General features: G+C 45.0%; 1 protein-coding gene across 1 annotated transcript; it reads left to right on the top strand.

Annotated features, from left to right (window-relative positions):
• The first annotated feature begins 10,132 nt into the window (after window positions 1-10,132).
• tmie (transmembrane inner ear) lies at window positions 10,133-120,244 on the top strand. The gene is made up of 4 exons (XM_067975184.1): window positions 10,133-10,393; window positions 53,051-53,165; window positions 79,934-80,083; window positions 119,264-120,244. The coding sequence occupies exons 1-4, from the start codon at window positions 10,277-10,279 to the stop codon at window positions 119,581-119,583; spliced, it is 702 nt and encodes a 233-aa protein (XP_067831285.1). The 5' UTR covers window positions 10,133-10,276; the 3' UTR covers window positions 119,584-120,244.
• Window positions 120,245-121,896: the final 1,652 nt, after the last annotated feature.

Below are 121,896 nucleotides of genomic sequence, written 5' to 3' on the forward strand. Positions count from 1 at the left end.
AAAACTGACTGTAAAAACTTCTATAAATATGTCAAGAGAAAAAGATTAGTGAAGACAAATGTAGGTCCCTTACAGTCAGAAATGGGGCAAATTATAATGGGGAACAAAGAAATGGCAGAACAATTAAACACATACTTTGGTTCTGTCTTCACAAAGGAGAAATTAATGGGGCTAAAAGCTGACAAATCCCCAGGGCCTGATAATCTACATCCCAGAGTACTAAAGGAAGTGGCCCTGGAAATAGTGGATGCATTGGTGGTCATCTTCCAAAATTCTATAGACTTTGGAACAGTTCCTACAGATTGGAGGGTGGCAAATGTAACCCCACTATTTAAAAAAGGAGAGAGAGAAAAAACAGGGAATTACAGACCAGTTAGCCTAACATCAGTAGTGGGGAATATGCTAGAGTATATTATAAAGAATGTGATAACAGAACACTTGGAAGGCATTAATGGGATTGGACAAAGTCAGCATGGGTTTATGAAAGGGAAATCATGCTTAACAAATCTACTGGGGTTTTTTGAGGAGGTAACTAGTAGAATAGATAGGGGAGAACCAGTGGATGTGGTGTATTTGGATTATCAGAAGGCTTTTGATAAGGTCCCACACAAGAGGTTAGTGTGCAAAATTAAAGCACATGGGATTGGGGGGAATATACTGGCATGGATTGAGAATTGGTTGACAGACAGGAAACAGAGAGTAGGAATAAACGGGTCTTTTTCCGGGTGGCAGGCTGTGACTAGTGGGGTACCGCAGGGATCAGTGCTTGGGCTCCAGCTATTCACAATATATATCAATGATTTGGATGAGGGAACGAAATGTAACATTTCCAAGTTTGCAGATGACACGAAGCTGGGGTGGAATGTGAGCTGAGAGGAGGATGCAAAGAGGCTCCAATGTGATTTAGACAAGTTGGGTGAGTGGGCAAGAACATGGCAGATGCAGTATAATGTGGATAAATGTGAGGTTATCCACTTTGGTTGTAAAAACAGAGGCAGATTATTATCTGAATGGTGATGGATTGGGAAAAGAGGAGGTGTAACGAGACCTGGGTGTCCTTGTACACCAGTCGCTGAAAGCGAGCATTCAGGTGCAGCAAGCAGTTAGGAAGGCGAATGATATGTTGGCATTCATTGCAAGAGGATTTGAGTACAGGAGCAGGGATGTCTTACTGCAGTTATACAGGGCCTTGGTGAGACCACATCTGGAATATTGTGTGCAGTTTTGGTCTCCTTATCAGAGGAAGGATGTCCTTGCCACGGAGGGAGTGCAACAAAGGTTTACCAGACTGATTCCTGGGATGGCAGGACTGACGTATGAGGAGAGATTGGGTTGACTAGGCCTATATTCACTAGAGTTTAGAAGAATGAGAGGTGATCTCATCAAAACATATAAAACTCTAACAGGACTCAGCAGACTAGATGCAGGGAGGATGTTTCCGATGGCTGGGGAGTCCAGAACCAGGGGTCACAGTCTCAGGATACAGGGTATGCCATTTAGAACCGAGATGAGGAGAAATTTCTTCACTCAGAGGGTGGTGAACCTATGGAAATCTCTACCACAGAAGGCAGTGGAGGCCAAGTCATTAGATGTATTCAAGAAGGAGATAGATATATTTCTTAATGCTAAAGGGATCAAGGGATATGGGGAAAAAGCGGGAACAGGTACTGAGTTAGACGATCAGCCATGATAATTTTGAATGGCGGAGCAGGCCCGAAGGGCTGAATGGCCTACTCTTGCTCCTATTTTCTACATTTCTATGTTTCTATGATCAAAGTTCAAAGAGTAACCAGAGACAAGGAACTGTCATAGAGTAAAGGCATCGCTTGGCCTGACACTGACCCATTCGAACACCCCAGATTCCTGGCTCCGCGCTGAGTTAGCTGATCTGAGCTGCAATTTCAGTAGAGGGTTACTGCAATTGGCCTGAGCATCCCTGGATTAGGAGAGGTCATTAATCAGACAGGTTCTCCCCTCCTGATGACTATCTAGTGACCCCCTTCTAGACAGGATCAGATTCAGCTGTGATGCCCTGCACAGTTGAATAGCCTGCCAAAACTCACTCTCTTGCCAACATAGGTACAGTAGTGTAGTAGTTATGTTGCTGGACTAGTAATCCAGAAGCTTGCCCAAGCGGCTGTTTTTTTATCCGTTATCTTGGAGACTCAGCGACAGATGGCTATTCGACTGTGAATGGCATTGCATCCAAACACCTCCCCCCCCCCCCCCACTTCTGCCCCCACCACCTGAGGACTTCCACTTGCATTTTTATTTTTTTGGTTATGCCCCGGAGTCATAGCCTCGTTAAAGAGCTCATGTCTTTCTTTGCAGCTGAAACCCATAACCTTCTGACTCAGAGGCGAGACTGCTAACACTGAGCCATGGCTGACATTTCTGCCCAAAGTGGAGCAGGAGACATCTCCTGGTGTCCTGTGCAATATTTCCCCCTCAAACAACACCACCAAGAATACCATTTGTGAGATCTTGCTGTGCACTAAATGGCTGCTGAGTTTGCCTACATTCAAAAGACATTCATCGCATAAAGCTCTGTGGTAACTCAGTGTGATAAGGTGCATTATAAATGTAAGGACTGATATTCTGATTTATCCCAGTAAGAATCAGGAGCAGGAATTGTGGCCGAATGCTTTTTCCCCGTCTGGTCCTGGGGCGAAGTGCATTGATTGTGTTCTTGCTGCCAGCTTCAGCTTGTGTAAGTCATCGTCCTCTGAGATTTGTGGTTTTATCTTCACACTACTTGGCAGGAAATTTTAATCGATACTCGCAAAGCTGTGATGTTAAACCAGTTACTGAAATGAGCAAATATGTAATTGGAGTTGACTGGTTCCAGTGTGGAGCTTCGTGTTACTGTGATAGCTCTGGTCAGTCTGCTGTTGATCCTCCAGATAGAAGTGAGTGCTGACATTCCCCTTGAATGGTCAAAGCAACATCCAGTGCGGTACTGAGGCCAGTTACCCCGGGTTTGATCCCCGATCGGTGTTGAATTAGCTGCTATCTAGTGGGGACTGCAGTTGGGCTCATTGCCCCTGGCTAGAGGTAAATCGTCCAGGGTTTCTGCTCCCGTTCCTAACTCCTGTTTGAATGTCCATCTATGTGGGTATGAGGTCAGAACTGGATCAGGGTGGGCTGTGATCCTTTCTACGTGTAAATCACTCACTGACTGGGCTCATAATCGAAAGGTGGACACTTGCGTGAAGTATTGCAGGGCGTCTGGTGCCTGTGGAACTGTCAGTGCCTTCGATCGGAGCGAGGAAATGTATGCCTTTAATAGTCAGTGTCCGACAGGAGGGAGAAACTGTACCCCTTTAATAGTCAGTACCTTTGGTGGGGGGACCTGTACCCTTTAATAGTCAGTATCTTTGCTGGGGGTGGGGGGGGGAACTGTACCTCTTTAATAGTCAGTGTCTAGCAGGAGGGAGGAAATGCACCCCTTTAATTGTCAGTATATTTCGGGGGTGGAAATAGCACAAGATACTGTGCTCTGCTACCTATGTGTTACTGTTAATAAATCAATTATTATTATTAAAGGGGAACATTTCCTTCCTCCATCAAAGGCACTGACTATTAAAGGGGTACAGTTCCTCCCTTCTGCTGGACACTGACTATTAAAGAGGTACAGTACCTCCCCCACAAAAAAAAGCATATTAAAGGGTGCAGTTCTTCCCCTCCCCCACCCTTGATGAAGGCATTGACTATTAAACGGGTGGAGTTCCTCCTTCCAAAAGATATTGACTATTAAAGGTGTACAATTCCTCCCCACCAAAGATATTGACTATTAAAGGGGTACAGTTCCTTCCCTCAATAGACTGACTATTAAAGGGGTACAGTTCCTTCCCTCAATATACTGACTATTAAAGGGGTACTGTTCCTTCCCTCAATATACTGACTATTAAAGGGGTACAGTTCTATCACATAGAACTTATACATTGGAGTCTCTGTGTATCACCTGCACTCCAGCTGCAGTAAATTGGTATGGGAAGAGCTGCAAACTGGGCACACATTGCTTGGAATATCCCTCCCATAACTTTTGAAGCTGAAAACCAGGAGAACAGGTGAACAAAAGGTGTCTCGCATCAAATCAACAAGAAGGTTTTCTGAACTCTCCCCCCAACCTCTTGAGCAGGACACTTATCCACATTACCAAACACTTTGACCCAAATTTGATAGATTCCAGGATAAAGTAAGCAGTTTGTGGTAAATGATTTCTACTTCTTTGTCATCCAGCAAGTGCTATGGAGGTGAGATTTCCCAGCATTCACAGCAGTATCGATGGTCCCCTATTAAAATTATAGGGCCTATAGGTTTAATAGAAGACTTTCACCAAGGCTATGGATTCTGGGATAGTCCTGCCTCCATAGTATCTTTTACTTTCCAACTTCTATTACTCACACCTGCAGCCAGCCAAACAAATACAAAAAAAACATAAAAGCAGAGGACAGAAATTGAAGAGAGAGAAGAAGAAATTTTAAAAATGAAAGAGGACAATAAGCATGAACAAGAGCAAGTTTATTAATCCCACATTTATACTGCACAGTATTGCCTGCAATTCATATTGACACAAGCAGGAGCCATATCTGCAGTGCTAATGTCAACTTGGCTTATTTGTTTACTCTTTTGTTTCTGAATCAGAAGATTGTGGGTCTGAGACTCCTCACAGAGTTTGAGATTATAATCTTAGTTAATACTCCCGTGCACTACTAAAGGAGTTGTCAGGGGTATTGTCTTTTTGACGAGATGTTAAACCAAGTCACTGCTTTGCTGGTATCCATTGGATGCTATTGGAGGAAGAGCAGGGAGTTCTCCAGGTGTCCTGGACCAACATTCCTCCCTCAACCAACATAATAACAATGACTTGCATTTACATAGCGCATTTAACGTAGTTAAATGTCCCAAGTCACCTCACAGGAGCGTAATCAGACAAAAATTGACATTGAGCAAATGAAGGAGACATTAGGACAGGTTGGTCAAAGAGGTAGATTTTAAGCAGCATCTTAAAGGAGGGGAGAGAGGTGGAGAAGCAAAATGGTTTGGCGAGGGAATTCAAGAGCTTAGAGTCTAGACATCCGAAGGCATGGCCTTCAATGGTAGGGAGAAGGAAGTGGGGTATGCACAAGAGGCCAGAGTTGGAGGAACGTAGAATTCTCGGAGGATTGTAGGACTGGAGGAGGTTACAGAGATAGGGAAATCTCAAAAAAAAAACAGATTAACTGTCCATTCATCTCATTGCTGATTGCAGGACTTTATGTAAAATGGTGGTTTATCAACAGTCATTGCATTTCAAAGTAATACATTGTGTGTGAAGTGATTTGGGACATTTTTGAGAGACGTGATAAAGGAATCTATAAATCCAAGGCTTCCTTTCACTGCCTGCTCACATTGTTGTGAAGTTGGGTAAGGCAATGTTAACAGATGATATCTGTACACACTCACCAGCCATTCCAATAGATCTCCTATGGTATTGCTCATGTTAAGTCAGAAGACATGAACATAAATTAATAGCAATATCTTTTTGTGGTTGTCTCTGTATCTTTCTGTTTGTAGTGGTTTGCTCTGTCTCTCTCTGTTGTTTTGTTTGTATCTCTTTTTTTGTTTTTGTGATGTAGGCAACACTGGCAAGGACAGCATTTATTGCCCATCTCTAGTTGTCCCAAGATGGTGGTGGTGGGCCTTCTTCTTTCTAGTGGTTTGATGCAACTAAGTGACTTGCTAGGCTATTCATTAAAACCATATTAGTGTCAGACTGGAGTCACATATGGGTCAGACCAGGTAAGGAAGTCAGGTTTCCTTTTCTAAAGGACATTATTGAACCAGTTGTGTTTTAATGAAAATGCTGGAATCCTTTATTAAGGAAGTAGTAACAGGGCACTTAGAAAATCATAATATGATTAGGCAGAGTCAACATGGTTTTATGAAAGGGAAATTGTGTTTAACAAATCTATTAGAGTTTTTTGAGGATGTAACTAGCAGGGTAGACAAAGGGGAACCAGTGGATACAGTATATTTGGATTTTCAAAAGGCATTCGATAAGGTGCCACACAAAAGGTTGTTACACAAGATATGTCTCATGGGGTTGGGCATAATATATTAGCATAGATAGAGGATTGGTTAAAGACAGAAAACAGAGAGTAGGGAAAAACAGGTCATTCTCAGGTTGACAGGCTGTAACTAGTGGGGTGCTGCAAGGATCGGTGCTTGGGCCTCAGCTATTTACAATCTATATTAATGACTTAGGTGAAGTAACCGAGTGTAATGTATCCAAGTTTGCTGATGATACAAAGCTAGGTGGGAAAGTAAGCTGTGAGGTGGACACAAAGAGTCTGCAAAGGGATATAGACAAATTAAGTGAGTGGACAAGAAGGTGGCAGATGGAATATAATGTGGGGAAATGTGAGGTTATTCACTTTGGTAGGAAGAATAGAAAAACAGAATATTTTTTAAATGGTGAGAAACTATTAAATGTTGGTGTTCAGAGAGACTTGGGTGCCCTCATACAAGAAACATAAAAAGTTAGTATGCAGGTACAGAAGGCTATTAGGAAAGCAAATGGCATGTTGGCCTTTATTGCAAGGGGGTTGGAGTACAAGAGTAAGGAAGTCTTACTACAGTTGTACAGGGCTTTAGTGAGTACTGTATACAGTTTTGGTCTCCTTGTCTAAGGAAGGATATACTTGCCATGGAGGCTGTGCATCAAAAGTTCACTAGATTAATTCCTAGGATGAGAGGATTGTCCAATGAAGAGAGGCTAAGTAGAATGAGTCTATACTCTCTGGAGTTTAGAAGAATGAGAGGTGATCTCATTGAAACATATAAGATTATGAGGGGGCTTGACAGGGTAGATGCTGAGAGATTGTTTACCCTGGCTGGAGAGTCTAGAACAAGGGGGCATAGTCACAGGATAAGGGGACAGCCATTCAAGACTGAGATGAGGAGGAATTTCTTCATGCAGAGGGTTGTGAATCTTTGGAATTCTCTACCTCAGAGAGCTGTGGATGCTGAGTTGTTGAATATGTTCAAGGCTGAGATGGATAGATTTTTGGACTCTAGGGGAATCAAGGGTTATGGGGATCGAGCGGGAAAGTGGAGTTGAGGTCAAAGATCAGCCATGATCTGATTGAATGACGAAGCAGGCTCGAGGGGCTGTATGGCCTAATGCTGCTTCTATTTCATATGTTGTTATGGAGTTTGGTTTGATTCTCCTGAATTACATTTTGTAATGTGCATTTCTGTCTGTCTTCTTTGTCTTCTATTTGTGCTGTTGTGGCTTTCTGTCTGTCTTGTTCCTGTTCTACTTAGGATGTTGTACTTCTCTGTCTGTCTTGTTCACGTTCTACTTGCGATGTTGTGGTTTCTTGTCTGGCTTGTTCTCGTTCTATTTGTACCTGTATCTTTCTGCCTCTGTGGTTGCCTATCTGTCTCTCTCATGATTTTCTGAGAGTTTTCCCCTCTTTGTAATTCTGATTTCATGCTTCTGTCTTTCTTTTGTTATGTTTGTCTTTCTGGTATTGTGTCTGGCCAGGGAGAGAACAGTGACATCTGGTGGGTGGCGCGGGCATCGGTCATGCGTTGGAGGTGGATTTTGGTCTGTGGCAGTGGCGATAATGAGCTTGGGGAGAATTAGGTGAGGAAAGTATTGTCGAGGCATGAAAGTAGCAGATACAAAAGGCATTGAGGAAGATTGAGAAACACTTTGCTCCCTAATTGTGCAGGATGGGGGAAAGTAAAGAAATAACATTGAGTGTGCTTGAAATGGACTCTAATTACATTGGGGTGGGGGGAGGAGAAGATGCAAAAGAATATTAGCAGAAAGAACATAGGGAAATAGAAAAAGACAAAAAAAGTTTTGGGGAAATTCAGATAACAAAAAGTTGAAAGAGTAAAGCTCACACTGGTGTGGTTGCATGTCAGGACATAGGTGAAGTTTCATGATTGGTGACATATTTGGGAGGACCAGTACTGGGTGTCAATCATGTGTTAGAGTCAGGAATTTGCATTTATATAGCACCTTTCATGTCCTCAGGACGTCCCAATGCACTTTACAGCCAATTAAGTACTTTTGAAGTTCAGTCACTGTTGTACTATACGAAACGCAGCGGCCGTTTGCGCACAGCAAGGTCCCACAAACAGCAATGAAATAAGTGACTAGATTAACTGTTTTTAGTGCTGTTGGTTGAGGGGTAATTGTTGGCTAGGGCACTGGGAAAACTCCCCTGCTCTTCTTCGAATAATGCCGTGGGATCTTTTATGTCTACCTAAGCGGGTAGACAGCGCCTCGATTTAACATTTCATCCAAAAGACAGCACCTCCGACAGTGCAGCACTCCCTCAGTAATGCACTGGAGTGTCAACCTGGATTATGTGTTCAAGTCTCTGGAGTGGTGAGAGGTGAGAGTGCTATCACTGAACTAAGGCTGACACTTAAATTCCTAGGTTAGAATGAATTTGGGTGTGATTATAATAAATTTGACTATGATTAAGAGTGACTGAGAAGTGTGACAGAAAAATGTTATAGGAAGTGCGAGTGATGCACAAGACTTTTGATATATTACTAAAGAGATCGCCCATGGTGTTGCTCGGTGAGTTGCAGAGGATGTTGTTAAGCCCAAGTAATGTACAATACAATATAAGCCACTGATTTATAATGATTGAACAGGTTAAATTAGGCTTTTTATTATTATTTTTTGGAGGAGTGTTATTTTCAGTTTCAATTTACATGAGCCTGTACGAAAGTGTCACTCAGTAACTCTGGTTGTTTTTATGTTACAAATATCCTTTAGGGAAGGAAACCTTCCGTCCTTACCCAGTCCGGCCTACATGTGGTTCCAGTCCCACACCAACGTGATTGACTCTTCACTGCCCTCTGAAGTGGCCTAGCAAGTCACTTGGTTGTGTCCAAACTGCAACAATGCAGTGGCTTAAGAAGAAGGCCCACCACCATCTTCTCATGGCAACTAGTGATGGGCAACAAATGCCGGTCTTACCAATGATGCCCACACCCAAAAATGAATTTAAAATATGTGCATTTGATAATATAGTTAATTTTATCCCTTAGCATTGTTAAAACCCAGAGGAAGATGGCAGGGAACATGTTCAATGATGCAGGTAGATGGGAGGGAGGCTGAAGAGTCGGTATGTGAAGGGCAGCCGTCTGCTTTCGAGGTGTTGGGAGGGTGTTTCTGGAGCCTGGGAGCACTAGGAGGGCATGGGGAGTGGAGGGGTGTTGGAGTCTAGAAGCATTGGGGAGTGGTATGTCAGGTTCAGGTATTTGGGAACATAGGGAAGGGGGTATAGAGAGTAGTGGCAGGAAGGGCCTTGGGTATGGGAGTTAGACCCAGGGAGAGAGTTGTTACTCACTCGCATTTACAAGGGATTTAAATGCTCTGTCTGCTCAGCCCCAGGAAATGTGTGCTACAAGAGCTTAAAGGGTTAAATTATGAGGACAGGTTGCATAAACTTGGCTTGTAGTCCTTGAGTTTTGAAGATTGAGGGGTGATCTAATCAAGGTGGTTTAAAATGGTAAAAGGATTTTGTAGGGTAGATACAGATAAACTATTTCCTCTGGTGGGGGAATCCATAACAAGGGGGCACAATCTTAAAATTAGAGCTAGGCCATTCAGGAGCTAAACCAGGAAGCACTTTTTCACACAAAGCGTAGTGAAAATCTGGAACTCGTTCCCCAAAAGGCTGTGGATGCTAGGTCAGTTGAAATTTTCAAGACTGAGATTGATAGATTTTTGTTAGGTAAGGGAGTTGAGGTACAGATCAGCCATGATCTAATTGAATGGCAGATTAGGCTCAAGGCACTGAATGGCCTACTCATGTTCCCCTGCTTCCTGTGCACAGAGCACTCAGGGAGAGGAACATCGCCTCACTGTGAGCTATTGCCTGTAATGCTCCTATGTATATTACACAGGTCGATGTAAGATATTTTCAGCTGTCACGCAGAGAAAACGGAAACAGGCTTGTGTTGGTGCTAAAGAATTCTGCTCCAGTCACTGGCGCTCATGGCTTCTTTAACTGGTGTTTGTGTACAGCCTGTGTGTAAAAGGAGACCCATTTAATTAATTAATGATTTTCCCCAGGGTGCAGTGCAGGCCTTGTGTACCGTGAAGCAGAAAAAGGCAGCTGGTCCGGGGGCAGATGTGAAGTCTGTCAGCCCAGCTTTTGCTCGTCAATCACTCAGTTCTCTCACCGTGTGTGTGCCTGTTTGTAGATGTACGTGTATTGTGGCCGGCCCTGGGTCAGGGGGAGCGTACGAGGGGATGGCGTGTTCTGAGGACCTGCGCTCCTGCCTTTCAGCCCTCAGCATAATCTGCTCTGTCAACGTCCTGCTTTCTCTCTTTATCTCAGCCGCATCTTCCCAATTTGTGGACCCAGACGTGAGTTACGCATTTGTTTTTTCTCTCTGTTTCTCACTGACACCCTATCCTCTGCGTCATTGTAGTACTGAGCTGCCTTGGCGCTACTAGTTACCACAGGCAGCGCTGTGACTACCTGGGGAGGCCTGCAATTCCCTGGACACTTGATAAGAAAGACAAATGTTGGCTACAGAGAAACTCTTGGGGGCCATGCAGTCTCCTCCGCTCAAACATTTATCAAATGCCAGAGGTAATGGTGCATGACCCTTTGTTTCCTCTTCTGCTTCCTTCACTTCTTCCCGACACTGTTGCTGGATGTTGTGTTGAAAGGAGATTTATTTTTCCCTCTGTTATTAGTGTTCTCGGCGTTTTGGAAGCAGGTTAAACTCAGCGGGTGTTGAACATATTCTTGTGTCACTGGGGAAAGTTTTACAATGGGGGCTTTGTGATGTTTCTTTAAGAAGTGGTCAATTGGAAAGTGTTGCCAGGGAGGAGGGGGGGAGGAGCTGCTTGAAAGATTTTCATAGTAGTTTAGACCAGGCTATGACTGAGTCTAGCAAAGGAGACAAATTAATAAAACTTCCAGGAGTGTTAAGAGGAGATTTAATAAAGGTGTTCAAAATTATGTTGGGTTTTAATAGAGTAAATAAGGAGAAACTGTTTCCAATGGTGGGAAGGTCAGTAACCAGAGGACACAGACTTAAAGTAATTGGTAAAAGAACCAGGGGGAGGATGGGGAGAAATTTTTTTAAGCAGCGAATTGTTATGATCTGGAATGCACTGCCCGAAAGGTGGTGGAAGCAGATTCAATAATAACTTTCAAAAGGAAATTGGATATTTACTTGAAAATGAGATATTTGCAGGGCTATGGGGAAAGAGTAGGGGAGTGGGACTAATTGAATAGTTCTTCAAAGAACCGGCACAGGCACGATGGTCTGAATGGTCTCCTTCAGTGCTGTATGATTCTATGAAATCAAACCTGATGGGTGTTGTCAGCCTCATTATGCTAGTGCCTCAAAGGAAAGGACACCCTTAAAATCCAGAGGCCCTCTTGTGATCTCGAGTTTCCTATTCATCCGCGTCGGTAATTTCCATCGGGGAGAGAGGCACGCTTCTGATCGGAAGATCGTCAGAAACCCCAGATCAATGGCATAAAGGGACACTTATGCCGTTTCTTCGTGGTTTCCACCGATGTGCGCAGGTGTGCCAGGACTGAGATGGTGTCAGCACCCCAAGCACGATTTCGGGTGCCCCCACGGTCAGCCTTGGGGAGAGTTGGGCAAAGCACAGCACCATGGTGACAAGCAGTTGGTAGAGGAATGGGGAAAACAAGTGCGGGTGTAAAGAATGATAGGAGGAGGAGGGTGTTTTTTGACTGTGGTGCTTCTCCTTTTATTCAAGGTGTGATAGAGTAGGTGTTTGATCGAGGTGGGGGGAGGATTTTTGCTCTGTGGTAGAGAAACAATGTTTAAAGAAAGACTTGTATTTATATAGAGCCTTTCATGATCTCAGGTCGTCCCAAAGCATCTTACAGCCAATGAAATACTTTAAAAAAAATGTTTTCACTGTTGTAATGTAGGAAACATGGCAGCCAATTTGCGCACAGCAAACTTCCACAAACAGAAGCGTGATGGTGACCAGATCATTTGTTTTTAAGTATTGTTTGAGGGATAGATATTGGCCAGGACACCAGGAGAACTCCCCTGCTCTGAGGTGAATGGCACAGGAGAGGGCCAAGCAAATTTCTCCAATGGTTGTCAGGGAGGCTTGCAGTTGACATAGAATCATAGAATCTTACAGCATAGAAGGAGGCCATTCGGCCCATCGTGCCTGTGCTGGCTCTTTGAAAGAGCTGTCCAATGTTGTCGCACACCCCAGCTTTTTCCCCATAATCCTGCAAATTAGTCCTCTTCAAGTACATGTTCAATTGCCTTTTGAAAATTCCTATGGAATCCTATGGAGGTAGTATGTTTCAGATCTTAACAACCCTCCATGTGAAAAAATTTCTCCTCATTTCTCCTCTAGTTCTACATTCACTCTACATTAACAGCTTCCTGTAGCAAGTATTGAAGCTACAGCACCATTTTGGATGTCAAAAGCCAAAGATAAAGGGGTGAAATGGGTTCATAGAGAATAGGCAGCCCGTTTTACATCGCGCCAATGGAAATGAAGTCAATCGAAAGGAAAATCGGACACAGTGTAAAATGAGCTGCCGATTCACTATCAGCCCATTTGCCACTACTAGTAAAGATCAAACCCCCAAAGACTTTACTTAACCAAAGAAGTCTGTCCTTGTAAGACAAATAGCACATAAATGGTAGCTCAGGATGCCAGATTTTTATACGGGGCATCTGCCCCGGCTTATTAGAGGAAATCTGGGTGCAGAGCTGTCTGCTATTCATAATCTAGTTACTGTGCCCTTTTCAGGCACTGACACCAGAAAATCCATAGAGGAAATTCGAGTATAGCACAAAGCAGGACAAAATGACGAGCACTCAATTTTCCTCTGTGTTGCACCCATTTTGCAGGCACTGTTAAAAATCTACCCTAAAATACAAAAGCAAGGAAGTTATGATGAACCTTTATAAAACATTGGTTCGGCCACAACTGGAGTATTGTGTCCAGTTCTGGGCACCGTACCTTTGGATGGATGTGAATACCTTAGAGATGGTCCAGAAGAGATTTACTAGAATGGTTCCAGGGATAAGGGACTTCAGTTACGTGGATAGACTGGAGAAGCTGGAGTTGTTCTCCTTAGAGCAGAGAAGGTTAAGAAGAGATTTGATAGAGGTATTCAAAATCATGAAGTGTCTAGACAAAGTAGATAGAGAGAAACTGTTCCCATTGGTGGAAGGGTTAAGAACCAGAGGACATAGATTTAAGGTGATTGGTAAAAGAACCAAAGGCAACATGAGGAAAAATGTTTTTACACAGCGGGTGGTTATGATCTGGAATGCACTGCCGGTGGCAGCGGGGTGGTGGTGGGGGGGGCGGGCGGGGGGGTGGTGGTGGGGGGTGCGGGCAGGGGGGTGGTGGAGGCAGATTCAATCGTGGCCTTCAAAAGGGAATTGGATATGTACTTGAAGGGTAAAAATTTGCAGAGCAAGGGGGAAAGGGCAGGGGAGTGGGACGAGGTGGATTGGTCTTGCTGAGAGCAGGCACGGACTCGACAGGCCGAATGGAATCCTTCCGTGCTGTAACCATTCTATGATTCTATGATTCGACATCTTGCATTTTGATACTTAAAACCAAAATAAAAAGAAAAGAATTTACAAGAAGGGTGTGAAATGACTACCAGAACTGTCAATTTCACAACCTATCCTTTAGGGGGTGCCACCAGCCAATCACATGAAATAAAAAGAAAGATTTTCTGGGTTTTTTTTATTCGTTCATGGGATGTGGGCATCGCTGGCGAGGCCAGCATTTATTGCCCATCCCTAATTGCCCTTGAGAAGGTGGTGGTGAGCCGCCTTCTCGAACCGCTGCAGTCCGTGTGGTGACGGTTCTCCCACAGTACTGTTAGGAAGGGAGTTCCAGGATTTTGGCCCAGCGACGATGAAGGAACGGCGATATATTTCCAAGTCGGGATGGTGTGTGACTTGGAGGGGAACGTGCAGGTGGTGTTGCTCCAATGCTCCTTCTGCCCTTGTCCTTCTAGGTCTTGAGTCTTGTTGGAGCTGCAATCATCCAGGCAAGTGGAGAGTATTCTATCATATTCCTGACTTGTGCCTTGTAGATGGTGGAAAGGCTTTGGGGAGTCAGGAGGTGAGTCACTCGCCGCAGAATACCCAACCTCTGACCTGCTCTTGTAGCCACAGTATTTATGTGGCTGGTCCAGTTAAGTTTCTGGTCAATGGTGACCCCCAGGATGTTGATGGTGGGGGATTTGGCGATGGTAATGCTGTTGAATGTCAAGGGGAGGTGGTTAGACTCTCTCTTGTTGGAGATGGTCATTGCCTGGCACTTGTCTGGAGCGAATGTTATTTGCCACTTATCAGCCCAAGCCTGGATATTGTCCAGGTCTTGCTGCACGCGGGCACGGACTGCTTCATTATCTGAGGGGTTGTGAATGGAACTGAATACTGTGCAATCATCAGTGAACATCCCCACTTCTGACCTTATGATGGAGGGAAGGTCATTGATGAAGCAGCTGAAGATGGTTGGGCCTAGGACACTGCCCTGAGGAACTCCTGCAGCAATGTCCTGGGGCTAAGATGATTGGCCTCCAACAACCACTACCATCTTCCTTTGTGCTAGGTATGACTCCAGCCACTGTTTGCATTGTGAGTTGTTACCAGCTGGGAGAGGATATGCAGTTGGAAGCTAGGTGAAGAAAAGGAATAGAGACTGAGCTCCACATATCAGTTTAGCAGGTACAGTAGTGTAGTGGTTATGTTATGTTATGGCCTCCCATCTTCCACCTTCTGTAAACGTCATCTCATCCAAAGCTCTACTGCCTGTATCTGAACTCGTACCAAGTCTCGTTCACCCATCACCCCCGTGCTCGCTGATCTACATTGGCTCCTAGTCCAGCAATGCCTCAAATTTAAAGTTCAAATCCTTCCACGGCTTCACCTTTCCCTATCTCTGAATCTCCTCCAGCCCTACATCCCTCTGAGAACTCTACGTTCCTCCAATTCTGGTCTCTACTGCATCCCTAATTTCATTCGCCCTAGTATTGGTGGCTGTGCCTTCAGCTGACTAGGCCCTAAGCTGTGGAATTCCCCCCTAAACCTTTCCACATCTCCATCTCTCTCTCTTCCTTTAAGATGCTCCTTAAAACCTACCTCTTTGAGCAAGCTTTTGGTCACCTGCCCTAATATCTCTTTAAGTGGCTTGATGTCAAAATTTGTCTTGATAACGCTCCTGTGAAGCACCTCGGGACGTTTTACTACGTTAAAAGTGCTATATAAATGCAAGTTGTTTTTATTGTTGTTGTTATTGGACTAGTATTCCAGAGGCCTGGACTAATAATCCAGAGAACGTGAGTTCAAATCACACTAGGGCAGTTTAAGAATTTGAATTCAAATTTAAAAAGCTGGTATCAGTAAAAGTGACGATGTTCATGAAAACCCAACCAGTGCCCTTTAGGGAAGCAAACCTGCCACCTTTACTCGGTCTGACCTATATGTCACCCCAGTCCCACACCAACTCTTAAGTGCCTCTGAAGTGGCCGTGCAAACTACTCAATTGCCAACGGCTCAAGAATAAGGTCCACCATCACGTTCTCAGGGCAACCAGGGATAGGCAATAAATGTCAGCTTTGCCCACATCCCGAGAATTAATGTTAAGATAAAGTCTACCCAAGAATCCTAACGGAGAAAAATGAGCAAAGGCGGAAATAACTAAGCTCACCTACAAAAGTAATTTACAGACCATGTGATTGAGGTGAGATGGAAGAAGCTTCCGGAAAAGCAACTGATCTCATCATAATGAGATGACAATGAAAGTTAAAAGGAGAGATGGCTCTTAGTGTGTATCAGAACAGTTCTCTCAACACTTGGCCTCGGCACCTCTGAGTGAATCAATGATGGTGTTGATGTCATTTGAATTGCCTTTCAGAAAGATTTAAATTCCAAATAATTGTGTAAAAAGAGCAATCTGAGTCCCTTAGGGCAGCAGATGTGTTTTTCTGGATGTAATTTTACTTGAAAAAAGTGCTGCCATTTGTCCTCAGCTCCCTATCGTAGTGGTTATGGTACCAAATAGCAGCCCGGAGCTCAAATAGGACCTTGGCATGTTGTGGCATGTTGGGATCACTAAATCTGATAATTTGTGGGCCAGTACCATAAAACTTGACAGATTGCAAAGTACCAAACTGGTTCACTAATTTCCTTCAGGGAAAGGAGAGGGAGTTGAAGTGGTGAGCTACAGGCAAGGAACACGCTTGCAGACAGAACAGAGCTGTTCAGCAGTGTGGCCTGTTTTGTTTCTCAGATGCTGACTGACCTGCTGTGCATTTCTAATACTTCCCGGGTACAGTAGCACTTCCAGGGTTAAGGTACGACACAAGCGACCCAAAGGATGTGAGTTTAAATCCCACCAGGCATGTTGAGAAACTGGCACCTGGAAAAAAAAACGACTATGAAAGCTGCCAGATTGTCATAAAAGTCCAACTGGTTCACTAATGTCCTTCAGGGAAGGGAACCTGCCATTCTTACCCAGTCTGGCCTATGTGTGACTCCATTTTGGCGCAGACTCGATGGGCCAAATGGCCTCCTCCTGTGCTGTAACCTTTCTATGTTTCTATTATTTCTACAGTAGATGGTTGACTCTTATGCCCTCTGAAGTGGCCTAATAAGCCAGTTGTTAAAAAAACCTTCGCTATGAAGGTCCACCTTTGTAAGTGCCAATTAGAGAAGGGCAATCAATGTAGCCTTTGCCAATGTTGCCCACATTCCAAAAGCAGTTGCACTGTGGTGCTCGTAACCCCCTGGAAGGTACAGGGCTTGATTCCTGGTCTACCTGGATTGGGATGAGGGGCTCCTCTCAGCCCAGGGTGCTACAATTGGCCTCAGTATCCTTGAGCTAAGGAGGAAAAAATCAGCCAGGGTTCCTGCTTCAGAATGTAATCCACTGACACCTATTGGACAGTACATCTGTGTGTGGATGTTGGGTAAGGGCCAGATTGGACTGGACTGTGATGCCTCGTTATGGTCGGAATAATTGCTGATACTCGCTGTCAAAGGCCCACACATGAAGAATAGTCATTTCGCTGAGATGACGGGGGGGGGGGGGGGGGGGCGCCAGACCCCACCTTAAGTTGCCAGAGCAAAAGAATTATGTAAAACTACTATGTGTTGTGCCAATGGACTTAGTTTAGTTAAAAGAAAGAATGATCTTGCATTGATATAGGTAGCACCTTTCATGACCTCAGAACATCCCAAAGAGCTTCACAGCCAATAAAGTACATTTCAAGTGTAGTCACTGTTGTGATGTAGGGAAACACAGCAGCCAATTTGTGCACAGCAAGATCCCACGAATAGCAATGAGATAAATGGCCAAATAATCTGTTATTAGTGATGTTGGGGAAGGATAAATATTGGCCAGGACACCGGAAGAACTCCACAGCTCTTCTTCAAATAGTGCCACCGGATCTTTTACGTCCACCTGAGAGGGCAGACTGGCCCTTGATTTAGCGTCTCATCCAAAAATTAGGAACATAGGAACATAGGAACAGGAGTAGGCCATTCAGCCCCTCGTGCCTGCTCTGCCATTTGATAAGATCATGGCTGATCTGCAATCTAACTCCATATAGCTGCCTTTGGCCCATATCTCTTAATACCTTTGGTTCCCAAAAAGCTATCTATCTCAGATTTAAATTTAGCAATTGAGCTAGTATCAATTGCCGTTTGCGGAAGAGAGTTCCAAACTTCTACCACCCTTTGTGTGTAGAAATGTTTTCTACTCTCACTCCTGAAAGGTCTGGCTCTAATTTTTAGATTGTGCCCCCTACTCCTAGAATCCCCAACCAGCGGAAATAGTTTCTCTCTATCCACCCTATCTGTTCCCCTTAATACCTTATAAACTTCGATCAGATCACCCCTTAATTCGAAACTCTAGAGAATACAACCCCAATTTGTGAAATCTCTCCTCGTAACTTAACTCTTGAAGTCCGGGTATCATTCTAGTAAACCTACGCTGCACTCCCTCCAAGGCCAATATGTCCTTCCGAAGGTGCAGTGCCCAGAACTGCTCACAGTACTCCAGGTGCGGTCTAACCAGGGTTTTGTATAGCTGCAGCATAACTTCTGCCCCCTTGTACTCTAATCCTCTAGATATAAAGGCCAGCATTCCATGATCCTTATTGATTATTTTCTGCACCTGTTCATGACACTTCAATGATCTATGTACCTGAACCCCTAAGTCCCTTTGGACATCCACTGTTTTTAACTTTTTACCATTTAGAAAGTACCTTGTTCTACCCTTTTTTGATCCAAAGTGGATGACCTCACATTTGTCTACATTGAATTCCATTTGCCACAGTTTTGCCCATTCATCTAATCTATCAATATCCCTTTGTAATTTTATGTTTTCATCTACACTGCTTACAATGCCACCAATCTTTGTGTCATCCGCAAACTTAGATATGAATCTTTCTATGCCTTCATCTAAGTCGTTAATAAATATTGTGAATAATTGAGGCCCCAAAACAGATCCCTGCAGGACTCCACTAGTCACATCCTGCCAATGTGAGTACCTGCCCATTATCCCTACTCTCTATCGCCTTTCGCTCAGCCAACTTCCTAACCAAGTCCGTACTTTTCCCTCGATTCCATGGGCTTCTATCTTAGCTAACAGTCTCTTATGTGGAACCTTATCAAATGCCTTCTGGAAGTCCATATAAATAACATCCATTGACATTCCCCTGTCCACTACTTTAGTCACCTCTTCAAAAAATTCAATCAGGTTTGTCAGGCACGACCTACCTTTCACAAATCCATGCTGGCTCTCTCTGATTAACTGAAAATTCTCAAGGTGTTCAGTCACCTGTACTGCATTGTCAGCCTATGCTCAAGTCTGGGGAGCAGGACTTGAACTCACAACCTTCTGACTCAGAGCTGGACGTGCTACCATTGAGCCAAGGCTGAGACTTTAGTTGAGTACACAGAGGCTCTGCTGTATCGCAATACACACGGTTGGGTGCCGTTTCCACTCATTGGGGGGAATTTTAACTTAAATCGGATCGGAAGTCAATGGAAAGGAAAATCGGGAGCGGTGTATAATGGGCGGCCAATCCTATATCACTCGTTTTACACTATCGCCAAAAGTTAAAATAATTCCCATTGTAATTGAGACAGTTGTCAGCAAATTAATTGTGTTTGGTAGCTTATGTTCATTGGTTGTGCACTGGATAAAGGTCTCTAAAGTGGGAACGTGATGCAGGGGCAGTGTTGCGCCACATCGGTTTTCTTGTTATCGTACCCATTCACTGGCTAGAGGCAATTGAGAGAATGGGTGGCTGTCATTGCAAAATGGGCAAGAAAGGTCCGAGGGTCAGCACTGTATCTAGTAGCTGGTCAGCTGGGAGACGGTAGGCACTTCCAATTCTCACCTGGAACATTGTAGACTAATGTCGGCTCTGGACCATACTTCTACTCAGGGCTGCTAAAGTCTTTTGTTTATCATCAAATGACTTCTGCCATCATTTTGAATGATGTGGAGATGCCGGTGATGGACTGGGGTTGACAATTGTAAACAATTTTACAACACCAAGTTATAGTCCAACAATTTTATTTTAAAATCCACAAGCTTTCGGAGGCTTCCTCCTTCCTCATTTTGAATGACGTGTCTCTTGGATGTCTACCCTTAGCAACATGACACTGACCACAGGAACATGTAAGGAATCTTACAACACCAGGTTATAGTCCAACAGTTTTATTTGAAAATCACAAGCTTTCGGAGGCTTTCTCCTTCGTCAGGTGAGTGTGACACCTGACGAAGGAGAAAGCCTCCGAAAGCTTGTGATTTTCAAATAAAACTGTTGGACTATAACCTGGTGTTGTAAGATTCCTTACATTTGTCCACCCCAGTCCATCACTGGCGTGACCACATCACAGGAACATGGGAATTGCTAGATGAAAAAAGTCCAAGGTCTCGTTCATCTTCTACCATCCTGGTAGTCACATGATAATAATAACGGAATTGTTGACTAATCATGGCAACCAATCTCCATCAGTTAGCCTACAACAGACCCAGACATGACGTGAGGAAAACCCCAGTGGTGGAGAGCTTTGGGAACCATAGGTCCAAAGTCACCTGTTCCTCCCAAGCATTCTACACTTACCACATGTCATGTCTCAAATTTCATGTCTCAAATTACTCATATACTGTATCCAAAAATGTGTCCATATCCTGCTTATTTCAAGCCTAAGTGAGACGAAGAGGTTTAGGGACAGGGTACAGGGGCTGAAAACCCTACCATCGAGGATGGAGCAGAGGGACTGAGGGAGGCGAATAATACACAGGATGCCAGAGTTGGAGTACATGCTGGGAAAAAGGGCTGGAAACAACTGCAAGATGGAGAAAGGGGGGTCATGAGAAAGGTTTAGGAATATAGGAATTGCTAGACGAAAAAAGACCAAGCTCCATCTAGTTTGCCTTCTGCCATCCGGGTAGTCACATGATTTGAAGACACATTAATGAAAGCATGAAGGCTAACTGCAATTTGTGATTTTTTAAAAATTCTATGACCTCACATCCTTATCAGTGTCACTATCAAGAAGAAAGCAACTCATTAAAAATATTTACAATGCAAGCATCAGTCTCATTTTGGTTCCATTATATCAAGAGCAATATAGCAAAATTACACCATAGAACTATCTGATTGACCAAGGTATGAGGGTTTCTGGTCCCGTCGCATACTATTTCCGGACAATTAGTTGTCTGTTTATGACCAACCTTTCATTTAAAGTATTGGAGATCACTGGAGCAGATATTGTTTTATTAAAAAGCACGGGCGCAGGGCCAAGCCACATAGTGCAGGACACCAAGGTTGAAGAGAGTAGGAGAGAAGATGAGATGAATCAAGACATGATACAAATGTTTCTAAATATGAAAGGATGGGACAATATTTCCAGTAGTTGAGAGAACAAGAATGAGGGGCCACAGATACAAGATTAAATGTAAGAGATTTAGAATAGAGCAGGAGAAACCTCTTTACAGAGTTGTGAGGCTGTGGAATTCACTTCCAGGATTAATGGTTGAGGCAGAAACTATGTCAACATTCAAGATTAGATTGGATAGGTGGATGAAGGGAAAGGGGTTTCGAGGGATATGGAAATGTGATTTGGAATATTTGCTCACCAGACAATTCCAACACGGACTGATTTGACCAAATGGTCTCTTTCCATGTTGTAAGTTTATGTATGTATTAAGTAATATTATGACTAATATTTTACTTTTTACTAAGTTCAAATTAGTTTCCTACCTTGTTTTCTCTATCTCATTCATCCTCTCATTGTGGACTTGTTGGCATGTTGAAATATAGAAACATAGAAACTAGGAGCAGGAGTAGGCCATTCGGCCCTTCGAGCCTGCCCCGCCATTCAATATGATCATGGCTGATCCTCTATCTCAATACCATGTTCCCACTCTCTCCCCATACCCCTTGATGCCTTCTGTATATAGAAATCTATCTATTTCCTTCCTAAATATATTCAGTGACTTGGCCTCCACAGCCTTCTGTGGTAGAGAATTCCACAGGTTCACCACCCTCTGAGTGAAGAAACTTCTCCTAATCTCAGTCCTAAATGTCCTACCCCGTATCCTGAGACTGTGACCCCTCATTCTAGACCCCCCAGCCAGGGGAAACATCCTCCCTGCATCCAGTCTGTCTAGCCCTGTCAGAATTTTATATCTTTCAATGATATCCCTTCTCATTCTTCTAAACTCGAGTGAATACAGGCCTAATAAACCTAATCTCTCCTTATACGACAGTCCTGCCATCCCAGGAATCAGTCTGGTGAACCTTCGCTGCACTCCCTCTATGGCAAGCATATCCTTTCTTAGGTAAGGAGACCAAAACCGCCTTGGGTGGCATCACAGCTGAGCCCTGATCCTGCCCACACCCAACATCAACACAGGGGAGGGATGGAGTGACTGGTCAGTGGTCAGGAACCGGTACCCTGGGGTTGAATGTTACCCTTCCTCCCAGCACTGGGGTAGGGGGTAGAATTATTCTTATCCTGAGTGACCGATAGGAACATAGGAAAATAGAGAGACAGGAGTAGGCCATTTAGCCCCTTGAGGCTGATCCGCCATTCCATGAGATTATGGCTGATCTGTGATCTAACTCCATATACCTGCCTTGGCCCCATATCCCTTAATACCTTTGGTTAACAAAAATCTATCAATCTCAGATTTAGAATTCACAATTGAGCTAGCATCAACTGCCGCTTGCGGAAGAGAGTTCCAAACTTCTACCACCCTTAGCATGTAGAAGTGTTTCCTAACTTCACTTCTGAAAATCTGGCTGTCCCCTTGTCCTAGACTCCCCAACCAGCAGAAGTAGTTTCTCTCCATCTATCCTATCAACGTGCGATTCCCCTGCCACCAGATTTCCCTCTCTGCTCTCCGCCCAGGCGATGCTTAAGGTGGTAAAGACGAGAACGTAGCCCATGGTGAAGCGTTGTATAAACACAAGTTGGAAAGACAGTGACAGTTTTACTCAAGAGGCTGAACTTCAGCTTTTCTGTCTTAACTCAATAAATCAGAGGTCCCTCCTGTATCTGTCATGAAATTGCCAATAAATTTTAATATCAGCTTCAAATAACTTGTCCAATAACTTGTTGAGATAAAGAGCGTCAAAGCAGCCGAAGGGGAAGATATCACTAAGATAACACAAACCGTGCTGACATTTATTTTTTAATTTGTTCTCCTTAACAACTTATTGCAATTGATATGATGACAAACTTTGGCTGCAAAGAGTGGATAAGGGGATCATAAATTAGCACGAGAAAAACAGGATCAAGTGGCCCACTGGAAAAATTAGGTGAAATGAAAATATGTTGAACCACTGACATCGTTGGCTAATATTTCATCACTCGCACAGGTTGAAAAAATATTGCTTCTCTGATCGATCACATGCATTCACAGTGAGGGGTAGATTACATGCTAATTATTGGCACAAAGGGGCCCTGCATCAAAGCTGTGCGTTCTGGGTAAGCTGTCCTATCGGGAAATTTTCAGAATTTGGCCACTGCGGGGGTGGGGGAAGGGGAAGAAATGGGGCAGGGGGTGGGGGGAGGGAGGAGGGGGAAGAGAGGGGGGAGGAGGTAGGGAGGAGGGGGGCATGTCAGAAATTGCAGGGCCTGTTCGGCATGAATTTCTCGCCAACTGGTTGGTATTGCGAGGCATAATGAGCCTGTAGTCTCGTTTAGGAGGAGACCGTAGCTCCTACCTCTGAATACTAGGTTGGCATCTAGCAGGATATTCACGTCCAACAGGAGTGGAGTGGCGACCCCTCCCACCCTCCCCCCATCGAGTCTAGCCGGTCCCGCTGACAGGTGTCTTTATTACGGAAAGACCTAGAGCACGATCTGCTGAGTGTAAAAAGCAGCAGAAGAAATGGATTGTCTCATGTGCCAAAAGGCACTGAAAAGAGAGAAGAATGAGCCTTGTATACATTTTGTGCACGTGCTATGCATTGTCTGCCTTTATTTGCATCTGCCCAGGTAGGCCTCCGAAGAATAGCGGTAAGAGAGGAATTAACGATCAGATGACAAGCTTTTTCTTCTATCCTTTCCATGAGTATGAGTGAGAGGTGAGAAAAGCCTTGCCAGACACTGGAGGTGTGCTCAAGTCTCATGTGAACTTGGGGGTCAGACGTGGCTCACTGGTAGCACTCTTGCCTCTGAGTCAGAAGGTTGTGGGTTTAATTCCCACTCCAGGGACGTAAGTACAAAATCTGCACTAATACAATATCTAGGCTAACGCTAACAGTCGGAGGTGCCATCTTTCAGATGAGACGATAAACCGAGGCCCTGTCTGCCCTCTATGTTGGACATAAAAGATCCCATGGCACTATTTGAAGAAGAACGTGGAGTTCTCCCCAATGTCCTGGCCAATATGTATCCCTCAACCACCATCACTAAAACAGATAATCTGGTCATTATCACTTTGCTGTGTACAAATTGGTTGCCGTGTTTCCTACATTAAAAACAGAGATTACACTTCAAAAAGTACTTCATTGGCTGTATAGTGTTTTGGGATGTCCTGAGAGCGTGAAAGTGCTATATAAATGCAAGTCTTTCTTTTTTCTTTATTTTCAAGAAAAGTTCTTGAGGAGAACAACAACAACAACTTGCATTTATATAGCAACTTTAATGTAGTAAAACGTCCCAAGGTGCTTCACTGGAGCGATTATCAAACAAAATTTGACACCGAGCCACACAAGGAGATATTAGGACAGGTGACTAAAAGTTTGTTCGAAAAGGTGGGTTTTAAGGAGCGTCTTAAAGGAAGAGAGAGAGATAGAGTCAGAGATGTTTGGGGAGAGAATTCCAGAGCTTAGGGCCTAGGCAGCTGAAGGCACAACTGCCAATGGTGGAGCGATAAAAATCGGTGATGCTCAAGAGGCCAGAATTGGAGGAGTGCAGAGATCTCGGAGGGTTTTAGGGCTGGAGGAGGTTACAGAGATAAGAAGGGGCGAGGCTATGGAGGGATTTGAAAACAAGGATGAGAATTTTTAAATCAAGGCGTTGCCGGACAGGGAGCCAATTCAGGTCACCGAGCACAGATGTGATGGGTGAACAGGACTTGATGTGAGTAAGGATAGGATCAGCAGAGTTTTAGATGAGCTCAAGTTTATGGAAGGGGAAAGATGGGAGGCCAGTTAGGAGAGTGTCAGAATAGTCAGGTCTAGAGGTCACAAAGGCATGGATGAGGGTTTCAGCAGCAGATGAGCTGAGGCAGGCGCGGGGACAGGTGATGTTATGGAGTTGGAAGTAGGCGGCCTTGGTGACAGAGCGAATATGTGGTCAGAAGCTCATCTTTTCTTTTATTCGTTCATAGGATGTGGGCGTCGCTGGCAAAGCCAGCATTTATTGCCCATCCCTAATTGCCCTTGAGAAGGTGGTGGTGAGCCGCCTCCATGAACCGCTGCAGTCCATTTGGTGAAGATTCTCAATCAGTGCTGTTAGGTAGGGTGTTCCAGGATTTTAACCCAGTGACGATGAATGAACGGCGATATATTTCCAAGTCGGGATGGTGTGTGACTTGGAGGGGAACGTGCAGATGGGGTTGTTCCCATGTGCCTGCTGCCCTTGTCCTTCTAGGTGGTAGAGGTCGCGGGTTTGGGAGGTGCTGTCGAAGAAGCCTTGGCGAGTTGCTGCAGTGCATCCTGTGGATGGTACACACTGCAGCCACGGTGCGCCGGTGGTGAAGGGAGTGAATGTTTAGGGTGGTGGATGGGGTGCCAATCAAGCGGGCTGCTTTGTCCTGGATGGTGTCGAGCTTCTTGAGTGTTGTTGGAGCTGCACTCATCCAGGCAAGTGGAGAGTATTCCATCACATTCCTGACTCGTGCCTTGTAGATGGTGGAAAGGCTCAGGGCAAATAGGACGCCAAGGTTGTAAACGGTCTGGTTCAGCCTCAGAGGCCCAGAAGCCGGATAGAGTCAGCAGCTAGGGAACGGAGTTTGTGATGAGGACCAAAGACAATGACTTTGGTCTTCCCAATATTTAGTTGAGGAAATGTCTGCTCATCCAGTATGAGATGTTGGACAAGCAGTGTGACAAATCAGAGGCAGTGGAAGGGTCAAGAGAGGTGGTGGTGAGTTGGAGCTGGGTGTCGTCAGCATACATGTGAAACCTGACATTGTGTTTTCAGATGATGTCGCTGAGGGGCAGCATGTAGATAAGAAATAGGAGGGGGCCAAGGATAGATCTTTGGGGGACTCCAGAGGTAACAGTGTGGGAGCGGGAAGAGAAGCCATTGCAGGTGATTCTCTGGCTACGACTGGATAGATAAGAATGGAACCAGGCGAGGGTAGTCCCACCCAGCTGAACGATGGAGGAGAGGTGTTGGAGGAGGATGGTGTGGTCAACCTTGTCAAAGGCTGCAGACAGGTCAAGATGGATGAGGAGGAATAGGTTACTACGGTAACAGTCACATCGGATGTTATTTGTGACGTTTGGTAAGGGCCGTTTCAGTGCTGTGGCAGGGGTGGAAACCTGATTGGAGGGGTTCAAACATGTAGTTGCGGGAAAGAAGGGCATGGATTTGGGAGGCGACAACACGTTCAAGGACTTTGGAGAGGAAAGGGAGGTTGGAGATGGGGTGGTAGTTTGCAAGGACAGAGGGGTCAAGGGTGGGTTTTTGAGGAGGGGAGTGATGACGGCAGATTTGAAGGGGCGGAGACAGGGGAGGAGAGGGAACTGTTAACAATATCAGCTAAAGTGGGAGTCTTGAAGGGAAGTTGGGTGGTCAGCAGTTTGGTGGGAATAGGAGGGAGCAGGAGGTGGGTCTAATGGACAAGATAAGCTCGATGAGGGCATGAGGAGAGATAGGGGAGAAACTAGAGAAAGATGCGAGTTCAGGGCTAGGGCTAGGGGGGATCCTCAGGGAAAGTTTGGTTTGGTGGGCTAGGGGAAGGGAGGGAGGTGGCAGAGGCAGCTGAACGGATGGTCTCAATCTTAGTGACAAAGAAGTCCATGAGCTCCTCCCACTTGTTGGAGATGAGGTTGGAGGGGGCAGGGAAGAGGGGTTTAAGAAGACGGTTTGTAGTGAAGAGAAGCCAGGGATTATCTCTACATTCCAGGATGATCCTGGAATAGTGAGCAGTTTTGGCAGAGGAGAGCAGGACCCGATAGTACTTTATGTGGTCCAGCCAGATCTGGTGATGAATGGCTGAACCACTTATCTGCCATAAACATTCAAGTCTGCGTCCCTTGGACTTAAAGGAGCAAAGATGAGGGCCATACCAGGGGGAACGATGAGGGTGAGAGAGAGTAATGGTTTTAATGGGGACAAGTGCATCGAAAGTGGAGGCGAGGGGGTGATTGAGCGGATCGGTAGCTGCAGAAATGTTGTGGTGAACGGAGGGCCAAAAATTAGACAGTTGAGAATTTGAAAGTGCCGTTGTAAGTGAATTGGGGGAAAGTTTTTTGCTGGGGTGGACACAGAAGGAAGTGGGGTTGGGATGGGGGAAGGGAGATGTGAGTGGCGAGGGATACAAGGAAGTGGCCAGAGATGGCCTTATCAGTGATTGTCACAATGGGAGTGGAGAGGCCACGTGAGACGGCAAGGTCAAGGGAGAGGCCGTGAATGTGGGTAGGAGAGTTTATATGGAGGGAGAGATTAAGGGAGGATAGGAAGGCAATGAACTCAGAGGAGAAAGGGCATGGTGAGTTGAGATGGAGGTTGAAATTACCGAGGATGAGAAGTCACTTGATGCAGAGGCTGAGGGAGGAAAGCAGTGAAGATATTGCAGTGAAAAACTTGGCGTGGTATTTGGATGGGCAGTAGTGAACGAGGATTTTAAAGGAGAGGCGAGATGCTCAAAGGAGGAGAAGGTTCCAGAGGAGTAGAGGGCAGACCAAGGTGTGATTTGGTGATGAGGGCCACACCACCACCGCAGCATCCCAATTGGTAGAAGGTATAGCCGGGGGGGGAGGCTTCATTAAGGGGGAAGGTGTCATCATCTGTCAGCCAAGTTTCCGTCAAGGCCATGATGTCAATGCAATCATCCACGGGAGATTGAGCAACTAGTCAAAAAGAAGAAGGAGGCATATGACATGCATAGGCAGCTGGGATCAAGTGGATCCCTTGAAGAGTATAGAGATTGCCGGAGTAGAGTTAAGAGAGAAATCAGGAGGGCAAAAAGGGGACATGAGATTGCTTTGGCAGATCAGGCAAAGGTGAATCCAAAGAGCTTCTACAAATACATAAAGGGCAAAAGGGTAACTAGGGAGAGAGTAGGGCCTCTTAAGGATCAACAAGGTCATCTATGTGCGGAACCACAAGAAATGGGTGAGATCCTGAATGAATATTTCACATCGGTATTTACGGTTGAGAAAGGCATGGGTGTTAGGGAACTTGGGGAAATAAATAGTGATGTCTTGAGGAGTGTACATATTACAGAGAGGGAGGTGCTGGAAGTCTTAACGCGCATCAAGGTAGATAAATCTCCGGGACCTGATGAAATGTATCCCAGGACGTTATGGGAGGTTAGGGAGGAAATTGCGGGTCCCCTAGCAGAGATATTTGAATCATCCACCGCTACAGGTGAGGTGCCTGAAGATTGGAGGGTAGCAAATGTTGTGCCTTTGTTTAAGAAGGGCGGCAGGGAAAAGCCTGGGAACTACAGACCAGTGAGCCTGACATCTGTAGTGGGTAAGTTGTTAGAGGGTATTCTGAGGGACAGGATCTACAGGCATTTGGAGAGGCAGGGACTAATTAGGAACAGTCAGCATGGTTTTGTGAGAGGAAAATCATGTCTCACGAATTTGATTGAGTTTTTTGAAGGGGTAACCAAGAAGAGAGATGAGGGCTGTGCAGTAGACGTGGTCTACATGGACTCCAGCAAAGCATTTGACAAGGTACCGCATGGTAGGTTGTTACATAAGGTTAAATCTCATGGGATCCAAGGTGAGGTAGCCAATTGGATACAAAATTGGCTTGATGACAGAAGACAGAGGGTGGTTGTAGAGGGTTGTTTTTCAAACTGGATGCCTGTGTCCAGCGGTGTGCCTCAGGGATCGGTGCTGGGTCCGCTGTTATTTGTTATTTATATTAATGATTTGGATGAGAATTTAGGAGGCATGGTTAGTAAGTTTGCAGATGACACCAAGATTGGTGGCATTGTGGACAGTGAAGAAGGTTATCTGGGATTGCAACGGGATCTTGATCAATTGGGCCAGTGGGCCGATGAATGGCAGATGGAGTTTAATTTAGATAAATGTGAGGTGATGCATTTTGGTAGATCGAATCGGGCCAGGACCTACTCCGTTAATGGTAGGGCGTTGGGGAGAGTTATAGAACAAAGAGATCTAGGAGTACAGATTCATAGCTCCTTGAAAGTGGAGTCACAGGTGGATAGGGTGGTGAAGAAGGCATTCGGCATGCTTGGTTTCATTGGTCAGAACATTGAATGCAGGAGTTGGGATGTCTTGTTGAAGTTGTACAGGGCATTGGTGAGGCCACACTTGGAGTACTGTGTACAGTTCTGGTCACCCTATTATAGAAAGGATATTATTAAACTAGAAAGAGTGCAGAAAAGATTTACTAGGATGCTACCGGGACTTGATGGTTTGACTTACAGGGAGAGGTTAGACAGACTGGGACTTTTTTCCCTGGAGAGTAGGAGGTTAAGGGGTGATCTTATAGAAGTCTATAAAATAATGAGGGGCATAGATAAGGTCGATAGTCAAAATCTTTTCCCAAAGGTAGGGGAGTCTATAACGAGGGGGCATAGATTTAAGGTGAGAGGGGAGAGATACAAAAGGGTCCAGAGGGGCAATTTTTTCACTCAAAGGATGGTGAGTGTCTGGAACGAGCTGCCAGAGGCAGTAGTAGAGGCGGGTACAATTTTGTCTTTTAAAAAGCATTTGGACAGTTACATGGGTAAGATGGGTATAGAGGGATATGGGCCAAGTGCAGGCAATTGGGACTAGCTTAGTGGTATAAACTGGGCGACATGGACATGTTGGGCCGAAGGGCCTGTTTCCATGTTGTAACTTCTATGATTCTATGATTCTATGATTCTATAAGCTATTGGATGGCAAGGGCCTTATTCACAACTGAATGGACATTCTGGAGGGAGATGCGGAGAGGGGCGGTGATAGCTGATCCGCTGGCAGAGTCCACAGGGAGGGGTGAATGGGACGGGGAGGAGACTGGCAAGATTAGACTACAGCAGGCGCACTGGGCGGGAAGGTCGGTCTGAAAGTAGGATGTGGCAGTCGGTGAGAGAGTAGGATGGGGCAGTCGGGGTTGCCGCTCGTAATGGAGGCAGCGACGAGTGCCTCGATGGGCCCTTCGGAGGATGCCAAGAGTGGCACAGAGGGAAACTATAGGTTTATCTAAGAAGCAGCCAAGCCTGGGATGGTGGCAGGAGAGTAGGAAGATTGAGGAGTGCTGAAGGGATGGGGTAGGGATTTGCGGAGGGAGAGCACCCGAGAGGGGAGAAATGAAAGGAGGCATGATGACAGGAGAGAGGAGCCTAGGATGTGTAAAGAGAAAAGAAGAAAAGAAAAGGGAAATAGAAGTGATGTGCTCGAGTCCAGAGCAGCAGCCAAAACACACACACGAATGGACACAGGGAAACTCAAGTTGCATGGGCGTGGTTACATAGCAAGATTAGGATAGATGTATCCTGGTTATAAACGGGGAATAGAGAGGAGACAATAGGATAGAGTCCAAAGTTAAAGTCAGAGTTCCCATGGTGGGATAAAGTTGACGTAGATAGGGTGGAGTTCAGCTTGAAGCATTGATGAACTGATGTCCAGGTTCGGAGACAGGTGTGGAGGGTATGTGAGTCCAGATGGTATTTGAAGGGTAGAGTATCGGAGGTTGTACTGCTGGAGGTATTTTTGTGGGAGCATCGAGCAAAGTTGTCATTCCTTATGTATGAGGCTGGTCAGTGAATGCTTGGCACATGTGGGCATACAGAAGGAGGAAAGGCTAGTTGGCCAATCTGGAGCCGCCTGAGCAATGGAAAAAATGGTAACTTTAGTTACTGCAGCATATTCAGCTGGTTGGGTTGTCCAGCAGCAGATGGTGCCAAGTTGTCCATAAAGGCTGATCTGAAGCACCAGCTGCCATTGTTACACACATCGTCCAACGCAATGATAACAGCACAAAAGCAAATTACTGCGGATGCTGGAAATCTGAAATAAAAACTGAAAATGCTGGAAACTCAACAGGTCAGGCAGCATCTGTGGAGAGAGAAAGAGTTAACGTTACTGAAACGTTAGATTTCTTTGCATTTTCACATGACGCACTGGAGCTGAGTCATTGCAGGGCAATCCGTTAGTAAGTAGGCTTCATACTGGTCTGGAATTATACTGCATTACTCCAAGTCAGACTACCAGCTGGAGGTGATCTCACATTTCTTGCTTCAGTGCCCGCAGGAGGTAGATAGCCGATCTTATTCCCGAGATAGAATGCCACTTTTGCATTGATGTGGATCTGAATAGGTTCGATGGAGCTCCTGAGAGTTTTACAAACTAATTTTTCAATCTGGAATGGAAGAATACTCCGTACAGATGCTCCTAATATAAAAAAAAATTAATCACCAGGGGAAAATATTTTACTCATAGCTTTCCTAATCCTGCTCTTAAACTCTTTTCTTATTTTTTTATATTCTTTAGTTTTTTCATCATTATTATTCTTATAGCTCTTATAGACCCTCCTTAATTGGTTTCTAACTTCTTGATTTAACCATGGAATCCTAAAATGACTAATAGTTTCCTTTTTTAATAGAATATACTTATTCTGTACCTCTGCAATCTCTCATTTAAAAACATCCCACTGTTGTTCTACAGTCCTGTGCCCCAATTTCTCCTGTCACCTCACCTCAGGATGCTCGGTCCACATATTTCTAAAATCTGCCCTAATCCAATCTGGTGTTCTAGATTTTGTACTGACATTTTCCCTTTCTTGTTGGATCTTAAACCTTATCATATTGTGGTCACTACTCCCAAGGTGCTCACCCACATTTAGCTCATCTATCGACCTGATCTATTTCATTACTCAGAACCAGATCTAGCAATACCACTGCCCATAATATACTGCTTGAGGAAGAAGCCTTGCACACATTTTAGGAATTTCATTCCCTTTTCTCCATTTACTCGTTCTCTGCCCCAATTGATAATTAAAATCTCCCAGAACAATAATTCTGTTATTCCTACTCATCTCACTGCAGATTTCCTCTTCCATTTCCTTCCCACAGTGTGGAGGCCTGTAGTACACCCCTACTAATGGAACAAGCCATTTAATATATTTGAGCTCCAACCATATCAACTCTCTCTGTAACCCTTTTTTTGTCTACATCAATCCTCTCTACAACATGGATTCCCTTTTTAACCGATATTGCCACACTGCCTCCTTTCTTATCTTTTCTATCCCTTCTAAATATATTATATCCTGATGTGTCTATTTTCCATTCTTGTCCAGTTTGCAGCCAGGTTTCTGTTAATGCTCTGACAAAAGGTCTTCGACCTGAAACGTTAACTCTGTTTCTTTCTCCACAGCTGCTGCCTCACTTGCTGAGCTTTTCCAGCATTTTCTGTTTTTATTTCAGATTTCCAGCATCCGCGGTATTTTTCTTTTGATTCTGTTAATGCTATTAAGTCCAAACTTGCCTGAAAAATAATTGATTCCAGTTTATTTTCCACAGTCTGCACATTGCAGTACATGCATTTTAACCCTTTAGTTTTGCTTTTTTAAATACTACTTCTTTTCCTATGTTTTTCTTGTCTAAATTAGCCTCCACCTTTACTTCAGTCTTAGTCCTGTTTATAACCAGTCCATTTGATTTTATAACTCTACTCCATATCCCTCTTGCTAATTTGTTTTCTGCTTGAATATTATCCTCATCTACTACTCCCTTCTCTATTAGCTGATCCTTGTTGATTTTAATTCCCCCCTCCTTCCTAGTTTAAATACCTCATCACTTCCCTATTTAACCATTTTGTCAGTACATTAGTACCTTCCCTGTTCAGATGTAGCCCATCCTTGCAGAATAGCTCCTATTTGTCCCAAAACCGGTGCCAATGCCCAACAAAGTGGAATCCTCTTTCTGCAGTGCTGACTGGTGTTGAGCAGGACAACTCCCCGGCTCTTCTTCAAATAGTGCCTTGTGCTCTTTTATATCCATCGAAAAGACAGTCAGGGCCTTGGCCTCTCATTGTAAGAGCAGCACCTCATTCCCTCAGAATTCCCGATTGAGCTGTCAGCCTAAGTAATGTGCTTAAGTCCTGGAGTGAGATTTGAACCAACAGCTTTCCAACTCAGAGGCTACCACTGAGCCATGCTGACACTCAGGCCAACCAGTAGGCTGTTGGACTAATTGAAGCTGGAGATGCTAAAAGTATGAATCAGCTTCTCACTCTGAAGTATAAATGCAGCCTGAATTACCAGGCACCAGGTTCATTTCTGGAACTTCAATTCAAGGATTAACCTTCGGGCACTGGGTCATTGATTAGAGGAATACACCGCCACCTAATGGAGCAAATATTCACTCTATAGAATCTTCCAGAACAGAACTAGATCTAACCCCCTATTTAAAGATGGGGCTAAAGTACTTGGGTTTGGGGGAGGGGGAAGTTTGCTGGGGTTAAATTAAGATTTGGAGCAGAACATTACAGGTGCAAAAAATGCAATGGTGGAATTCTGAAATAAAAAGAAAACAGAAATTGCTGGAAATGCAGAGCAGGTCAAGCAACATTTGAAAAAAAGAAAAAGCAGGCTAATGTTTCAGAACACCTCACCCTATTCCTAACCCTAATCTACTCCAACCCCACTCCTAACCCTAACATTACTCCTAACCCTAACCCCACTCCTAACCCTCACCTGACTCCTAACCCTAGCCTTCACACTACTCCTAACTATCCCCAATCTTACCGTAACTGTAACTATACTCCTAACCCTAACTCTAACCTTATCCTAATCCTAACACTAACTACAGCTGTAGTTTTAACCTTAATACTGGCCTTATCCTATCCCTAACCATAACCCTAACATTAAGCATAACCTAACCCAAGCCCCAACCGTTAGTCTTAACCCTAATCCAAATCTGAACCAGAATCCCAATACTAACACTAACCCCCAAAATGTTAGTTTAACCATAAAGACTACCCTAACCAAAACACAACCCTAAATCCTAATCCCGAACCCTAACCCTAATCCTCTAAACCCTAATCCCAGTATGGCTAACACTAATTGGACATAGAAATACTGACCCCAGTGCTGGCCTGATTTGACTAACCCTAACATGGACAGCCCCTACCTTCTGCAGACTAACCCCACCTCTGCAGTCCATGGGTAGATTTTCAACCTGCTGCCCGGGAATAAAACTGATGTCATGGATTGGCTGCCCGTTATAGAAACCGCCCAATTTTTATTTCCACTGATTTCAATTGGCGGCCGATCTGGATCGCCAATTTTACACCTGGGCAGCAAGTTTAAAATCTGCCCCCATACTCTCAATCTTACAGATGGGATTGAAGAACCAAAAATTGGCCCAAAATAAAGCACTGGTAACAAAGATCCTGAGTACGGGACAATGGAAGTGAAAGGCTCAAACACAACAGAAACTCCAGTCATAGGAGAGAACATTCAGACAAGGAGAGGCAATTGTCCTCTTGTTCAAACCTCCCTACCTAAATAAATATTATCACTAACACTGACATGAAGCCTAATCTCAACCCTAACCCTCTTGCTCAAACCTTCCTGGTTAAATATTCCTAACCCAAACTAAAGCAAAACCTTGACCCTAATACTAACAATAACCCGAGTCCTAACACTAAACCTAAAACTATAACCCTAATCCCAATCCTACCATTAGTCCACACCACAACTGTAATACTAACACTACATCTAACTCAAACTCAAACCCAAACCCAAACGGCTTTGGGGACTTCTAAAGTCACAGCACCACCATTGGCAGGAGGGTGTAATTACAGCGTGGCATGTTTACATAGGCAGCTTCCGTTCTAAAAATGAAAGTAGGAATTTAGAATGGAAATATATTAAAATAAGGACAAAGGGCTGAATTACATCTGCACACCCTGGTCAAATTCTCCTCTGCTGTCTTACCTGCTTCATCCGAAAACTACAGTTGATCTTGACTCCTTGTGTGTAATGCCAAGGGAGTTTGGCTAGTACTAATGAAAGAAAGGCTACATACTTACAGCTTTCACAGACGAATAAGCAAAGTTGTGGAATTCAATCTCCAAAGTACTGGTAAATGTCACAGAACACCATTTAATAAAATGGAACATTCCTCTTCTCACACCCCCCTCCTTCATTCCCCTTCGTCAGGTGACGAAGGGGATAATCTCCGAAAGCTTGTGATTTTAAAATAAAATTGTTGGACTGTAACCTGGTGTTGTAAGATTCCTTACATTTGTCCACCCCAGTCCATCACCGGCATCTCCACATCATGGCCAACATAAGAGAAGCAAGGGAGGAAATAGCGGAGGCTCCGACCATCATTTTCCAATCTTCTCTGGTTACAGGCGTGGTGCCGGAAGATTGGAGGATTGCTAATGTTGTACCGTTGTTTAAAAAGGGAGAAGAGGGTAGTCCGAGTAATTACAGGCCAGTTAGTCTAACCTCAGTGGTGGGCAAATTATTGGAAACAATTCTGAGGGACGGTATAAATCGTCATTTAGAAAGGCACGCATTAATCAAGGACAGTTAGCATGAATTTGTTAAGGGAAGGTCGTGTCTGACTAACTTGATTGAATTTTTTGAGGAGGTGACAAGGAAGGTCGATGAGGGTAGCACGTTTGATGTAGTCTACATGGATTTTAGCAAGGCTTTTGACAAGGTCCCACATGGCAAACTGGTCAGAGAAGTAAAAGCCCATGAGATCCAAGGGAAAGTGGCAAGTTGGATCCAAAATTGGCTCAGTGGCAGGAAGCAAAGGGTAATGGTCGATGGGTGTTTTTGTGACTGGAAGGCCGTTTCCAGTGGGGTTCCACAGGGTTCAGTACCATGTTCCTTTTTGTGGTATATATTAATGATTTAGACCTAAATGTTAGGAGCATGATTAAGAAGTTTGCAGATGATACAAAAATTGGCCGTGTGGTTGATAGTGAGGAGGAAAGCTGTAGACTGCAGGAAGATATCGATAGACTGGTCAGGTGGGCAGAAAAGTGACAAATGGAATTCAATCCGGAGAAGTGTGAGGTGATGCATTTGGGGAGGGCAAACAAGGCAAGGGAGTACACAATAAATGGGAGGATACTGAGAGGTGTAGAGGAACAAAGGGACCTTGGAGTGCATGTCCACAGATCCCTGAAGTAGCAGGACAGGTAGATAAGGTGATTAAAAAGGCATACGGGATACTTTCTTTATTAGCTGAGGCATAGAATATAAGAGCAAGGAGTTTATGCTAGAACTGTATAAAACACTATTTAGGCCACAGCTAGAGTACTGCGTACATTGCAGGAAAGGTGTGACTACACCAAAGAGGGTACAGAGGAGATTTTTGAGGATGTTGCCAGGACTAGAGAATTTTAGCTGTTAGGAAAGATTGGATAGGCTGGGGATGTTTTCATTGAAACAGAGAAGGCTGAGGGGTGATTTAATTGAGGTATATAAAATTATGAGGGGCCTAGATAGAGTGGATAGGAAGGACCTATTTTCCTTAGCAAAGGGGTCAATGACCAGGGGGCATAGATTTAAAGTAATTGGTAGAAGGATTAGAGGGGAGTTGAGGAGAAATTTTTTCACCCAAAGGGTGGTGGGTGTCTGGAACTCACTGCCTGAAAGGGTGGTAGAGGCAGAAACCTTCAACTCATTTAAAAAGTACTTGGATGTGCACTTGAAGTGCCGTAACCTACAAGGTTACAGACCAAGTGCTGGAAAGTGGGATTAAGCTGGATAGCTCTTTTTCAGCCAGCACAGACACGATGGACCTCTTTCTCTGATGTAACTTTCTGTGATTCTGTGAACATTCCTCCCTCAACCAACATCACCAAAAACAGATTGATGGTCATTTATCTCATTTGTTGCTTGAGGCATCCTTGCTGTGTGCAAACTAGCTGCCGTAATTCCCCACATAACAGTAGTAACCATACTCCAAAAGTAATTCATTGGCTTTGGAACACCCTGAGGGTGAGAAAGATGCTGCTTGAACAGAGATTCTTTCTTTCTTACTATCGAAAGCAATGATTTCTTAGCCGTGGCTCAGCGAAAGGAATCTGCCCACCTTATTCGGTCCAGCCTACACTTGACTGCAGTTCCACACTATCTGGTTCACTCTTATGCCCTGATTTTAACTAAGAACAGGAGTAGGTCATTGAGCCCCTCAAGCCTGTTCTGCCATTCCATCAGATCACGGCTGATCTGTACCTGAACTCCATTTACCTGCCTTTGCTCCATATCCCTTGATAGCCTTACCCAACAAAAATCTATCGATCTCAGTCTTGAAAACTTCAACTGACCCCCAGCAACCATAGCCTTTTGGGGGAGCGAGTTCCACATTTCCACTACCCTTTGTATGAAAAAGTGTTTCCTGATTTCACTCCTAAATGGCCTGGAACTAATTTTAAGATTGTGCCCCATTGTTCTGGATTCGCCCATCACAGGAAATAGTTTCTCCATATCTACCCTATCGAATCCATGAGGTGCAAACTTTGGACCAGCGAGACGAGTGTCCAGCTCGCCAACGTGAGGCCTGGACCATTTTAATTCCTGGGCCTCTTTTGAATAAATGAGGCCTGAGTCCTGCCTGAAGCCAGCACCAATAACACTGAGCCGACGGGCAAGCACGGCATGGGGACCCATGGGAACGTGAGGTGTTAGGCATTCGATCTCGGGGGCTGGTAGCACGTAGCCTAGAACTCCCTGTTAGGCCCGGAGCACCCCTCCTGTTCCTCCCAGCCTTCAGGGAATGTGTAACAATTAAAATTTTCTGCCTTGTTCTGCGCCTCCTGTTCCTTCTTGCCCGGTACTCCTAGCGAGGCCACGGTGGGCCCGAGTTAAAATATTGTTGGGGTCTCAATGACATCATCAGATCCAGACTTTCTAATTTCAATGAGGGCCTCGCCTGCTTGGTGCGAGAGCCATGCTGACTGGCCAGAATACACCTGATAAAATGGCACGCAGCATGTGGTCAGTGAGGATTGGGTTGAGCGCTTTGCTCAAGGATTTCAACCCTTCGCACGCCTCATTCTCATCAGGCTGGGGGAGGGGGGTGGAGTTAAAATCGGGTCTTTAGTGTCTGACTGGCAAACCACCCAGTGGATAAGCGCTGCCAGAAATGCAAGGAATGAATGCTGTCTTGACAGCTTCGTGCACATCTTAAGAACAAATAAGAATGAGTACCAGCCAATTCAGAGCTTAGATTCTACCTCAAAGTCTTCATTTCAAGACAACCAGAAATTTCAAGCCATTCCCGTACTGAGACTAAGCCCCCGATATTTACCGTGAGGCAGGGTGGGAGTGTGGGGGAGGGTATTTGCGGGGTGGGGGGGTCCCGGAAATCCCGGGCACGCGGAGGTCCTGACGAATTTAACGGCAGGACCTCATAATCATTTTTTAATTCCGTTTCATTCCGTCGGCCAGATTGACAGGCTGTCAGGCGGGAAATTCTGCGGTGGAAGGCTGCAGCCAGGGGCCATTGGGGACGGTACCTGGCAATTGGCAAAGATCGTGGGGCATAAGGGGGTGGTTGGCAGAACGAGGGGCAGAAGGCTAGGGATCGTGAGGTTGGAGGGGTGGGGGGGGCGGCCGATCGCGGCAGCGAGGAGCGACCGTGATCAACAGAAGGTTTGATTGAGGGGCCAGGGAGAACCACTCCTTCTCCTCCTGGCTCACAAGCAGTGCTCAAAAAAGCTTTTACCTACCTCCGACAGCTCCTGACTCCATTTAGCTGCTGGTCTCCCGAGCGCTGGGAAACCCACCTGGCCAGCGTTAAATTTAAATCAGAGTCCCAACTGCACTGTGGGAACCTGATTTAAATATTATAATGAAGTGCCTGGCCTCTCGAGAGCGGGACACAGACACGGAACACAACCCGCCACTGTAAAAATGGCGGCAGGTGTGTAGGTGACGGGTTGGGGTCGCTTTTCGTGATTCTTAATTTTTAACCCCACCCCCCCGACCCTCTCCTGCCCGTCATAGGGGAGGTTAGTATCAACCCCTATCTCTATGAAAGGGGTCCTCTTGGTTCATTGAGTTATTCATTTAGTAGCTCAGCCATACAGTAGCATAAGGTGCCAGATGTTACCCCCCCCCACCCCCCGCCTCGCTTCAGTGTTGAGTTAGTATATCTCAGCGGGGGTGAGAGGTACTGCATTTGGACTCAGAGCTCATGGGTTAGGTAGGGGCAAAGTGAGCCAGGGTTCCCATTTCTTATCACTACCTGGCAACCCTTGTTAAAAGAAAGAAAGAACTTGTATTTATATAGCGCCTTTCATGACCGTAGGACGTCCCAAAGCATTTTACAGCCAATTAAGTACTTTTTGAAATGTAGTCACTGTTGTAATGAGAAAACCCGGCAGCTAATTTGCGCACAGCAAGGTCGGTCAAACAACAATGAAATAATGACCAGATAATCTGTTTTAGTGATGTTGGTGGGGGGTAAACATCGGCCAGGAAATCGGAAGAACTCCCCTGCTCTTCTTCGAATAGCGGCATGGGATCTTTTACATCCATCTGAGAGAGCAGACAGGGCCTTGTTTAACATCTCATCTGAAAGTCGGCACCTCCGACAGTGCAGCACTCCCTCAGAGCTGACCTGAAGTGTCAGCCCAGATTATGTGCTCAAGTCTCTGGAGTGTTGGGAGTACGTGTGTGGATGTTGGGTGAGAATGGGATCAGACTGCCAGTCAAATACACAGCCAACATCGCCTAGCCTCATACATAGCCACTTGGAGCCAACATCTTCAAGACAGGAGGAAAGGAAAAGGGAAGAAAATTGGTGAGAAAGACAATGGTCCTCAGAGTGGGGCCTTCTGGCCCACTCCCACGGGTGAGAGTACCGAGGAAGGCCTGCCAATTAGGATCCAGTCTCTATCCCAAGCTTCCTGGGAGTTGGGGAGGGGGGGGTGGTGTAGCCTGTTTAGGGCAGGACATTTGTCTGACTCAAACTTGATCTCTCCCATCAGGGGGGACATGGCCAGGCGGAGGGGACTTCTAGTCCTGAAGGAGCCTTGGCCCTGGCCTGGGATCCGCTGGGGAAAATGAGGCCTATGTGAAGGTCTTGGGTTGGATTCCCCCTGACCAACTTCGCTAGCCTTCCTTCCTGATCAGGCCCCTTCACAAGTAGGGCAGGTAGGTCCACTGAAAGTTTTTTAGGTTTGGCCCGGTCTGCTGGGGGCCGAAGCAGTGAGTGACCTCCACTGCTTCTCCCGCCCCTGCATTTCTGGCAGGCACTTGAGATGACCCCATAGCAATATGCTAATAAGGGTACCTCCCCCACTAACCCCGCAGACTCTGTGGGATCAGTGGCCGAGGATCCTTGGCAGACGGATCCCAGCACTTCCTTTAGGAGTGAAAAGCCCTTCAATGGTCGAACGCTGTCTCTGTAAAAGGTCAAGTGAACTCTTCCTTTAGTACAAGTCCAACTGGCTGAGTTGCACCTTTAAAATGGTGCGCTGATAGTGGGATTCCCTCTGGAATATGGAGCCTCTAAAAGGACAGCTGAAAACAGGTAAAGGTACTAAGTGTAGTTGTTATATCACCAGGCTAGTAATCCAGAGACCTGGACTAAATACCCAGAGAACTTGAGTTTGAGAATTCAAATTCAGTTTAAAAATCTAGAAATGAAAAGTTGGTATCAGTAAGAGTGACGATGAAGCTGTTGGATTGTCATAATAACCCAACTGGTTCACTTTAGGGAAGGAAACCTGTCCTTACCCTGTCTGGCACATATGTGACTCCAGTCCCACACTAACGTAGTTGACCCTTAACTACCCTCTGAATTGGCCTAGCAAACCACTCAGTTGTGTCAGCAACTAGGGATGGGCAATTAATGCTGGCCTTGCCATCAATGCCCAAATCCAGAGAATGAAGATAAAGTGTTATCTACTTACCAGAGCTGCAATTAAACCAACAGCTGTCACTTTGTTAGCAGATATAGCAATTTGAGCAAAGCAAGGGACCTCACTATCATTTGTTACTAGAATTTAAGGCAGTAGAGATTGCAGATTGCAATAAAGATTTTGCCCTTTAATCTCATTTAATTTTCTTTATAATTAGGGACGAATTTGCCTCCAGATTTGCTTCAGCAAAGGAACAGAGTTGTGGGGTGGAGATGGGCAGGAGGCTGGAGTTGGACAACCATAGAGCACAGCCTGGCACACAGGGGTGGAGGAGGTTCCAGAGGTTTGGTGAGGTTAGGCCATGGAGGAATCTGCATCTAACAGATGAGTTCAGGCTAACACTATCTACATTTTTAAGTTAGACACAACGGTTGAGCAAACCCATGTGATGTGTGTGGGGTGTGGGCCATTATGGATCCTGAGGTTTTTCAAGGGGCAGCACATTTGCACTAAGTATTGGAAGGTTGAGTCTCTGGAGCAGAGGCTCTCAAGAATCAATTGGCCACACTCGGCATTAAAGAGGAATTTGGAGGAGGATTCTGGATTGTACTGTACAGAATATGGTCGCCCACAACACATCGATTGTGTAGAAAGAGAGAAATGGGTGACAATCCAAAGAGACAAAAGAGAGAGACAGGACTCACTAGGGCAGGGAACCCCTCAGTTACTGGAACTGTCTAATAGATACTTCAGTCCCAATTTTAACTTGAGCGGGAATCTGGCCAATGGCAAAACGCCTTGACCTTGGCAGTGTGAGGCCTGGACGATTTTAACTCCTAGACTTCATCTGCATGCCCCAGTCAGTTGCCCGCCTGAAACTGATGGGAAGCCAGCAGATGGGAGTGCAGTATCAGGCGGCAGGAAGCCGCCAGTGGGGGGGGGGCCAAAGGAACGGTCTCCCTCCTGGCCCCACAATGAAAGTTAAAAAAGGTAAAAAAAGCTTTCCTGTTTGGGCCACTTCTGGCCCAGACTCTTCTTTCCACTATCTTCACTTGGTGGGAAAGCCACAACGGCTTCCCCACTCAGGCCACCAGTTAAAATAGTAGTTGGGGCCCAATGATGTGATTGGAATCTGATCTGCATATTTAAAGAACCCACCAGTTTCCAACAGGTGTCCTTCCAATCTGCTCAGAAGAGCAGGTTAAAAGAAAAAAGAAAGGACTTGCATTTATTTAGTGCCTTTCACGACCTCAGGATGTCACAAAGTGCTTTGCAGCCAATGAAGTACTTTTGAAGTGTAGTCACTGTTGTAATGTAGGGAAACTCAGCAGCCAATTTGCACACAGCAAGCTCCCACAAACCACAATCAAATAAATGACCAGTTGAGGGATGAATGTTAGCCAGGGCACCAGGGAGAACTCACCTGCTCTTCTTTGAGATAGTGCCATGGGATCTTTTACATCAAGCTAAGAGGGCAGACGGGGCCTCAGTTTGACATCTCGTCTGAAAGACGGCACCTCCGACATTGCAGCACTCCCCCAGTACAGCATTGAAGTGTCAGCCTAGATTTTGTGCTCAAGTCTCTGGAATGGAACTTGAACCTATGACCTTCTGCCTCAGAGGTGAGAGTGCTACCACTGAGCTACAGCTGACATCTACTCTATACCCTTCTGGCTGCTCTTTCCCTGCATCCTTTCATATCGTTCCCCATCAAGTGAATCGAGGCACTGGTTAAATGAAAATATAAAACTTTATGACAACGTTGCAGCTGCAAGGTTAATGTAGTGATAAAACAATACAATTCCCGACAAGCTCAAATCTTGTATTACGAGTAGAGCGTGTCCTATCTGAAAGCTTTAATAAGACTTCCTGTTCTGATCCACCTTATCAGTTTAATTTGAATCTGTGTGTCGATGATAGAAGGGATTGAAGAAATCGTATCTTGTTCACAGAACCAAAGCACAATTACCTACGCCAGCTGTTGTCCAGTATTAAATGTTTATGTCCATGTTCCTGTCAAATAATAAAAATAAACGCTATAGCCTAGAAATTTGTTGATGCCCAAGATGGCAAGGGGTGTGCGGGCACACATTCCTCGCCAGAATTGCATCGCCCATAGGCCGAAGTATAGGCGTCCAGGGCCCACGCCTGAAACAGGCAATAGGCCCGTTGCATATGCTAATATAGGGGCCTATAGCCTGTTTCAGGACCCCTTCCTGAAATTGGGCTGCCCGACGCTGGGATGGCTGCGTTCAGGATAACCTGTAAATGCTGCCTAACTGGCGGATCCTAAAGGGATCACTAGAGACTGTCACCAAAAAATTTTAATTTTAGACCTGAATTGGGAGCCGGGCGAAGCAGAAGTGTCGAAGTCCGTGGCCGGCCTCCCTCCCAGGACCTCCCTGAGGGCGCAGCCCAAAATTTAAATCCGCTTCGTCGATGAGAGAGAGTCGCCTGTAGTACTACTCCTAGTCAATAGGTGGCAGGAGCAATGCGTTTTATAAAACTTGCTGGATATTTTTAAATAGGCTGCTCCCCAAGGTGACTGAGGAAAGTTGAATCACGTGTTCCTTCCACATTGAAGTTTTGCTGCTTTTGTTTCTAGTTTTTTTTACATCTTTTGGCGATTCACACATGACATACTGCAACTTATTACCAGCCTCCCCCTCACCACTCCTATAAACAAAAAAATTGTTTACCTCCTTTACACTCCCCTCGCTCTCCCCCTTTTACACTCCCCTCACTCTCCCCCTTTTACACTCCCCTCACTCTCCCCCTTTTACATTCCCCTCGCTCTCCCCCTTTTACATTCCCCTCGCTCTCCCCCTTTTACACTCCCCTCACTCTCCCCCTTTTACATTCCCCTCGCTCTCCCCCTTTTACACTAACCTCACTCTCCCCCTTTTACACTAACCTCACTCTCCTCCTTTTACACAAAACTCACTCTCCCCCTTTTACACTAATCTCACTCTCCTCCTTTTACACACACCTCACTCTCCCCCTTTTACACTAATCTCACTCTCCTCCTTTACACTCCCTTCGCTCCCGCTCTTTTACACCCCTTCACCCCTCACTCTCACTCTTTTACAATCCCTTCACTCTCCACCTTTTACACAAACCTCGCTCTCCCCCTTTTACACTAAACTCACTCTCCCCCTTTTACACAAACCTCACTCTCCCCCTTTTACACTCCCCTCACTCTCCCCCCTTTTTACAGTAACTTCACTGTTCCCCTTTTACACTAACCTCACTCTCCCCATTTTACACTAACCTCACTCTCCTACTTTACACGGCCCTCACTCTCCCCTCACTCTCCCCCTTTTGCACTCCCTGCACTCTCCCCCTTTTGCACTCCCTGCACTCACCTCTTGAGTACATAATCCAGGCTGACACTCCATTGCAACACTGAGGATGTGGTGCACGGTTGGGGGTGCCGTCCTTCAGATTAAACTGAGGTAGTGTCCACTTGTTTGGAGAGATGTTGAAGAAGAGCAGGGAGTTCTCCCAGTGTTCTGGCCAACATTCCATCCGCAATTAACACCACCAAAAACAGATTAACTGGTCAATATTCTCATTGCAGTTTATAGGATCTTGCTGTACATATATTGGCTGCTGTATTCACATACATAACAACAGTGACTACACTTCAAAAATGTAATTCATTAGCTGTAAAGAACATTGAGACATAATAAGATGCTATAGAAATGAAAGTTCTTTAAATCATAGGATCATAGAAAGGTTGGTCTTCTTTGGATTGTTAAGTGATTGAAGAGCCAACTCCAGCTGAACTGAGAGGGTCTTCTCTGGCCCCACCTTTTCAGAAGGAGGTTTGGCCGGAGTATCATTGGCTTCAGGAGGCTCGTTAAGATTTTTTGCCCACAGTTTGTACTCAGCCGAAGTTTGTTGGCCACACAGGGCAGAGATGCAAAACCCATTCACTCTCACATTAAGATAGTGGAGCCATTTAAATGGACAGAAAATCGGATGGGCTGTGTAACATTCTGGTGCTCACTCCTCGTGTGCGCTGTTGTGCACCAGGAGGACAAAGGTAGAAAATGACCCCTTGAGTCAGCAGGTCCTCTTAACAGGCACTGTTACATTTTTAAAATTCTAATTTTACAGTTTTACATTTCAATTCAGGAGGGTGAAGAATTCCTAAAATATATACAGGAGAACTTTCTTAATCAGTGTGTATCTAGCCCAACGAGGAAAGAAGCAGTGCTGGATCTAGTTCTGGGGAATGAAGTTGGGCAAGTGGAGTGTGTTTCAGTGGGAAAACATCTGGGTAATAGTGATCATAATATAATTTGGTTTAAAGTAGTTATGGAAAGGGACAAAGAAAAATCAAAGGTGAAAATACCCAACTGGAAGAGAGCCAATTTCAGTGATTTGAGAAGGGATCTGGCACAGATGGACTGGAAACAAAGATTGGCCAAGAAAACAGTCAATGAGTAATGGCAGGTCTTCAAGGTGGAGATAGTTCAGGTACAAACCAAGGATATTCCCATAAGGAGGAAAGATAGGGCATCCAAAGCTACAGCCCCCTGGATGACAAAGAAAATAAAGGTTAAAATAAAACAGAAAAAGGAGGTTTATGACAAATGTCAGGTACAGAATACAATAGAAAACCAGGCAGAATACAGAGAGTAAAGGGGAAAATTGAAAAAGGATATAAGAAGTGGAAAGAAAGAACATGAGAAAAGATGAGCAGGTAACATAAAAGCATAAAAGGGAACACAAAAATCTTTTATAAACATGTAAGAAGTAGAAGGATAGTGGGGCCGATTAGGGACAAAGAAGGAAATCTTCTTCTGGAGGCAGAGGGCATGACTGAGGTACTGAATGAATACTTTGCATCGGTCTTCACAAAAGAAGAGGTTGAAGTTAATGTCTCAGTGGAGGAGGAGGGAGTCGAGATATTGGATAGGATAAAAATAGTTAGAAAGGAGGTGGTAAATATGTTGGCATCACTCAAATCCAACAAGTCACCTGGTCCAGATGGGATCCTAAGTTGCAGAGGGAGGCAAGGGTGGAGATAGCAGAAGCTCTGACCACAATCTTTCAATCCTCCTTGGATACAGGAGTGGTGCCAGAGATCTGGAGGATTGCAAATGTTACACCCCTTTACAAAAAATGGGACAGGGATAAACCTGGTAACTATAGACCAGTCAGTCTAATGTCAGTGGTGGGAAAACTACTAGAGACCATTGTCAAGGACAAAATTAATTCTCACTTGGAGAACCATGGATTAATAAGGGACAGCCAGCATGGATTTGTTTAAAGCAAATCGTGTCTGACTAACCTGATTGAGTTCTTTGATGAAGTATCAGAGAGGGTTGTTGAAGGTAGTGCAGTAGATGTTGTATATATGGACTTTGGTATTTGATAAAGTACCACATAACAGATACGAAAAATAGGAACAATGATATTAAAGGGGCGCTGGTAACTTGGGTACGTAATTGGGTAAGGGATAGGAGGCAGAGAGTAGTGGTGAACAGATGTTTTCCTGACTGGAGAGAAGTATGCAGTGGGGTCCCCCAGGGGTCGGTACTCGGACCATTGCTTTTCTTGTTATATATAAATGATCTGGACTTGGGTATAGGGAGTACAATTTCGAAGATTGCGGATGATACAAAATTTGGCAATGTAGTAAATAGCGAGGAGGATAGTAGCTGACTTCAGGAGGACATAGACTGACTGGTGAAATGGGCAGACGATGACAGATGCAATTTAATGTGGATAAGTGTGAAGTGATGTACTTTAGGAGGAACAACATGGAGAGGCAGTATAATGTAAATGGTACTATTTTGAGGGGGTGCAAGAGCAGAGGAACTTGGGGGTACATATTCACAAATCTTTGAAGGTGGCAGGACAAGTTGATAAGGCAGTTAAGAAAGCGAATGGGTTACTTGGCTTTGTAAATAGGGGCATTGAATATAAAAACAGGGAAGTCATGCTAAACCTTTACAAATCACTGGTTAGGCCTCAGCTGGAGTATTGTGTACAATTCTGGGCACCACACTTTAGGAAGGATGTCAAGGCCTTGGAGGGTGTACACAGGAGGTTTACCAGGATGATACCAGAGACGAGGGACTTCAGTTATGTGGAGAGACTGGAGAAGCTGGGATTGTTCTCCTTAGAGCAGAGAAGGTTAAGGGAGACCTGATAGAGGTATTCAAAATTATGAGGGTTTTTGAAAGAACAAGTAGGGAGAAACTGTTTCCTCTGGCAAGTGAGTCAGTAACCAGAGGTCATAGATTTAAAATAATTGGCAAAAGAACTAGAGGGAAAATGAGGAGAAATTTGTTCTCACAGAGGGTTGTTAATATCTGGAACGCATTACCTGAAAGGGTGGTAGAAGTAGATTCTATAGGAACTTTCAAAAGGCAATTGGACATGTACTTGAAGAGGACTAATTTGCAGGGTTATGGGAAAAAAGCTGGAGTGTGGGACTAAACTGGACAGCTCTTTCAAAGAGCCGGCACAGGCACGATGGGCCGAATGGCCTCCTTCTGTGCTGTATGGTTCTAAGATTCTATTCTCGGGATGTCGCTGGCAAGGCCAGCCTATATTGTCCATCTCTGGTAGCCCTGAGAAGGTGTTGGTGGGCCTTCTTCTTGAACCGCTGCAGAGGACAACTGACTTCCGGTTTTGGCTGGAGCACTGCATCAAAAGACCAGAATCTCCAAGTTTCGATGTCCCAGTGTGTGCTGCGTTAGTTCATCTCAGAACTAGCTATCTATCTAGCGATAGGATGCACCAATTGGCTTGAAATTCCTCCCTTCCCCCAAACTAGGGAGGAGAAAAATTCAACAAAGTTCCTGCTCCTGAGAGTCATCCAGTGAACTCTTCTGGCAAGTGCATGTTGGCATCGAGTGAGGAAAGGACGCAGCTTGGTTGCGATGGCACCCCAGGGTTGAATAGCCTGCCGACACTTACTGTCCAGGCTCCCAGAACAATAACAACTGGTGCTTATTTAGTCTCTTTAACATAGTAAAATGCTGCAAGGCACTTCACAAAAAAAAAGGGACGGAGGGATTGGTCACCAAACGTGTGTAGTCGAAACTGGGGGAGGTAACTGAAGGAGCATTTGAAGAGGTAGGATTTGAGGAGGTTTTTGAAGGTTGGGGGAGTTGTTGCAACTGGAGGATGTGGAGCATGCACAGTTGACTCCAAGTCAGAAGAGCAGAGGACGTAGGGTGGACACAGGACTGGAGGAGGTTGCAGAGACAAGGGCAAGAGGAAAGGGTGAAGGACAAGGATGGGGTCAATGGGGGAGCTAGTGGAGGTCGACACACTTGAAGAATGGCCACTCGGGTCAAGGGAGGTCCAAGGTTCCCTTGTAGAGCCTGAAGGAGCACTTCTGTCTGGGCCTCTTCTGGTCCTCGATCCAGCTCCTGACAGGTTCGCCTAGCAGGGAAGCAATTACTGCTCCACTGCTCAGGCCTCCAGTCAAAATGGCAGATCAGGTCCTGATGATATCATTGGAGCCTGATCAGAACATTTAAAGAGGACCCAGCCTGCTTGGGGTGGGTGTCCTTGCTGTCAGCAATTTAAAATTGCAATCGGTCAGAATGGGCCGGGAAAGGAGTTCATAAGTCCCTCCGCTATATTTTAACTGTCCCCTCGCCTGGTTTCCACCAGGCGGAGGGAGTTCAAATTGGGACCTTGTTGTGAAGTAAAGGGAATTAGGGTTACGGGGAGCGGGCAGGAAATTGGACATGAATTTAGATTTGAGGTTAGGATCAGATCAGCCATGATCTTATTGAATGGCGGAGCAGGCTCGAGGGGCCGATTGGCCTACTCCTGCTCCTATTTCTTATGTTCTTATGAATGAATCCCTACTTCTTGACTTACCTCAACCGCTCCCTTAGGCCTGGAATTTCCTCGGAGCTGTTCCTGCCAGGCTGTCGTAACATCACTGGAAGTGCAGCAGAATTCCCGTTTATCCTCATAAACAGGGTTTCTGCCGCACTTCCAGCTAAGTTAAGCCGGTGAAGCTGCAGCAGCTCCGAGGAAATTCCTGACCTTAGTCTTTTTGACCTTAGTAGTCCCAGGCTCTCCGAGACCGCAGCAACATGCCAAGGCTTCTTCGGCAGCACCTCCCAAACCCTCAAACTCCACCACCTAGAAGGACAAGGGCAGCAGGTGCATAGCAACACCATCACCTCCAAATTTCCCTCCCAGTCCCCCACCATCCTGACATAGACATATATCTCTGTTCCTTCATCGTCGCTGGGTCAAAATCCTGGACCTCCCTACCTAACAACATTGGGGTTTTTTTGGTTTTTTTATTCGTTCATGGGATGTGGGCATTGCTGGTGAAGCCAGCATTTATTGCCCATCCCTAATTTCCCTTCAGAAGGTGGTGGTGAGCCGCCATCTTGAACCGCTGCAGTCCGTGTGGTAAAGGTTCTCCCAAAGTGCTGTTGGATAGGGAGTTCAAGGATTTTGACCCAGCGACAATGAAGGAACGGCGATATATTTCCTAGTGGGGATGATGTGTGACTTGGAGCCTTGCTGCTCTTGTCCTTCTAGGTGGTAGAAGTCGTGGGTTTGGGAGGTGCTGTCGAAGAAGCCTTGGCGAGTTGCTGCAGTGCATCCAGTGGATGGTACAGACTGCAGCCACTGTGTGCCGGTGGTGACGGGAGTGAATGTTTAGGGTGGTGGATGGGGTGCCAATCAAGCGGGCTGCTTTGTCCTGGATGGTGTCGAGCTTCTTGAGTGTTGTTGGAGCTGCACTCATCCAGGCAAGTGGAGAATATTCCATCACACTCCTGACTTGTGCCTTGTAGATGGTGGAAAGGCTTTGGGGAGTCAGGAGGTGAGTCACTCGCCACAGAATACGCAGCCTCTGACCTGCTCTTGTAGCCACAGTATTTATGTGGCTGGCCCAGTTAAGTTTCTGGTCAATGGTGACCCCCAGGATGTTGATGGTGGGGGATTCGGCGATGGTAATGCCGTTGAATGTCAAGGGGAGGTGGTTAGACTCTCTCATGTTGGAGATGGTCATTGCCTGGCACTTGTCTGGAGCGAATGTTACTTGCCACATATCAGCCCAAGCCTGGATGTTGTTCGGATCGTGCTGCATGCAGGCTCAGACTGCTTCATTATCTGATGGGTTGCAAATGGAACTGAACACTGTGCAATCATCAGCGAACATCCCCATTTCTGACCTTATGATGGAGGGAAGGTCATTGATGAAGCAGCTGAAGATGGTTGGGCCTAGGATACTGCCCTGAGGAACTCCTGCAGCAATGGGAGCACCTTCACCACACGGACTGCAGCGGTTCAAGAAGAAAGCTCACCACCACCTTCTCAAGGGCAACTAGGGATGAGCAATAAAAGCTGGCCTTGCCCGCGACACCCACGTCCCGAAGAATGATAAATTAACAGATGATAAAACCTTAATATATTGAAACATCAATAGTGAAATAAATAGAGCAGGAATGATCTGAACCTAAATAGAAATCATTCATTCAACCTGGCTGAAATCACCATAACAACCATTTTTTTCATTTCTTAAGTGCTCTGGATCAGATTATCATCCAGCAGGGACCAGCTAAAAGCATCTTTTAATAATATCCTGTGTTCTCTGACTGGCAGTTCTGTCACAAATTCTTTTATTCAGGTTTATGCTTTGGAAATTCAAATATTTAATACCCATGAATCAATTATCCAAATATTGTATTATATATATTACTGCATCAAAACATTGAACAACTGCAAAAACATCTAAATGTACATATTACGCAGAGCAAAGCCCCCTTGTGTCAATATCCGCAACTGTTCCTGTATTTTTCAAGAAAGACAGAACTGCAAACTGATAGCAGAGGAAATGAGAGGAAAGAAAGAGTGAAGAAGATAGACAGCAAAAGAAAGACAAACAGAAAGAGAGTAAGCAGAAACAGAGAGACAAGAAGGGAACAGAAATAGAGAGAGAGCAGGAAAGAGGAAGACAGAAAAGAGAGGACAATAGAGACAGAACAAGAGAGAGACAGAGGGGTAATAAAGAGCAGAAAGAGCAAGTAAGAAAGACAGGCAAAAGGGGGAAAAACAGAGAAAGAGAGAGAGACAAAAACAACAAGTAAGTGTCAGGTTTCCCATTTGTGCGCCAAGCAACATAGATTCATAACATACTGTTCCAAATCAGTGGCTTGTGGGAGCAAGCGATATATCAATGTGGTGTGGAGGTCAGGATAGAAAGCTCTGTATGTTATGCCTGAATAAACACTCAAGTTGGTGTGGTACTGTAATGGCTGTTTTATTTCAAACTCTCTGGAAGATTCCCTCTAGATATAACAAACAATGGTGTAGATTTTGACTTCGTGTGATAGTGTAAAATGGGTGATAGCGAATTGGCAGTCCGTTTTACATCTCTCCCCATTTTTATTTCCAATGACTTCAAAGAAAATAAAAATCGGGAGAGATGTAAAACAGGCTGCTGATTCACTATCACCTGCTTTACACTATTGCACAGAGTCAAAATCAACCCCAATATAAGAGGAGATCATAGAGTGGAATAGCTACAGTATACTTGCTCCCATTAGGGGGCCCTCTAGGGTTCTTTTAACATTAAGTACAATTCCTTGACCTCCATGCCTGAAATCCCAACATATGCTACCACTTTGTGAAGCTCCATTCCGGGAGCTCAAGTGCGTAAAGCCTACGCTATAATCTAGGCTGACCCTCCCAACGCAGTACTGAGAGAGTGCTGTATTATCAGAGGTGAAGGCCAAAAGCGTTTGAAATTGAGCGAGGTATTTCCAAGCCTCAAGTGAGGCTTCGCAGGGCCCACAGTGTGGGTTTTAACCCAGACGTACAAGTCTCTGTCATAAAATGCGGCATCGGTTCACCTGCTGTGCATGGGCCTGACGATCCGGATTCTTTCCCCTCAGTCTGGTTCAGTAATAACTGAAGTCGAATACATTTTAAAGTCCAACACATCTTTAATAGCAGGGTTCTTAGTCTGCAGCATTGATTTGGACTCCTGATAGAGTCCCTCTATGCTGGCAGAGCAAGAACAAAAACATACAGAAATCCACACGTTTTTATACAGATGAATAGGGTTGGAACATACTTAACGAGGGTCAACACCAATCATAAGCCGGGCACAGGTTGCCATGCGAGGTTACATTATTTCCGGCCAATCCTAAATCGTCCATGTGCTGATCATGTTGCTGTTAGACATCAAAGGGAATAACTTCCTCACTTTCCAACTTAGAATGTTCTTCCCTGTTCCTTCTGCTCCTTATCTCCCAACCTGGAATGTCTTTCAACTTTGGCTAAGCTCGATACCTATATTGATCTGCCATAAACATGGAGACATTCAGACCAGTCCTTGACTCACATCAAAGACCTATCATTGATAAGACAATGCAGGCCTGCTGACTAAGCAAACATATGGCCCAGCAGGAGGGCCAGGCCACTTGTATCAATCTCAGTTACTAACTAATTAACCCTTTCTAACCATTTTGCATTCTGCTTCTTTGCCACGTAGGCATCTTAATATTTTACTGAAAACTGACCACGTAGGGATTCTCAGGCCTGTAGGCCCAATTTTTGCTCTCAAATCTCAGCAAGACTCTGGTCCCACACAGTAAGTTGTATAGATGGGAGCAGATGGAGTTCAATGTTGGGAAGTGTGAGGTCATCCACTTTGGACCTGAGAAAAAACAAATCAGAATTTGGGGAGAGACTAGGAGCTGTGGAAGATCAAAGGGATTTGTGTGTCTAGGTATTTAAATCACTAAAAGCTAGTACACAGGTACAAAAAGTAATGAAAAGGATAATGGAATGTTGGCCTTTATCTCAAGGGGGCTGGAACACAAATGGGAGGAAGTTATGCTTCAGTTGTAAAGAGCCTTGGTCAAACCCCATGGAGTATTGTGTTCAGTTTTGGGCATCGAACCACAAGAAGGATATATTGGCCTTGGAGGGGATGCAGTGCAGATTTACCAAAATGATACTGGTGTTAAAGGGTTAAATTATGAGAACAGGTTGCATAAATATGGGTTGTATTCCCTTGAGTTTAGAAGATTGAGAGATGAATTAATCGAAGTATTTAAAATGATAAAGGGATACGATAGGGTAGATACAGAGAAACTATTTCCTCTGGTGGGGGAATCCAGAACAAGGGGGCACAATCTTAAAATTAGAGTTAGGCCATTTAGGAGCAAAATCAGGAAGCATTTTTTCACATAAAGGATAGTAGAAATCTGGAACTCTCTCCCTAAAAGGCTATGGATGCTGGGTCAATTGAAATTATCAAGACTGAGATCGATACATTTTTATTATTAAGGGTATCAAGGGATATGGAACAAAGATGGGTAAATGGAGTTGAGGTACAGATCAGCCATGATCTAATAGAATGGCAGAACAGGCTCGAAGGGCTGAATGGTCTACTCCTGTGCTACAATATCATATTAAGTGCACATATAGTTGCAGAAGTTCTACATAATGTGCTATTAAATGTTTTTAAAATTGCAAAAGCATCAGTGACATTCTTTTTTTTCCAGTCCACTACAATTCCTCCAACAAAACCAGACCCTGTGACATCGGAAACTGTGGTTTTCTGGGGACTGAGGCTATGGCAGGTGATTGGGGTCTTCTCCATTTTCGTCTTGGCAGTGAGTAAGTCATTTCAACCAATTAGTACTTGTTCTTATAGGTATTCCTAAATATGGATCGTTGCGGCCTGCCTTTCTTTTAGCTATGGGAATTAGTAAATTTCCTGTTTCTTATGCCTCGAGGCCCTTTTTCGTGACCTTCCTGACATTGGACTATTAACTGAGGTGGGGGCTCTTGCCTCGCCATTTCTTGGTCTATACCTGGATAGGTATAGGTATAACACTCCATCTTTGAAGTGATAGCTATATTGGTGGAGAAGAGCAATCCAGTAGATTTGATTTACAGGGTTTTCAGAAGGCATATGGTAAGGTTCCTTATGGGAGGCTTTGAAGAAGATAAAGGATCAATGGAATTTATGATACACTGATTAATTTGGTTGGAAACTTTCTTGGCAATAGAAAATAGAAGATGATAAATTTAAAAATTCCTTTTCTAACAGGCAGTAATGAGTGACGTTCAACAAGAATCTGTTATTGATCTCTATGCAAACACTATTCATAAAATGCTAATTTTTATACAGAAGCTTTTCATATTTCTTAGAAACATCTTGATAGAGCTTCACTTATAAAGAATTACATTAAAGTGCAGTGATTGTTGTTATAAGGAGAATAGCTGCTGAATTTTAAATGTATGGTGCTACATTTTGAGAACACGAAACTTGTACACAGAATAAGGATGCCATCAAAAAAAGTTGCGATCACTGACCATTAAAATGATCAATGCGATCATTGAAAGTGAATATGAAGTGTTGTCAATATGTCAGATCAAATATGAGAATGCGTTCCCAAGCCTTTGGGTTAAAAGAAAAAAAGAGCATGCATTTTTTTTAGCAAGTTAAACCAAGCCCCTGTCTGCCCTCTCGGGTAGACATAAAAGATCCCATGGCACTATTTTGAAGAAAAGAAGGGGGACTTCTTCTGGTGTCCTGGCCAACATCACTAAAACAGATTATCTAATCATGATCTCATTGCTGTTTATGGGACCTTGCTGTGCACAAATTGACTGCAGCATTTCCTACATTTCAACAGTGACGACACTTCAAAAGTACTTCATTAGTTACAAAGTGCTTTCTGATGTCCTGAGGATGCGAAAGGTGCTATATATTAATACAAGTCTTTCTTTCGTAATTAATTAATATATTGGATCTCCAGTGGTGTTGTTCATGGTGAGTAGCAGGATATGGGCTAAGAGTCCTACCTTGACCTCTCTGCAGCCTTTGACATGGTCAACAACACCATTTTCCTCCAACGCCTCTTCTCCATCGTCCAGTTCGGTGGAACTGCCCTCACTTGATTCCACTCTTACCTAGCCAGAACATCTCCAGCAATGGTTTCCCCGCATTGTTACCTCTGAAGTCCCCCAAGGATCTGTCCTTGGCCCCCTCTTTTATTCCATCTACACACTGCCCCTTTTGCTGCCGGACCTTGCTGAAAAATAAAATTCACCAGCTGTGATGGCCGAAGATCGTTAAAATTATTTTAAAGTGGCCATTTAAAAAAAAAATCCCAGTTTCCCTACTGCAATCAACTGCTGTAGGGAAACTGGCCATTTAAAATTCCCCCCAGGACCTTAGCTGGACACCAGAGATTCACAGGCAGCACTTGTATTCAGCATTGTCTGGGCACAAATGGAGGGAAATGTGTCACAGGATGTCTTTTCCTCATTTGAATGACATTATAATACAATTTTAGTATGTTATATGCCCAGTCCTAAATTCATTGAGATTTATAAATGGGGGCGTAAAGGGCTGGGGACTTGGCCTTAATGGCCGATTTATACCACACAGGTTCATTGCGAAGTCACAACTAATTCTCTTCATTAATGATCTGGATGAAGGCCTTGAAGGAACTTTCCGCAAGTTTGTGGATGATTCAAAGACGTGTGCAAGTGACAGGCGTGCGGTAGCGTATTGGTTATGTTACTGGACTAATAATTCAGAGAACTAGACTAATCATCCAGAGAAAGTGAGTTTACATCACACCATTTTAAACTGAATTCAGTTTTTAGAAATCTAGGAAGTAAAAAGCTGGTATCAGTAAAAGCGACCATGAAGCTGTCGGATTGTCATAAAAACCCAACTGGTTCACTAATGTCCTTTAAGAAAGGAGACCTGCTGGCCTTACACGGTCTGGTCTTTATGTAACTCCAGTCCCACACCAACGTGGTTGACTCTTAAGTGCCACTCTGAACTGGCCGAGCAAGTCGCTCAGTTGTATCAAAGCACTATAAAGAATAACACTGCAGTGATTCAAGGACAAGGCCCATCACAATCTTCTCTGGGCAACTAAGGATAGGCAATAAATGCCAGCCTTGCCAGCGATGCCTGCATCCAGACCATGACAAAAAGATGAGAAAAAAATTACTACAGTGCGATGGAGGAATGGGCCCATGTTTCACAGTTGTCATTTAATAGAGATAAATGTAGATTTATGCACATGGATAGGGATAACAACAAGCACGAGCATACCATGTAGGTTTCAGAACTAAAGACTGTTGAGCAGAAAAAGAGTTAGGTGTTGTAAGATTCTCAAAATTCACAGATCCCCCAAAACTCAGAGAAAAACCCTAAAAAACCCTGAGTATGGGAAAACTTTGGCCATTGACTGAAATCCTAAGATGGAAGGATAGGTGAGAGGTCACCAGACGAATCCACAACACACACATGGAATGTGGGAGAATTACTGCTTCAGACATGTCTCTGTTTTAATGCAAAACCTACAGCAGGTGGTCAACACTCAGCACGAATTCGAAAGGCAGTAGGCCATTGAAAGAGGCAACAGCTCCAGACATGGTGGGGCCATGCCTCTGTTTTAAAGCAAAACCCATCAACACCTAGGACGTTGGATACAAAGGGAAGCCTTGTGTGACAAGCTCTAAAAATCGGAATTAACAATGACCCATCGGGAGAAGCAATTGCAACATGATGAGGGACCATCAAAAAGCCATCAAAGATTCTTAAGGACTTTGTAAGAACTGTTTAAACAGACATGAAGTGTTCTTTTCTTTCAAGAATGACAAAGACCATTTGTAAGAGAGGGATATAGAAGTGGAAATTCGAAACCTCTTTCTCTCTCTCTGTCTGGCTCTTGCTGGCTGTTGTGTTTCTGTTTGTCTGGTTCTGCCTGTCTCGGGAAGGAAGAGCAGCTTCCAGCGAACAACAAGGAAAGCAGTTCGACAGGGAAGGTCAGCAGCTCTAGAAGCAGGCCGACACACAAGAAGAAACCAGAGCAACAGCCCCAGTGACCATCAGACACCTTGCAGCAACAAGGGCCTTACGAAACAACCATCCGAATATTGCCACCAACCAACCGGGTAATATTGGGCCACCGCGACCAAAGAAAACCAACTCGGGAGAAAACCGAAGATCCGCAAAGTTTCCACTCTACAATCTATTTCTGACTTACCTCTGGGTGAAGTCCTGTCAAGGATTTGTTTGGTGAGCATTATCTCTGGCCCTCTAGAGTCCAACTTGGCTAGTACAGTGGGATTGGGAGGGGTGAGGTATCTTTCTACTGTAATTTCCCTTGTGTGTACCGAAGTGTTCCCCATTTTGTTAGAGTGTTAAGATTGTTGTGTTGTATTTCCTCTCTTGAATAAAGGTCAAAGTTTCTTGCACCAAAACCAGTTGTCTGCTGCACTTTGTCACAACCCCCAAATAAGTCCAAGGTCTAGAACCCAGATTCGGACCGCTCAGAAGTCAGAGGCGAAGCTGACACACACCACCACCCCCTACAGTGTTATAGTACATGAATCTCTGAAGGTTCACAACCAATGCTGTGAGGCTATTGCAAGAACAAATAGAGTATTAGGATGTATAGTTAGGACAATCAAATACAAAACAAAAAGCAATACAGTCCTTGTATGAGACCTTAGGCCCCATCTAGAATACTGTGTCCAGTTTTGGTCCCCTCATGGAGGCCCTGTAAAAGTTTCAGAAAAGGGCCACTAGATTGATACCTAGCCTAAAGGTCCTTAGTTATGATGATAGGCTCAAAGTGCTGGGTCTTTTTACTCTAGAAAAGAGTAGACTTTGGGAGATTTGATTGAGATCTTTAAAATAATGAAGGAACTGAACACTATCCATGTGGATAGACTATTTGAGTTAGATAGGTTAGGTAGGACCGGGGACCTGCATATGAGTTACATAAGCGTAGAACTGGGTTAGATATCAGAATGTTTTTGTGTTCACAGAAGGTCATTAACCTCTGGAACAAGTTGCCAGCTCGTGCAATGAGTGCAGATTCACTGCAAATGTTCAAAAAGGAGCTAGTCGAGTTCCTTGCTGTGATTAATATCATTGCATACAAAAACAGAGTGGGACATTGGGTATGTACCTCGTGGTCACTATGATCTCTTAGAACTTATTTTGACCACCTTCAAGGGTTCCCAGTATTCCCCCCACCCCCGGTTTGGCCAAGCGTTTTCTCTCTGCTTCTGTGCCAGGAGATTACGTGGTTGCTGGTGGGTTAGGGGTTCTGATGCTCAGTCGTAACGTGAAGGTACAGGACAGACTCGGTACACCAACTGATCTCTTCCTATCTGTCATTTTTCTATGTTCGCGTGTTTGAAATTCTCATCAACGATAAATTTCAGAGGGCAGTTAAGAGTCAACCATGTTGGTGTGGGACTGGAGTCACATATAGGCCAGACCGGGTAAGGACGGCAGGTTTCCTTCCCTAAAAGACATTAGTGGACCTGTTGGGTTTTTATAGCAATTAAACAGCTTCATGGTCACTTTTACTGATACCAGCTTTTTATTTCCAGATTTTTTAAAAACTGAATCCAAATTCTCAAACTGCCATGATGGGATTTGAACTCACCTTCTCTGAATCAATAGTTCAGCAATATAACCACTACACTACTTTACCCCCCTTCCCTGATTGCCCTCGCACATCTGTTGCTGAATCCTTAACTAAGTCTTCATTACCTCGAGGACATGCAATGCTCTGCCCACTGACCTTCACTCTATCTGTTGAACACTATCCAAACCCCTGTGGGCCAGCCCTTCCCCTCCACTCTTCTGCATCTGGTTTGGTCTGCACTCCTTACATCCCATCATCAGAGGCTGCTCTTCAGTCACATTCACCCTCCTCTCTCTGGAATTCTCTGCCGAAGTCACTTTGACTCACCACTTCACCCTCCCTTCCAAAGCTTCCTGAAGACATATATCTCTCTCTCAGATGCTTCACCTCCTGCTTCTCTCCACCCTCTCTTCCTGTTGGAGCTGGGTGACGTCACTTTACCTGAAAACACAAGGGCCAGGTTGCTGTTATGAGCACTAAGCAGCACCGCATCAACATTGCTGCCAGAGGCAGAGGCCACCATCTTGAATGGGCTAATCGGCTCAGACGGGTCAATGATACCAAGGCCGATTTCATCCCTTCCCGCACAGATCCCGACCATTTGCGATATTAACCTGCAGGGTTTTACAGGCGGATGAGGAGGCCACCTAAGGCAGGCGGGAGCCTCGTAAATTTCTGCAAATCGGGGTCCTAGTACTTCAATGCAGTTTTAAACGGGGTCTAAGTGGGGAAGCTGCCGCGGTGAAGCAGGTCAACAGCTCATCTGAAGACAGAAGGTGAGCCCTTCTGATGAGTCTAAAACATTCCTTTGTGAGGCCAGCAGGAGCAGGAGTTCTTCTTTGCCTTCCCTGCCCCGGGCTCTTCCTCCTTACCTCTGCAAGACCTTCCCAAAACACCCTCCCCGCCGACCTAGAATCTAGCGGGAGGCCAAAGGCCTCCCAATCCTCACCTGCTAGCATCCACCCTGGCCCTCTTGACACCAGTTCCAGACGGGAAGTGGACTGGTGGCAGTTAAATGAAGCCCAGCGGTTAAAATAACCACGGCCTCCTGCTCCCTCTGCCGGGTGGGAGAATGACTCGTTGGTGCGGTTTCCCACCGGAATCCTGCTCCAAATTAAAATCCACTCCAATCTCTCACTGGCCCTTCTGAACTTTCCCCAGCCAGAAACAAACTCAGGGGTAGTCAGTTTAAGCCACCGTCCACGTGCAATCCTTTTCCCATTGCTCTGATGTAATCAAACCCGCCACATGATATAAACAGGATGATTTCCATGGCAGTGGGACTCTCATCCAGTATTGCAGACCGGTGTGTAAATAGAGCATCGGTGTAATTTGCTTGTAAACGCCTCTTCCCCAGGATGGTCGAAGCCTTGTCCCAAGTGCAGGAGGATTTAAGCAAGGATTTTAAAAGAATAACAAAGGTGCAACAATCTGGGTAAGGACCTTCCTTTATTTAGTGCCTTTTTGTGTCTCAAAACGCTTCACAGTTACTTTGCAGTGCACTGCCTTTTGTTATGTAAGCAGGCATTTTGCATACAGCAACATCTCATGAACAGCAAAGTGAAGTCCAGGTGAGAGAAGCTGCGCAGCTGATCTAGCTCATCCTTCCAACCTACCCCAGTGCTGTCAAACCCAGAACTCTCACCACAATAATGGTGAACTCCACAACACTGTCTTAATGTTGCCAAAACCCAGGATCCACCCTTCCCAACCAAGCTGGAAAATCTCAGGATCACCCCCCGCCCCTCCCACAAGTTGGTACAAAGCCCAGGACAACTTTTAGGTGTCAGCATTGACATAGTGGTAGCATTCTTGTCTCTAAGTCAGAAGGTTGTGGGTTCAAGCCCCACTCCAGAGACTAGTACATAATCAAGACTGATAATCCCAGTGCTGTCTTTTGGATGAGACATTAAACCGAGGCCCCATCTGCCCTCTCAGGTGGACATAAATAATCCCTTCATATTTCAAAGAAGAGTAGGGGAGTTCTCCCTGGTATACTGGCCAACATTTGTCCCTCAGCTAACATCAATAAAACAGATTATCTGATCATTTATCTCATTAGCTGTAAAGTGCTTTGGGACATCCTGAGGTTGTGAAAGGCACTATATAAATGCAAGTCTTTTTTTCCCTAGTGCTGCTAAACCCCTGACCTAATGATTGAAGGATATTGCTAGCTCAATTGTTAATTTGAAATCTGAGATTGATAGATTTTTGTTAAATAAAAGTTATGAAGGGATAAGAGGCTAAGGCAGGTATATGGAGTTAGGTCACAGATCAGCCATGACCTCATTGAATGGCGGAACAGGCTCGAGGGGATAAATAGCCTAGTCCTGTTCCAATGTTTCTATGTTCCTCTCCCCAAAGGTACTGGGACACAGTACGCAGCTCCTGACGCCTCCTCCAGCTCAGCCTTTTCTGGCACTAACCCTGGCAAGTAACATTCGCGCCAGATAAGTGCCAGGGCAATGACCATCTCCAACAAGAGAGAGTCTAACCACCTCCCCTTGACATTCATCGCCGAAGCCCCCACCATCAACATCCTGGGGGTCACCATTGACCAGAAACTTACCTGGACCAGACATATAAATACTGTGGCTACAAGAGCACGTCAGAGGCTGGGTATTCTGTGGTGAGTGACTCACCTCCTGACTCCCCAAAGCCTTTCCACCATCTACAAGGCACAAGTCAGGAGTGTGATGGAATACTCTCCACTTGCCTGGATGAGTGCAGCTCCAACAACACTCAAGAAGCTCGACACCATCCAGGACAAAGCAGCCCACTTGATTGGCACCCCATCCACCACCCTAAACATTCACTCTCTCCACCACCGGCGCACAGTCGCTGCAGTGTGTACCATCCACAGGATGCACTGCAGCAACTCGCCAAGGCTTCTTCAACAGCACCTCCCAAACCCGTGACCTCTACCACCTAGTTAATCCCGGGGATGAGGGGGCGGACATATGAGGAGAGGTTGAGTAGATTGGGACTCTACTCATTGGAGTTCAGAAGAATGAGAGGCGATCTTATTGAAACATATAAGATTGTGAAGGGGCTTGATCAGGTGGATGCAGTAAGGATGTTCCCAAAGATGGGTGAAACTAGAACTAGGGGGCATAATCTTAGAATAAGAGCAGCAGGCACATGGGAACAACACCACTTGCATGTTCCCCTCCAAGTCACACACCATCCCGACTTGGAAATATATCGCCGTTCCTTCATCGTCGCTGGGTCAAAATCCTGGAACTCCCTTCCTAACAGCACTGTGGGAGAACCTTCACCACACGGACTGCAGCGGTTCAAGAAGGCGGCTCACCACCACCATCTCAAGGGCAATTAGGGATGGGCAATAAATTCCGGCCTCGCCAGCGACGCCCACATCCCATGAACGAATAAAAAAAAAGATCAGTCCCCAGATGCGAGCCCACACGGCAAGTGCCCACAGTTAGTTTGGATAGTTAAAGCATTTAAAAAATAATTGGCATTGAGAAAAATGGGAAAAGTCTGAAAGAAAGCAAAGAGATTACAAAATGACTGTGAACCACACTAGTTCTTAATGTCTTTATCTAAGCTATGATTATCTCCTTCCAGCATCTGATAATTGGTGCCCAGCAAATTACTGTAAATGTTTTAAAGAAATTAGCCCAACTTCCACAATGCGCAATTGGGTAATTACTCTCAAATTGAGAGCATGCTGAGGTCTTATCCTGACTGAAGCCATGAGTGCTGGGGAATAAACAAGATCAGCAGATAATTTTGGCAGGAAAAATCAGAGAGCAAGTTATTTTCTTAATGGCGAGAGACTGGAAAGTACTGCAGTACAAAGGGATCTGGGGGTCCTAGTGCAAGAAAATCAAAAAGTTGGTATGCAGGTGCAGCAGGTGATCAAGAAAGCCAACGGAATGTTGGCTTTTATTGCTAGGGGGATAGAATATAAAAACAGGGAGGTATTGCTGCCGTTATATAAGGTATTGGTGAGACCGCACCTGGAATACTGCATACAGTTTTGGTCTCCATACTTAAGAAAAGACATACTTGCTCTCGAGGCAGTACAAAGAAGGTTCACTCGGTTAATCCCGGGGATGAGGGGGCGGACATATGAGGAGAGGTTGAGTAGATTGGGACTCTACTCATTGGAGTTCAGAAGAATGAGAGGCGATCTTATTGAAACATATAAGATTGTGAAGGGGCTTGATCGGGTGGATGCAGTAAGGATGTTCCCAAAGATGGGTGAAACTAGAACTAGGGGGCATAATCTTAGAATAAGGGGCTGCTCTTTCAAAACTGAGATGAGGAGAAACTTCTTCACTCAGAGGGTGGTAGGTCTGTGGAATTTGCTGCCCCAGGAAGCTGTGGAAGCTACATCATTAGATAAATTTAAAACAGAAATAGACAGTTTTCTAGAAGTAAAGGGAATTAGGGGTTATGGGGAGCGGGCAGGAAATTGGACATGAAGCTGAGTTCGGATCGGTCAATGCCCTGTGGGTGGCGGAGAGGGCCCAGGGGCTGTGTGGCCGGGTCCTGCTCCTACTTCTTGTGTTCTTTAGATTTGTGGTTGGGATCAGATCAGCCATGATCTTATTGAATGGCGGAGCAGGCTCGAGGGGTCGATTGGCCTACTCCTGCTCCAATTTCTTATGTTCTTATGTTCTTATGTAATTGACAGCCCGAGGCACAGGCTTGAGGTATAACTAGGTATGCAATACATAAGAATATAAGAAATAGGAGCAGAAGTAGGCCATATGGCCCCTCGAGCCTGCTCCGCCATTCAATAAGATCATGGCTGATCTTCAATCTCAACTCCACTTTCCCACCCGATCCCCATATCCCTTGATTCCCTTAGTGTCCAAAAATCTACCGATCTCAGCCTTGAATATACTCAACGACTCAGCAATCACAGCCCTCTGGGGTAGAAAATTCCAAAGATTTACAATCTTCTGAGTGAAGAAATTCCACCTAATCTCAGTCCTAATTAGCCAACCCATTGTCCTCAGACTATGCCCCCAAGTCCTAGACTCTCCAGCCAGGGGAAACAGCCTCTCAGCATCTACCCTGTCAAGCCCTCTAAGAATTTTATACGTTTCAATGAGATCACCTCTCATTCTTCTAAACTCCAGGGAATATAGGCCCATTTTACTCAATCTCTCCTCATAGGACAACCCTCTCATCCCAGGAATCAACCTAATGAACCTTCATTGCACTGCCTCTAAGGCAAGTATATCCTTCATTAGGTAAAGAGACCAAAACTGTAAACAATACTCCAGGTATGATTTCACCAAAGCCCTGTATAATTGTAGCAAGACTTCCTTACTCTTGTAGTCCAACTCCAATGCAATAAAGGCCAACATACCATTTATCTTCCTAATTGCTTGCTGTACCTGCTTGATAACTTTCTGTGTTTCTTGTACAAGGACATCCAAATCTCTCCGAACACCAACATTTAATAGTTTCTCACCATTTAAAAAATATTCTGTTTTTCTTTTCTTCCTACCAAAGTGAATAACCTCAAATTTCCCCACGTTATACTCCATCTGCCACCTTCTTGCACACTCACTTAACCTGTCTATATCCCTTTGCAGACTCTTTGGGGTCCCGATATTACCAGGGAGATGGGATGGCAATGGTGGGGGGGGGGGGGGGAGGGCAACTGGGCGCGTGGGTAACCCGCCCAGTAAAATCGGTCCGTTCCCCACGCGATCGCGGGTAAATTGAAGCCACTTACCGTGGCTTCCAGGTTTCCCGTCGTCAACCTGCGCAGCAGGCGGACTGCACACCCGCATCACAGGCTGTCAGCTGGAGGAGCCCTATTTAAAGGGGCAGTTGTCCAATGCTGCTCCTGCAGCAAAGAACCAAAATTATAGAATGGAGCAAACCAGGAGAAAGGCTGCTCCCAGATTTACCGATGCCTTACTCCAGGTCCTACTGGATGGGGTGAGGAGGAGGAGGGATATTTTCTACCCAGCAGACGTGAGGAAGTGGTCTGCCTCTGCCACCAAGAAGGCCTGGCTCGAGGTGGCAGAGGAGGTCACCAGCAGCAGCAACGTCTCCCGCACACGGATCCAGTGCAGGAAGCGCTTCAATGGCCTAACCAGGTCAGCCAAAGTGAGTGCACTTACTCATTCTCCTACACTCCTCTTCCACATCACCACCACCACCCCACAACTCCTTCTGCTCTGGCAACACTGCTCTATCACATCACTCCTCACATCCACTCAAACCTCATCCTCAACTTACCTGCACTTACCCACCTCCCCAGTACTCATCCCACCACTACCACTCAACCCAATCCTCATACAATGTCATGGCTCTGTCTCATACTCACCCTCTGATGCATCTCTTTCACGGTCAGCCTCACTCAAACCAATGCATTCAGCAGTTGGCCACGTCACCATCCCTCACTCACACCTCTCTACTTTCTCCCCTTATAGGAGAAGAGAGCCCAGAATGCACGGGAGAGGGTGAAGACCGGAGGGGGGCCACAACATCTGGTCGTCCTCACGGACGCGGAGCAGGAGGCTCTTGAACTAAGCCGCACTCTCGAGTGCCTGTCCGTCAGGGACGCCGAGACTGCCACCCGACAAACGGCTGGTGACAGAACTTTAACATTCAGCACTCACAATAGCAAATGATGTCAACATGCCTTGCCATCTTCAGCACCTCAACATCTGCCACCATGCTTAATATTGCCTTCTGTTCTCTTACAGGGCCTTCAGCGACCGCCGTGACGGCAGAGGGCGATTCTTCAGAGGACCTGCTGGCCTCTGAGGGGCACCGTCACATCTGAGCAAGCCATCCACCAGTGCAGATACACACACCTCGATGGGTCCCCGTCCTCAGTTAGTTGGAGTTGCACATGCTGAGTTACCACACACACGTGAGCACGAGCAGACACTGGTGGCAGGGGCAGCTGTGGAGAGTCCACCTCGGTGGGAGCACTCTTCTCCAGGCTCTGCTCAGCTGGACACAGATACTGAACCCTGGATGCCATCCTTTAAAAGGAGAATGATTGAGGGGCAGCAGCACATTTGCGAAGTGTTGGAACAGATGCCATGCGCACTCTCCACAATCGCGGAGATGATGTAGGAGTCCAACTCCTGCATAAGTGGAATGGTGGCACAGGTACAGGAGGGAATCTCTGAGATACTGTCACAGGGACGTGAGGGCATCTCTGAGATAGTGTCGTGGGTAAGTGCGGGAATGTCTGCGATGGAGGGAAGGCTAGCCTCCATGGAGCTTCAAGCATGGCTCACCAATGAGTCCATTGAGGACCTGACAACGGCCCTTCGGACTCAGCGTCAGCAACTTTCTGCCGCCTTAAACAGGCAGGCACATACTCTGGCACTGGCCTTCCAAGGCTTCACACATGTCCTCCAAACTGTCGTCCAGCAGGGTGGTAGGAGTGATGTGGGCCTGGCTCAGGAGAGGGATGATGGCGAAAGGGGACATGGAAGTGGGGACGCCACTCAAAGCGCCCCCACGTCTCACCCGTTGCCCCCCTCTCAACCAGTATCCGCAGTGCTGCCTCCTCTCCAGGTGGCCGAGTCTGCCCCTGCACAGGTGCAGACGGAGCAGTCTTTGGAGGGGCCCTCATGGGCACCGAGACCTAGAGGGCATCGGCCCAAAGCATCTAATCGGTCAGGGCATGAACAAGAGCAACCTGCCACTACCTCTGCTGCAGCCACAGGGGAAGCACCATGTAGGAGTACTCGTAAGTGTAAGGCGAAGGTTTTGTGAGCACAAAGGGGATGCACAAGAGTGTTTGACGGTTTGTCATGTTTTTTATTCATATTTGATTTTTGTTAATGGCACATTAAATATTATTATTGTCACCACTACTGCCACGTCTTGGCTATTCTTCACTGGCTTGTGTAATAAATCCCTTTCATGAGGTTCACCATGAACACCCACACTTGATGCCACCCATTGGGTCACTCTACAGTGGGTGTATGTGTAGTTGCACGACTATTTTGTGCAGGTGCCTATGCCGCAGCACTGTGTGATGGAGCTCCACGTGGTGGAGGTGGACGGCGTGCCTGGCGAGGCTGGTGATGTTGCTCGTCCTCAGATGAAATGGTGAATGCAGCTATGGCGCCCCCCCATCCTGACGGTGTGAGTTTGAGGGGGTCCGCAAAGTAGGTAAATGTGTTTGCACAGCAGAGTTTAGGGTATAAATTAAGAATTTTGAGTGAAAAGACAATGGTGTTGCAGCCAAAACTTTGTCTGAAGTGACAGAATGCCCTGCTGCAATAAATGAGGTATTCCCCCCAACTGTCAAATAATCCTTTGCATCTCCCACTGGCTGCTGGCTGAAACACATCTGTTCCAACAGGGAGTGTTTCCCACAGCATGGGAAACACGCTGAGGATCCTTCAAAATTATACCCCTGCCAAAATCTCCACTCAATGAGGTCTTTCAAGTACCTCAAGTATCTAAATAACAATGTAAATTGTCATCCTGCCGGCTTTAATTGCCGGTGGGAGTCCTGCATGCGGGAGCTGTGCACGCACCCGAACGCGTCACTGGGGAACCCGGAAGTCAGCGGGTTGGAGCCGGGCTCCGAACCCACTCCGGGATTCCTCCATTTTAGGAGCCCCCCTGCCTCAACGCACCCGCTCGGCCATCCAAAAATCGACCCCATTGTGTCCTCCTCACAGCTTACTTTCCCACCTAGTTTTGTATCGTCAGCAAACTTGGATACATCACACTCGGTCCCTTCATCTAAGTCATGAATATAGATTGTAAATAGTTGAGCCCCAAACAATGATCCTTGCGACACCCCACTGGTTACAATCTGCCAACCCGAAAATGACCTGTTTATTCCTACTTTCTGTTTTCTGTCCATTAACCAATCCTCTATCCATGCTATTATATTACCCCCAAACCCATGAGCCCTTATCTTGCATAACAACCTTTTGTGTGGCATCTTATGGAATGCCTTTTGAAAATCTAAATATACAACATCCACTGGTTCCCCTTTGTCTACCCTGCTAGTTACATCGTCAAAAAACTCTAATAGATTTGTTAAACACAATTTTCCTTTCATAAAACCATGTTGACTCTGCCTAATCATATTATGATTTTCTCAGTGCCATAGAACCATAGAACCACAGAAAAGATACAGCACAGAAGGGGGCCATTCGGCCCATCGTGTCTGCGCCGGCTCGAAGAACAACCAGGTGCCCATTCTAATCCCACCTTCCAGCATCCGGTCCGTAGCCCTGCAGCTTACAGCACTTTGGGTGCAGGTCCAGGTACTTTTTAAAAGAGTTGAGGGTCCCTGCCTCTACCACCAATCGGGCAGCAAATTCCATACACCCACCACCCTCTGGGTAAAAAAGATTTTCCTCATGTCCCCTCTAATCCTTCCGTCAATCAGCTTAAATCTATGTCCTCTAGTTCTTGAATTGTCCGCTAGGTGAAACAAGTACATAGGAACAGGAGTAGGCCATTCAGCCCCTCGAGCCCGCTCCGCCATTTGATAAGATCATGGCTGATCTGTGATCCAAATCCATATACCTGCCATTGGACAATATCCCTTAATACCTTTGGTTGGCAAAAAGCTATCTATCTCAGATTTAAAATTAGCAATTGAGCTAGTATCAATTGCCGTTTGCGGAAGAGAGTTCCAAACTTCTACCACCCTTTTGTGTGTAGAAGTGTTTTCTAATCTCACTCCTGAAAGGTCTGGCTCTAATTTTTAGACTGTGCCCCCTACTCCTAGAATCACCAACCAGCGGAAATAGTTTCTCTCTATCCACCCTATCTGTTCCCCTTAATATCTTATAAACTTCGATCAGATCACCCCTTAACCTTCTAAACGCTAGAGAATACAACCCCAATTTGTGTAATCTCTCCTCGTAACTTAACCCTTGAAGTCCTGGTATCATTCTAGTAAACCTACGCTGCACTCCCTCCAAGGCCAATATGTCCTTCCGAAGGTGCGGTGCCCAGAACTGCTCACAGTACTCCAGGTGCGGTCTAACCAGGGTTTTGTATAGCTGCAGCATAACTTCTGCCCCCTTGTACTCTAATCCTCTAGATATAAAGGCCAGCATTCCATGATCCTTATTGATTATTTTCTGCACCTGTTCATGACACTTCAATGATCTATGTACCTGAACCCTTAAGTCCCTTTGGACATCCACTGTTTTTAACTTTTTACCATTTAGAAAGTACCTTGTTCTATCCTTTTTTGGTCCAAAGTGGATGACCTCACATTTGCCTACATTGAATTCCATTTGCCACAGTTTTGCCCATTCACCTACTCTATCAATATCCCTTTGTAATTTTATGTTTTCATCTACACTGCTTAAAATGCCACCAATCTTAGTGTCATCGGCAAACTTAGATATGAGACTTTCAATGCCTTCATCTAAGTCATTAATAAATATTGTGAATAATTGAGGCCCCAAGACAGATCCTTGCAGGACTCCACTAGTCACATCCTGCCAATGTGAGTACCTACCCATTATCCCTACTCTATCGCCTTTCGCTCAGCCAACTTCCTAACCAAGTCCATACTTTTCCCTCGATTCCAAGGGCTTCTATCTTAGCTAACAGTCTTTTATATGGGACTTTATCAAATGCCTTCTGGAAGTCCATATAAATAACATCCATTGACATTCCCCTGTCCACTACTTTAGTCACCTCTTCAAAAAATTCAATCAGGTTTGTCAGGCACAACCTACCTTTCACAAATCCATGCTGGCTCTCTCTGATTAACTGAAAATTTTCGAGGTGTTCAGTCACCCTATCCTTAATTATGGACTCCAGCATTTTCCCCACAACAAATGTTAGGCTAACTGGTCTATAATTCCCTGGTTTCCCTCCCTCTCCTTTCTTAAAAAGCAGAGTGACATGTGCAATTTTCCAATCTAGAGCGACGGTTCCTGAATCTAGAGAACTTTGAAAGATTATAGTTAGGGCATCTGCAAAAGGGATGGAAACGATCTGGTCCTGGGGATTTGTCACTCTTTAGTGCTATTATTTTCTTCATTACTGCTGTTTTACTGATGTTAATTTTATTGAGTCCCTGTCCCCGATTCAATATTAGTTTTCTTGGGATTTCCGGCATGCTATCCTCTTTTTCTACTTTAAATACTGACGCAAAGTGATTATTCAACATGTCCGCCATTTCCCCATTGTCAATGACAATATCCCCACTTTCAGTTTGTAAGGGACCAACACTGCTCCTGACCACTCTCTTTTTCCTAATATAACTATAAAAGTTCTTCGTATTGGTTTTGATATCCCTTGCAAGTTTCTTTTCATACTCTCTTTTTGTAGCTCTTACTATCTGCTTTGTTGATCTTTGTATCTTTCCCATTCGCCAGGATCTATGCCATTTTTTGCCTTTTTGTATGCCCTTTCCTTATGTCTTATACTGTCCCTTATGTCTTTAGTTGTCCATGGCTGTTTTTTTTGGCAAGTAGAGTTCTTGCCCCTCAGGAGTATAAACCGGTTCTATATCACATTAAATGTTTCTTTAAACATTTCCCACTGATCATCAGTCGTTTTACCTATTAACAGATTTGCCCAGTTTACTGTGGACAGTCTCCGTCTCATCCCATTGAAGTCGGCCTTACCCAAGTCTAGAATCTTAGCAGCTGATTCACTTTATTCCCTTTGAAACACTACATTGAACTCGATCATGTTATGATCGCTATTGGATAGATGTTCACGCACAGTAAAGCTGTTAACTAAATCTGGTTCATTACTCATTACCAAATCTAGTATGGCTTGCCCCCTTGTTGCCACTAGGACATACTGCTGTAGAAAGCTATCCCGGACACACTCAAGAAATTTACCACCTTTCTGACAGTTGCTAGTCTGCTTTTCCCAATCCATGTGAAGGTTAAAGTACCCCATTATGACCACTCTGCCTTTGTTACACGCTTGCATCTATACAATCTAGCGCTTCAGAGTTGCTGCCCGGGGTCCTATATACAACTCCCACTATAGTCTTAGATCCTTTCCTATCTCTCAATTCAACCCATAAGGTCTCTGTTGGCTGCTTACCTCTCATTGCAACATATAAAATTCTAACAGGACTAGACAGACTAGATGCAGGGAGGATGGTCCCGATGGCTGGAGAGTCCAGAACAAAAGGTCACAGTCTCAGGATACGGGGTATGCCATTTAGAACCGAGATGAGGAGAAATTTCTTCACTCAGAGGGTGGTGAACCTGTGGAATTCTCTACCACAGAAGGCAGTGGAGGCCAAGTCATTAGGTGTAATCAAGAAGGAGATAGATATATTTCTTAATGCTGAAGAGATCAAGGGGTATGGGGAAAAAGCGGGAACAGGGTACTGAGTTAGACGATCAGCCATGATCACTTCGAATGGCAAAGCAGGCCCGAAGGGCCAAATGGCCTACTCTTGCTCCTATTTTCTATATTTCTATGTTTCCATGTTTTTAAGAGGACCTGCTGACTCAAGGGGTCATTTTCTACCTTTGTCCTCCTGGTGCACAACAGCGCACACGAGGAGTGAGCACCAGAATGTTACACAGCCCATCCAATTTTCTGTCCATTTAAATGGCTCCACTATCTTAACGTGAGAGTGAATGGGTTTTGCATCTTTGCCCTGTGTGGCCAACAAGCTTCGGCTGAGTACAAACTGTGGGCAAATAATCTTAATGAGCCTCCTGAAGCCAATGATACTCCGGCCAAACCTCCTTCTGAAAAGGTGGGGCCAGAGAAGACCCTCTCAGTTCAGCTGGAGTTGGCTCTTCAATCACTTAACAATCCAGAGAAGACCAACCTTTCTATGATTCTATGATTTAACGAACTTACATTTCTATAGCATCTTATTATGTCTCAATGTTCTTTACAGCTAATGAATTACATTTTTGAAGTGTAGTCACTGTTGTTATGTATGTGAAAGCAGCAGCCAATGTATGTACAGCAAGATCCTATAAACTGCAATGAGAATATTGACCAGTTAATCTGTTTTTGGTGGTGTTGATTGCAGATGGAATGTTGGCCAGAACACTGGAAGAACTCCCTGCTCTTCTTCAACATCTCTCCAAACAAGTAGACACTACCTCAGTTTAATCTGAAGGACTACATCCCCAACCGTGCACCACATCCTCAGTGTTGCAATGGAGTGTCAGCCTGGATTATGTACTCAAGAGGAGAGTGCAGGGAGTGCAAAAGGGGGAGAGTGCAGGGAGTGTAAAAGGGGGAGAGTGAGGGGAGTGCAAAAGGGGGAGAGTGAGGGGAGAGTGAGGGGAGTGTAAAGAAGGAGAGTGAGGTTAGTGTAAAATGGGGAGAGTGAGGTTAGTGTAAAAGGGGAAGAGTGAAGTTACTGTATAAAGGGGGAGAGTGAGGGGAGTGTAAAAGGAGGAGAGTGAGGTTTGTGTAAAAGGGGGAGAGTGAGGTTAGTGTAAAAGGGGGAGAGTGAGGTTAGTGTAAAAGGGGGAGAGTGAGGTTAGTGTAAAAGGGGGTGAGTCAGGGGAATGTAAAGGAGGTAAACAATTTTTTTATTCATAGGAGTGGTGAGGGGGAGGCTGGTAATAGGTTGCAGTATGTCATGTGTGAATCGCCAAAAGATGTAAAAAAAAACTGGAAACAAAAGCAGCAAAGCCACTTTTCCACCCACTCCACCAACCCATTGATATCTTCTTGGAGTCGACAACTATTCTCTTCACTATCAACTATACGGCCAATTTTTGTGTCGTCTGCAAATTTGCCAATCATGCCCCCTACATTCAAGTCCAGATCATTAATATATACCACAAACAAAGGGACCCAACACTGAGCCCTGTGGCACACCACTGGAAACGGATTTCCATTTGCAAAGACATCCATCGACTTTTACCCTTTGTTTCCTGTTGCTGAGCCAATTTTGGATCCAATTTGCCACATTTCCCTGTATCCCATGGGCTTTTACCTTTCTGACCAGTCTGCCATGTGGGACCTTGTCAAATGCCTTACTAAAATCCATGTAGACAACATCCACTACACTACCCTCCTCAATCCTCCTTGTCACTTCCTCAAAGAATTCAATCAGATTTGTAACAGTGCCCTGTTACCACTTCCTTAATAAAGGATTCTAGCATTTTCCCGACGACTGATGTCAGGCTAATTGGCCTGTAGTTCCCTGTTTTCTCTCTCCCTCCCTTCTTGAATAGCAATGTTACATTTGCTACTTTCCAATCCACTGAGACCGTTCTAGAATCTAAGGAATTTTGGAAGATCACAACCAATGCATCCACTATCTCTGCAGCCACCTCTTTTGGAACCCTTGGATGTAGGCCATCAGGTCCAGGGGATTTGTCTGTTTTTGGTCCCATTAATTTCTCCAGTACTTTTTTTTTACTAATATTAATTAGTTTAAGTTCCTCACTCTCATTAGACTCTTGGTTCCCCACTATTTCTCATAAGTTTTTTGTGTCTTCTACTGACAGATACAAAATATTTGTTTACCGTCTCTGCCATCTCCGTATTCCCCATTATAATTTCTCCTGTCTCAGCCACCAAGGGACCCACGTTTACTTTCGCTACTCTCTTCCTTTTTACACACTTGTAGAAGCTCTTACAATCTGTTTTGATATTTCTTGCTAGTTTACTTTCATATTTTATTTTCTCCCCCTTTATCAATGTTTTGGTCATCCTTTGCTGATTTCTAAAACTCTCCCAATCTTCAGGCTTACTACTCTTCTTGGCAACATAATAAGTCTCTTCCTTTAATCTAATACTATCCTTAACTTCTTTAGTTAGCCACGGAAAGATCACTTTTCCCGAGGAGTTTTTATTTCTCAATGGAATGTATATTCGTTGAGAATTATTAAATATTTCTTTAAATGTTTGCCATTACTTATCTACCGTCATACCTTTTAATCTAATTTCCCAATCTACCTTAGCCAACTCGCCCCTCACATCTATGTAATTGGCTTTATTTAGGTTTGAGACTCTAGTTTCGGACTTAAGTATGTCACTCTCAAACTCAATGTGAATACCTAGAATAAAAATTTTAAAATGCTGGAGATACGCAGCAGGTCAGCTGGTATCTGTAAAGACAAAACATAGGTTACACAGTAAACAGTTTCAGACAGGAGAAGACCTTTGGTTCATCTAGCCCACCTATTCGCAGTGCTCCTATGGTGCATTTCTAATAACCCAGAATCCTATTTGTTGACAAGAATCTAATAACCTTAGTAAAAAAGTTCCTCCTGTGTTTCCTATTGTCCTTAATTTGTAAATGTGACCTCTTGTGCCTAAATGCTGTACACGTCAGAAAAGATTAGCCTGAACATCCATCCCTCCACCATCGGTGCACCATGGCTGCAGAGTGTACTATCTACAGGATGCACTGCAGCAAATTGCCAATTCTTCTTCGGCAGCATCTCCCAAAACTGTGACCTCCACCATCTAGAAGGACAAGACCAGCAGATGTATGGTAACACCATCGCCTCCAAGTCACACACCATCCTGACTTGGAGTCGCTGGGTCAAAATCCTAGAACTCATTATCTAACAGCACTGTGGGAGAACCTTCATCACATGGACTGCAGCAGTTCAAGAACAAGGCTCACCATCATCACCTCCTCAAGGGCAATTAGGGATGGACAATAAATGCCAGCCTTGTCAGCGATGCCCAGATCTCAAAAATGAATAAAAATCTAATTTATCCATGGGTTAGTTAAGGTTTGAGGTACATTCCCTTCATCGGAACTGAAGACTGAGAGGTATATGGGCCTTTTAGGCATGTTGGAAAAAGGAGGGGGAGAAGAGAAAGGGGGAGTTCATGGGTGAAAGGACTTGCAAACTGCTCAATAGAAATAGTGAGGTGATATCAACGATCTTTAATGAGATCCTGCAGACATAGACAGGTCAAAAGAATGTGCAAATGCTGGGATGAGGGGTGAAAAGAGAGTACGTACAACAAACGCATGGGAAATAAAGAAACAATAAATAAAGAGGAAAAACACAAGCTACGGATGTGCTCGTTCAATCCCAGTATTGCTTTTGCTGGTTCCATAGTTTTAATGGAGGACTTTCACTACCCTTATGAATGCTGGGATATCCCAAGATTGTCCCCAGCAAAAGAAAGTACTTGAAAATCCCAGGGTCAGGTGTGCCGTAAGTGGAGAAAACAGAAAATACAAGAAGTGGGAGAAAGAGAAAAAGAAAAAGGCAGGGAACAGGAGGGAGAGAAGGGAAGAGAATGCACTACTCTCAGTGGGCAGCCCCAGCCACTCAGAGGACAGATTTGTTATTTTAAGACACATCCCTGTGGATCACTGTCTCAGCTTGTATGACTCCCAGAAGAATATCTCTCAGCTCGGAATTGTCCGATTGTAAGTTCTGTTTAATAGCTCGGTCTCTTGTACTAGGAGGCTGCGAGTATGTCTTGTTCCAAATAAAAGGTTTTATTAAGAAGTTTACAAAATAAGTAGTAAAAGATGGTAAAATGCCATAGTACAAGTTATAGCATACTAAATAAGACGTTGCAATACAATCTGGCAAAAGCTTTACACTGCCAAGCTTCCTGAGGTGATCAAACTCGAATGACCCTGCGATATGATATTGAGCTGTCAAGTCTCTCCAAGAATATTCTAACAAATATGTTTTATGCTCCTACCTATATACCCACAATCACACACCAAAATCTGCTATATCCCAAACCTTTTTTGTGCTCACATTTCAATCAATTTCTCTGTAAGCCAATCACCATCTGCTGATGCTCGTACATTCCACAACAAGATGGTAACGCTTCCCATGCCATCATATTTATAAACATTGATAGTACTCAGGGACATGGCATCTCATGACGTGATCAACCAAGGACGCTTTAGTTAACAAGCTTTGAGGCAATCTCAAATACATACAAACAATATCCAACGAAGACCTTCAGGAGAAAATATTGTTTCTTACGCCGATGTTGACAGCTGTGACAGTAGATTAAGATAGACGGTTTAGTTAATGTATACAGAGGGAAAGTACACTGTTAGCACAGGCCAGAATGGGTTGGAATCAATAAGGCAACAAGAGTTTTTGGCAGATGTGTTGACACCGTAAAAAGCATGTGGACTGAACTAAGAAATTGAAAATATGATGGATGAAATTACAAAAAGCTATGAGTGGGGTCGGAGATTGTGAGAGTGAGCACTCTAGCCTCTGAGTCAATTGTGGGTTCAAGTCCAACTTCAGAGACTTTAGCACAAAATATAGGCTGACATTCAAGTCCAGTACTGAGGGAGTGCTGCACTGTCAGAGGTGCCATTTTTCGGATGAGACATTAAACCGATGCTCCATCTGCCCTCTCAGTTGGATGTAAAAGATCCCATGACACTATTCGAAGAAGAGCAGGGGAGTTCTCCCGGTGTCCTGACCAATATTTATCCCTCAACCAACATCGTTAAAAAAAAGATTATCTGGTCATTTTCACGTTGCTGTTTGTGGGACCTTGCTGTGTACAAATTGGCTGCTGCATTTCCTACATTACAAACAGTGACTATACTTCAAAGGCACTTCATTGGCTGTAAACTCTTAGAGACGTCCTACAGTTGTGAAAGGTGCTATATAAATGCAAGTCTTTCTTTCCCTAGTTTCCCCAATCTAAGTTTATCCTCTAACTATTCCTTTTCAGGAAAATGGTAGAAAAGGAAAGAGGTAGCTAAAGGGAGTCATAAACAATAGAAAGTGAGAGAGCACTAGGTGAGAAACAGATGGAGGAACAAAGGGAGAGGCAGATAGAGGATGAGACACAGAGAGAAATAATAAGAGAGGGGTAGTGAAAAACATGGAGAGAATGAAGGAAGGAGATAGAGAATAGAGGGTGAGAAACAAAGAGATAATGAGAAAGGTAAGAAACAATGAAGAGACACAGATAGAAGGAAAGGACAGAGAAAGGCAGACAGGGTGGCAGAGCACCTTAACTCCGTTGATACAACTCTCGCCTTTGAGGGTGAAATTGTGCTAGGGTGGAAAATGGTCGATAGTAAATCGGCAGCCTGTTTTACCAATGAAATAGAAAATGAGGTGCTACTTCACCTTGTCCAGAACAGTAGAACCAGAGGACACAACCTGGGGATAAAATCAAAACTAATCTGCAGAAACCAATCTCAGGAAAGATATATTGGCCTTGGAAGAAATACAGCACAAATTCACCAGAATGACACCAGGGATTAAAGGATTAAATTATGAGGAGCGGTTGCATAAACTTGGCTTGTATTCCCTTGAATTTAGACGGGTGATCTACTCAATGTATTTAAAATGATTAAAGGATTCGATGGGGTAGATACAGAGAAACTATTTCCTCTGGTGGAGGAATGCCGAATAAGAGGCATAATCTTAAAATTAGAGCCAGGCCATTCAGGAATGGAATGAGGAAGCACTTTTTCACACAAAGGAGGGTGGAAATCTGGAACTTGCTCCCCCAAAAGGCTGTGGGTGCTGGGTCAATTGAAATTTTCAAGACTGAGGTCGCGAGTGCTTCAAGGTGGCCTCAGCATTACTCCTGAAACCAGAAATTCAGGCACTGGTAGCAATTAATGGCTCATCTCCCTAATTTACACAATAGAGCTACAAAAGCAAGAAACCAGATAAGAACTAGTATTCAGTGAAAGCTGGGGCCTTCGAAGGCTGAATTATGTAGAGAACTCACTGCCCACACAAAGATAAGGCCCACTCCAATAGCATTTGTTAAAATTGGTTGCAATCCAATTCCTTCCTTCCTTGACGTATTTTCTTGATTTACTTGTTTTCATTCAGTTCTTTGCTTATACCCAGGGGTACGGTGCCAACATGAATTCACATTGGAGGAAGGAAAACATACTTTTTTTTTGGAAAGTTAATGACTTTTCAATCATGGGAAATACTGAGAAGTGGTCATCCAGGGAGCTCCCCACCAGAAGATGCCAAAAACCTACCTGTCCTAGACGCCAGACTAGCCGCAGGTGGGGAGGCAGTAATTAGCACCGCTCTTGCTTCCCTACTGCGATCAGTCTTGTTGGTGTGCCAGGGGGTGAGGACTCAGAGTTCTGTCATTGAGTGTTCATGCTTGACCCTGATGTCCTGCCACCCGGACAAGGTCTGGTCCGATTGAAAGGCAGACGTGTGCGATGAGGACACTGAGCACTGTCCGCTTCCCCTCACCCAATCTCTGTGAGAGCGAAGAGACGCCAACTGTGATTTTTTTTTCTGCAGCAATTATTCCTCTGATGGGATCAACCGGCTCCAGTGCTGATCGGTAAGGAAGAATGACAATCTATCAAACTGTGCTGAAACTCTTCAAAGCTTCAGTTTTTACAGAAACAAAGAAATTCTACTCCTGCGAAGATCCAATAAAAGGGAATGGGAGGAGGTGGGGAGGGACGGATGGGGAAGGCGGAAGAGCTTTCCATTAATTAAAGTGAGAGATATGCCGCCCCATCAAGCACTCTAAGTCAGGTAAAGAATGGGTTTGATGCAGAGTAAATCCCCCCAGACACTTCCTATCAAGCACTCACTCCCAGGACAAATACAGAATGGGCCAGAGACAGTATAATACCCTTCTACGCTAGCCCATCAAACATTCCAAAGTCAGTACAGCATGGTTTAAATACAAAGCAGTGCTCCTTCTACATGTTTCATCAAACACTCCCAGGGCAGGTACAGCATAGGTTAGATACAGAGTAAAGCTCTATCTACACAGTCGCCTCAAACACTCCCAGGGCAAGTACAGCATAGGTTAGATACAGAGTAAAGCTCCATCTACACTGTCGCCTCAAACACTTCCAGGGCACGTACAGCATCGGTTAGATACAGAGTAAAGCTCTATCTACACAGTCGCCTCAAACACTCCCAGGGCAGGTACAGCATAGGTTAGATACAGAGTAAAGCTCCACCTACACTGTCGCCTCAAACACTTCCAGGGCACGTACAGCATCGGTTAGATACAGAGTAAAGCTCCACCTACACTGTCGCCTCAAACACTTCCAGGGCACGTACAGCATCGGTTAGATACAGAGTAAAGCTCCATCTACACTGTCGCCTCAAACACTTCCAGGGCACGTACAGCATCGGTTAGATACAGAGTAAAGCTCCACCTACACTGTCGCCTCAAACACTTCCAGGGCACGTACAGCATCGGTTAGATACAGAGTAAAGCTCTATCTACACTGTCGCCTCAAACACTCCCAGGGCAGGTATTGATATAGCGCATTTCACATTCTCAAGATATCCCAAAGTGCCAACCAATTAACTTTTTTTTTGAAGCATAGTCACTGTTGTTACATAGACCAACGTGGCAGCTAACATGAGGTCCCACAAACAGCAAATGAGATGAATTACCATTTCATCTGTTTTTAGTGGTGTTGGTTGAGGGGTGAACGTTGACCTGGGCACTTGGAGAACTTCCTGCTCCTCATCAAATAGTGCCATGGGATCTTTTACATTCACCTGAACAAGTAGATAGGGCTTTGGTTTAATGTCTCATCAAAGACAGCATCTCTGTTATCACATAATTCCCTCACTGTATGCTCAAGCTTCAGAGCGGGTCTGAGTCCACAACCTTGTAGCTCAGTTCTGAAAGTGTTGCCTTTGAGCCAAGAGACACTTTAGTGTCAATTGGCTTTTCAGCGCCAATGTATAGCCAATTTTAAGCATTGATTTTATGCACATTGGCGCACACTAGGGGTTGAAACTGGCCCAAATTCGCCTCAAATGGTAGCAAAGCACCAGCCTGGATTGGGTTCCAACCCAGGTGTCAGAGGTGAAAAGTGCAGAGTCTGGACAAGGAGAGAGAGAGAAAGAGAGGGAATAGAATCAAGATAAGAGGATACAGTGGAACAGGAGCAAGCTGAAACAAATGGGTCTAGCTGGACATTTTGGGTTCAGGGGTAAATGGTAATGGTGTTGTTGGGGAGAAGATCTCCAGAAGAGATGCAACATTTTCTGCAGGTGTTGCGTTTAATATGGTTGCTTGGGAGAGCCCTTCTCCTGGTACTTTCCCGTGCACCTTCTATCCATTCGCAAGGCAGATGCAACCTCTGTGCATTTCCACTTCCCACATTATCCTCTAAGATCCCAAATATTCTTCCACGAGAGACATTTACATGTATTTCTTCTAACCAAGAGCACTGTCAATGGGTGGAATTAATATATAAGTGGCCCACTCCGGAGACATATTGGTTGATATTTTATAGCTCATCACCTGCCTCTCCTTAGAGTATTTTCTGCCTCAGCTTAGAAAATGGTGTGTGGAGCTAAGGGGACCTAAAGGGGGAATAGGAAATAAAGGGTTTAATATAATCCATTATAAATGAGGATTAAAATATTTTATCAACCGTGAAGAGGCTTCTGCCAAGGACTGCAAGTGGAAGGTTTTGTTTGTTCGATCAGGCAGGTTCCATCATGGCTGTGCAATGCTTTCCGCCTGATTTTCCTCTCTGTACTCCGCTGAGGTGATTATTTAGCACCTAAACACAAAAGAAGGAAAATCCACTCCGAGAAGTCCAACAGGACCTTAATAACTCCTACTCTGCTGTAATGAAACAAAGAAAGAAGAAAGAAAGACTTGCATATAGTGCCTTTCATGACCTCAGGAAGTCCCAAAGTGCTTTACAGCCAATGAAGTATGTTTGAAGTGTAGTCACTGCTGTAAAGTAAGAAACGTGGCTGACAATTTGCACACAGCAAGGTCCCACAGACAGCAATGTGGTAATGATCAGGTAATTTGTTTTAGTGATATTGGTTGAGGGATAAATATTAGAGAACTCCCCCGCTCTTCTTCGAATAATGCCATGGGATCTTTTACGTCCAACTGAGAGGGCAGACGGGGCCTCGGTTTAACGTCTCATCTGAAAGACAGCACCTCCGACACTGCAGCTGGTACTGCACTAGAGTACCAGCCTGGATTTTGTGCTCGTCTCTGGAGTGGGGTTTGAAACCACAATCTTCTGACACAGAGGCGAGAGTGCTACCAGTTAACGATCACCAAGTTACTTTGTCCAGAATGTCATGAGATCTTTCTGTTTCTTTTCAGTAATCGTACTGTGTTGCATCTTCAAGTGCCGAATACCCAGGACAAAGAAGGAGATCGAAGCACGCTACGCCCAGCGTCAGGCCGCAAAGAAGTATGCCAACACCTTGGACAACGTCCCGCCACTGAATGAGCTGACAGAGATACCAGGAGGTGAGCGATGGGTTTCCTAATCATCCCCGAGCTCTCTCAAAAACAAGTCTCTATGAAGAAACCCTCGTATGGCATTGAGGTTTCATAAGGATAAGTATAGACAGAGGCAATCAAATGCTGGTTCTTTGAGTACTGGGGCTTTGGAACTGCCATGCCCAAAGATAGCAGCTTTTTTTTTAATTCATTCATGGGATGTGGGTGTCTTTGGCAAGGCCAGCATTTATTGCCCATCCCTAATTGCCCTTGAGAAGGTGGTGGTGAGCCGCCTTCTTGAAACGCTGCAGTCCGTGTGGTGAAGGTTCTCCCACAGTGCAGTTAGGTGGGGAGTTCCAGGATTTTGACCCAGCGATGATGAAGGAACGGCGATATGTTTCCAAGTCGGGATGGTGTGTGACTTGGAGGGGAACGTGCAGGTGGTGTTGTTCCCATGCGCCTGCTGCTCTTGTCCTTCTAGGTGGTAGAGGTCGCGGGTTTGGGAGGTGATGTCGAAGATGCCTTGGCGAGTTGCTGCAGTGCATCCTGTGGATGGTACACACTGCAGCCACTGTGCGCCAGTGGTGAAGGGAGTGAATGTTTAGGGTGGTGGATGGGGTGCCAATCAAGTGGGCTGCTTCGTCCTGGATGGTGTCAAACTTCTTGAGTGTTGTTGGAGTTGCACTCATCCAGGCAAGTGGAGAGTATTCCATCACATTCCTGACTTGTGCCTTGTAGATGGTGGAAAGGCTTTGGGGAGTCAGGAGGTGAGTCACTCGCCACAGAATACCCAGCCTCTGACCTGCTCTTGTAGCCACAGTATTTATGTGGCTGGTCTAGTTAAGCTTCTGGTCAATGGTGACCAGGATGTTGATGGTGGGGGATTCGGCGATGGTAATGCCATTGAAAGTCAAGGGGAGGTGGTTAGATTTTCTCTTGTTGGAGATGGTCATTGCCTGGCACTTGTCTGGCGCGATTGTTTCTAGCCACTTATCAACCCAAGCCTGGATGTTGTCCAGGTCTTGCTGAATGCGGACACGGACTGCTTCATTATCTGAGGGGTTGCGAATGGAACTGAACACTGTGCAATCATCAGCGAACATCCCCATTTCTGACCATATGATGGAGGGAAGGTCATTGATGAAGCAGCTGAAGATGGTTGGGCCGAGGACACTGCCCTGAGGAACTCCTGCTGCAATGTCCTGGGGCTGAGATGATTGGCCTCCAACAACCACTACCATCTTCCTTTGTGCTAGGTATGACTCCAGCCACTGGACAGTTTTCCCCCGATTCCCATTGACTTCAATTTTTCGAGGACGGCTTGGTGCCACACTCGGTCAAATGCTGCCTTGATGTCAATTGCAGTTACTCTCACCTCACCTCTGGAATTCAGCTCTTTTGTCCATGTTTGGACCAAGGCTGTAACGAGGTCTGGAGCCGAGTGGTCCTGGCGGAACCCAAACTGAGCATCGGTGAGCAGGTTATTGGTGAGTAAGTGCCGCTTGGTAGCACTGTCGATGACACCTTCCATCACTTTGCTGATGATTGAGAGTAGACTGATGGGGTGGTAATTGGCTGGGTTGGATTTGTCCTGCTTTTTGTGGACAGGACATACCTGGGCAATTTTCCACACTGTCGGGTAGATGCCAGTGTTGTAGCTGTACTGGAACAGCTTGGCTAGAGGCGCAGCTAGTTCTGGAGCACAAGTCTTCAGCACTATAGCCAGGATGTTTTCGGGGCCCATAGCCTTTGTTGTAACCAGCGCATTCAGCTGTTTCCTGATATCACGTGGAGTGAATCGAATTGGCTGAAGACTGGCTTCTGTGATGGTGGGGATATCGGGTGGAGGCCGAGATGGATCATCTACTCGGCATTCTGGCTGAAGATGGTTGCAAACACTTCAGCCTTGCCTTTTGCACTCACATGCTGGACTCTGCCACCATTGAGGATGGGGATATTTACAGAGCCTCCTCCTCCCGTTAGTTGTTTAACTGTCCACCACCATTCACGACTGGATGTGGCAGGACTGCAGAGCTTTGATCTGATCCGTTGGTTGTGGAATCGCTTATCTCTGTCTATAGCATATTGCTTCCGCTGTTTAGCATGCATGTAGTCCTGTGTTGTAGCTTCACCAGGTTGGTACCTCATTTTTAGGTATGCCTGGTGCTGCTCCTGGCATGCTCTTCTGCACTCCTCATTGAACTAGGGTTGATCCTGTGGTTTGTTGGTAATTGTAGAGTGAGGAATATGCTGGGCCACGAGGTTACAGATTGTGCTGGAATACAAATCTGCTGCTGCTGATGGCCCACAGCGCCTCATGGATGCCCAGTTTTGAGCTGCCAGAACTGTTCTGAATCTATCCCATTTAGCACGGTGGTAGTGCCACACAACACATTAGATGGTATCCTCAGTGTGAAGACGGGACTTCGCCTCCACGAGGACTGTGCAGTGGTCACTCCTACTAATACTGCCATGGACAGATGCATCTGTGACAGGTAGATTTGTGAGGACGAGGTCAAGTAGGTTTTTCCCTCGTGTTGGTTCGTTCACCACCTGCCGCAGGCCCAGTCAGGCAGCTATGTCCTTCAGGACTCGGCCAGCACTGTCAGTCGTGGTGCTACCAAGCCACTCTTGGTGATGGACATTGAAGTCCCCCACCCAGAGTACATTCTGTGCCCTTGCTACCCTCAGTGCTTCCTCCAAGCGGTGCTCAACATGGCGGAGGGCTGACTCATCAGCTGAGGGAGGGCGGTAGGTGGTAATCAGCAGGAGGTTTCCTTGTCCATGTTTGACATGATGCCATGAGATTTCGTGGGGTCCGGAGTCAATGTTGAGGACGCTGGTCAAAGGTATCTAACAATGGATGTAAGTTTAGGTGTGGCATTCTGGAGTTTTTAATTAATTTTTCGGGCATGAGAAGCAAACTATGCAGAAACTTTCCTCAGCATATGAAATGGGAAGTCCATGATGGAATGGATTAGAATGGATTGCAGTGACCCAGTTTGAGGAGGAATGGGATTGATGAGCCAAATGGACTTGTCCAGTTCATTTCAATTTCAGGTCCTACTCATGCATTAGGAGAGAGCAGTTAGAAAATTGTGAGTTAGTTAAGTATGTTTATTCTATCGTGGGCTTTTGTCTCCTTTCCGTTCTACCCCCTACTTTAGGAAACATCAAATTCCTTCCCAAAACTCCCTTGATAAAAAATCTAGCAGTGGGGAACCCGGAGGAGAAGGTAAGTGGATCTAATTATGCTACGATCGCGCGGGTGGCTGACTCATTTCGCCGGGCGCGATAGCCCCCCCGCCGAGAACCCGCAGCCCTGCTAACATCGGGCCCATGCTGTTTACTAATGATTGTACAATGTTCTATTCCATTTGAAATTCCTCAGATAATGAAACAGTCCATGCCCGCATGCATCAAGACCTGGACAATATTCAGGCTTGGGCTGATAAGTGGCAAGTAACATTTGTGCCACACAAGTGCCAGGCAATAATCATTTCTAACATTTAATGACATCACCATCACCAAATCCCCCACCATTAACATCCTGGGGGTCACCATTGATCAGAACCTTACCTGGACCAGCCACGTAAATGCCGTGGGTACTAGAACAGGCCAGAGGCTGGGTCAAGTGACTCACCTCCTGACTCCCCAAAGCCTCTCCACCACCTATAAGGCACAAGTCAGGAATGTGATACAATACTCTCCACTTGCCTGGATGGGTGTAACCGCAACAACATTCAAGAAGCTCAACACCATCCAGGACAAAGCAGTTCATTTGATCAAAACTTTGTCCACTGTCTTAAACATCCACTCCCTTCAACCCGGCACACCATGGCTGCAGTGTGTACAGGTAATACACAGCAAGTCGCCAAGGCTTCTTCAGCAGCACCTCCCAAACCAGCAACCACCATCACCTAGAAGGACAAGGATAGCAGGTGCATGGGAACAACATCACCTCCAAGTTCCCTTCCAAGTTACACACCATCCCGACTTGGACATTCATCGCTGTTCCTTCATCTGCGCTGGGTGAAAATCCTGGAACTCCCTACCTGACAGCATTTTGGGAATACCTTCACCATTTGGACTGCAGTGGTTCGAGTGGAAGGCCCACCACCACCTTCTCAAGGGCAACTAGGGATGGGCAATAAACGTCGGCCTTGCCAGCGATGCCCACATTCCAAGAACAAATTAAATAAAAAGAGAAAAGGCCGGTTAACATTTGGGATGTAGATCCTTCATCAGAACTGTGCAGGAGCCAGGACTAGCCCCATGGAAATTCAGGACCATCATTCCAAACTGTGTTTGTTGGAAAGGGAATAACGCATAGAACCCTATGTATAATATTGAAGTGTTAGTTTTCTGTAACTTGTGTTATTTTCCAGGTCACTGGAAATCATAGAACCAATTGCCCAGAAGTTGCTTGGCGATCCCAGTGATTATGCTACCCCCACCCTCCCCCCAGTGGGGTCAGCCGGAGGGCACCTCATTAACGAGAGGCAGGTAGATGCAAGTGACTCCACAAGCATATCTCTGGTGCCCATCTTCTCTCACACTGTTGCCCTGGTGAGCAATAAGTCAACTAACACACCGTAGGCCTCATAGGACCAGGAGTAAGCCATTCAGCCCCTCGAGCCTGTTCCGCCATTCTATTAGATCATGGCTGATCTGTGGCTCATTCAGCTTCTCTCTATGTGGTTTCAGTGCCTTAGAATCTGACTGATGACTCATATATTCAAATGTGGTGATTAGCCGGCCATATGCTAAAAATTAAATCAGAAGGTTTCATTTAATTGATCCAATTTCGTTACTTCATAACCTGATTAAAGGAGGCTGCCTGCATGTAATTCCCTTATTCTGATTTATGTACTTCGCAATTAGATCAGTGTCACATCAGTGTTTATCTTCCTCCCCTGTTCTGTTGTAGCTAATTGAAAAGTTTCTGGTTGAGGTGCCTAGAGGTTGAGATTCCAGTTGAATCTCTGAGGTTTCAAACAGTTCATTTGTGGTTATCTAATCTCAGCTGAATCAGCAGTTGGAGCAACTGAAATTGGTGTCCTGGACTAGGGATGAAGAGAATTAAAACAAAATCAGCCAGCGTTCCTGCTTACCTGCTGGAAGGTGTGTGTGTGTGTGTGTGTGCGCGCACTTGCGTGTGGTAATGGAGGCCTAACAGTCCCTGTGGATCTGTACTTCAGCTTCAGAATGTAGGGAGTAAAAAGAAAAGAAACTTGGGAGAAAAATATATTGCTAGAAAAAAAAGTGTATTTTCTTGCTTTCCTTGTCTGATCTGCTCTTTCTCTCTCCCCCTTTTCCCTGAATTCTAGACTCCTCTGACACTATCCCTCTGCAAACTGTCTCTGGTCAGCTCCAGCACAGATCTGTCCACTCTCTACCTGTCCTTCAGGAGGAAGATGAAATGGCGCCTCTCTGAATTCAAGACCATTACTCGCTGGGCCAACTTCCCTCCTTTCATTTTAAACCCTCCGCTGACGGGGATCTGTAAGAGAAATCACTGCCTCTCCCCCTTTTTGTCTCCGGGTTCTCCAGCTTTATACGAAGGGCTTTCAGTGGATTTGTTTTTTAAGTGACTCCTAAAATGTATTTGTCAAAGGTTTCAATGATTGCATGCTGTAAACGCTTGATTTGCAATAATTTTAGCAAGTATGCAAGAATTCGGTCCTCAGTTCCTGAGCTGAGGTGGGGAGTTCAGGGCTGGTGTGAAGATGCAGTAATCCAGTCTCTCAGACAGCCCATTGGCTGAGTGCAGCCTGTTTTTAAAGGTGCTACAACAGGTATGCTAGTTTATCGCTCTTGTGATGTGGACACAATATGTCACCATTCCCTATATCTCAAGGAATCCTGCTATTTATTGCACCGTGACCCTTCCATTCAATAGTGGAATTCACTACAGGAGCTGAGTGAACGCCAATAAATAAATAACAGGCATTGTGTATTACTGAGCCACGGAGAGCAGTTACTCTGAATATATGTGATCATTACACACTGCCGCTTCATTATTCATCATATTGGATTAGATAGGATTACCCCCCTCCTCCCCCTGCCCCACCCCCACAATGGATAATGGAACAGTCTCCCGATACTTGCTATAGTTTTAGCTTCTGATTGGTTCATTTCAATTAATTCATCAAGTTCCCAGCAGGTTCAGGTAGAAGCCAAAATTCCTGGAAAAAACCCTGACTACTGCTGGTCTCCCTGTTCTAAAACCCTGACTCCTGCTGGTCTCCATGATCTAAAACCCTGACTCCTGCTGGTCTCCATGATCTAAAACCCTGACTCCTGCTGGTCTCCCTGTTCTAAAACCGACTTAAGCTGGTCTCCATGATCTAAAACCCTGACTTAAGCTGGTCTCCATGATCTAAAACCCTGACTCCTGCTGGTCTCCCTGTTCTAAAACCCTGACTCCTGTTGGTCTCCATGATCTAAAACCCTGACTCCTGCTGGTCTCCCTGTTCTAAAACCCTGACTCCTGTTGGTCTCCATGATCTAAAACCCTGACTCCTGCTGGTCTCCCTGTTCTAAAACCCTGACTCCTGCTGGTCTCCATGATCTAAAACCCTGACTCCTGCTGGTCTCCCTGTTCTAAAACCCTGACTTCTGCTGATCTTCCCAATCCAAAAGCTCTGACACCTGCTAGTCTCCTAACCTGAAGACCTGAGTCTCATTGCTCATCCATACTGAGCCCTGACTCCTGCTAGTCCCTACACCCAAAACCCTGACTCCTGCTGCTTTCCCACATGTAGGGGTAAATTTTAACCCCCAAGAACAGGTGGGTTGGGGGCGGGTGGGAGGTTAAAATAACAGATTTTTGGAGCGGGACCGCACAACGGCTCCAACTCGCCCATTTCTGGGTTTAACCCAGGCAGGTTTGTCATCATGTGGACAGCAGACACCAGGAAGTCCCGCCCCCACTTAAAGCCAGCGGGCCAATACTTAAAAGGGCAATGTACCTCACTGAAATACTTGAGGTACTTAATATTTTGTGGTTAGTGTGGGATATGGAACATAGGAATTGCCAGACGATAAAAGACCAAGGTCCATCTATTTCACTTTGTACCATCCAAGTAATTACATGGAAATGCCACATATAAAGATTGAATATACATTTCCATTAATTTTCATATATCTCAAGTAGATCTTTAAACGCAGGGTACGGTTGTGTAGTGGTTATGTTACTGGACTAGTAATCCAGAGGCCTGGACTAATAATCTAGCGAACGTAAATTCAAATTGAGAATTTGAATTCAGTTTTAAAAATCTGGAAATAAAAAGCTGGTATCAGTAAAAGAAACCATGAAGCTGTCGGATTGTTATAAAAACCCAAACTGGTTCATTAATCTCCTTTAGGGAAGGAAACCTGCAGTCCTGACCCTGCCTGGCCTATATGTGACTCCAGATTCACTCGCAGACTCCCAATCAATGTGGTTAATTCTTAATTGCCCTCTGAGTGGCCTAGCAAGCCACTCAGTTACATCAAATCACTAGAAGGTGGCCCACCATCACTTCTCAGTGCAATTAGTGATGGGCAACAAATGCCGGCTTTGCCAGCAACGCCCACATCCCCAGAATGAATAATAAAAACATTCTAAATATAGTTTTAATCAGAAAGATTGAGAGAAGTCAGGTCACTCAGATCTTGAGAAAAATGCATCTTCTATTTCCTTCAAAGTCTGTCTTTGAATGGCAAGGACAGCGGGGGACTTGGTTGGTGTCCCATCATCCATTGCTCCTTTGTTTACATTCAGCAATTTCTGGCTTACAAATTAAATAGCCCAGGTGATGTGGTCATTTTGAATGATGTGTTGTGACCCTGCAGAGGTCATCCTGTTCATTGTCCATTTTCTGGTCAGTAGCTGGGTCTGGAACTCTAATACTCTTTATCCTGGTTTGGTTTCATTGATACTTTATATTGAAGAGAAATATTTAACGAACATGAATGGTGCTATGAAGTACTAATTGTTTAATCTGACTCTTTTTCTCTCTCTCGTATATTTATTCATTTTCACGTTTTGTCTTTCAGTGGGGATCTCTCACCCATTCTCTCATTCTCTGTTGTCATCTCTCACACACATTCTCACTCATTTTGTCTGTTTTTCTGAGGTGCTTCTATCTCTTCCTGTTAATGCTCATTCTCCTGGTCTGACTTTCTGTCGCTTATTCTCTGTGTCTTGGTCTCTCACACACATTCTCGCTGGGGCTGAAAATCTACGGGTCATGATCCCAGCAGTTCCGGTGAGATTTTACCCTCCTCCCAGTGCCCTCCAGTACTGACCCCACCCGAGGGGAAGGAATTGGGGGTTGTCCAAACTCCTCCCTAGACCCCTGCCATGCAAGAGAGCTGAACTACAAAATTTTACAAAAAAACATTCTTTACCTGGCTCGGATCCCAGTGGTGGGGCCCACATCCATTCTTGTGGAGACCCGGGACACCTCCACTCACTCAACACCAGCCTCTATTAATACACCATGCCCACTGAAACCTCAGGAGCAGCAACTCACAGTGTAGGGAGACCCCACACTTGACTCTGTCCCCCCCAGCCATCATTTACCTTGTAAAGGGTGGACAGAGGTTTCGCCCCTTACAAGGCAACCAGGAAACTCCTGGAAACTAGAATCATAGATTCATAGACAGGTTACAGCACGGAAGGAGGCCATTCGGCCCATCGAGTCGGTGCCGGCTCAATGTAAGAGCAATCCAGCTCGTTCAACTGCGGCGACTTGGCACAACCAGTTATGAAGGGATACAGGAGGAATCCCTCAGGAATTTCAGGACATTTGTCTTTATCTGTTTTTCTAAGGGTCTCTCTCTCTCTTTCACACGCATCTCACAAGTACTCTTTCAGTCTTTTTGTGGATATCTGTGTCTCTGAATCACACACACATTCTCACTGTTACATTTTTACCTTCTATCTGTTTATTTCATTTTAGCATTGCCACACCATCTCATTCCATTTCAGCCCCTTTTATCATTCTCACTTTCCCTCATCCCCTTAACATTTTTAGCTCTCCGATGAAAGGTCACATTTCTCCCCTTGAATTCTTCTTGTAGTTACTGAGTGAGGTGTGGATTTGATCCAATACCCTGCCACTGGGTGGCCCTCCAGTACACTGTACCACCACAGCAACCTCACTCCCCACCCATTCTCATACCTCATTCTCCCTATTCCTATCCAAACATATTTTTAGTCTCTCCGGGATTATTTCTCATTCTCTCTTTTGATCGGCACTGTTTTTTTCACTTCTCACAGTTCTTCTCTGATCCTTACTCTTCTTTGCTCTCTGTCCCTCTTCTTGCTCTCTCATTCTTGCATTCTCTCTCTTTCTCTACCTTCCTTGTTCTTGTTTTCTCTTTCTCTTCCATGCTCTCTCTTTCTCTCTCTTCCTTGCTCTCTCTTTCTCTCTCTTCCTTGCTTTCTAATCCCCTTGCTCATTGCAAAGAATCCAGATGAGTTACTTGAATTAAAATGCTCTCCATGAGCAAATATGGTGGACTGATCCCTGTGGTAAATTGTTTTTCTGTCTCTCTCTTGTGTTGCTGTTAATCCTCACATCAGATTTTTAGATATCAGAAGGACTTCCTTTGCCCATTTTCTAAGGATCCTTTTTAAAGAAAGTCACATTATTGCAAGCATTTTTAATGGAGAAATCATCAAACACCCTTTTAAAGGGGAAATCCGCCTATCAGAATCTTTCTTTTAAAAAGGAACAATTTCTCTTCCTCTTCTGAAGATGTCAACTCTGAGTTGAAGAAAGAAAGAACATGCATTTATTTCACACCTTTTACATCCTCAGGACATGCCAAAACATCTTAAAGCCAATGAATTGCATTTGTAGTCACTGTTGTAATGTAGGCTAATGCAGCTGCCAATTTGTGCACAGCAGAAGGTCCCACAAACAGCATTGAGATAAATGACCAGATAATCTGCTCTTGGTGATGTTGGTTGAGGGATGAATGTTGGTCAAGACATAGTAGGTACAGGTACAGCACAGGTCAAGGCCATTCGGCCCATCATGCCTGTGCCAGCTCTTTCAAAGAAATATCCAATTAGTCCCATTCCCCTGCTCTTTCTCCATACTCCTGTAATTTTTTTCCCTTCAAGTATTTATCTAATTCCCTTTTGAAAGTTACCATTGAATCTGCTTCAACCACCCTTTCAGGAACTGCATTCCAGATCATAACAACTCGCTGTGTAAATAAATGTTTCCTCATGTCACCTCCGGCTCTTTTACCCATCACCTTAAATCTGGGTCCTTTGTTTACCGATCCTTCTGCCACTGGAAATGGTTTCTCCTTATTTACTCTATCAAAAACGTTCATGATCTTGAACACCTCTATCAAATCTCCCTTCAACCTTCTCCATTCTAAGGAGAACAACCCCAGCTTCTCCACCTAACTGAAGTCCCTCATCCCTGGTACCATTCTGGTAAATCTCATCTGCACCCTCTCTAAGGCCTTGACATCCTTCCTAAAGTGTGGTGCCCAGAATTGAACGCAATACTCCAGCTGAGGCTGAACCAGTGTTTTATAAAGGTTTAGCATAACTTCCTTGAATTTGTGCTCTATGCTTTTTGTACTCACATTTTTTTAACAGCCTTCTCAACTTGTCCTGCCACTTCAAAGATTTGTATATGTGCACCCCCAGATCTCTCAGTTCCTGAACTCCCTTTAAAATTGTACCATTTCGTTTATATTGCCTCTCCTCATTCTTCCGACCAAAATGTATCACTTCACACTTCTCTGCATTAAATTTCATCTGTCATGTGTCTGCTCATTTCACCAGTCTGTCTATGTCCTCCTGAAGCAATGAAGGGGGAGGTTTAATGGGTTCAGATTAAACATGTTCCCACAAAGAAAAAGGGTGGGACTCCCAAATCTAGAGCCCCCTGGATGACAAGGAGCATGCAGGGTAAGATAAGACAAAAAAGTGAAGCTTATGTCAAACATCAAGAGCTCAAAACTGCAGAAAGCCTAGGGGAGTATAGAAAGTGCAGGGGTGAAATTAAAAAGGAAATTAGGAAAGCAAACAGAGGGCATGAAAAAATACTGGCAAGTAAAATTAAGGCAAACCCAAAAATGTTTTATAAATACATAAAGAGCAAGAGGATAACTAAGGAAAGAGTAGGGCCTATTACAGACCAAAAAGGTAACCTATGTGTGGAGGCGGAAGATGTGGGTATGGTTCGTAATGAATACTTTGCTTCTGTCTTCACAAAAGAGGGGGACGATTTAGAGACTGAAGTTAAGGAGGAGGAGTGTGAAATATTGGATGGGATAAACATAGTGAGAGAGGAAGTATTAAGGGGATTAACATCTTTGAAAGTAGATAAATCACCAGGCCCGGATGAAGTGTATCCCAGGTTGTTAAGAGAAACAAGGGGGAAAATAGCGGAAGATCTGACCATCATTTTCTGATCCTCCCTGGCTACAGGCGTGGTGCCAGAGGGTTGGAGTACTGCTAATGTTGTACCGTTATTTAAAAAGAGATAATGAGATAGACCGAGTAATTATAGACCAGTCAGTCTAACCTTGGTGGTGGGCAAATTATTGGAATCAATTCTGAAGGACAGCATAAATCGTCATTTAGAAAGGCACAGGTCAATCAAGGACAATCAGCATGGATTTGTTAAGGGAAGGTCATGTCTGACTAAATTGATTGAATTTTTTGAGCAGGTAACAAGGGGGTTTGATGAGGGTAGTGTGTTTGATGGATTTTAACAAGGCTTTTGACAAGGTCCCACATGGCAGAGTGGTCAAAAAAGTAAAAGCCCATGGGATCCAAGGGAAAGTGGCTAGTTGGATCCAAGATTGGCTCAGTGGCAGGAAGCAAAGGGTAATGGTTAACGGGTGTTTTTGTGACCAGAAGGCTGTTTCCTGTGGGGTCCCACAAGGCTCAGTACCAGGACCCTTGCTTTTTGTGGTATATATTAATGATTTGGACTTGAATGTGGGGGGCTTGATCAAGAAGTTTGCAGATGATACAAAAATTAGCCATGTGGCTGATAGTGAAGAGGAAAGCCGTAGACTGCAGGAAGATATCAATGGACTAGTCAGGTGGGCAGAAAAGTGGTAAATGGAATTCAATCCAGAGAAATATGAGGTAATGCACTTGGGGAGGGCAAACAAGGCAAGGGAGTGCACAATAAATGGGAGGATAGTAAGAGGTGCAGAGGAACAAAGGGACTTTGGAGTGCACATCCACAGATCCCTGAAGGTAGCAGGACAGGTAGATAAGGTGGTTAAAAAGGCATACGGGATGCTTTCTTTATTAGCCGAGGCATAGAATATAAGAGCAGGGAGTTTATGCTAGAACTGTATAAAACACTAGTTAGGCCACAACTACAGTACTGCGTACAGTTCTGGTCACCACATCACAGGAAAGATGTGATTGCACTAGAAAGGGTACAGAGGAGATTCACGAGGATGTTGTCAGGACGAGAGAATTTTAGCTATGAGGAAAGATTGGATAGGCTAGGGTTGTTTTCTTTGGAACAAAGGAGGCTGAGGGGAGATTTAATTGAGGTATATAAAATTATGACGGGACTAGATGGAGTGGATAGGGAGGACCTATTTCCCTTAGCAGAGAGGTCAGTGACCAGGGGGCATAGATTTAAAGTAATTGGTAGAAGGATTAGAGAGGAGCTGAGGAGAATTTTTTTCACCCAGAGGGTGGTGGGGGTCTGGAACTCACTGCCTGAAAGGGTGGTAAAGGCAGAAACCCTCAATTCATTTAAAAGGTACTTGGATGAGCACTTGAAGTGCCATAACCTACAGGACTACGGACCAAGTGCTGGAAAGTGGGATTAAGCTGGATAGCTCTTTTTCGGCTGGCACAGACATGATGGGCCGAATGGCCTCTTTCTGTGCTGTAACTTTCTATGATTCTATGAAGTCTGTTACTACCCTCCACATTGTTTAGTACATTTTCGAGTTTCGTGTCAGCTGCGAACTTTGAAATTATATCCTGTATATCCAAGTCCAGGTCATTAAAATATATATCAAAAAGAGCAGTGGTCCTAATACCGACCCCTGAGGAACACCACTGTATATTTCCCTCCCGTCTGAAAAACAACCGTTAACCACTACTTTCTGCTTTCTGACCCCAGCTAATTTTGTATCCATGCTGTCGCTGTCCCTTTAATCCCATGGGCTTTAATTTTGCTAACAAGTCTATTATGTGGTACTTTATCAAATGCCTTTTGAAAGTCCATATACACAACACCAACCGCACTACCCTCATTAACCTTCTCCATTATTTCATCAAAGAACTCAATCAAGTTAGTCAAACACGATTTTCCTTTAACAAATCCATGCTGACTTTCATTTATTAGTCCATACTTTTCCAACATCAATTAATTTTATCCCGAATTATTGTCCCTAAAAGTTTCCCCACCACCGACGTTAGGCTAACTGGCCTGTAATTGTCGGGTTTATTCCTTTCCCCTTTTTTGAACAGGGGTGTAATATTTGCAATCTTCCAGTCCTCTGGCACCGTCACCATATCTAAGGAGGATTGGTAGATTGTGGTCAGAGCCTTGGCAATTTCCGCCCTTACTTCCCTCAGTAACCTAGGATGCATCCCATCTGGATGGGGTAGCTTTTCTACTTTGAGTACCACCAATCTTTTAAGTACCTCCTCTTTATCTATTTTTATTCTATCCAATATCGCTACTGCCTCCTCCTTTTCTGCTACAATGGCAGCATCCTCTTCTCTAATGAAGACGGATGTGAAGTATTCATTTAGTACCTCAGCCATGCCCTCTGCCTGCACAAGAAGATCTCCTTTTTTTGTCCCTAATTGGTCCCACTCTTCCTTTGACTACCCTTTTACTATTTATATGTTTATAAAAGACTTTTGGGTTCTTTTTTATGTTAGCCACTAATCTATTCTCTTACTCTCTCTTTGGCCCTCATATTCCATTTTTTAGATCTCCTCTGTACTTTCTGTATTCAGCCTGGTTCTCTACTGTATTATGAACCTTACATTCATTGTAAGCCTCCTTTTTCTGTTTCATTTTAATCTCTATGTCTTTAGTCATCCAGGAGCTCCAGCTTTGGATGCCCTTCCTTTCCCCCTCGTAGGGATGTGTCTACTCTGTACCCAAACCAATTCCTCCTTGAAGGTCTCCCATTGTTCAATTACTGTTTTGCCTACAATTTTTGTTTCCAATCCACCTGGGCAACATCCCTTTTTAATTAACTGAAATTTGCCCTCCTCCAGTTAAGCATTTTCACATTTGATTGTTCCTTGTCCTTTTCCATAATTATTATAAACCTAATGGTATTATGATCACTGTTCCCCAAATGCTCCTCCACTGAAACAAGTTCCATCTGCCCCACTACATTCCCAGAACTAGATCTAGCACTGTTTCCTTCCTAGTTGGGCTGGAACACACTGTTCCAGAAAGGCAAAAATGTCTTGAACACATTTTAGGAATTCTTCCCCCTCTTTGTCCTTTACACTGTTACTATCCCCAGTCTATATTGGAATAATTGAATTCCCCCATTATCACTACTCTATAGTTCTTGCACCTTTCTCTAATTTGCCTGCAAATTTTTCCCTCTATCTCCTTCCCACTATTTGGTGGCCTGTAGTATAGACCCAATAGCATTACAGCTCCTCGATTGTTCTTAATTCTATCCAAATAGATTCTGTCTTTGATCCCTCATCTCTTTCCAGTGCTATAATAGTTCCTTTGATCAATACTGCCAACGCTCTCTTTTCTTTCCTTCCCTATCTTTCCTAAATACCTTGTAGCCAGGAAGATTAAGTTCCCAATCCTCCCCTTCTTTGAGTCAGGTCTCTGTAATTGCCACTATATCATAGTCCGATGTGGCGACTTGTGCCTGCAGCTCACCAATCTTATTTACCACACAATGTGCATTCACGCACACACACTCGAAGCTCATCTTAGATTGCCTGGCATTTGCCCCCTATCTGATCGCTCCTATTTCTGAACTATTCTTTACTCTGGTGCTATTTGTCCCTGTGCACCTTGTGTCACCTCTCTAACGTTTCATCCTTTTTTAAATTCGTTCATGGGATGTGGGCGTCGCTGGCGAGGCCAGCATTTATTGCCCATCCCTAATTGCCCTTGAGAAGGTGGTGGTGAGCCGCCTCCTTGAACCGCTGCAGTCCGTGTGGTGAAGGTTCTCCCACAGTGCAGTTAGGTAGGGAGTTCCAGGATTTTGACCCAGCGACGATGAAGGAACGGCGATATATTTCCAAGTCGGGATGGTGTATGACGTGCAGGTGGTGTTGTTCCCATGTGCCTGCTGCCCTTGTCCTTCTAGGTGGTAGAGGTCGCGGGTTTGGGAGGTGCTGTCGAAGAAGCCTTGGCGAGTTGCTGCAGTGCATCCTGTGGATGGTACACACTGCAGCCACGGTGCGCCAATGATGAAGGGAGTGAATGTTTAGGGTGGTGGATGGGGTGCCAATCAAGCGGGCTGCTTTGTCCTGGATGGTGTCGAGCTTCTTGAGTGTTGTTGGAGCTGCACTCATCCAGGCAAGTGGAGAGTATTCCATCACACTCCTGACTTGTGCCTTGTAGATGTTGGAAAGACTTTGGGGAGTCAGGAGGTGAGTCATTCGCCACAGAATACGCAGCCTCTGACCTGCTCTTGTAGCCACAGTATTTATGTGGCTGGTCCAGTTAAGTTTCTGGTCAATGGTGACCCCCAGGATGTTAATGGTGGGGGATTCAGTGATAGTAATGCCGTTGAACATCAAGGGGAGGTGGTTAGACTGTCTCTTGTTGGAGATGGTCATTGCCTGGCACTTGTCTGGCACAAATGTTACTTGCCACTTATCAGCCCAAGCCTCGAAGTTGTCCAGGTCTTGCTGCATGCGGGCACGAACTGCATCATTATCTGAGAGGTTGCGAATGGAACTGAACACTGTGCAATCATCAGCTAACATCCCCATTTCTGACCTTATGATGGAGGGAAGGTCATTGATGAAGCAGCTGAAGATGGTTGGGCCTAGGACACTTCCCTGAGGAACTCCTGCAGCAATGTCCTGGTGCCCGTCACCCTGCCAAATTAGTTTAAATCCTCCCCCACAGCACGAGTTAACCTCCCCACGAGGACATTGGTCCCAACTTTGTTGAGATGCAACCCGTCCAACTTGAACAGATCCATCCTGCCCCAGAGCTGATCCCAATGCCCCAGGAATCTGAAGCCCTCCCTCCTGCACCATTGGTCCAGCCACGCATTAACCTGCCTGATCCTACTATTTCTATAATCACTAGCATGTGACACTGGGACTAATTCAGAGATTACCACCTTTGAGATCCTGCTTTTTAACTTCCTCCCTTTCTCCTGGATCTCTGACTGCAGGACCTCAACCCTTTTCCTTCCAATGTCATTGGTTCCCACATGGACCATGACTGCTGTCTGTTCCCCTACCCCCTCAAAATGTTCTGCACCCTCTCAGTGATATCCTTTACCCTGGCACCAGAGAGGCAACACACCATGCGGCACTCACATCGGTGGTTGCAAAAATACCTGTCTATCCCCCGACTATCGAATCCCCTGTAACAATCGCATTTCTTTTGCTCCCCCCAACCCTGCCCCCTGCTGCTGAGTCTCCCACGGTGCCATGGATTTGCTCCTGACTGCACTCCCCCGAGGTGTCAACACTCTCACTCGTATTCAACACTGAATACTGGTTTGTAAGTGCCATACTCCCAGGGGACTTATGCACTGCCTGCCTGTTCCTCCTAGTCTGGCTGGTGGTCACCCACTCCGTCTTCTGCTATTCTTCAAATTGTGCCATGCGATCTTTTACAGCCAGCTGAACAGATGGTTCCTCAGTTTAATGTCTCACCTGACAACACAGCTCAGTACTGCTCTGAAATGTCAGCCTACATTTTGTGATAAGTCCCAGGAATGTCTAACTGTCCCTTCCTGAACCCAGAGCTTGGTCTGTCTAACTGGACTGAGTGCAGAGCTTGGTCTGTCTGACTGGATTGAGCGCAGAGTTTGGTCTGTCTGACTGGACTGAGCCCGGAGCTCGGCCTGTCTGACTGGACTGAACCCGGAGCTCGGCCTGTCTGACTGGACTGAGCCCGGAGCTCGGCCTGTCTGACTGGACTGAGCCCGGAGCTCGGCCTGTCTGACTGGACTGAGCCTGGAGCTCGGCCTGTCTGACTGGACTGAGCCCGGAGCTCGGCCTGTCTGACTGGACTGAACCCGGAGCTCGGCCTGTCTGACTGGACTGAACCCGGAGCTCGGCCTGTCTGACTGGACTGAACCTGGAGCTCGGCCTGTCTGACTGGACTGAACCCGGAGCTCGGCCTGTCTGACTGGACTGAACCCGGAGCTCGGACTGACTGACTGGACTGAGCCCGGAGATCGGCCTGTCTGACTGGTCTGAACCCGGAGCTCGGCCTGACTGACTGGACTGAACCCAGAGCTCGGCCTGACTGACTGGACTGAACCCAGAGCTCGGCCTGACTGACTGGACCTTCTGAACCCCAGACCTTGGATGTCAATGGTGGAAGACTCAGTGATGACTGTATCACTGAAGGTCAGGAGGGAGACGGTAGGAATTTTCCTTGTAGCAAGTGATCATTGGCCTTGCGCATATATTGTGTAAATGTTGCCTGACGGCCCAGGGCTGGATGCTGTCCAGCTGCTGCATTAGGGTGACATGGGCTACTTCAATATTGGAGGATTTAACGTAAACAACTTAACAAGTGCTCCAAAATTAGAACACAGAGGAAACGAATTACCTTAGAATGTCAGCAGGCCCAAGGAGATTCCAACCTCCCCAGGCTGACTGTTGTGTTGGCAACTTTTCCGCTCACACAGAGTGACGCTGAAACTGGGTCGAATATTACATTAACAAAACTACTCAGAAATGAGGAGCAACTTTAACACAGTGATAACCTGACACAACAAAGATGTTTTATGAAATATTTCAAATTCTTTCACACACTTTCCTTTCTAAGCTTCCCTTCTATTTTGAAGAGGGTGCAGAGGAGATTTACCAGAATGATACCAGGGATGAGGGACTTCAGTTATGTGGAGAGACAAGAGAAGCTGGGATTGTCCTGCTTGGAGCAGAAAAGGTAAAGGGGAGATTTAATAGAGGTGTTTAAAATTATGAGGGGTTTTGATAGAGTAGATAGAGAGAAACTGTTTCCACCGGCAGGAGGGTCAGTAACCAGAGGACGCAGATTTAAAATAATTGGCAAAAGAATCAAAGGGAAGATGAGAATTTTTTTTACACAACGAGTTGTTATGATGTGGAATGCACTGCCTGAAAGGTGGAAGCAGATTCAATAATAACTTTCAAAAGGAAATTGGATATATACTTGAAAAGGAAAAAAATTGCAGTGCTATGGGGAAAGTGGGACTAATTAGATAGCTCTTCCAAAGAGCCAGCACAGACATAATGGGCCGAATGGCCTCCTTCTGCGCTGTATGACTCTATGAAGATTGGAACAACATTGAAATAATTTTTTTTCATTCTCTGGATGTGGGCGTCGCTGGCAAGGTTGGCATTCATTGCCCATTGCTAGCTGCCCATAGAAAGTCGTGGAGGTAGCAGCTTGATACAACTTGAATGGCTTGCTAGGTCACTTCAGAGGTCAGTTAAGAGTCAACTATGTTGATGTGGGACTGGAGTCACATGTAGGCCAGACTGGATATTGTTTTGCTAGCCTAAATCCACCTAAAATATCCGCTCATTTCAACATTTTAAGGATTCGCGTCACTGTAACAGTACAGGATCCATCACATTTTCATGACTGGACTACAATCTCTTTAATTAGACCAAGTCCCTTTGAGCTGAAACCTGGGTCTTTATTCTTCATCGTGTAAGAGTTAGCACAACCCAAAAATTAACCCCAAACCTTTCATCTGAAAGACGGCACCTCGAACAGTGCAGTCGAACAGTGCAGCACTCCCTCAGTATTGCACTGGAGTGTCAGCCTTGATTTTGTGTTGAAGTCTCTGGAGTGGGACGTGAACCAACGACCTACAATCATTGGGCCTCCAACACCCACTTCCACTGCAGAGCTGCTGTTGAGCGCAAGGACTTTTGGAACCAATAGGCACAAATTTCAAAGTAAAAAATGGATGGGTTGGGGGCAGGGGGGGCATTGAAAATTGCCACCATTTCAGACCTGCCCCCAACCTGCCCATTTCCGGTTTTCACCAGGGCGGGAAGGGGGCAGGCGCCCAACCGGCTCTCAGGAGGAGGGTCGGGCCTTAAAACCTTTCAAGGAGGCTTCAGGCCTCCATTTTTCTCTAATTCCCGATTTCAACCCAGGCCTTCTGTTTTACGCCTCGTGAAAGGAGGTGAGAAGGCCCAAGACTTACATTTGAAGGGATGGAACACATTAGGCTCAATTTTAAAACCGAGCCGGGAAGGGGACGGCGGGGGGGTCAAATTGAGGGTGGGAAACCCATTAGTACAGGTTCCTGGACGACCTTACGATTTTGATGTAAGGACGTCTTTTTGGTTTTTTTTGTCGGTTGCCCGTCCGATTGACCGGCTGATTTATAGACTGGTCTCATTTGGACAGGAGATCAGCCAGGGAGAGGACATGTTTAGGTAAGTCTTTGTTTGTATGGATGAGTAGGCATAAGTTCGCACGGGTGGGCATAGAAAGGAACAGCTTGTGGGCCCGAAGGAGCAAGACTGCTTCCCCCAGGCCCAACAAGCCTACCTGCACTGACCCCACAACGATCACGGACACCCGACCCCCAATCACGGACCCCCCTCCCAATCGCAGACCCCCAATCGTGGACCCCCCCACCCCCCATCCTCCCCCACCGACCCTCCCCCTCCGACTCCCAATCTTGATCCCCCCACTCCAATCCTCCCACCACTGGCCCCCGATCCTCCCCCCACTCCGATCCCCGATCCTCCCCCTCAACGATCGCAGATCCCCGTGATGACCCCCGATCCTGACACCCCCCCACCCCCCCGTGACTGACCCTCGATCCCATTCCCCATGACTCACGACACCCGTGCCAACCTATGCCCACCCGTGCCAACCTATGCCCACCCATCCATACAAAAAAAGACTTACCTAAACACGTCCTCTCCCTGGCTGATCTCCCATCCGAATGAGACCAGTCTATAAATCAGCCGGTCAGTCGGACGGGCAACCAACAAAAAAAAAATAAAAGACGTCCTTACATCAAAATCGTAAGGTCGTCCGGGAAACCTGTACTAATGGGTTTCCCACCCTCAATTTGAACCCCACCCCCCCCATTCCCTTCCCGGCTCGGTTTTAAAATTGAGCCTAATGTGTTCCATCTCTTCAAATGCTGTTGACTGGCCAGATTTTGAACTGGCAGCCAGCCAGCTCGCAGGCTTGACACCCTGTGCTCGTCTTCCATGCACAGGGAGCATATGCAAATAAGGGGGTGGACCCTTCGATTGCAAATTCAACCTGATCTGTCCCCTCCCCCCACTGTGCTACTGGTGTGGGAGGTATCCACATCATGGGCTTGCATGAGCAAGCCTAATCTTGGCAGGATCGCAAAATCAGCTCTTTGTTGTTTAGGTGGAGACCTGAAGAGCAGTGACTTGGGAGAAGTATGGCGGGGGTGACTGTGCCTGTGGAATTATATCTCAAAACGAGTCACTGAGGGAGAGGAAAGGGGGTGAAAAAAATATAAAGAAATGACAGACATGAAATGCTCTGAGATCATTTGCTAACTGACTAGACCTTAGTCAAGATAAGGGATTGAGGAGAGAATTAGTGATTTGATAATTAGAAGCTGCAATTCCGATTACGCATCCAAAAACATTCATCAAACACATAGCTCAGTAGATTGGTTTGGATTGACCTTTCTGCCTTGTTTTCATTAAATCTGATGAGATCTAATTAAAAGCCGACTTGATTGCACAGCTGGCACGAGCAATTGTGATTTGACAGGTGATAATCAGAGCTGCTCTGAGCAGCTGAGTATGAGTCTGACCAAGCATCCTTGTTCCTTCTCTTTTTTTCCCTCTCATCATTCCCCACCCCCTCAGGCAGTAAGCAGGGTGTTCAACTGCAGGTGGCATCACGGCCGAGCCCTATCGTGTTCAAGCCTATGCAGTTCCAGCAAGGGGGTCGCTGAATCGCATTCAGGGGGAAGGAACCGTGGCTGTTTTTCCCTCTATCAAACACATTAGTGATGCTATTTGTAACAAGGACTGCAGCGGATCAGGGAGAAGGCCCAACAGCACTATCTTCTCAGGGGAGCTGTGATTTTTTTTTTGCTTAATGGGAAAGAACAAACTTACATTTATATAGCACCCTTCACAACCTCAGGATGTCCCAGAGCGCTTCACAGTCAATGAAGTACTTTTTGAAGTGTAGTCAGTGTTGTAATTTAGGAAATGCAGCAGCCAATTTATGCACAGCAAGGTCCCACAAACAGCAATGAGATAAAAGACTGTATAAGCCGTTTTAATGACCACAGAATTAAACAGCACAGAACAAAGCCATTCGGCTCATCATGCCTGTGCCGGCTCTTTGGTAGAACTTGTCCAATTAGTCCCACTCCCCTGCTCTTTCCCCATAACCCCCATAGTAATTTTTTTCCCTTCAAGTATTTATATAATTCCCTTTTGACATTTGCTATTGAATCTGCTTCCACCACCCTTTCAGGCAGTGCATTCCAGATCACAACAACTCGCTGGGTACATTTTTTTTCCCTCATTTTGCTTCTGGTACATTTGCCAATCACCTCAAATCTGGTTCCCAACCCTTCTGCCTCTGGAAATAGTTTCTCCTTATTTACTCTATCTAAACTGTTCATGATTTTGAACACCTCGAACAAATCTCCTCTTAACCTTCTCTGTTCTAAGGAGAACAACCCCAGCTTCTCCAGTCTCTCCACATAACTGAAGTCCTTCATCCCTGATACCATTCTAGTAAATCTTTTCTGCACCCTCTCTAGGGCCTTGACATCCTTCCTAAAGTGTGGTGCCCAGAATTGAACACAATACTCCAATTATGGCCAAACCAGTGTTTTATAAAGGTTTAGTAAAATTTCCTTGCTTTTGCACTCGATTAATAAAGCCAAGGATCTCATATGCTTTTTTAACAGCCTTCTCAACTTGTCCTGCCAACTTCAAAGATTTGTGTACATATACCCTCAGGTCTCTCTGTTCCTGCACCCCGTTTAAAATTGTACCATTTAGTTATATTGCCTCTCCTCATTCTTCCAACCAAAATTAATCACTTCACACTGCTCTGCATTAAATTTCGTCTGCCATGTGTCTGCCCATTTCACCAGTCTGTCTATGTCCTCCTGAAGTCTGTTTCTATTCTTCTCATTATTTACTACATTTCTGAGTTTCGTGTCATCTTAAAACTTTGAAATTGTATCCTGTATATCCAAGTCCAAGTCATTAATATATATATCAAAAAGAGCAGCGGTCCTAATACCGACCCCTGGGGAACACCACTGTATACTTCTCTCCAGTCTAAAAAACAACTGTTCAGCACTATTCTCCACTTTCTGTCCCTTAGCCAATTTCATATCCATGTAACCACTGCCCCTTTAATCCCACGGGCTTTAATTTTGCTAACAAATCTATTATGTGGTACATTTTCAAATGCCTTTTGAATGTCCATATACACAACATCAACCGCACTATGCTCATCAACCCTCTCCGTTACATCATCAAACAACTCAATCAAGTTAGTTAAGCAAGATTTGCCTTTAACAAATCTGTGCTGACTTTCATTTATTAGCCCATACTTTTCCAAGTGCGATCTAATTTTATCCCGGATTATTGCCCCTAAAAATTTCGCAACCACTGACGTTAGGCTGACTGGCTAGGTTTATCCCTCTCCCCTTTTTAGAACAGGGGTGTAATATTTGAAATCCTCCAATCCTCTGGCACCGCCCCATATCTAAGGAGGATTGGAAGATTGTGGCATCCACCCTTATTTCCCTCAGCAAGCTAGGATGCAGCCCATCTCGACCGGGTGACTTTTCTACTTTGAGTACTGCTAACCTTTTAAGTTTTTTTTTATTCGTTCATGGGATGTGGGCATCGCTGGCGAGGCCGGCACTTATTGCCCATCCCTAATTGCCCTTGAGAAGGTGGTGGTGAGCCGCCTTCTTGAACCGCTGCAGTCCGTGTGGTGAAGGTTCTCCCACAGTGCTGTTAGGTAGGGAGTTCCAGGATTTTAACCCAGCGACAATGAAGGAACGGCGATATATTTCCAAGTCGGGATGGTGTGTGACTTGGAGGGGAACGTGCAGGTGGTGTTGTTCCCATGTGCCTGCTGCTCTTGTCCTTCTAGGTGGTAGAAGTTGGGGTTTGGGAGTTGCTGCAGTGCATCCTGTGGATGGTACACACTGCAGCCACTGTGCGCCGGTGGTGAAGGGAGTGAATGTTTAGGGTGGTGGATGGGGTGCCAATCAAGCGGGCTGCTTTGTCCTGGATGGTGTCAAGCTTCTTGAGTGTTATTGGAGCTGCACTCCAGGCAAGTGGAGAGTATTCCATCACACTCCTGACTTGTGCCTTGTAGATGGTGGAAAGGCTTTGGGAAGTCAAGAGGTGAGTCACTCGCCGCAGAATACCCAGCCTCTGACCTGCTCTTGTAACCACAGTATTTATATGGCTGGTCCAGTTAAGTTTCTGGTCAATGGTGACCCCCAGGATGTTGATGGTGGGGGATTCGGCAATGGTAATGCCGTTGAATGTCAAGGGGAGGTGGTTAGACTCTCTCTTGTTGGAGATGGTCATTGCCCGGCACTTGTCTGCGCGAATGTTACTTGCCACTTATCAGCCCAAGCCTGGATGTTGTCCAGATCTTGCTGCATGCGGGCTCGGACTACTTCATTATTTGAGGGGTTGCGAATGGAACTGAACACTGTGCAATCATCAGCGAACATCCTCATTTCTGACCTTATGATGGAGGGAAGGTCATTGATGAAGCAGCTGAAGATGGTTGGGCCTAGGACACTGCCCTGAGGAACTCCTGAAGCAATGCCTGGGGCTGAGATGATTGGCCTCCAACAACCACTACCATCTTCCTTTGTGCTAGGTATGACTCCAGCCACTGGAGAGTTTTCCCCCTGATTCCCATTGACTTCAATTTTACTAGGGCTCCTTGGTGCCACACTCGGTCAAATGCTGCCTTTATGTCAAGGGCAGTCACTCTCACCTCACCTCTGGAATTCAGCTCTTTTGTCCATGTTTGGACCAAGGCTGTAATGAGGTCTGGAGCCGAGTGGTCCTGGCGGAACCCAAACTGAGCATTGGTGAGCAGGTTATTGGTGAGTAAGTGCCGCTTGACAGCACTGACGACGACACCTTCCATCACTTTGCTGATGATTGGGAGTAGACTGATGGGGCGGTAATTGGCTTGATTGGATTTGTCCTGCTTTTTGTGGACAGGACATACCTGGGCAATTTTCCACATTGTCGAGTGGATGCCAGTGTTGTAGCTGTACTGGAACAACTTGGCTAGAGGCGCAGCTAGTTCTGGAGCATAAGTCTTCAGTAGTACAGCCGAGATGTTGTTGGGGCCCATAGCCTTTGCTGTATCCAGTGCACTCAGCCGTTTCTTGATATCACGTGGAGTGAATCGAATTGGCTGAAGACTGGCTTCTGTGATGGTGGGGATATCGGGAGGAGTTCCTCCTTTTTGTCTATTCTTATCCTAGCCAATATCGCTACTACATCCTCCTTTACTGCTACATTGGCAAAATCCTCTTCTCTAGTGAAGACAGATGCAATGTACTCATGTAGTACCTTAGCCATACCCTCTGCCTCCACAAGATGATTCCATTTTGGTCCCTAATCAGCCCCACCCTTCCTTTGACTATCCTTTTACTATTATAAGTTTTTTAAGACTTCTGGGTTCCCTTTTATGTTAGCTGCTTATCTATTCTGATATTCTCTCTTTGCCCCTCTTATTTCCTTTTTTAGATCTCCTCTGTACTTTCTGTATTCAGTTTGGTTCTCTACTGTATTATGAACATTATATTTGTCATAAGCCCTCTTTTTCTGTTTCATTTTAATCTCTATATCTTTAGTCATCCAGGAGCTCTAGCTTTCCCCCTCATTGGAATGTGTCTACTCTGTACCTGAACCAATTCCTCCTTGAAGGCCTCCCATTGTCCAATCACTGTTTTGCCTATCAATTTTTGAATCCAATCCACCTGGGCAAGATCCCTTTTTAACTCACTGAAATTTGCCCTCCTCCAGTTCAGCATTTTTACGCTTGATTGTTCCTCGTCCTTTTCCATAACTGTTCCAAACCTGATGATATTATGATCACTGTTTCCCAAATGCTCCCCCACTGAAACATCCTCCATTTGCCCCACTTCATTCCGCAGAACTAGATCCAGCACTGCTTCCTTCCTCATTGGGCTGGAAACACACTGATCAAGAAAGTTCTCTTGTACACATTTCATGAATTCCTTCCACTCTTTGCCCTTTACACTTCTACTATCCCAGTCTATATTGGGATAATTGAAATCCCCCATTATCACTACTCTTATAGTTCTTGCATCATTCTGTAATTCACCTGCAGATTTCTTCCTCTATCTCTTTCCCACTAATTGAAGATCTATAGTATACACCCAGTAGCGTAAGAGCTCATCTATTGTTCCTTATTTCTAACCAAATATATTGTGTATTTGACCCCTCAACTAAATCATTCCTTTCCAATGCTATTATGGTTTCTTTGATCAATAATGACACCACCCCCCTCCTTTTTTTCCTTCTCTGTCTTTCCTGAACACCTTGTAGCCAGGAATATTACATTTCCAATCCTCCCCTTCTTTGAGCCAGGTCTCTGTTATTGCCACCAAATCATAGTCCCATGTGGTGACTTGCCTGCAGCCCACCAACCTTATTTACCACATTACGCGCGTTTACGCACATGCACTCTAAACTCATCTTAGACTGCCTCGCATTAGCCTCCTGTCTGATCCGTTCTATTTCTGAATTATTCTTTACTCTAGTGCTATTTGTCTCTCCCAGTCCTCTATGCACCTTGTTTCTTCTCTCTAATGTTTCATCCTGGTGCCCACCCCGCCTGCCAAATTAGTTTAAACCCTCCCCCACAGCATTAGTTAACCTCCCCATGAGGACATTGGTCCCAGCTCTGTTGAGGTGCAACCCGTCCATCTTGTCCCTCCTGCCCCAGAACTGGTCCCATTGCCCCTGGAATCTGAACCCCTCCCTCCTGCACCATTTCTCCAGCTGCATGTTAACCTGTCTTATCCTACTATTCCTATACTTACTAGTGCGTGGCACTGGGAGTAATTCAGAGATTACTACCTATGAGGTAACCACTGCCTTCCTACACTTTGCTGTGCCCCCCTGTGCAGTCCTGCTTTTTACTTCCTCCCTAGCTCCTGAAACTCTGACTGGAGGACTTCAACCCTTTTCCTTCCTATATTATTGGTTCCCACATGGACCACAACTTCTGGCTGTTCCCCTTCCCCCCTCAAAATGTTCTGCACCCTCTCAGTGATGTCCTTTATCCTGGCACCAAGGAGGCAACACACCATGCGGAACTCACATTGATGGTTGCAGAAACAACTGTCTGTCCAACTGACTATTGCATCCCCTATAACTACATTTCACTGTGCCCCCCGTGCGGTCCTTTGCCCCTTGGTGCCATGTTCTGGACTACACTCCTTCGAGGTGTCGTCACCCTCACCGGTGTTCAATACTGAAAACTAGTTAGTGAGCGCCATAGTCCCGGAGGATTTCTGCACTGCCTGCCTCTTCCTACCCTGCTGGATGGCACCCACTTTCTGTCCTGAGCTCTCTGTGGCTGTGGGGTGACCACCTCCTGGAACGTACGATCCAGGAAATTCTCAGCCTCCTGTATGCCCTGCAATGATTTCAGCCGCTCCTCAAGCTCAGAACCTCTGGCCTTAAGCTCGAACAGCCAGAGGCACTTCCTGCATACATAGTCACCAAGGACACCTGAAGTGTCCTGGAGTTCCTACATGGCACAGGAATTGCAGTCATTGGGTTTCAGCTGTCCCGCCATTCTATTTAGAGTCTACTTAATATATATATATATATATATATGCCTCATATGTTATTTATATGTTTTATCTTTGTACCCCTTTAATTCCTATTTATTATTTCTTTATTTAATATTAATGTATACCAGATTCTTATTTAATACAATTTTGGACCCCTTTAGTGTTAGTATCCCCTACTTAGTATATTTTATCCCCTTGGATACTTATCCTAAATACTTTTCTAAATAATTATCCTATTAGCTTATATACTTATTTATTAGTTTGCAATACTTTATTTCTAGAACTAATAGAATCACTAGAGGCCTAAATTATAATTAGTAAATGGATTTAGCTTGATTTCAAATCAGTTAATAATTAATTACTCTGATTATTACTTAATTACTTCTTTACTCTTTTTTAAGATTGTTATTTCTTAATCAATGATAACCAACTACAATTAATATTATAGATTGTATACTAAATTGACTTACCTTAACTTTCACAGGCTCTTCTACTACGTCCGCTGTGATGTTACTTTTGCAAATTTTCTCCGAGTTTGTTTTCCCTGCTCTCCCAATACTCTGCTACTGCTCTGCCGCGCTGCTGTTTAAATGCTTGGGGTACTCCCGTGGTGCTCCCCACTTCCCCGATGTTGGTTGAGGGATAAATATTAGACAGAACACTGGGAGAACTCACGTGCTCTTCTTCGAATAGTGCCATGGCAATCGTTACATCCACCAGAAAGGGCAGACGGAGCCTCGGTTTAACGTTTCATCCAAAAGACAGCGCCTCCGACAATGCAGCACTCCTTTAGTACTGCACTGAAATGACAGCCTAGATTATGTGCTCAAGTCTCTTGAGTGGGGCTTGAACCCACTACTTGCTATCACTGAGTCAAGCCTGACACCTAAAGGTGTGATCAAGGCTATATTCGCACAGATTCCTTCTTCTTTCTTGTGTCATTATCAAACACATACAGGTGTAGCACCAGATAAATGCAGAGTAAAGCGCTCCCTATTCTGCCCAAAAACCTGCCTTATTCCTGACCACAGAAGATCCTGCTCAAATTCATTGCTGTGATATTTCAACTTCCCTCAGCGGCCATTGTTGTGCCATACCTGAGTAGCAGAGCCATGTTTTTATTTGCCCAATTTTCTCCCCTCTTCACCTCAATGCATTAATTCTTAAATGAATATGGTTCCATGGGTGCTGGCTCCACGGGTGTCGGCACTGCATGCTGTTTCCACGGTTGTCGGCACTGGGTGCTGTTTCCATGGGTGTCGGCACTGGGTGCTGTTTCCATGGGCGTCGGCACTGGGTGCTGTTTCCATGGGTGCTGGCACTGGGTGCTGTTTCCATGGGCGTCGGCACTGGGTGCCGTTTCCATGGGTGTCGGCATTGGGTGCTGGCTCCACGGGTGTCGGCTGCACGGGTGTCGGCATTGGGTGCTGGCTCCACGGGTGTCGGCATTGGGTGCTGGCTCCACGGGTGTCGGCACTGGGTGCTATTTCCATGGGTGTCAGCATTGGATGCTGACTCCATGGTTTTCGGCACTGGGTGCTGTTTCCATGGGTGCTGGCACTGGATGCTGGTTCCATGGGTACTGGCACTGAATGCTGGTTCCGTGGGTGTTGGCACTGAGTGCTGGTTCTATGGGTGTCGGCACTGTGTGCTGGTTCCATAGGTGTCGGCATGGGTTCTGGCTCCATGGGTGCTGGCACTGGGTGCTGGTTCCATGGGTTTCGGCATGGGTTCTGGCTCCATGGGTGTTGGCACTGAATTCTGATTCCTTTGCTGCTGCCTCCATGGGTGCTGATTCTATGGGGCTGGCACTAGGCGCTGATTCCATGCGTGTCGGCACTGGGTGTTTGCTCCATTGCTGCTGGCACTGGGTACTGGCTCCATGGGCACTGGATCCATGTGTGCTGCACTGGGTGCTGTTTCTACGGATGCTGACAGTTGGCATCCGGAAAGGATCAGAATATCCCTCCGAAATATCACCCAATTTGCAATTATTCACGGATGAGTATTAAGGGCTATTTGATCATGATACTAAGCCTCATACTCTCCTTATCTGATATCCATACACTTTCTAGGAGGAATTAGTGGGTGATGATCAGGCTTATTTTTCACCTCAGGGCACTGAGGCCAATTGTAGCTCCTCTACTGCCAGCCCCTGCTGAGGTCAGCAAACTCAGTACAGATAATTTGACTCAATTATGCACTGAGCCATTTGGAGAGTGTCAGACTGCAATGTAATGATTTAGGAATTAAAGGGAGTGTCATGCTGTACTCCCAGTGGAAAAGTCTCAAGTTAATTTATAATGGTCTGCAGTGTAATGTGGCTCGAGTTGGAAATGTATTAATAGTCTCCTCAGCGAGAGCACAAAGCTAAGAAAAGGCATGATTAGAACTTTAAATTCACAGCACTTTATTAAGTAAAGCAGTCTTTCTATTGCAAAATCACTCTGCTCATTAAGACAACTGTATAAATTGGCATGAATCACTAGTCTAAATGTGTACCATGTTGTTTTACTGCACTTCTGTCAAGGCTGATTGAACATGAATGAAGCCACATAATTGTACTGTTCAAATGGGAAGTCCTATTAACTAAATTGCCCAATAATTCCAAAGGAACACATTTGTAGAATTATTGTCTCGCTGTTACTCCTTATTAGCATTTCAATATTCTAGAAACCTTGGAGGGAGGGTGGGAGAGATGAAGGAAGGAAAGAAGGAAGACAGATGCAAACTTTGACTACTGATAGAGGGAGGACAGACTGGAATGGAGATGGCAAGGGTGGAGACCACACATAACAGGGTGTTTGAGCATTTTCACTTACTTATCTCTTTCCACTAAGTTCACGCACAACATTACAGATGGGATGCATCTCGGTCTGGATGGGATGCATCTTAGGTTGCTGAGGGAAGGAAGGGTGGAAATTGCAGAGGTACTGGCCATAATCTTCCAAACATCCGTAGATACTGTGGTGGTGCCAGAGGACTGGAGAATTGCAAATGTTACACCCTTGTTCAAAAAAGGGTGTAAGGATAAACCCAGTAATTATAGGCCAGTCAGTTTAACCTCAGTAATGGGGAAACTTTTAGAAAGATAATCTGGGACAGAATTAACAGTCACTTGGACGAGGGTGGATTGATTAGGGAAAGCTAGCACAGATTTGTTAAAGGCAAATCATGTTCAACTAACCTGATAGAGTTTTTTGATGAGGTAACAGAGGGTAGATGAGGGCAAAGCAGTTGATGTGGTGTATATCAAAAGGCGTTTGATAAAGTGCCGCACAGTAGGCTTATCATCAAGATTGCAGCCCATGAAATAAAGGGGGCTGTAGCAACATGGATACAGAATTGGCTAAGGGACAGGAAACAGAGAGTAGTGATGAACAGTTGTTTCTCGGACTGGAGGGAGGTGTACAGTGGTGTTCCCCAGGGGTCAGTGCTGGGACCACTGCTTTTCTTGATGTATATTAATGACTTGGACTTGGGTGTACAGAGCACAATTTCAAAATTTGCAGATGACACAAAACTTGGAAGGGTAGTAAACAGTGAGGAGGATAATGATAGACTTCAAGAGGATATAGACAGGCTGGTGGAACGGGCGGACATGTGGCAGATGAAATTTAACGCAGAAAATTGTGAAGTGATGCATTTCAGTAGAAAGAACGAGGAGAGGCAATATAAACTAGAGGGCACAACTCTAAAAGGGGTACAGGAGCTGAGTGATCTGGGGGTGTATGTGCACAAATCGTTGAAGGTGGCAGGGCAGGTTGAGAAAGCGGTTAAAAAAGCATACCGGATCTTGGACTTTTAAATAGAGGCATAGAGTACAAAAGTATGGAAGTCATGATAAACCTTTATAAAACACTGCTTCGGCCACAACTGGAGTATTGTGTCCAGTTGTGGGCACCGCACTTCAGGAAATGTGTGAAGGCCTTGGAAAGGGTGCAGAAGAGATTTACTAGAATGATTCCAGGGATGAGGGACTTTAGTTAACGTAGATAGACTGGAGAAGCTAGGGTTGTTCTCCTTAGAACAGAGATAGTTACAAGGAAATTTGATAGAGGTATTCAAAATCATGAAGGGTCTAGCCAGAGTAGATAGAAACTGTTCCCATTGGCAGAAGGATAAAGGACCAGAGGATATTGGCAAAGGTGACATGAGGAAAAACTTTTTTTACACAGAGAGTGGTTAGGATCTCGAATGCACTGCCCGAAGGGATGGTGGAGGCAGATTTAATCATGGCCTTCAAAAGGAACCGGATAAGTACTTGAAAGGAAAAAATCTGCAAGGCTATGGGGAAAGGGCGGGGGAGTGGGACTAGCTGGATTGCTCTTGCATAGAGCCAGCGTGGACTCGATGGGCCAAATGGCCTCCTTCCGTGCTGTAACCTTTCTATGATTACAACCTGGTGCTGTACTGCGCTGCCACTCATCTGCTACTGCTTGCTCTTGCCATTACGTGCCAACCCTTGTCTCTCTGCCCATTTTGGAGGTCCTTCAGATGACTCAGGTCCTGCAGCGATATATACGGTTGGGGACAACCCTCCCGAAGATGCACTGTCACTCGTTCTTACCCTTCCAATAGAGGCGCCATTACACTACTGGGTGTATTCTATAGGCCACCGACCAGTGGGAAGGATACAGAGCAAATTTGCAGGGAAATTACAGAGAGGTGCAAGAACTATAGAATAATGATAATGGAGGACTTCAACTATCCTAATATAGACTGGGATAGTAATAGTGTAAAGAGCAAAGAGGGGGAGGAATTTCTGAAGTGCGCTCAGGAGAACTTTCTTGATCAGTATGTTTCTGGCCCAATGAGGAAGGAGGCATTGTTGGATCTGGTTCTGGGGAATGAAGTGGGTCAAGTGGAGCAAGGGTCAGTGGGGGGAAAATATGGGGAACAGCGATCATAGTATCATAAGGTTTAGAATAATTATGGAAAAGGACAAGGAGCAGTCTAGAGTAAAAATACTTAATTGGAGGAGGTCCAATTTCAAAGGGTTGAGAACGGATCTGGCCCAGGTAAATTGGAATCAAAGATTGGCAGGCAAAACTGTAATTGAAAGATAGGCAGCCTTTAAAGAGGAGATGGTTTGGATACAACTATGTACATTCCCATGAGGGGGAAAGATGAGAAACCAAAGCCAGAGCTCCCTGAAGGACAAAAGAGATAGAGTAAGGTGAAGCAGAAAAAGGGAATGTATGACAGATGTCAGGTTGATAATACAGGTAAGAACCAGGCTGAATATAGAAAGTACAGAAGAGAAGTGAAAAAGGAAATAAGAGGGGCATAGAGAGAGTATGAGAATAGACTGGCAACTAACATAAAAGGGAATCCAGAAGTCTTCTATAGGCATATAAATAGTAAACGGGTAGTAAGAGGAGGGGTGGGGCCGATTAGGAAACAAAAAGGTGCTATACGCATGGAGGCAGAAGGCATGGCTGAGGTACTAAATGAGTACTTTGTATCTGTCTCTACCAAAGAAGATGCTGCCAAAGTCACAGTAAAAGAGGAGGTAGTTGAGATACTAGATAGGCTAAAAATTGATAAAGAGGAGGTACTTGAAAGGCTGGCTGTACTTAAAATAGATAAGTCACCCGGCCCGTATAGGATGCATCCTAGGTTACTGAGGGAAGTAAGGGTGGAAATTGCAGAGGTGCTGGCCATAATCTTCGTATCTTCCTTAGATATGGGGGTAGTGCCAGAGAACTGGAGAATTGCAAATGTTACACACTTGTTCAAAAAAGGGTACAATGATAAACCTGGCAACTACAGGCCAGTCAGTTTAACCTCGGTGGTGGGGAAGCTTTTAGAAACAATAATCAGGAACAAAATTAATTGTCACTTGGACTAGTGTGGATTAATAACGGAAAGCCAACAAGGATTTGTTAAAGGCAAATCGTGTTTAACTAACTTGATTGAGTTTTTTGATGAGGTAACAAAGAGGGTTGATGAGGGCAATGCGGTTGATGTATATGGACTTTCAACAGGCATTTGATAAAGTGCAGCATAATTGGCTTGTCAGGAAAATTGAAGCCCATAATGTTTTTTTTATATATATTAATGACTTGGACTTGGGTGTACAGGGCACAATTTCAAAATCTGCAGATGACACAAAACTTGGAAGTGTAGTAAACAGTGAGGAGGATAGTAATAGACTTCAAGAGGACATAGGCAGGCTGGTGGAATGGGCGGACACATGGCAGATGAAATTTAACACAGAGAAGTTCGAAGTGATACATTTTGGCAGGAAGTATGAGAGAGGCAATATAAACTAAGTGGTACAATTCTAAAGGGGGTACAGGAACAGAGAGACCTGGGGGTAAATGTGCACTAATCTTTGAAGGTGGCAGGACAGGTTGAGAAAGTGGTTAAAAAGGCATACGGGATCCTAAGCTTTATAAATAGAGGCATAGAGTACAAAAGCAAGGAAGTTATGTTGAACCTTTATAAAACATTGGTTCGGCCACAGCTGGAGTATTGTGCCCAGTTCTGGGCACCGTACTTTAGGAAGGATGTGAAGGCCTTAGAGAGGGTGCAGAATGAAATTACTAGAATGGTTCCAGGGAAACATAGAAAATAGGAGCAAGAGTAGGCCATTCAGCCCTTCGGGCCTGCTTTGCCATTCAAAATGATCGTGGCTGATCGTCTAACTCAGTACCCTGTTCCCGCTTTTTCCCCATATCCCTTGATCCCTTTAGCATTATGAAATATATCTATTTCCTTCTTGAATACATCTAATGACTTGGCCTCCACTGCCTTCTGTGGTAGAGAATTCCACAGGTTCACCACCCTCTGAGTGAAGAAATTTCTCCTCATCTCGGTTCTAAATGGCATACCCCGTATCCTGAGACTGTGACCCCTGGTTCTGGACTCCCCAGCCATCGGGAACATCCTCCCTGCATCTAGTCTGTCTAGTCCTGTTAGAATTTTATATGTTTGGATGAGATCACCTCTCATTCTTCTAAACTCTAGTGAATATAGGCCTAGTCGACCCAATCTCTCCTCATACGTCAGTCCTGCCATCCCAGGAATCAGTCTGGTAAACCTTCGTTGCACTCCCTCCATGGCAAGGACATCCTTCCTCAGATAAGGAGACCAAAACTGCACACAATACTCCAAATATGGTCTCACCAAGGCCCTGTATAACTGTAGTAAGACACCCCTGCTCCTGTACTCAAATAAGGGACTTCAGTTACATGGATAGACAGGAGAAGCTGGAGTTGTTCTCCTTAGAGCAGAGAAGGTTAAGAGGAGATTTGATAGAAGCGTTCAAAATCATGAAGGGTTTAGAAAGAGTAAATAAAGACAAACTGTTCCCAATGGTGGACGGGTCGAGAACCAGAGGACACAGATTTAAGGTGATTGGAAAAAAAAACCAAAGGAGACATGAGGAATACTTTTTTACACAGCGACTAGTTATGATCTGGAAACCCCTGCCTGAAAGGGAGATGCAGTCATGGCTTTCAAAAAGGAATTGGATAAGTACTTGAAGGAAGAATATTTGCAGGGCTATGGGAAATTGCGGGGGAATGGGACTAACTGGATTGCTCTTACAAAGAGCCAGCAGCGACTCGATGGGCTGAATGGCCTCCTGCTGTGCTGTAACCATTCTATGATTCCAAGCATCAGCACAGAAATCGGCACAAGTGGTATTGATAGTGTATCAGAGAGGTCTGCACAGCCATATTTACTACCACACCTGATGATGGTTGGTTGGATATACAAACGTGTTACAGTTCTGAGCTCAGTATTTTAGACCTTTGCGAATCCAAACATTCATTACAAACAACCAGTTTCTATACATTTCTCTACATGACAATCCACACCATTCTGCATTACATTATTATATAATTGTTAAAATACAACTTCGTATAAGGGAGAATTTAAATTACTTATCCCTTATCAATGCCTTTAGTTTTCCTTACTTAACAAGCTCTTTTTTCTGCATGTGTCAACCATGGCTTAATGGTAGCACTCTCACCTCTGAATCAGAAGGCTGTGGGTTCAAGTCCCACTGCAGAGACTTGAACGCAAAATTTGGGCTGACACTCCAGTGCAGTACTGAGGGAATTCTCCTCAATATCCTGGCCAATAGTTATCCTTCAAGCAACATCACTAAAACAGATTATTTGATCATTATCACACTGCTGTTTGTGGGACCTTGCTGTGTGCAAATTGGCTGCTGTGTTTCCTACATTACAACAGTGACTTCAAAAGCACTTTAAAGTGCTTTAGGATGACCTTAGATTGTGAAAGGCGCTATATATATGCAAGTCTTTCTTTTTTTCTTTACAATTCTGTACAACTCCCTTATTTCATTATCTTATCGATAGTTTCACTCTTGTTTCATATAATTGCTATTCCACCAAGTGAATCTTTAAATTCTAAGTCTGTCTTTTTGATTCAGTACCATTCTGTACCAATCTCCTGCTTCTACACAAACACTAATTAAAAAGGATGCCGTTCAAATATTTTCCTTTGCAGAACTAACTTTTTCCTGCACTTGTTGACCACTGATGAAAGTTCTTTGAAATATATGAATCAGTATGCACTGGCATGTCTGTTAATTAGGTTTACTGTAGTAACTAAACTGACCATTGCTTTAAGGTCAGCCCTGGCTCAATAGCCCAGTACTACTTTAACTTGACTTAAACTTTTCTGCACAACAGGCAAAGGCTAAAGATTACTATTACTATAATATAAAGAGCAATCAATACCAGCAAACATTAGTAGGCTTCGGGACAGTCTGATTAATGATTTCCTTACAGCCTCAGCTTGTGTTTATTTAAAGCAATTTGACTTTCTGGCCTTAAGGGACTCGCCACTTTAAACACGGCTCCACCTTGGCAGCAGAATAATACATCATGCATTGCGTGGAATAATACTCCTGGTGCTAAAAGAAAACAGATTTAAAGTGAGCAACACCATGGGGGATATACAAACATATACATATATATATATACATACATAAAAGCTTTCAGATGTGTCCACACTTTGTCCAATGTGAAACTTTGTGTCTCGTATTTAAAACAGAAAGGATGGCAGTCATTTCCTGTTGTTTTTGGAGAAACTCCTCAGCAACAGAAAATACCCCTTAACTGACTTCATGGTGTACCCTAAGAGCAATAAGCCTTATATAGACCTTAGGATGTATCTATTTTCAGTATTAAAATTTTGCGACCTTCAAGGGATAGGCCACATTTCTATACCCATTTCAGCAGAATAATACACTGTATATTACATAGCATAACGCTTATAAACAGCACATAGGAGATCGAAGAACCATAGACATTTACAGGCCATTCATCCCATCATACCTGTGCCGGCTCTTTGCTAGAGCGATCCAAACCTAACTCTACTTCCACACACTCTCCATAATCCTGTATCTTCCACTGTTGCAAATATTTATCCACATTTTATCTTAAAAAATATAATAGTCTCTGCCTCAACTACTTACTGGGGCAAAACATTCCATGCTCCAATGAATCCTTGTGTAAAGGAATTTCTCCTAACCTCTCTCCTCACTTCCTTGGTGATAATTCTAAGTTGATGACCCCTTGTCACTAATTCCCCAACCAGAAGAAACAATCTTCCCCTATTTACTCTTCACGATTTGTAAAACCTCTATTATATCTCATTTTAGTGTTCTCTGCTCAATTGGACACAGTCCCTGTTGATTACTACTGTTAGAGACACCAGGTTGGAGCTATTGTCATTGCCAGGAATTAAGGTTTTAAACACAGATTCTTAGTTTTACAGATATTATTAGAGGGAATGATGCTCACAGACAACACACATGACAATGGGTGAGTCTATTCGCAGGGGGATTAAGAACATAAGAAACAGGAGCAGGAGTAAGCCATCCGGCCCCTCAAGCCTGCTCTGTCATTCAGTAAGATCATGGATGATCTTCCACTTCAACTCCACTTTCCCGTCCTATCCCCAAATCCCTTGATTCCCTTAGTGTCCAAATATCCATCGATCAACGTCTTGAATATACTCAACGACTGAGCATCCACAGCCCTCTGGGGTAGAGAATTCCAAAGATTCACAACACTCTGAGTGGAGAAATTTTTTCCTCATCTCGGTCCTAAATGGCTGACTCCTTATCTTGGGACTATGACCTCTAGTTCTAGACTGTATAACCAGGGGAAACATCCTCTCAGCATCTACCCTGTCAAGCCCTCTAAGAATTTTATAATTTCAATGAGATCATCTCTCATTCTTCTAAACTCCAGAGAATATAGGCCAATTCTACTCAATTTCTCCTCATAGGACAACCCTCTCATCCCAGGAATCAATCTAGTGAACCTTTGTTGCACCCTCCCCCCAAGGCAAGTATATTCTTCCTTAGATAAGGAGACCAAAACTGTACACAGTACTCCTTACATAGGTCTCACCAGAGCCCTATATAATTGCAGCAAAACCTCCTTACTCTTATACTCCAACCCACTTGCGATAAAAGCTAACATACCATTTGCCTTCCTAATTGTTTGCTGTACATGCCTGCTAACTTTCTGTGATTCATGTACAAGGATACCCAAATCCCTCTGACTACCAACATTTTTTAGTCTCTCACCTTTTAAAACAATATTCTGCTTTTCTATTCTTCCTACCAAAGTGGATAATTTCACATTTCCCCACATTATATTTCATCTGCCACCTTCTCACCCACTCACTTAACCTGTCTATATCCCTCTGCAGCCTCTTTGCATGCTCCTCACAGCTTACTTTCGCCCATAGCTTTGTATCGTCAGCAAACTTGGATACATTACAGTTGGTCCCCTCATCTAAGTCATTGATATAGATTGTAAACAGCTGAGGCCCAAGCACTGATCCTTGCAGCATCCCACTAGTTACAACCTGCCAACCCAAAAATGATCCATTTATTCCTACTCTCTTGTTTTCTGTCCGTTAACCAATCCTCATTCCACGCTAATATGTTACCCCCAATCCCATGAGCCCTAATCTTGTATAATTAGCCCCTGTGTCTTCCCTAACTTCCTTGTAATGGTCTCACTTTTAAGCTCAGTTAAAAGGCCATTACATCATCTCTTTCATGACCTTCACTCTTGGTTTTACAGCTAACTCACATCAACTCAGCACTCCAGAGAGTCGGTCTCATAACAAAAGCTGTCTTTACAAGTCCAGAAACATACTGTCACCAAACAGATAGATGTTTCTATCAGAAGATTAGAACCAACCATGGCTATCTTTTATGACGTAACCAGTACAGCTTTGGAGATGTGAGTTGATTTGTTGACAGATATCACCTGTTTCAACAGATTCTGCAAAACTGTCTTTTAACTACAAAATGGAGTTCTGAATGTAAAATGAAGTCTTTAATGAAATCTTTCCTGCTAGCATTCCTAATTCCACTCCCCCCCCCACACTTTGTGGCCCTGGGCCCTGAAACGCTCATGTCCGCATACACTATCTTATTGACATCATAAACCGACCTTTCTCTATCCATTCCAGCAGCCTTCGCTTCCTTTGTTTAACATTACATACCATGATACAGACAAAGAAAATCATTAACACATTGCACAGCAAACAAAGCTGTAAAGCAAATTAGTCCCCCAACTACTACCGTATAATAAAAAATTATCCCCTAGACTTAAAAGATCCTCCAGCACTTGTTATCCATCTTATGGATAATTCTGACTACGTAGTGTTTCTATGTATTCATTAAAAAAAAGTGAAAAGTGAGGGAAGCTTTGATCAATGAGATCAAATTTGTAGTGAAGAAGTTGGCAGAGTGGGACTTCCGCCCACCACTTTGACCCACCACTGATCCTATCCCAAATCCGAAGGTTATAGTTGTTTAATGTATGGGGAGGATGCCCACATATGTAGCGGTGCGCACCCCACTGAAGTCATGGATCTTGCAGTGTCAAGGTCTGAATTGGGCCTAAGAAAGTAATCATCATTTGTTAGATTCCTCTTAAGGAATAGGGGGGCAGCTTGATTAAGGTATTACCAGTTGTTTTTCATTGCTTAGGGCCTTATCTAGGCCCACAAAAGGACCTAAGCCTGCTCTTAGCAGATGTAGGTCCTGCAGGCCTATTAGGGGTGCTTTGGGTGGAATTCCTAGAGGAGTTCAAGAATGCTCCCAAACACGCCTCCAGGATCGCTCAATTTCTATGCTTTCATCTTTAATGGAGTAGTCTTTAATCAGTGTCTTTTTGTATTCCATAGCTCCAGCAGAAGGAGAAAAAAAGAACGAGATTCCTACTATCTCCGCAAATGTTCCTGCTGATGGGTCCAAGAAAGAGGTCAAAAAGGAGGGGCAGAAGAAGGATGGAGCTAAAGGGGTCAAGGATGGATCAAAGGGCGAAACAAAGGATGGAGCCAATAAAAAAGGAACAGGACAGAAAGGAGCAGCACAGAAAGGGGCAGGAGCAAAAGGTGGTGGGAAGGCTGATGGTAAAGGAGCTGGTAATGCCAAAAGTGGTGGGAAGGCAGGAGCGAATGCCAAGAGAGGTCCAAAGAAAGCTCCTGCTAAAAAGACTTCATAGTTCCTTTGTACTGGACAATACAATATTTATGGAATTGAGTTGGGCAGTATGTTGGTACACGGACCTTTCAACCTCTGGAGTACGGCTTCAAATCCAACCCCAGAAAGAAGGGGCAAAGGTCAACTCTCTACTTCAGCTCTTAAAGGATGTGAACTTTAACATAAACTTGTGGGAAGACAGTGTGGGAAAGGAACATTGTCACACTGATGCAGAAGGTATGAGAGACATGTTAGGTTTGAGCTCCGAGGTAAATTTTCAGGGAAATGTCAAGAGAGCACGCTTTTCTTCAAGCTCAGTAACGTGCAAACAAACTAGAAAAATTCATCCAATTTACCTATTGAGAAGGTTGGTATGGGTTTGATATAATTGAGACATTTTTCCAAATAGCTTTCAGTCAGAAAGGTTGAATAAACAGAAATCTCCATATTTTCTGTCCTTTCAAAAGTTTTGAATATTTCCAAATTTTGCCATTAATTGAAGCTCTACTTGCATGAATTCTAGACTTTCGATAATTATTGAATCCTCATTGTCACCAGGTTCTGTTTCTTTCTCTCATGGGCATAGACAATGGAAGCTGTTGCTTACAACAGTGACAATGTTGACTTCTAAAGATGAAATGGAGTCAAACTTTACAAAACATACAATACTCTTCATTGTAATTTAGCCCCACATACAAAAACGTAAAAATAAAGGGACAGACTCAACCAGTTCAATCAGATTCATTTCAACCTCCATACTGACCAACTAAAAACAAACTTGCATTTATGTAGTGCAGAGGAATGGGAGGTTGGAAATGGAGCAGTAGTTAAAGTGACCAAAGGATCAATGACTAGGCTTTTTAATGGGCAAAGTAGGAGACAACAGAGCCTGAACAAAGAAAGCAGTTGACAATGTTGGTGAGCATTGCAGTTGAGAGGTCTGTATCTGAGATGGGTGGGTGGGGCGAAGAGTCAAGAGAACATATGGTGGGTCTGTTGGAAGAGACCTCAGGACATCCCAAAGTGCTTTACAGCAGCCAATTTGTGCACAGCAAGGTCCCACAAACAGCAATGAGATAATAACCAGGTAATCTGTTTGAGTGATATTAGTTGAGGAATAAATGTTGTACAGGACACCAGGGAGAATTCCCCTGCTGTCCTTCGAAATAGTGCCATGGGATCCACATCCACTTGAGAGGGCAAACAGGGACTCCGTTTAATATCTGATCCAAAAGACGGCATCTCCGACAATGCAGCACTCCTTCAGTACTACATTGGAGTGTCAGCCTAGATTTTGTGCTCAAGTGTCTGGGGGCGAGGCTTGAACCCACAACCTTCTGACTCAGAGGCAAAAGTCACGACTGACAGCTGAATGAGGATCTTCTCTTATGGGCCTCAAAAGGTCCTTGGATCACAATTGTATTTTTACTTTACATGCCAACAGAAAAAGGTAGCTACAGTTTTTATTTAAATAATTTCAAATATTTAAGAATAGTAGAGGTCCCAATCCCTGCTGGCACAGGGAATTAATACACTGATCCTGTGTACACTGTTAAGCCATCGTGCAGATTCCCTCCACCAATTGCTAATCTACTGTTCCATTAATGTGGTACAGCCTCAGCTATAAAGATCAGATCCTGGGTATGATCCCAGGCAAGTGGTCAGTTAGGTGATCTCAACTGAAGCACTAGCGGGGATACAAATGGGCTAGGGAAAGGAAACCTGATCAATATTTCATGACCACTGTGTGTGTGGACACCTGTTGAAGACAGGATTGGGCAGGGCTGTGATGTCCCATATTCAAATAGTCTACTGGCAATCACTGCATAGCCTCACCTGTGAAAAATGGGCACTTGGGTGAGCTAGTGAAGGGCAGCCAGCACCATTTAAACCTACACCACAATGGGCCGTTGCCTTCAGAAGAGATGGGGAGCAAATTGGGAGAAGAGCAGGTGCAGAGTTATAGGGGGTAGTTTGAGCCACCAGGGCGGAGGGGGGTAAAAAAGAAATCGGAAACCCAACCTCAACTTCTAGTTTTAACAGAGGCGGGTTGGTGGTGGGGGTGGTGGATGACTAACCTGCTCTCCGGAGGTGGGTCCGTCCTTAAAATATTTTAAAGAGACTGTTTGCCACAGATTTAACCTTTTTTTTCCCATTTAACTCCTTGGGGCCGGGTTTTCCATATCTCGGGAAATCAGGCAGCTGAAGGGAGGCGAGAATGGCTGAATGGAAAAGGTAAGAGCAAGAGTGCTACCAGCCCACCAAGCTTACCTGTTTCCATCCCCGCGATCGGACCCCATCCATCAGCCGACCCCTACCTCCACGATTGGACCCC

Source organism: Heptranchias perlo, chromosome 3 (assembly GCF_035084215.1).
Source record: "Heptranchias perlo isolate sHepPer1 chromosome 3, sHepPer1.hap1, whole genome shotgun sequence".
Lineage (NCBI taxonomy): Eukaryota > Metazoa > Chordata > Chondrichthyes > Hexanchiformes > Hexanchidae > Heptranchias > Heptranchias perlo.

Bases quoted from the DNA above. Each gene is read 5' to 3' on its own strand.
- tmie (XM_067975184.1), top strand. From the start codon at position 10,277: ATGGCGTGTTCTGAGGACCTGCGCTCCTGCCTTTCAGCCCTCAGCATA. The intron at 53,166-79,933 runs GTAAGTCATTTC...GTTTCTTTTCAG, and splicing joins CATTTTCGTCTTGGCAGTGA to TAATCGTACTGTGTTGCATC. The intron at 80,084-119,263 runs GTGAGCGATGGG...TGTATTCCATAG, and splicing joins GCTGACAGAGATACCAGGAG to CTCCAGCAGAAGGAGAAAAA.